The sequence below is a fragment of the Musa acuminata genome, chromosome BXJ3-11, assembly GCF_036884655.1.
Source record: "Musa acuminata AAA Group cultivar baxijiao chromosome BXJ3-11, Cavendish_Baxijiao_AAA, whole genome shotgun sequence".
In the NCBI taxonomy this organism is placed as follows: Eukaryota; Viridiplantae; Streptophyta; class Magnoliopsida; order Zingiberales; family Musaceae; genus Musa; species Musa acuminata.
The window spans coordinates 29,475,234-29,601,311 of record NC_088359.1 but is presented as its reverse complement, the minus strand read 5'-3'; the positions used below and the strand labels follow the sequence as shown (position 1 = coordinate 29,601,311).

Here is a 126,078-nt window from a genome sequence, read left to right as displayed (position 1 = left end):
ATTGGACTGTTACCCGACAAGCAAAGATCCGCTTTCCAAGCGCACCGCCGCCTGATGGCCCATCCCCATATCTCCCACCATCGTTCAGGCAACCCGACCAAGGGGAATGCTACGACCTAATTGGTGGGTCCCAGGAGGGATTATCATTTAAGGTTCTTGTACTTACTAAATTTATATTGAAATTCCTATAATTTTCCAAATACCTATAATTTTAAAAGTAAAATAAATAATTTTATTTGTCCTGATGCCGCCAATTGTATTGATGAAAAACATAACACGTGATATCACGACCATGGAGGAGTAGCTTGGTGAGTGTATCATCAATCATGGAAAAAAGCTAAATGATATTAAACGATCGAAGATCACAACCATGGAGGAGAGGCTGCCATGAAGAGGGGGTGACCCAATGGCCTTGCCACTTGGTTTGCTTGCCTCTTAGCGTAGCGAGAACCATCGTTATCAAGACGCTCAATGTTGTCACCACCTAATTATTGACGTAGTGGCATTTAGAGGCCGATGGTAAGGAATCTTCATAAGGCCGATAGTGAGGAATGCAATGGCTACATGTCTCTCTCTCTCTCTCTCACTCTTCGTGGGAGCCTTGGCCCTTTACATTTCAGTTTGCGTGAGAAACCATCATGCACCAATCGCACGATCACATTTACACAACGCACGTCACATTTCACACCATGATCCTCACCACAACCCATGCCACCACTCACGACACACCAATGTTGCTCGCCATCTACTCCAGGGGATTGGAGATAGAGAGAGAAGTAAAAAAAGGTGAGGGAATGAGATCACAAAAGGAGGATAAAGGAAAGTGAATTAGGTATCATCTCCTCCTTTCTTCAATTTTGATCCTCACCACAACCCATGCCACCACTCACGACACACCAATGTTGCTCGCCATCTACCCCAGGGGATTGGAGATAGAGAGAGAAGCAAAAAAGGGTGAGGGAATGAGATCACAAAAGGAGGATAAAGGAAAGTGAATTAGGTATCATCTCCTCCTTTCTTCAATTTTTTTTTGTAAACTAACTCAAAATTGAATTAGACTTGGGCTCAATCGATTGAACTAGTTTCTCATTGAATTTGTCCAATTTACATGAGAAACATCACGTGTCTCTCGTCGTTATTGCGTTCCTCATTGTCGACCTCTGGGCGATACAATACTAAGTCTCTAAATGATCATGTTTGATTAGCGAATACTCCCAAGAAGAGGGGGAGGCCTAGAGTTGTTGCATTCCTTATCATCAACCTTACGAAGATTTCTTATTATGACGGCTCCGGGCCTTCCCCTCTTCATGGGAGCCTTTATTTTCATTAGCCTTATTTTCATTTTTTTTATGAAGATAATCTGTGACCATCCAACCCCATGTAGCTCATCTTCATGATTGGCCGTACACTCACCAAGCTACTCGTCGTTCTAAACAAAATGAATATTGAAATTATTATTTTCTCATTAATTTGAAGCGTGTAGTATGATGTGTTATATTTTTCATGAATACAACTAATAATATTACAATAAATGAGATTATTTATTTATTTTTAAAATTATAAAAGATCACGATGTAAATTTTTTAATTATAATGACTTAGATGCTAATATGTAATTAGTCCCGAGAATGTTTTCGGGCGGTTGATGTCCCACCAAAACCCTACTTAATTGTAAGATATCGAGTCCGAGGAAGGGGGCGACTCGGAGCAGCGGTGGAGGAGATAAAAGGCCATGCAACAGCGGAGTGTCTCTGCCAGCCGGCGGCCGTCGGGAACGGATGGCTCGGATTTCTCCTACCGCATGGTCGTCGATTCCAGTACGTTTATTTTCCGGGATCTTTCTGCAAGCTAGATCTGATCGGCTGCTGCAGATCTCTTTAATTCGTCGCTTCCGATGGCAGGGTACACCAGGGTCGCTAAAGGCAAATCCAGGCTTGGAGCTCTGCTTGCCGCGCAGGTAACAGAGCTTTCCTTTATTTTATCTGTGTATTTGTTACATACCAAAACCCTTCTCCTTTTGCTTTTCTGAAATCTGGGATCGTATAAAATCAGATCATGTGCCATCAGTGTCAGAGGTTATGCACATTTGCTCTCAGATGCTTGCTGTGCAAAGCTTCTGATTCTGTTGTGTTGTTTGCACATCAGGTGCTTGGTAGAATGTGAGGCAAATTACAAATCTCAATTTCGTTTGTGGACTCTTTGATCAAGACGAGAATGTATCTCTCTATCAATATGACAGAGGTCGAAAACCTACTACAAACTTTTAATTTGTTAGGTGTCACACCATATTTATAGGTTTCACCGTTCTCTTGTTTGTGCTTATGTGTAAGGGTTTATATAGTGTCTATGTTACCAGGAATCAGTATAATGACATGGAAATGTTATTCCAAAAAAATTATACTACCTTGAGATTTTCTTGGTCACCTTACAACCTGTCATTTTTAGCAACATTTGTTCTTTCCATTTTACTTGGTATTCCAGTTTTTAATTTTTTTGGCTATAACATCAACGTTGTTAGACACTTAAGTCGAGTCCACGGGAAACAAGTTATAAAATTGAGATATGTTCTTGTAAGTTGTAATATTTGATTTTCGCTTCATCATATTGTCACGGGCTTAGCTAGAATTGCCTAAGCCGTGATGCACCCTTGTGGCCAAGACGTGAACTTAGCTTGGATTGCCTAAGTCGCGAAGTGTCCTTGCGATATGTGTCCGCAAAAGTCAGCCAAGTTGCAACCTCACTCAGGTCCTTCGAAGAATGTTGATTAGTTCGAAGAACGAGCGACAGACAAGTCTCGAAGTCTCGCGAAAGGGGAAGCTTTACAAGTAATTCAGCAAGCACCTTGCGTGCACAAGAGAAAAGAGGGAGAGGAGGAAAACAAGGACTTTAGAAGGTTGAACGAACAGCTGCAAGTCCACAAACAGCTGCTCACCGGGTGCCGGACGCGACAACAAGTTCCCGTCAAGGTAACGTGCGAACTTGCGAAAGATTGTTCAGCCCGACACTATACCGAAGCCCCATCCCCCATGGTGCCACTCGGGTGGTTCCAGGGTGTTGAGATGGCTGACGTTTCGTGTGTAGTATCGGGTTGTAAAAAACAGCCCGTGGCACGTGAAAACAGAGCTGTTTTGAGCTGTTTTGCTCGGTTCGGTGAGCGATCGCACTATAGCACTGCAACTTGTTCGAACTTACATTTTTACAAGCAAAAGGACATAAAACCAAACCAAAACATGCTGCCATGCAGCTGTACATGTAAACACAAACAACGAACGATTCGTTGAACAAAGTTGTTGCAGGCGCGCGACGACCGTTCGTGACAATATGGTGAAACCTTAGAAGGGGACAAAAGCACAATTCAATAAAATGACCAATCAACTCTACGATATACAAAAACAAAGTAAATCCCTCTGGAGGTTTTTTCGTTTTACATTTGTATCTGCATGGCAATGTCAATTGTGCAATCTAGATAAGGTCATGGCAACAGACATGTTGGAGTCTTAACAAATAAGGATTTCAGTGCACTGTTCCTGTGTGAACTTAAACTGCAATAATTTAGGTTCTCGATATCAGCTAGCATGTTAGGTTTATTGATAAAATCACTTTTTGACTATATTTCTTTTGGCTATGATCTTCCCTTATGTTCAGATAGTTGACCTCAGTTCTATAGCATATTAAAACTTCGTGAAGCATTTTTGACTCTAGATGTCCTATACAATTGGAAGCTGTTTGTAGAAAAGGCCTGTACTATGATGATGCCCACCAATTTTCTGGTGCTTGTGGTTTATTTGAGAGGCTTTCCTGAATTATTCATACTGTTTCGAAATATACAACTTGAGTACATTGGTTGGAAAACCTTTATTTGAACCATTCTTATCAGTATAGGTTTTAATCCTTCTAATCGGAATCTGTTTGCGATGGAAGTGTTGTACCAATATCCTAGAGATTTTGGTTTCAGTTTGCTATGGCTATTCATCTTATTGACAATATAATCTCATGTTCAATTTTCCGGGCATTTGATCTAATGATATAGGGTGTAATCGATGCTTGTTATCTGTTTGTGTTGCATAGCATGTAATGTAATTGTTGCAGTGAGTTGTGATTGTTGCAAGTTGTCTTGTGATATGTATTGTCTAACGGTAAGTAAAAAATTTGACTGTATTTCGGACCTCGGTAGATATTGCACGTACATGTGCATGTATACATATACGTGCATGTATCTACATTCTACATAATATTATATATATCAATTTTGGAAATTTCATCGCTGCAGTCCTCCATTTCTCGTTTCCCAGCAGAGCTCAACCTGTCGACTGTGAGCCAGATCTTGTAGCATCTTTCTCGAAAGACGAGAAGGCCAAGTCTGTTCCACGGCTTCATCGGCTCATGGGGGATTCTTTAGCTCGTGACCAGCTGTATTAACCTGACGACATAAACGGATATGACAGCACAGAGTTAACCATGGGGTATCAAGGAAGAGGAAGCATGTCTCTATAGAAACGGGCCCGGTTTGGGCTCCTCGCGAGCTGAGAGCTGCGTTGGATCACAAGGCCAAGAGCCCAACCAAGAAGCGTACAGCGTCGCTGGCACGAAATATGCCATTAATAGTTCTTTTTCTCTTTGACTTCCAATCGAAGGCTTCGGAGGGGCTTCGGGGAGCTCCAGGGTTGCTTCCTTTCCTTCCCCGATCCGCGTCTCTTCCGGTCAGAGTATAAAGCTGCGGTTTTGAGAGGTATACAGGATCATTCCGCATGATCCCTGCATCTGTTTCGATCGGCATAAATCTCGACTTAGGTTCTGATGCATGATACCGTTTCTCTGCTTTGTTTTGCAACTAAAAATTGGATTTTAATTGGTCTTGTTAAGCGATTTATATCTGCTGCTTCGTATATTAATGGATGATCGACACAATCGTTGCCCGTGGCCTTTCTTTGTGTTGATGATAGTGAATTGGATTGACCTTACTGATACTGTAGGTTCTTTATCTAATTTATGGTATCTGCGTATATCAGGCTAGGGTTTTTTTTCACAGAGGTTCAATTCAAAAAGAGAATTTTTCCCTAAATTGATTTGAATTATTTGTTTCTTTTACCTGCTTTTCTTTGTAATTGTGGAGACTTTTTATGTTGGAGGTTTGTGCCTGAAGCTATTTTGATTGACTTGTTCAGGGAAATGGGCAATCATCATCACCACCACCATCACCATGAAAGTGTTAGTCCATATGATGATCCCTTCTTGGTCTGCTGTTGCTGCCCATGCTTTCTGGTGAACTCCATTTTGAGGGGGTTTGGGAATTGCATCTTCATGGCCTGCTACCCCATCTTCCAATGCCTTGGCTTAGATGTGTACAGTCATCGCCACCACCATCACCACCACAGTCATTTCCATTGATCTACTGGACCAGTTAATATACCCCTCCGTGATTTGATTTGTATGCTTGATATGTTGCATGACTTGGTGTCTAGTGTTAAGCTTCCTGTGTGCTCATTGTTTTGACTGTGAAGCTGGGATTGCATGGGAGATACACATGCTTCAGTATTAATCAAATTGGCATTCTGAGCACTCTGGGTGCACTGTGGACCTTGATGTTTTCTTTTAATTTAAGATTTATTGCATTTTGACAATACCATATATGGGTTGACATGAGCTGCATTTTCTTTCACACTAATTAAAATCATGAATTGCTGGTTATCAGCTCATTGTTGTGGTGAGGTTCCTCTGATTATAAGTAAACAAATATTGGCTTTCATAGGTTGATGTGCTTTTGTAAGTATAGAATGGATAATTTATGAAGCATTTTGTGTTGTTCTGTTTGTTTTAATAATAGGCCAATAGGTCCCGTTTGTCATAGAAATGGTCCTATTTCTTTAAATTTGATGATGGTGCAGAATATTTCTAATGCATGAAATCATGTTTCTGTCATTCCTGCGTTGGTTAAACACTTTAATCTGCAGTACTGATCTTTTCATAACTGTTTATTCTTGTTCTCAATTGAAAAGGAAATTTCAAAGTTTTTTTCAGTATGTTTTATCAATCTGAGCTTTCAGTCTACAATTGTCTTTTATCTATATTTTCCTTTTAAAAAGGCAGTTCTTATTGTTCCTTTACTGTTGAAGTTTGTTCTGTAGGTCATGCAAAGGGTAACATAGATATCTCTCTCTCTCTGCTGTAAAATTTGTCATGTTCCTGAAAAATTTAACTGTTATCAATTAAATTTGTTAAATACATATGCATTACTCCCAGTTTTGAAGTCTATTCTTACTAAAGCAATGTTAACCTGTAGCTTTTTTTTCCTTTTAAGAGCAAAGAGGCATTGTTTCAATTGTTATAACTTTAATTTAGCTTTAACAAACTGGTTGATTTTTTCAAAGATTTCTTTGATGAAGGAGGTTTAATTGAATTCTGTTCTTCTTCTGTAACTTCATATCAGCTTTAACGAACATCTTGTATCAGAGCACCATCCTGTCAATTTTACAAACAAACATTCGGAACTTGTAGGATACGAACGAATCACTCGTGATACTCACATTTTACATGAAAGCAGTATTCTCTCATCTCTAATGATTCTTATGTACAGAAGTAGCAGAAAATCTCTAATGTTTTGGTTGCAAGGAAATCTTCTTAGTTTCTGAAGTGCATCAGCTCCTTAAATCTAACATTCTGTCTGAATACTAAACATTTTCTTAGGTTTGCTATCAAATTTGTTACACTTGTAGTTATCAATGAACCATTTAGTCTTTTGTTCACCTAATCCTTCCGGTTGTTCTTGCACGTGAAAAAGAGATGCTGCACTTTTTTTGTGATTCTCCCGTCAAAACACAGACTGATTGATTAAGAATTCTTCTTTTCAGTAGTCCCCCCTGGGTTTCCGGCCTCCACAACACAAAAGCAACCTTTGTTACCCTTTGAGTGAACCATACAGCCTTTTACCACCAGACTGTGCTCTTTGATCTCAGAGGAATTAGCTTTGCTAGGCAACAAAAGTAGCTTTTCTTCATCCATCAGAATACTTCTAACCAGTAGGCCGACTCAAACAGAGCTCTCTTATGTTATATTATAAACTGCAAGATGTGATTCTCATGATGTACACAGCTAGTCAGCCACTGATACATGTACTATATTATATTATATTATATTGTATTATATTATATTATATTATATTATATTATATATATATATATATATTATATATATATAATCAAACTGCATTTTAACCATTTTTGACTGCAAGGTCTACTTTTCTTGTGAAATTTGTTCCTCTATAATGGCATTCCATCTCATCTGCTCCATTATCTGTCACATGGAAGAGTGTCTCTCTTGAGTGGCAATAACAGTTGTCTGTATCAGAATTTTGTAGTATTTTTCCTACAAGAAAACTTACGGAAATCAGGGGATCATAAGTTCTGAGCATTTCACTGGAGACTTGTATTTGTTGGTAATATCATAGCAGTACCTAAATAGTCTTGAGTTTGGGACACATCTGTGTTTGAAACTTAACAAACATAACTTCAAGTTTGAAGCATTTACCGAAGCTAATTAGATGTTAAGTATCATTTGTTTCTGACATGATAAACATATTAGCAAGCCATAAGAAAATGTTACAAAAAATAAAATGTTAGTATATTTACTTTTTTTTTAAGAAAAAAAAAATCTGTTTCTATAGCAGCATATGACTCACTGTTAACATCTGTATGGATGGGTTGCCTTCCCACTCTCTCTTCTCAGCACTGAAAACTTTGTCCATGTAAACTGTTTGTATGATTAGAACTTCTAATGTCTGATTTAGTATGATTAGAACTTTGTGATGCACTATAAATCAAAGCATTTGATATTGAAGTGCCCTGGAATCTGTTGAGCCAAACCTCCATCTTTGGGAGAAATGATTAGAATGATTCAGTGCTTTTGGTTCCTTCTAATCTAAATATTATTTGCAGTATGCTTCTATTTCTATGTCGACTGAAATCGATGGTTATAAAATAGGTCAGATTTCAAAGTAGTTTTGCAAAATCCTGTTGCTGCCAAGCAATGAGATCTGTCAATGATTTGTCATTGCTCCACTGACAAGGTAAGGTTTATCCTCAACAATCAACACTGTTGAGCTTTGAATTCGTAAGATTATTACTACTGATGGACACATTGTTACCAATTCAGTGACGTCAAATTTTGTGTCAAATCGATTTGACACAAAATTTGGGGATTTATTTTTGTTTAGATAAGAGTAGCTATATCTATGATGGTAATATTGTCATTCTATGTTCAACTACCAAACAAAATCTTATGTGCTGGCATGTTAAACGCGAGGCAAACCACTCATCAAACATCGCGTGCTTGTTGCAACACGATGGCCTCGTCGATGAAGACACTGTGTGTGGGGAGAGCCAATCGGGTGTGTCCAACACATCCAAAGTGGCACGTGTCGCCATGCTAGTGGTGCCTCATACGTGTATCAGCGTCGGATTTTGACCGGTTTATGTACCCCATTTTTTTTCTAGAGATATACAATCTATCTAATTCACCCAAATCATATTGCAGTATCGGTAGATCTGATCTGAAATGAGATTATTGGATTTCGGGTTATCGGACTCGCGAATATTCTAGCGGTTTGGATCCGATCATGAACCGAAACACGAGAATTTGATCGAACCGTTCCAACAAGATTAGTCGCATTTCATCAAACAGGCAACACGAAGAGCTACGAGTTCATAAACCTTCCACCTTTCATCTCACTCAACCCGATACCTGCCTGATCATCGGTGGCAACGATTTCCAATGCCCTCAACATCTCCAATACTAATCCGGGTAAAGAAGGGGTAGAAGATCGAAGGTCGCTAAACATTTCTGTAAACAAACAAAAGATTTAGGCGCACCGCGTGAATCACGCGCGCGAGTCGCTTTCTGCTCCGGCTGGGTGTCTCAGTACCCTCCCCATCCCCTCTCTCTCTCAGTTAATGCATTACGAAGTGGGTCCCACTCCTAAGTTATTTTTGCATAATTGTGGGTAAGCGCTCCTTGCGTCTTCCTAATACTCGTTGAAAGGTCATATACTATCGGCTTCGTGATATCAATTAGCTCGATATAAAAGCCTCGGTCCCCGATTCAGTGCGAGCCGTGTGACCTTTGGAAGCATCGTTCGCAGTTGTCGGGGTGTGGAAAACGTTGCAGGAGCAGCTCACGCACGCATCTGTAGAAGCATAACGCTCGAATACCTAATTATTCGATAGATTATGATCGTGGACATGATAAATTATGCATTGCCCAAATCATGGCCCATTTATTCATGGCGAATTCACCTATGCATCATTGTTCATATTTTCGAATCCTTGACGCGATGCACTTCATTTTATCGTTCTTTCTTTTTGCGTCGGATAATATATTATAGTTGAGAAAATGAGAAATATCAATTAGTACCAGTGAGTGAGAAAATCATCGAAATTAATTTTCCAATATATATATATATATATATATAAGCTCTATCAGTATTAGTAAGTTTAAGTCGGTGTGCTATGGTGGCTGGGGAATAGTGTGTGGGCGAGTCCTTTCAAGATAGAGGTAGCAGCGAAGGCTAACACGTTGCTTCTCCCCTCTTCGCCTGCTCCCTCGAGACTTCTCCAGCTTGCCTAACCCCAATCCCTGACTTCCGAACCCTTATTCCGGCCCGAGGGAGATCCATTCCCAGTGCTCACCTTGTTGCATCCCGTCTCAACCTTCCTTGGATCGCTTTGCTGTCGCGGATTGTGTGGGTTTCACAGAGCTTTTGTGTGGGTTTCACAGAGCTTCTTGGTCTTTTCGTAGTTTTTGAAGCATCAGCTCAGAAGATGATTGTCTTCCCTCGATTTGAATTCCTGCAGTGATCGAGTTTTCGTGCTAACAGATCGAATCTTGATATGTTGGGTTTTCTTAATCGCTAAGTCTTCCCCTTTTTCTATTTAAAGATCTTTGTGAGAAGATTAAGGCTTCTATTCCTCTTCTGGCGATTGCTTTTGGGTTCTTTTCGTGACGATCGGTTAATCGAGTATAAATTAGGTGGTAGGCTGCTTAGATTTGTGAAAGAATGGGGGCGAAGATGCTGTGGATTTCGGTGTGGGTTCTGTTTCTTCTCTGGGGCTCTTGCTGGGGACGGTTCGTGGTTGAGAAGAACAGCTTAAAGGTGACCTCGCCGGACTCGCTGAAAGGCATCTACGAGTGCGCCATCGGAAACTTTGGCGTTCCTCAGTACGGCGGGACGATGGTGGGGATCGTGGCGTACCCCAAGGACAACCAGAAGGCTTGCAAGAGCTTCCGGGATTTCGACATCTCTTATAAGTCCAAACCTGGAGGGTTCCCCACCTTTCTTCTCGTCGACAGAGGAGGTGAGGCTTTGATCTTATGTACACTAAGAAGAAAGTTGTGTTTGATCTGTTACTAAATTGTTTCTTCGCTTATTTTTTGTTGTTCGACTGTTTGAAGTAATGATTGCGGTGTTTTAGCTGGATGGTTATCTTGTGTTGGAGGTTATCTTATCCTTTTCTTCTTGTCCCCATCACTGCTAGTGATTCATTGATGATACCCATCGGTTTCGTTATTAGATCTGCTTGCTTCATGGATGTCAATAACTAATAAATCATGAATTAGTACAATTTAGGGTGTGGTAGTTTACACTTGTCCTACTAGTATATGTCATGCTCATTTCTACAGGCAGCACTATGTGTTCTTTGGACTTGAGTTATACTGCTTGAACGATCTTTGATCTCATGGTCGGTACATGCAGATAATTTTCATTTCTGAGGTTGCAAATGAGTGAAATCTATGCACTGAGATGATTATAATACTTCGTTTAATTAGCTTGAGGGCAGACCAAGGTGCAATACCAACATCACTTTCTTCAGATTACTTGGTGGGTATTGATGCAATGTTACGGTTGCTTCATTGAGACTTGTGTTACAAAAACAACCTCCAATTCTCATCTGGGGGAAGCTTATATACATATGTTCTTGCGGAACCATCACCCTCCAGCCAAAAAACAACTCACCACCACCCAATAAGGGGAACCTATATCTTTACTTATCAATGTGTTTGGTTGTCACTCTGATAGTTATCATTGTGTATAATGGCTAAACTTTCTTTTATTTTTCTAAAGCAAAAATTAAATCAATTTTTGTTCATGATTTCAGAACAGCATATGATATTTGCCAGTTTGATGAATAAGGCCTTCAGTTGATTACACGTGTAGGCCTCAGTATGTTAGAATATTATCGGTTTTGGTTCTTCTACAAGCAATTCTACTTTGTTTTAAGTCTTCAACTGGACAATATTTCTGTTTTTTTTATTGAAATTGTTTACCCTTGATTTGTGGTAAATATATTTACTACCCCATGATTTGGTACATCTTCTGGAAATTTACAATTTATTTATGCTGATATCAATTATTGACGTTTGAAATTTTAGATCTATGACATCATGCCCTGAGCTTACTTATGCTGAATTGCTTTATCATGGTGAGCAGATTGTTACTTTACGGCAAAAGCATGGAATGCACAGAATGCAGGAGCTGCTGCAATCCTTGTTGCTGATAACAAGGTAGAACCTTTAATAACAATGGACACACCTGAAGAAGAGGACACCAAGGCAGATTATCTTCAGGACATCACAATTCCTTCAGCACTTATCAGCAAGAGCTTTGGAGACAGCTTAAAAAAGGCAATTGAGAATGGTGACATGGTTAGTGTCAACTTAGATTGGAGGGAATCTTTGCCCCATCCTGATGACCGTGTGGAATATGAATTTTGGACAAATAGCAATGATGAATGTGGCCCCAAGTGTGACAGCCAAGTACAGTTTGTTAAGAACTTCAAAGGAGCAGCACAGATATTGGAGAAAAAAGGTTATACCCAGTTCACCCCACATTACATAACATGGTATTGCCCTGAAGCCTTTCTTTTGAGCAAGCAGTGCAAATCCCAGTGCATCAACCATGGAAGATACTGTGCACCTGATCCTGAACAGGACTTCAGCAAAGGTTATGATGGGAAAGATGTTGTGATCCAAAACTTGCGTCAAGTCTGCTTGTATCAGGTTGCTAACGAAAGTGGGAAGCCATGGCTGTGGTGGGATTATGTAACTGACTTTGCAATCCGTTGTCCCATGAAGGAAAAGAAGTACACAAAACAATGTGCTGAAGAAGTAATCAGATCACTGGGTAAGCTCACCATATCATTTATTGTTTCTGCCATTTAATGAGACTTATTATCGATCAATTAAACCAGGAAATTATGGTCGATTGGTTTCTTTTAATTATATGTGATATTTTTTTGACAGGCATTGATCTGAAGAAAATTAACAAATGTATGGGAGATCCTGATGCAGATGAAGAGAATCCAGTGCTTAAAGCAGAACAAGATGCACAGGTTAAGACTAGCTTTTATTGTGTCATTACATTATGCATTGCATTTTGACCTTTGTATGCTCGAGATTTTTGTTCTGAATCTGATCTCTATTCTTAGATTGGAAAGGACTCCCGGGGTGATGTTACTATTTTACCAACTCTTGTTATTAATAATAGGCAATATAGAGGTGAGCTTTTTAAGCAATCATGTGGTGCGTCATGTTGTTTCCTGATATCTCATTAAGATTTCTGTCCATACTTTCTTATATTAGGGAAGCTGGACAAAACTGCAGTGCTTAAAGCAATATGCGCTGGGTTTCAAGAAACAACTGAGCCAGCTGTTTGTTTGAGTGAAGGTATTATGTTTTCTTTTCATTTTTTATTTTTTATGCCAATCTACAAGTTTCTGATATTGCCGTTCTGCAAATGGATTTTTGATTTAAGATAAAGTGGTGTATCTTCTTCTTAATCATTTAACTATGTAGACATACAAACAAATGAATGTCTGGAGAACAATGGCGGATGTTGGCAGGATAAGGCTTCTAATATCACTGCATGCAAGGTACTCATTTTGGCACCATGAGATCAATATCCACAGCAAGTAGATGGTTAGTTTCATATTTTGCTTATGATGTTCTGTTACCTTCATTCAGGATACTTTCCGTGGAAGACTATGTGAATGCCCTGTTGTGAAAGGTGTGAAGCTTGTTGGTGATGGATACACTCGTTGTGAAGGTACACTATAACATTTCAGTGCTAGATGTAGTTGCTGTTCTCTATTAAAGTTGATGGATGCTTACCGTACAAAAGAGGTGGTAAAAAATTGATAGGGGCATTACCCATCCGATCCTGGAGCACCAGAGAACTTATTGTTAAAGAGAAACTCTAGATCTGCAAATATGCCTTCATAATTATAAAGTTTCCAGGGTCTTTCTTTTCATAAACGTTTAACAAAATTTCCATTGATCATTATCCAAAGAGACTATGTAGGTTTAATTTTGATAAACAAAATGATCCATTTCTGTTGTATTTCTTGGAAGGCTTGAGCAATGGACCCATGCTGACCTAAGGAAAGGAACACGGGAATTACGGACAATTAGGGGTTATAACAGGTTTACTACTGTCTTACTGAGAAACAAAGGAAGAATATTGCTGTTGTTGATGACTGATAGATATTGCTGTACCTTATCCATCAGCCAAGTACAATTCACTGCATCATGACATCATGGGCAATTGCAGAATATCATCAACTAAAGTTTGGAAGATATATTCTTGAGATGATTCATTTGACTGCTAATCTTCCTAATTAATGATTTTAGTTGTTTGTAAGCTGAGAAAATTCTTTCATAAATTCTTGCTAGTAAGGTTGTTGCTTTTTCCCATTTTTCTATAACTCGTTATTTTAGCAACTAATTAATTTGTTAATCATATTAATTCTGACTAGGAAGGTAATATACATAACTTTACTAGTGTAACTACATGTAGACATAACTTTTCCTACTACAGCTTCAGGATATGGGCGATGTGAAATCAATAACGGAGGGTGTTGGAAGAAAACTCATGAGGGGAAAACATACTCTGCATGTGTGGTAGGTTGACTTGATCAAGTCCATTTTAGTTTGACCTTTAACCAGCATCTGATTAGTAAGATACACAACATGCAGGAGGACGGATGCAAATGCCCGCCTGGCTTTAAGGGTGATGGAATTAACAAGTGTGAAGGTATTTTCTTCATGATCCTCGGTTTTGGTTTCAGATCATTATCAAAGGCAATGCTCATTAATCTGATTATTTGAGCTTAAGGGCTCCACATCATGACTATTTAGCTGCCACTAGTGTAATTCAATCATGTCTGAAATATTGGTCCTTCCTTTTCGACTCATTTATTTATAATTCCTCACCCTTTTCTAATTATATTCTTACAGTGCTATCAGTGGAATCAGTCATATTTGGAGTTATTGTCCTTCTGTTTCATCTCATTTAGACAAAAATGTATTTCCATTGTCTGATATCATTTTTATGGAGCTCAGAAGATGCAACAATGTACTTATTTAGTTATCTGGTCTGTAATGCATTTCTAATTATGTTATGTTTCAGATGTTGATGAATGCAAGGAAAAGACAGCATGTCAGTGTTCTGGCTGCAAATGCAAGAACACTTGGGGTAGTTACGAGTGCAGCTGCAGCGGTGATTTATTATACATGAAGGAACATGACACATGCATAAGTACGTATATCCAATCCACTATCTGTGTTCCAACTATTGTTCATGATAAAAGCTTAATCTTAACAGCAAAAGAAGGATTCTAAATGCAGGATGATGTTAGGGACTAGAAATGCTGATTTCATTTGTCTTTAGCATTCAATCTTTAGCTTTCAGTGTAACAACAGGAGAATTGGAAAGGCACCTGTTATTGGTTACGATGAATCACAATAAAAATGAAGAAATGCATCTGCTACTACAGCCTTTAAAAATTTGCAAGATGGTTTTCTTTCAGAAAGGTGTTTTCTTTCAGAATGTTTAATATTGCATTTCCAAATATCCAGGCAAAAAGGCTTCTACAGAGGTTGGCTGGAGCTTCTTGTGGGTTATCCTCTTTGGCCTAGTCATAGCTGGAATTGGAGGTTATGCTGTATACAAGTACAGAATCCGGGTAATGCTGGTCTCTTGTTAGCTTATCTTCCAAAATATCTTTGTTTTATCGATCATATTTTGACACCACACATTATAGTGATCCAGACATTGTGAAATTGTGAACCCTGCCTCAATCAACCTTTTGTTTTCCCTGTAAATATTAAACCTCCTCTTAATACATAGTCTCACCTCAGCCAACTGGAATCTCTGATGATATCATGATTCATGATGATGCAGCACTCTATTGGTATGCAATCCATAGTATTGATTCAGCATCTTATTATAATTGTATCTTTTTTGCCAGAGTTACATGGACTCGGAGATCCGTGCTATCATGGCCCAGTACATGCCACTTGACAATCAGGAAGGACAGATTCATGTTCATCATGGTGACATCTGAGTTGGTAGCGCTGCATATCTCTTTTTATCTGATCGTTCCTGCCAAATGCGGCGTTATCTTTTTTTGCAAATCTGAATTGCCGCTGCATCCTTTTTGTAAATCTGAAGCTTATTAAGGCGCCATTGGATTTGTAGATGATATAAACAATATGGTTGTATGCTCCAGCTGCTAGTGATGAATAATGTGAATCTCTAGTTAGATTTCTTAGGCTAAACTAGCATCAATCTCAGGAATACTATATTTTGTGACGATAACTAATATGCATGTATGCTACACACCCAAGTGATGAATAATGTTGATCTCTTGTTGGATTATGTAGTCGAAACTAGCCTAAATTTTAGGAAGCATGTATTAGTTGTGTTGATAATCTATGAAATCATGTATGCAAGAGATCAGAGTGATGAATAATGTGAATCCCAGTTTTTTAGAACATGCTAGCATCAATATTGAGAAGTATTAATTGCGTTTTGATGATTTGAATTGTAGAGGTTCTTTTTTAGGCTATAAGTAATTGATGGGTATTGGTCAAATCATCCTATAATCCAATTAAATATTTAGGTATTTGAATCCAGAGTTGGGTCGATTTGGGTGCTCTCGCGTGTGTATCTATCTCAAGTTTGATTAAAGGGTCTTCGGATCCTATTTAAGGGGATTGGATAAACGTGGATCCCAAAAAAAATGCGATATGATATCAGTCATTGGATACCGTATGCAGTACACACGAATAATATACCATCGTTTTGTGAGTGGTACATGTCAATTATACGCTCTACTATTGCTTAATTACTTGGATATTGGAATTGAACAGATTTTTCTATTAGAAGTCATCTTAAACTAACAAAAGGCCTTCAAGACTTGATTTGAAGTGCACGGAACACACCTTGAGGCCAAAGAAAAATCGTATCATTAATAGATACTCTATTTGCTTAATGTAAATAGATGTATTTGACGAATGAACTTTATCAACTCTATCGATTTATTGGTCAAGCTTAAAGTTTTTGGGCCATTGATGTATTTGATGGATGAATTTTATCAATAAATATAATAAAAATATTATATACTTATATAGTATATGGGCATTAATTATATATTACTCATGTAGTTAGTTACCTTTAGTATCTCGATCATTATATATGCGTTCTTATAGTTATGAAAATAAAATATGTAAATTCATTTATCTTGACATCGTTAGTTTTACCAACGAAAACACGAAAATAAAAGGGCAAAAAAATAATTTTAGTGTTTCAGTTGGTGGTGGTGAACGACGATACAGCTAAGAGCCGCGGGTGACTATTGTGGATAAGCAGAGCGACGACAAAAAGTGATGATCGCTCAGCATCTGCATCGACGTTGACGTAATGGCTGAACGACTATTTCGTTGCGTTACATTTATGTTGGTGACGACGCAGATGCAGAGTGACGTTGCTCGACAATTACGTTAATACCAATACAAATATAAAATAGCATTGCTCGGCATCTGCATCGACAGTCCTTTCATCGCTCAATAATTATGTCGGTACCAACGTAATTGTTAAGCAACGTCGCTCTACATTTGCATTAGCATCAACACGATTGTCGAGTAATGAAATGCCTGCTTGAGAATTTTGTCGCCGTTGACATAGTTGTCAAGCAGTGAAAGGACCACTCAACAATTACGTTGGCATCGACGTAAATATATAATGACCCTCACCTCTTGTCGCTGCTCTCCTCATCTGCAACAACCACCCACAACATCAAGTGGCACCATCATCCGTCATCACTAATTAAAACATTAAAATCATCTTTTTATCTTTTATATTCATATTTTTGTTAGTAAAACTAATGATATTATAGTAAATAAACATAGATGTTTCACTTTCATAATCATAAAGATATCAATATAATTTTTTAAAATATAAGAATTGAGATACTAAGATAATTAATCGTAAAAATTAATATGTAATTAGTCGGATATATGTTCTCCGACGTCGGTCGCTGTATGAGGTAACCAAGGTGCTGTCGACGTGGAGTTGAAGCACCCAGGTGGACCTCCTGACCTCCCAAAGTGATACCTCGTTACTGTCAAAGTACACACATGAGAGAAAAGATTAATATCGGATTTTTGGATTTGAAGTCGGGCGTTGGATGGTCTCCAAAAGGTTAGAACAGAGAATATGATCTACATATTTATCATTCATTGACGCTCTCTAATCACTTGTGATTAGAGCAAGCAATTGTCGATGTGGTCAATCTGATGGTCGATTTGGATCAACGATTGATGACGCGACCAATCACAACGATCATCAACGTGTCCGTTCGACCTCAACAATCACCAACGAATGCCGACGCGACCGTTAATGTCAGATCGACGATCACCGACGGTGTAATGACCACTGACACGGTTTGATTTGGATAAGCGGTTATTGACGTGACTGACTGATCCTCATGATCATCAACGTGGCCGATCGTGTGGCCATTATGACTCAACGGACGCCCGGCACAGCTGTTCTGTCAGATCAGCCATATCACCAACATCGACGATCTACCTATCGCCACATCTGCATAACCACTGCTGATGTGGCTCATAAGACACAATGATTGAAGACATGATTACTACTAATACATAAATTATATATTATCTCACCTTAATAATATTTAAATTTTTAATCTTTTTTTCATGAGTTTTATTTTAATTTCTTTTCTCTCCTCCCATTCCCTCCTCTGCTTGCGCCTTTTTCTCTTAGCATATGCCGCTGTGTGCGTCATGCCATGCAACACCCGAACCTATGCATAGAGAAGCAACGTCAGATAGAACAAAGAGACCATCTCAGTAGCCAGCAACATAGGAGTTAAAACATCTACTCCAATGACAATAGCGCCTACTGACAATAATTACTCCAACTTTAGACATACAAGGGAATTTTTATAAGACTAAGATGTATGTATGTTTATTTACTTGTCTGCTTGAAAGGAGAAGAGGGAAACACAAATTGCATTCTTTAAAAGCCACAAATTGGAGACCTTCAGGCACAGCAAATTTTAGAGCCATCATACCATAACCTAACTACTTTACCTGATATCAGAAGAAATTGGTAGATATTTGCCTGGCACATATATGGCGGGAGGAAGGTGGAGTGATGCAAGTAGGAAGGAGCAGTCACTTCCTATCATGGTCACCTTCACCTACCCATCCTGTATGTGATAAGATCTTATATCAAGTCTAGAAAGCAATGGATAAATATTAACTTGTTAAAAAGGATAGAACATCCTAATACAAAATGATTAAATGAGTGGTAGAAATTCCAGAGGCAGGTAGCTAACCTCCATCATCATGGCTGCTAATTTTCTGATCTCTGTTCCACACTTGGGCGAGCCTTGTGACCATCGATTACCATTCTATAAATGTAGAAACCTGCCATTGAACCACTATATACCAACCAAAACAGGATGGTTATTGCCTCAGGTAAGATAATAACCCTGACTTTGTAAGAATGTAAAAAGAAGGTTATCTAACAGCAGTGAGAAATATTTAATGTTCTCAGGAGTGATGACACAGAGAAATTTCTGCAAGTATCAAGAGGGTCGAAGATCAGTCCAGTCAACCATTTCGATATGATCTTGCCTCAAGCAGTATAGCAATAGAAAGCTCTAAAGAAAATGTCTCTCTAGACCAGGAAGGCAACAGGAATTTTTGTACTGGTGTATATTAGACTAAGTTTTGAAAACTCAATATTTAAATTTCATGCAAGTCCACAAATATATATGAAAGTCTCCAAAATCTTTATTCTTATTTATCCTCAGGTCAAGTCTGATGAAATATTCCGAGTAGATTTCACTAGAGGTGCTAGGCCACTATAGTCTATTATATAATTTTTCTACCCTTCAAAATATTTTAATCTCTTCACTCAGGCGAGGCCCGAGCGCCTCGCATAGGCGCTCACTGAAGCACAGCCTAGGCGCTCACCTAAGCCTACGCGTCAGGCGCCTCAGACGAGCGCTCGTTTGAATCCAATGAGTCAAACCAGACTCGAGTCGAACCAGATTTTAGACTCTGGTTTGATTCGATAGTGACTTAGTCGGTTCAATCGAACCAACTAAGTCCAACAGTAAACATCGAAATTCACACCCCCCCCCCCGGTCCCCCGACTTGCTCGGTAAACCCTAGGAAAAGGTCCAATCTTCCTTTTCCGCCGTTGACTAAGCCCTTCGCCGCTGACATAAAGGTTCAAATCTTCCTCCTTCACCACTTTTGTTTGTGCGCAGCTCCCTCTACCGCCTAATCCTTCATGTGTATCTCCCTCCGCCGTCAAGGAATAGGACTATAGCTTTCTCCGTCACTGCTGCTGTCATCTGCAGCTTCCTCCGCCATTGCTGCTGCCATCCGAAGGTTCCTCCATCACCGCTGCCCTCTCTTTTCCCACCTTCCACCATCGTTGACTATTCTTCTCCCCCCGCCTCCCCCTACTACGCACTGTTATAACTACGATTAACAGTGGATTGTTAATCCTTAGAACTGATAATTAAAACTACTGTTATCATATTTTATATTATATATATTTAATATAATTTAAAACTATATTATTTTTTATATTTTAATATTCTAGAATGCCTCACTTCGCTCGAGTAGATGCCTCGAGTGTGTTGGGACCTTGGCACCTAGTACTTTTAAAAACATTGATCAAGAAGACATAGATCATCATGATTCTTAATTTCCCACTGTCTCCATAGTATTTTGGTCCTTGTGATAAACCAACCAGAATTGACATCATCTTTACAGGTTATTCAACTTCCAGGTTAACATTCATTTTCTATAAAATAGCAGGTCTTCAGGAACCTCATTGGAAGTTTTCATTAATACAATATAAATCACTTGATATATAACACCCCATGAACTATCTGGAATTTGAGGAGTATGGCCATATGATACAAGTATCTTGTTTAAAATGACGACGATATGCAGTAAACACAGAAGGTTCTAAAGCATACTAACCTGATAAGGAGCATCAAAAGGTTTGGAAATGATCCCCTCTGCCATCAAAACCAAATGAAAATTTGTACCAATCTCAAAAGAATCTAATAATCTAAATTAACATTGTTAGCTTGTCATTCACTTGTGCATAATTAAAGAGATCAATACCTGAGAACACAACAAGCATTGCCTGAAGAAGATAATAGCAGATATTGCTGCACCAGTGATTGTTATTAGATGTGCTTGCAGAAATGAATACATTATTTGCCATAAGTATAGCTATTAAATTGAAATATCAAGTCAAGAAGTTAATTAGAAACAGATTGCAAAAATATGAGAATCAAGCAAATAAGCAAAGACCAAAATAAGCTTTCAACATAATGGTGACGAGCAACATATTTTCTTTTACATATGCTAACATAAAATCTTATTGGTAATATTACCATGTCTTCATCACATGAAGATGGTGTAGACTGTAGAAAACGTTCCTATAGAGAAAAGAATATGTAACCTCTTTTGGACCAGATATTAATCAAGCCTAGGTAAATGGACAACAATGTTCTGACCAGATGTTAATCCAATGAATCCCAACTAGTATTGGCCAAAGGTACAAATTTTGACTAATTTCAGCCGATGAAGACTAGCCAATTCTCTGTCAATCTAATTGAAATTTTCAATTCATCCAATTCAAACAAATCCCAATACCAAAGTGATCATCTTGATCATGATCCTACTTCCTAAAACTTTTTTTTCTTTTTTACCTTGCTCCTAACCATGCACCTAATTCTAAACTTTCCTGCATCATAATCTTTTCTTTCTTTAACCTTGATTAAAAATCATCATTTATCAAATAATAACTGGAATCATTTAAAGATAAAACCATGACTCGTTAAGTTGATCTAGTCACTCTACCACTGAAGATAGTGTAGGTAAACTCATCTTCAGAAGCCTCATTTTCTTTTGATTAGGGCCATCTAGTTGACCAGGGCCTTCTAGGCATATCAATATAGCCAAAGTTGTCAACCGCTGTTTCTTTAAGTCATTGAAGTTAATATCACAAAATGAGGCATGATTGCTTGTTGGAAGTAAGAAAGGAATCCAAGATGCTGGCGAAACAATGTGGATAGGAATGGAGAAAGAACATAGAATGAATTAATTTTGAATCTCTATTATGATTTCTAGAGCATAATAAAATAAGTGGCTATTTAGAACATCTTTTATCCATATGATATTTACCCATAACAAGGAACACAAGCCTACCTAGTAATATCTCTTAACTATAAGATACTTATCAACCACAAGTAACATTCAGGGTATGTTTCTATGTTATCCTCATTGTCCAATGGTTGCATTTATACAAGTTGTTTTCAAATTTCAGCAGTAAACTACCCAAAAATGACCTACAACAGTGCCACACAAATACAATGGAACACGAAGGACTGAAGGAGTTAAAAATGGAAATAAACATACACAATAAAAGAAGAGAAGAAAGAGTGTCACCATGCATTCAACTGCATCATTGGTCTATAAGGACAAGAGCTATACAAACCTGAAATGCAATTTGGTTGGATCTTTTCAAAATTGTTACCTGAAAACTTGACCAAACAATACAAATCCCCAGCCTGTGGACCATGGACCAGTCAACTCTATGGTATACCATAACTCTATAGTGAATTTATCATATATTCCGATCACTCAAAGTAGATACTGATATTATCCTGTTTGCGTTCAAGCTAAAGAATCTATGGTGGTAGTCCAAATAAAACCGGCAGTAACATAATCACTCAACAAACATTTGTTATGATAAGAAACACTAAGTCAGATTTCTTTGTCAGGAAAAATCATCACTGTTAAGGCTTGAAAGGCATAACACTGATCTCTAGAGATCTTCAAATGAAATTTATGATGGGCATCTTTTAAGCACCAGATTGTAATAACTCTATCATCAGAATGTCAAGGAATCACTAAGAGTCACCACTTCCTTTGCTTATGGGTGGTACAAATTCCAATTAGCTAATCCTACTCTCTTAGCTAAATCCAAAAGAAAAAAGAGTCAAAAAAAACAAAAGAAGCTGAAAACAGCCAATGAAACTTATTGAACCTTGTTTCCAGTTGGCAATACTACAGGAATAACTTCACATGACATTCAGCAATATTATAGCTTGATTCTGAATATGAACAAGGAATGAGACAACACTTGGAAGGAACAGACTGACCAGTTTGCCCAATCAAAAGAAGTGGGGTTGTTTTTCCATTCTTCCATGACCTCATGCTTGATACACTTAGAGCAAAAATTATAGAGCCAAGAACAACACCAAATCGAATCGCAGGAATGCTTCCAGTTAGGATGAAATAGATGAAACCTCCAATGGAAAGAAAGGAACCTGCAACAAATAAGTTAATTTTCTGCTAGTAAGAATGACAATGAAGGAAGTGACATACTATTGGTGACACTAGAATTTATTTTAAAAATACAATACCAGAAAAGAAATCATAAAAGAAACATCCATGAAAATCCAATAGATGAATGAAGGTTATCATGCATACCATATGGAATCCCAAGGTAAAAATCTCTGATAGAGGACATGTTCAACTCATTTGCTGATGCATAGGTCTCGAAAATTTCCCTAACTGAATCAGGAGAATTCGTTGTTGCTGTAGAAAGATACTCTTTTCCTTGTTCTGAGACTTCTTTGGCTATTAAATTCAAGTCATGTTGTGCCTTTTCTGCTTGGATCTTGAGTTTCTCAGATGTATCTGTTAATATCTCCATTGCTTTCTTCGTGTACACCTGGTATGCTTCTTCTGACACAGCTTTGACTTTCATGGCTTCTGTCTTGAAGTGTTCGAGTGCCTCCTGCCATGCTTCATGTGACATTGCAGCTTTTAGTTCAGCATCAGTCATCTCCTTCTGCAGTTCAATATCTGAATGCTTCTATATAAGAATTAAGACAGACATTAATATCTCTCTTTTCCTTAAACAAGAAATCTCAATGACATGCATGCAAAAGTAAACATAATACATATTGGAAATGACATTTTATCTGATGAGATAGCATTCTCCTTTAATGAAATCCTGTCTGAAAAAATAATCTTTCTTTGTTCAACTTGGGGTGGTATTTAGTGTAGAAATCACTGTAACTAATTACATTTCAGATTGAATGTAACGCAGAGGCATTGCAAACATATTCAGCAATATAAACTTGTAACTGTTCATTTTATGGTTTTCTGATCCAACTATTTCACAGGTACATAGACTTTTTAACTCTTTTCCACTCTTGTCTTTCAAGTAAAGTAAAGTGTCTTTGTTCTCATCTAAAATTAGCAAAAGATCAACATCAACACCATGTATTTACATAGAGATCCTGCTGCCTTGAAAGATTCAAGAGAAAACAAGGTTCAATTTTTCCGTGATATTACAAGCTTACACAAAACAACGAAACAATTATTACTCCTAAACATTTAAAACCAAGGAAAAAGTAACAGAAACCAAGAAGGATTTAAGCAGATAAATATCCAACGATGGCATCCCCTAATCGAGAAAAAAGAAATCCAACAAGAACATATGCAACATAAACTAATGAACAGTGGACCCGAAATGGATGCGCTAGAAACAGCGACGGTAGCTTATTTACGGCTCACCGGTTCCTCGCGAGAAGCCACAAATGCAATCTTGGACGTCCGCCGATCCAGGTACTGTAGCCGAGCTCCCAAATCCCTATGCGAGAGCGGAGGATGAGCCGAACCCACAAGGCGGCGTGCGGTGCGTAATGGGATTGTAGAGGAGAAGGAAGATGAGGAAGCTCGGATCCCATTGAGATTAGGATTAGGTTTTCGGAGGGAAACGAAGCCATGGATCGCAGCAGCCATTGCCGACTACGCGAACGAAGAGTGGGGTTCGAAGAGGAGCACCAAAGAAACGAGTCATTTGATCGCTGGGGGGTTTTATGTGGCATTTTATACACGTCAGACTCGCTTAGTGGGATCCGTCGCCCGCGTATCGGTTTCCTACGCTGGGGAACCAGTGGCGGGGCATCGTTAAGTCATCAAATTACATGGAAGGTAATGGAACGAGTAATTGCTGAGTTGCTACCAAAAAGATTCCTCGATTTCAAGCAACGGTGCGTGATTTGACACGTGTGATATCCAGTTGTTTCGAGATGCCCGCGTCACTTACCCCAAGGACCGTTCGTCGGATCCGCCAGGATTCCCGTGGTCTCGCTCCGAGCTACTACGTAGAGGTATGCTGCGAAAAATTGGTCCCACATGAAACTATCCAATGACAAGGCAGGTGGCCAAACTAGCTATGAAGGAGTATAAAAAGTCACTGCCTTAATTTTTGTTGAGGCAACGGTGTATAAGTTGCCACGTGTGTCGTACTTTGATGTGCTGTGTTTGGCGCGTAATTTGCAGAATTAACCCTACGGTTTCACCTGACTCGCTGATTCCCGTGTGGGCCCAGTTAAACAGCTACTTGGTAGCGACGATGGCAAGGGACAAACGACGTGACCAAGGGTGGGCCTCATCTGTCTCGGCCACGACAGGGTTCACGATTGTTAGCGCTTCCTAGCTGTCAACCGGAGGCTGTCACACGTCACATACCTCAGTGGATTTTTATTGAATCTGAATAATCTATTTATAAGAAGTATAAGTAAAATATGACAAATAAACGAAAAAAAAAAGGTCTTAAAAATTTTCGAGATAGTAACATAATTTTCGAAAATTTCCACCTAGCACCCATTATCGCTTTTGTCTATTATCCTTTCTAGACCTATCTGTCCTCGTTTTTCATCGTCGCTATTATAATAGATAGTAGCTCATCATCTCTCAACAGTTAAGTAGAGAGAGATAAAATAAAATATTCATGCAATAAAAATTTTGGCTAATAAATTATCATAAAATGAATTTAACAATAGGGGATTATGTAACTGATATACAACAATCAGCTGTTTTTTCTTTCTTTTTAGCAACAATTAATGAGACAGCAAAATCAAGCAGATCATCAAGACTTTCCTCAAAAATAATATTCTGTATAAATAAATAGCTGCGTAATATCACATTTTATCTCAGGTAATGAACACTTTTCGGATGTGTTTATTCGCCAAAAGAAGTCCATAGCAAACACAGACTAAAGAGTAACTCAATCTTTTGTTTAATGGAACTCATATTATATAGATAGTAACGGTGCTACAAGTCCCAACCCACTGGAACAGTAGCATTGACAGCAGCACAGAGATCAAAGCTACAATAATGCTGAGAGCGCTCCCACACAAATTGATGACACGGTGCAGACAACAGTCCCACCTTATTAGATAGAACTCACTACCTTAAACGCCTTCTTCAGGTTAAATCAGCAGCTCACCTCACCCTGCAAAAGATCAAATAAGAAAGCTTAGTATTGATGCAAACCCACACAGTTTCTTGTAGATGTGCGTGCAAGGTTTAGCCTTCGCTGGGAGAGTACGATTTTGGAGTTTGGTCGAGTCACGCATGATGTGTTATTAGAGTTTATTCCATGCAAGACTTGTCCGAGCTGTCAACTAAGGCAGCTCTCAGTTGTTTTAGGTCTTTGTGTATGATCGGTAATGTTTGGCATGGTGATCAGGCACTTGCCGAGAGCAGTCGGTGGAGGGGCTGATGCGGTAGGGGACATTGATGCCGCACTTGCTCGGGATCCCGGCGATGAGACCGGGCTGAATCCCCGAGACGCCGGCGGCGGATCTCTTGAGGCAGTTGCAGGTGGCCTGGCGGTCCGGTGTGGTCTGGGCGGCGCCGTTGAGTGCCCTCACCCCGCTGCAGCATCCTTCTGTGAGAGGCCCCGTGCCCTGGGCGTAGCCAAGGCAGGGAATGAGGTAGGAGATTATCTGGCCGCAGCCGATCGCGGCTTGCGCCGTGTTCGGCGCGGCGAGGAGAAGGCAGGCGAGCGCCACTGCCAGGAGAGCACTGGAGGAAGCCATGGCTACGTCCCTCTTCTTGTCTCCGTGTGTCTGTAACTCTAGAAAGGTGGTGGAGGGACTGGCTTACCATGGTGGTGCTTTTATAGTGGAGGAAACATGATCAGAAGCAGGTTAGCTGGGAGTTGGGTCCATGAGACATAATGATGGAAACTACATTGATCTTTAGATCTACCTTTGACGTTACATCCTAGACAGGGAAGCCAGTGAAATCAGTGAATGAAGGAACCGTGAATGGTTTGAACAAGTTCATCTCATTCATAGTAATTTGTCCTCAAACAAGTGAGATGACCTCTGAGGAACACAAGAGAGCAATAAATGTGGTGCAGAAGAGGACCAACCTGAGCTGGCTCATGAGACTGGGACTTCGTCTTCAACTCTCTAACAGCAGTGTCGTAGTCTTTGATATAGGGTGTCTTGAAAGCTCTTGGTTCGGTAAGAATGCGTCAGATAAGGATGAAGCCATTGGAAGCAGTAACAAAGACGAGCTTGTGGATTCATGGATTAAATACTTTGATCTACCGCAGTGGGTAGATTTTAATGCGTTGAAAGAGGACCAGTGGACGGAGTTATTATGTCAGGTCCTGAGTCTATACATTTGCTCAGATTCTGCACGGATTTGTCGGTTCTCTATGATCATCTTCTTCATAGAATGGGTAGAATTCACCCTGCACAGGTTAGGAAACAGTCGGTATTTACAAGGGTGAGATTACTTTGGAATTTTACTAGCTGAAGTAGATGAAAAATCCTTTTACACTCAAAAACACTATACGTGTAGCTCTAAATTTGAGTCTAATATATTTGATTTTGTATGATTGAAATATTTGGACATATACTATAATAGTTACTTTTATTTAAGATCATAACATAAATCATGGATGTTGTTAAAAGAATATATTGGATATTTTTCAAATAATTTAATTTGTTTTTTATTCATTGTATCTAATTAAAATTTTAAGATAGGATCGTAATACAAGTTTAAGTCAAGGATTCATTACATGTCAAAATCTAGATCGACTTGTTTCGACACAGAAGGAAAAGAGTTTTGGGAAGAACATGTAGATATGAGAATCAAACTGAATCTAACAGAGCAATGGAATCGAAATATCATTTTAGATTCTTTAAAAGACCAAATAAATAAAAAATAGCTCCAATAAATCTTTTCCAGAATCAAATTAAATTATGATTATACATAATTCTTATATCATAAATTAGAAATAATAAATAAAAAAATTATCAAATCATTGTCTTAATGGATCACTCCATTATAGTCGAGTCGTCATCAATCCACAGATAGAGAGAGTATAAATGAAACTCGTGAATGAGAGGTGGGAGAGGAGAGGATGACGATCAAATAATTTTAGCTTCTAAAATCAATAAATATTTTTTCTATCTCATACTTTTATTTATGATGTAAGAAAGAGTTTAGAATCTCGATCTAATAAACAAAATAGATCAAGAATTATTATAATTATCACCACTATCAAAAAAATTGGACTGAACATAAATAACAAAATTTACATAACAATATTAGTTAATGATTCTTCTGAAATAAACTTCTAAAAAGTCATTTGATGAATCGTATTGAAATATGTATATTGTTAACATATAATAATATTACTTATTATATTGTATGTATTGTATCACTGTGCCATTCAATTCATACTATTCTCTTAACGATAGCTATATAATATAGTGGATATAAAACAATTATGATAAAAATAATTGGTAGACATGATAATAATTAATTTGATCCATGATAAAAAAAAATGCTAATAATCTAAAATCAAATATTTTATAAAAATTAGTAGACACGAGAAAAAAAATTGTGTTTGGCTTATAAACATATATTTTTCGATCATGATATTATTATTTTTTTGAGATTTATAGGTGTATGATTTGACATGCTAACGATCTACATCGACTGTCCCTAAACAATCTCTTCAACTCCTATTAAATCTGTAATTAAATTTTTGTTGTTGTTAATCCATTAATATGTATATTCAAATTTATCATATTTTCAATGAAATTCTAAATATGAGTTTGACAATGTTCACTTATAAGCGCAAGAGTATAAATATTGTTATGTTGATATTATTAATCTACAATAGAGAGGCAATAATCATGATAGTTAGATATTTATATTTATATTCAATATTTTTTTTAAAATATGAATGATGATTTGAGCTAATTAATTTACGGTGATCTATTAAGATCTTTATCAATTAAGTTAACTAGTTCATAGTTTTAGCTAATAAAATCAATGAGGATGAAAGTAAATCATAATATTAACTTATTTTTATATAACCAATAAATAGTTTTAGTTTTTAAAATCAATAAGTACTGCTTTTGATATGAGAAAGAGTTAAAGAATCTCCTCCAAATAAATAAATAGATAAAAAATAGCATAATTATCACCACTTCAAAAGAAAAAAAAAGACTGAGCAAAAATAATAAAATTTACACAATGGTCTTAGTTAATCATTTTTCTCAAATAAACATATAAAAAGTTATTCAATGAATTGTGTTAAAATATGTTTTATTGTATAAATTTTGTAGAATTACCTAAGCGATAAAAATAAGAAAGAGGATGATAATAACATAAGTGATAAAAATAAGCATGATAGATAGACAAAAGAAAGATATGATAGTAGACGAACGAGAAGAGTGACAATATAAGAAAAAATGAGAGAAAAATAAATATAAAAAAAAAGAAGATTAACAGAGGACGAGGGAGATGATGGCGACCAGTGACAAGAGAGAAGAGATTATATAACGAAATGATTTTATCTTTTCATGAAAAAAAAAATCTGATTTAGAATCATAAGTGATCATTCGTCATATCGATTCAGATTTTTGATATATTATATTCAGAACAGAGTACAATATAGAGATATATGACAATGCTGATCGGTAGTGGATCGGATCTTTCGCCTCGAATCCGATTAGGAAAAAGAAGATAGAGAGCACTCAAGTGGAGGAGATAGCGGAAGGGCTCGAAGTTGGATTCCTGAAAGCGGGAGGGAAAAGACAGTTAACGGATCGATCGAAAGAAAACATATTCGTTAGCAAAGAACCAAAAGAAAATTTTTGATTCGACTGTGATCACGACCGTTCGTTTCACCGATTTAATGTAATCTCAACCGTCAGTCTATTGAACACGTCGCCTCTTTTAGGGAAACAGCCGCCGTCACCGCGCATTTAGGCGTCAACGATTTACATACTCGTTTGCCGCTGTCGCCGGTGGTTCTCTCCCTTCGCTTCTCGATCTCCCGTCTGCCGCCCTCGCCGCCTTTCCTCGTCGTTTCGTCGCCGCCGGTTGCCGACATGGGAAAGAGCGTCGGCCGTGGCGGTTCTTACGAGGCTAAACCCAAGGAGAAACCCTCCCCAGTCTCCTCCCACAAAGATGAGGCATGCGTCGACGCCGTCATCCAGAAGCGCACCCCCCTTCCCGAGTCCATCGAAGCCCAGCAGAAGGCGGAGCGCCTCAAACTCGACGGGGAACCCATTAGGTACGTGTTCTTTCCCTTTAGTTTAAGGTTCCTGGTCTTTTCTAAGTCTAAGGCAAACTGGACAATCAACTAGAAGTCTAGAACAGTATTAATTGGTTCAACATTTTTTTCGAGTGAGTTGTTGATGAGATATTCTCTAGGGTTTAAGAGAGTAATCCAGGATTCGAGAAAGTCAAAGGAAAACAATCTAAAAAGCATTTGTGATGTTTTTGCATTTGAGGTCATCAGGTCCACCTCCATAAACTCTACATCCAAAGGAGGAGGGAACATCAGGTCCACCTCCATCAATGGCGTGAAGCTCTACTCCCTCTCGAGCCAGCGCTCCGTGGCCACTTGGCTTCCGCCCAAGAAGCTCAGAGCCCTTCGCAAAGACAAAGGTATCTTCTCTTACATCCTCTCTCTCGTTTTATTATCATGTTCGCCTTCTTCTTGGTAGAAGACTTTCGACCTCGCAGTTAACTATTGAAATTATGTTTGCTGTTGACGTTCTTAAGAGAATTTTTTATCAGAAACACCTCTCTGTTCATCAGCGAAAAAAATTTGACTTGTTCTAAACTAATGGCTCATTGTATTAAGATTTACTATATGATTTAGAAAGAGGAGATCTTGGAACAGAAGGTAATTTGGAACAAAGGTAAAGGAAAACACTTGATGGATTTTTTGTTGAGTTTGAGGTACCCTGCCTTCTGCTATGTGGATGCACTTCTCGATGTTGGTGTCGAGGTACTCCTCGTTGTTGTACAAGGGGAGTTTGGCCTTGGGTTTAGCGTCAGGAACGGCTATGGATGGTTCTCTCTATCATGGTGTCAATTAGTGGTGCCAATAGGATGGATAAGGGATGGTGAGGGAAGCAGAGGGTAGACCGGAGACCAAAGGGACAGAGCCACTAATTTCAGTAGCAATGAAACATATAAATCGTGGTTGATATATGCATTGTGTGAGACTGCTGTTGTTTCCCCTTAAAACAAGGACCAATGTGTTTGAAGGAAGATGGTTAGTGATGGTTTAATTGTATTGATTTGGTGAATTTCAATGGCTTTGATTACATCTGATACAGATTTTCCTTTTATCCCCTGATAAATACACCTTTGTGAAATTTGATATATAGCTAAGAAGAGCATTTGAAATTAATTAAGTTCTCAGAATATCTTTGAGCAATCATTTATCAAATTCTATAAAAATGATACCTACTGTATTCTCTGGATACAATAGATTAATCCAAATTTAGCTGCAAATCCAGGGATAATAGCGAAGATTGCTCTATCGGTCTCTACCATGTTTACTGTCATTGATTAATTGCTACGTCATAGAACAACATGATAATCTCTTCTCTTTTAACACATGACTTTTTGCTCCCTCCTGTACCCACTTTTGAGCTGTATATATAAATTTGTCATTCATGTTACATATGTTCAAACTATATTGACTGCTATCGTGTTTTGGTGTTACCTTTTTCTTGTTTTGCTCCTGAACTTAGTTATTACTTATAACGACACTTATACCCTTTTACTGTCTTGGGATATCAGATAGTAAGGAAAAAGACATTTTCTTTATTGACCAAGTCAAGGTTGGATTTTCAGTTCATTACCTTTCTGTCACATATTATATTGCATTTTATATTTCAACTCAATGCAAATCTTCTTTTCTTTTATTTAACAAATTCCCAGCAACTGCAGAAACATCAAAGACGTTGTTGAACAAATTTGAGATTTATTGTTAAAGATTTGTTCTTTATTCTTATTTTATACAAGTCTCGTTATCCTGTTTTCTATATTTGTCTGACAAATTTTCTGAGCTTATTTGATTAAGATTTTTCATGAATCATCAAACAGATTACATGCAGAGGGTGGACTTAATTCAAGATTTAAGATTTGAGACTGCAACTACCAAGATAAAGGTGACTCCTGATGGTGACTATGTCATTGCATCAGGTATGAATAGCTAAATTAACATGTGTTGATAACTTTTATGTACAAATATATTTTCTATTAGATTTCTGTTTGTTTTGCCTTTGTGTATATGTGTCTATGTGTTTATGCACTGACATATGAATGCATGTGTACATGCCCATGATGGATTGTCTTAACATATTATCTATTTTTGTTCTTGCTCCTCTGCATAATCTGTTTCTGACTATTTAAAACATGTTATGCTAATATTTATGACTTAATATGTGAAATTTTTTATATTGTGATGGAGTATGCATTATATTTGGATTTTGGAATAATAATAAATTTCTAACCGACATAAATCACTTTCTTACTTATGCTTTCTCCAACTTTTAAGCATACAAAACTTGACCTGTAACATTTCATTGTCAAAAATTTTAAGTATGCTACTCATTAGAATAAGTTATTGTCAACTATGTTAGTGAGTTGATTTTAGAAAAAATCTACTTAAAATTTCTTGATCCCAAATGTCTCCATGATTGCTGCTATTCTCTTTGTTTGAATGGCTTGGGCCTTACGCCTAATACCGTTCCTATTTCATACACCTTGGCTGCGTTGTTAATAATAAAATAATAAAAGAAAAATATGTACTATTTTGCCTCTACCATTATTTATGGCCACATCTTTCCCTTTGGTTTTTTGGTCGGTGGCAAATGTTTAGAGATATGAAATGAGTCTCTTGGAGGTATAGCTGCTGAAACTACAATGAAAATTTGCACAGATGACGAAACTGAGATTCAGAAAACTGATTGTACTGGTCGATATGGGTTAGCTTTTCTCTGTTCGAGCCAAGTTGGTACATGGACTGGACAATTTCGTTGCATCCGGTTGAAATTTGATCCAGCATATATAACTGTATCAGGTGGTAGACCTACCACCACACATATTTTGCTTTTTCTTGGTTTGCTTTCTTTCCTTCTTTCTTCCACATGCTCTCTCTCTTAGGCATCTTTCTTATGGTTCTCTCTTTCTCTCGTCTTCCTCCTTGTCGAATCACTGCTGTTGCTTCCTCCTGTCTGCCTCATCGCTGCTACCTTGTTCTGTTTGTTGCATCGCAGCCAACCCCCCTCCCTTCCTTTCTGAATGATTCTCCTCCTTCCCCACCTCTTCTCTTCTAATCTCAAGATGAGTATGGGTATTGTGTACTCTTTCAACTTGGGTTAGTGGCCACCTCCTTGATCCAAACTGATCACCTACACATGGTATGCCCCATTGTACAGGTACTGAACTGGTCCACTCAAAGTACTTGTGTCAGTGTCGAAACTAGTCTTAGAACCATGGATGGAACTTGTGAAGGTGACTTTGAAGTTCATGATTGAGAAATGAAGTCTATTAGAGATGCTTCAGTATTTGAATATGCAGATTTACCTTTCAGTTGATCTGCTATATCCTAGCACAGCATGTTGGTGGCTTCATTTATGCATACTTTATGTTGATTTTTTTATTGCGAGCCATAAGCTTGGATGGGGTTGCATTAGATAACAGACCATTGTATTTTTTTTTCATATCTTAGGGAAAAAAGTTAGTTGGGAGTTGAGACAATATGGATTGTTGTTCTTTAACCTATTCTTGTCAGCTGAATAAGGTATAAAAAATCAAAGAAGAATTGAGTTTGCTTCTTTTACTTGAGTTTTACCTTTTGATTCGAAGTGCTGAGTTGCTAGCATCACTATGACTAATGCCAATTCAACCTGTCTTGTTGTCCATGATCGTTAGGCCCAATCCATGTATGAGCTCATTCTTGTCACATCCTTGACATGATTGTATAATGTCACTTGATTTAAAATATATAAAGGTCTGAAAACACTTGTCTTATTCACTGTTTGGATCTCTATATGCTTATCATATGCAGTAAATTCTGATGTTAGGTATTTATCCTCCTCAAGTTAAAGTGTTTGAGCTGAGAGAATTGTCATTGAAGTTTGAAAGGCACCTTGTTTCAGAAATTATTAATTTTCAGGTATTTTACTAGCTTTACTTCTATGTGTTTTCTGCAACTCGGGTTTTCTAGGATATATAGTTTTACTAATGTAACAGAGAGGTCATATTTTGCATTTGTTTTGGGTTAATCTTCTAAATGTTTACCTTTTTAATTTGGTGATTTGTAAATTGTTTATATTTGATTGCATGGTTAGTTAGCTTCTTTACTAAATTGATCTTGATGTCAGAGCCAAGATACATATCAAACTGGACCAGAAGAAAGCCAATGTACTTTGACTGTGTTAGAATGAATTCCAGACCATTATATTGGATCATATTTGTCATCTTTTTGGGTCTGTTTTGGAGTTTTGGGTTAATTGTTGCTGAATCAGATGTAGGCAGAATAAATTTGTACTCGAGTAGTCAAGTATGTTTCAAGGTTTAAACAATTGAAAATATTTTACTTGTTTTCTCTGTTGTTCCAAGTTCAGGTTGAGTTTGAATAATGTCATGTGAGCAGTCAGTTGATTGATGGCTGTGCCAAATTTCAAAGTCCTGTATAAAAATCTTAAGTTTGGAATTGATTGCAGTAGTTACCAAATACCAAGTAGATAGATTTTTAAGGTCTTAGTTCAGTATGTTGTAAGTTTGGTTTCTCTGACCAAGTGATGCAACTAAGGTTCTAATTTAGTCCATATAGTAGGTAAAGTTAGATTTTATCATAGGCTAAGTCAACAATTTAAATTGTAAGTTTGAAATGAGTAACATCTTTTGTAAAGCTGAAACATACAACAAATGGACTAAAATATTAAGAAAATTGTCAGTTGAGCTCTCCTGTAAAGAAGCTGAGACTAGATATTAGATGATGCTGTAAATTCCATATTGTGTCATGCTCAATTTTCCAGAAAGTGCCATAGGTAAGATTGATCATCAAATGCCTGTTTTATATATATATATATATATATATATATATATATATATATATATATATATATATATATATATATATATATATATATATATATATATTTATAATTTTGTTACCAGCTAGGCTGCTACCAACATGTTACATTTGAACTTTGTTCTTAAGTATAGTTTTTGTTTGGATGGTTCTGTTGTTTGTGGTTCTTCTAATGCTTTGCGTTGTGTCTGTTAGTTGGTTTCATACGATGGATTCAACTACATTGTTGTAGTTCTTATTCTATGCATGCAACAGATTGGTTCCATATGATAAATTTTGTTGTTATCATCTTTATCGTTAAATATTTCTGCATGAACTAATAGGAAATTTTGAACAGGTACTAGCTGATGACTATTCAAAAATTGCATTTCTGTGTGCTGATCGATCCGTGTGTCTACATGCAAAATATGGAAGTCACTACAGCTTAAGGATTCCACGGTTGGTCAACAGACTGATAAAAAATTAATTTTCAAGATATTAAATTCACTTTTTTCTCTTGGCCACAATTTCATTTTCTTTCTGGATGGTAACTATTTTGTACCATGATGTTGCCGGTATATGTTTTTATTATTATTTTATCAAGTATCTTTGCTGCCTTTATGTTTGTCTGCTTATATTGAACAGAAACTTATTCTTCAAAGCTAAATCATGCATAATTGGGACTAATTTGTTTAGTTTGACATGTGATTTGCGTGATTTAACAGCACATCCATGGGCTTAAATGACAAAGGGAACTGTTATTTCCTAAGCTGGCTCAAGAATGAGACAATTTGGGGTTTCTGCTAATCTCAGCCGATTAAAGATGAGATGAACCTGAGCCTTCTACTAAACTCACCATGAACAAAAATATCAATTTTTTCCATTTCAGTCAGTTTTTGGTTGGTTTTCATGGTTCTTTAAGACAAACTTCTATAATAAGTCTGAAGGACAATAGGTTCATAACTAATTCGTCAGATATTGGGAAAATTTATCTCCCTTGTTAAGACTTGTTATGCTGCATTTTTTTTTTTTCTGTTGATAGGTCTCCTAGGTTGTGTGTTGGTCCAATGTTGTTTAGAGGTGCTCGAGCAATTGCCTAGGTGTCAATTAAGATGCTAGGAATCGTAGAGGCCTGTCTAATTAAGATGCTAGGAATCCTAGGTGCCTGTCTTGGTTCTGCATGGCTACAGACTCGATTCCCCCAAATTTGATCCAAAAACTGTTTGGCAGTAGGATCTGATCCAAGTCAATAACTGTTCAAGATCAAGGGCTTGTGCCTTAGGATTTATGGTCAAGGGATTCATCCATCAGTGGCCTCTATCATATTTGCTTGCAGGTAGGTCCCTTCTTTTCTTCCCTCCTCTCTCCCTTCGCTTCCTCTATCCTCTCTCTTCTTTCACCTCTCTCTTTGTGGATGCTCCGTCGCCACTGTCCTCTATTCACACTTCCTCTCTTCCCTTCCTTTCCTTGCATCCAGCATCCCTAGCATCCATGAGAGATGGTTGGGGAGATGGGTTCAAACATGTTGATGTTGTTTTTTGCATGATGACAATTTGACATGGGTGTTGCAGTAAGGTTACTAGCATTGGGAAACAAGGTCATACTTTAGACGACGAGCAAGACTAAAGTGCAAAAGCATCAAGTTCAAGGGTAGTGGACGTAGAAGTGGAGGAAGTTGATTTTGACAAAACAAAAGAATAGATGATGGATATAAAACAAGCGGGAGAGCAGATGAGAACATGTATGATGTTGATGATGTTGTGGATCTTGATGATCATTAGATTTGTTGGATTGGTAGATGTTTGAATTTTTATTTTGATGATTGAGTGTTCTATAGATGGCTACACACGTGATTTGGTGTTTGTAGTCATCTTGCATACGTAATGATATCTCATGTTTGGATTAAAGTTTTAAATTCAATATTTGTCTATATAATATCTCATTTATGATCTGACAAAAAACTTGAGACAACATATTGAGGGTTGCTTTTATATTCCACCTAAAATTGACAAACATGTTAAAACCTAGGAAGGAGAACAAATGAGCATGATAATAATTTTACAAAAATATTCTAAAGTAAACCTCATGAAGCTTATGTTTTGGTGACTTGTTAATTATTCAATATTGGAAGGAGATAAAATCTTTGTGCTTCCTTTGGAAGGAGGCTAAATCACAATCTGTTAATTGGCCTTCCTTGCAGTAATCTGGACGAACTGTAGCTAGCAGCTGCATTTTTATTTAGGTGGTTAGGCTTACTCTCTTGAGCTGGCATTTCCTAGCTCCTGGTGCCTATGGGATTTTGTTCTAGGCCACATTGATAGGTCTTAGAGGACCACCTATGTATCAAAGCTTTACTTTTAGGTGGCTTCTTATTTATTATTATTACTTTGATCAAAGGCTTAAAAAATAAGGTAGCTTGAAGAATTTAGTGGTTTCATTTATATGTTCAAACTATAAATCATTTATGTATATTTTGCTGTTCTGTCATGTGTCTTTTATTAAAGGATCTAGCAATTTATTCTTTAGCTGGAACCTCCCCCTTTTCTCTCCCTCTTTTTTCTGTCAGAAAAAAAATCATTTTATGGTTATTATGAAATTTGCTTCCTGGTTCTATTTACATGAAATATGCTTGCAGCATTGCTCCTTTTGCTTCAAAAATCTTGGCTTATATTTTGAGTATAGCATCATTCTAATTACTGGCTTTACTATTGTTAGGATGGGGAGAGATATTGCTTATGACAGTTGGTCCTGTGACTTGCTATGTGCTGCTTCATCCCCAGATCTTTACAGGATTAATTTGGAGCAGGTTAATTATAAAGTTTTTGTAATGAATTTAAATACTTTACTACTTTATTTCTTTTTAAGCCGTTGGTTTGAGATGTCAAAAAAAATAAATGCATTGAGCTGTGGCAGGGTGACATATATCTGATTTCTGTAATAGTTAAACTAAAATGAAGTATTTTCGTTGATTTCTTCTCTTATTCCTCCATTCCTTTTCCTTTGGTGTCTGAAGAAGAGTGCAAGTTTTTTTTTTTCTTGTTCTGGTGGAACTTTGGTTTGTTGTATGGTAGCCACATCTCATTTGTATGCATAAGTCATTTAGAATTGATTGCTTGACATGGGATTCATGATACTTTGGGACTAGGAAAACCACGTACTTCTAGAGTATATTGGCATGTGCTAGAGATGAGACTACTTTAGCATCTTACTAAATTTATTTTATGTTAGATATGGTAGAGTGGTAACAAAAACTCAAATTGTCAGTGGTTAAGAAATTCACTACAATAACATGCTCTACCCTTTTTTTTTAATATATGATCAGTAAGGTTTCTTGTTCGGTATTCATAGCTATGTATGTGCTGTTCCATGAACAAAACATGTTTTAACATGGAGTATGTGCTCCTTATTTCTTGTTTAGAGGAAAATCAGTTCAAAAACACTGAAGCAGTTAACTGCCTTAGAGCTTTCCCCCCTTTTTTCAACTGAAAGCCTGTTTTGCGTCCGAAGGATAGGGGCTCAGTGTGTTGCTACAGTGAGAGAGTGTAGACTGAACTACAAATCTAGTTTCGGTTTTGGACATGTACCATATTTTGTATTCTGTATTGGCAGTGATACCTTATTGGTTGTACATTTGCTTGGATTGACCAGGAAATTAGGACAAATGACCTCTTCCCAAAAGATGATAAGAAACAAAAACATGGGAAGGGGGACTAACCTTTTCCTTCTCTCCTCTTTTACTATGGCCACCTCAGATTTGATGGGAAAGGCATGTGCAAGAAGTTTCAAGAGAGAAGGGGTCTTTTGCAATGTCTTTCATGATCAAAAGTTACCTCTACTGGTATGCCCAAGGAAACAACAAAGTTAGATTTTTAGTCAGTTGTTAAACTTTCAATTGGGTTTGGCTTTTCCAAGTTTGGGGCATTCGTCATGTGTCCTCATTTAGAGTGGTATGTTGCACTTGATACAGACTATATACCACAAGTTTAGAATTCCCAAATTGAACATCTTCTCCACCTGGTGCAAAAAATCCTTGCTCCCAAATGGTTCTTTTCATATGATAGTGCGTTAATAGGAATCTCCGTTGGCTACTATATAAGCGGTAGTCAATTATTTCTGTTCTTTTCTTCTGTTTGTCCTTTTCTTGATTCACTCTAATGGCTGCACTGATATGGTGTCATTGATGCCAATGGCATATATAGATTTCGCCAAGTTGTTGGAGCACCATGTACTGTGGTGATAATATCCTTATGATCGAAGCATCTTAATGTACAAGAAAGCCTCCTTCAGGCAGTTGAAGAGAAAATATAGTAATGTCATTTCCCAATAACTTGTGGGGTGTTTTGTTAATGGGTTCAATATACACGAGAAATAGAAGGACTATAAATACACAAATGCATGCCTGTCACAAGCTAGCAGGGTCCATGTTGTTCCATGCCCAGGTTCTGTGACAAGTATTGTGGCATGGTATGTATTCATTAGATCAATACTTCAATGATTGTTGTTGCAACAGTCATCCTAACAAGTAACAACATATAGGGTTTGACTACATGGATCCATTACAGCAGGCTCTGTTATCACAGGTAATGAAGTGTCAGCATCTATTGTTTTGTAAGTCTTCACTGGACTTTTTCTTCTCTTCCTAAAATTTCTGTTTCGAATTCAGTTACACATGGACTTAAGATCTTTTTGGGGCATGTTCTGGCGAACTTTTTGGAATCCTGCTCATCTTATCCTTATTGAAGATACATCTAATTTAGACTGGATTTTATCTTTCTTTGAAACATCAATCATCCATCTCATTGTCCTTAAACCTTCTGCACCAACTTCTAATTTTTAATTTCTTAACTTTGATTATCAAATTGGTACTTGTTAAGTCATCATATATATATTTTCCTTTTAGTTGAGTAATATGGGAATGTGCAACATTTGTGGACGCAATTCACATGACTGTACTATTTTATTCTGTGAACAATGTACTGTTTCATTTGTTCATTTTGGGTATATATTTTTTTGTACTATTTGCTAGAACTTTTAGTTGCTGGAATGCTGCTCGGTGTTAGCCTGCACTAACCAGGCTTGAACTTCATATGGGTGATTTGTTGTATATTTTCCTCCAAATAACTTCTGCTTGTAATAACCATGATTTCTCTGCATGCTGAGCCTTGTTCCCATTTTGATGTCTTGCTTTCCACTAAGTTGTGATACATGCAAAGAGGGATGCCAGCCCATAATTATTGGCATGTGATAGAACAGGCGCCATACTTATATGTGAATGATGGTGATCCTAGAAAATGGATAATATACAGATTTTACTGATCCTCTATTGTTTAAAAGATTCTAATCTGCTTTTCTAATTGGCAGGGACGTTTTTTGTTATCACTCAACAGTCAATCACCAGCTATAAATGTTGTTTCTCGAAGGTGGTTCAGTGTGCTATTTGTTTCTAGCTTCTACTTTAAGTTTAGTTGTATATATACACAATTATTGTCCATAATCTAATATATTTTTTTGGTAAATTAGCACTGTTCATGGGCTTGTTGCTTGTGGTGGTGAGGATGGTGCTGTAGAGTGCTTTGACTTGAGGAAGAAATCGTCTGTTGGTAGAATTAATGCTGTTGCACCTATTGGTGATTTTGGTCATGTAGGCATCTGTAACCAGTCATTTCTCTAATAATGCAATGCTAGTGTCCGTCTTCTTTGTTTTTTGATATATTTGCTTCTTTTCTGCTGCAAATTTCAGGAAGTTACCGCTTTGCAATTTGATCGTGCTCAGGGTTACCTAATGGCTGTTGGCAACAGCGCAGGAAAGGTATTCATATATTGTGTAAATGGAATTATAAATCCTTTTCTATGTTTCACAGATTCGAGTAATTTCTTCTAAAAGTTTGGTCATTGTAATCATCCCTCTGCAATAGTAAGGTCATGTTATTTTTCATGATTTATCCTGAATAATGCTTGTTTCCTTTCTATTCCATGTTGAAAATGCAGGTATCAATTTATGACCTGCGTATGTCTGATCCAGTACGAGTCAAGGATCACATGTGAGTACTTTTATGAATTATTCAACTTTGTGGTGGATGTTAAAATGAAGTTAGAAAGCAAAATGCATATTTATGTTAGTGGCATAAATGCACCTTTGGTGTATGGAGAACTTTCAATGCATGCACACAAACATAGGCACACACTTGTGTCAATATAACACACACACACACACAAGTATTATATGCATGTGTGATGCATCGACATCAAATGTGCATGAATATGTGAATACATATTATCCTTATATTATCCTCATATATTGACATGTGTATGTATGTAAATACACATAGATATGTTTGTGCACACACCAAGACAAAGACACACATATACTGTCAGGAGTCTTTGTGTACTGGGCCATCTTTGTACCAAAAGAAATATTCACATGCAGACATGGAGATAGAGAGGAAGTGAATTTTTTGGGACACCAAAATATATCTTCTAATTAAGTGTAAGTTATGACTTTGCTACTGAAGTACCAAATATGGTTTTTAGCATCACTCTATACACTAAAACTGCGATTGATGTTCCACATCCTGATTCACAGTTTCTCTCTTCATGTTTTGTATATTACGTGGTTTGTGGAAATTGGAAAGTTCCATAGAGATAACCAACTGAGCACGAACAAAGTCCATGCAAGATACTTCTACTGAAGCACTTAACAGTGACATATCAACCAATGCGGAGTTTTCCAGTTACCTTCATTGATTTTGGTCTAATTTAATAGATAACTATCAACTTGTAAGGCTTAGTAAGTGATTGAATGCACTGGTTAAAATATTTAATTAACTTAACACACATCTCATGAGCCAAGCTAAATGGTGCATGTACTTGAACTTGCGTCCTTATCAGCAGGTATAGTGTCTAGATTGTAGATCTGACTGCAGAATTTTTTAGACTATCTGGCAACTGTCTATGAATGGGGTATTACCCAAAATGCTGAGATCTGCCTCAAAAAGATATCTGAAAGCTGAGATAGAATCACCTAAGTTTAATGCCTCAAGATTTACGAAATATTTTATACATGTTTAAGTATGCATATATGCACAGCTAGATATATGACCATTTTAAGCTATCAAGCTTGAGCCAGCTGTAGGTTAGCTAAGCTCGGTTTACTTTTGGTTGGTTTAACTGTCAAGTTTTGCAAGTTGAATTTTGATCTCATGCTAGTTTATGGGCCCTATAATTTCATAGATGTATATATATCTTGATCTTCCATTTATATTATGCATGGGTAAGTCAGTGTGCATATGAACTGTACATGCTTGATTGTGTATATTACAGTTTATGCCACTTGCAGTTTGTTGTGGCTGATGATCTTTTGATCACTTCATAGGTATGGTAGTCCGATATTAAATATCAAGTGGCACCAGACTCTCAATTCAGCTGAACCAAAAATAATTTCTACAGATAGTCATATTGTTAGAGTATGGGATCCCAACACGGTGAGCACTTTTGTTTTTCAGTGCATTATCTTATTGTTGGAATTTCGTATGTCACGTCTGACTTGCATATTTAATTATTTGTTTGCATATGTTTTATATAGCTTATGAGCTCAGTCAATTATGGACATCTACCTTTTAGTATGTTGTATACTCTGTTACCTTTGTTAAGTGATTGGTGGCTTTGTGTATCATGACCTCTGAAAGACTTGAAACAAGCTCAGGTTTTTGAAGCAAGTTATTGGTATTGTTTGAAAGTATAATGCATCTTCTCTTTTTATGCATCTTATAATAAACCTTGGAATCTATAGTAGCAGTTGCTATTTGAACACTTGCAGATATTCGTAGTTAGTTCCAACTTTCAGTATTTTCTCAAATTGTTTGATTTCTAATTAACTATTAAATTAAATTGTCATTGAAATCTAATGGTCTTGAGTCTTGACTTAGTTGAGGGAAATTTGTGGTTATCTTTGGAATTACCATGTTTTGTATTTAATGTTGATCTATTGATGATGAATAAGATGGATATATGATTTTAAATATGATATGTAATCTCATTTATAGTAACCATTTATATTAAACACATAATAGTTAATGAAGCTGAATTGATGATTTACTGGATCTCTCTTTACAAGTTTTTGTTTTCTTTCTATATTTGTGAAGCATCATATTATAGGTGACTTCTTTCTCATTGATCTTATGTTAAACTGCACAAAGAATGTTGAAGATCCGACATACATATATTGTATACATATATAATCATATTCATGTATGTGCACATATTATATATATATATATATATATATATATATATATATATATATATATATATATTGTGTGTGTGTGTAGAGAGAGATTTTTAACATTAATAATCTTAAGGTTGTGTGTGGTTCTGGGTTAAGGGGGTTCATGCAGGTCGTTATTGGCTTAACCCATTAAATGATATGGAGTCAAGAAGTGTTAAATAAAAGTGGTCAAGGACTTCATAATCCATCAAACTGGTGGGTTAAGATAGCCATCTTTCATTTTTCTTTGCTAATTCATTTAACTCACCAAGCTAGGTTAGTAAACAAAAAAAGTATTGAGTTGGTTACCCAGGTTAGATTAAATTAACCTTGTTCTTTTAACTTCAAATTAATTATAGCCTAATTGAGGTTTCACTTGATAAAATATGATAAAGACTTGAAATGAATAGTCATTTGCAATGGAAGCTTATAGTCATAGATCTCGTGTTATATGTCACTAGACATCTGAAGAATAAAATTACCTTGCCAGGAGTACTTACCAAAATATGTTACTAGCTCTTTTTTTTTCCCAAAGAATTACTCAATATTAAGAACTGATGGTGCATAGATGCAGCAATTGTTGAAGAATTTATCTCAATCTTGATAACTAATATAGGATTATAGTGGATGTTGCCATGTTTCAATTTATGAAATTTGCAAAATACGCCCAAATTTTGAATGAGAAATACAGTAGAATGGTCCTGCATCAAGTTCTCGATGTAAAACCAAAATACGTATGAATGAATTATTTTTGTATTAAGTGTTTTCATGCAATTATCATATTTTAGATCTATGCTTCATCTGCTCATCACTCTGTCATGTTGATGATCTAAAAAAAAGTGTAATTATATTGCTTTGAAGCCTGCATAAAAGTTGAATATTATGCTGCAAATGATTATTCTTAGTATCACTGTTTTGGTTATTCTCCCAGTGCTATCATATGTAACTCGTTAAAATTACTGTTATACAAGGTGTCCGTGGTTTACACAATTTTAAGATTGGCACATGCATGTGTTCCTCCTTTGAGGTTTTACTTGAGGTAGCTTTGACTTTTATGAAATATGATCACTCACAAGAAGCTGCATTATTGCATGGCTGGCTTCTTATCAACTTGGTTTTCATATTTTTGCCAAGCTCATCATCCTTTGGTCACACACAGGCTTTAATTATACTGTAGAAAACAGACTGCAGCTGACTTTTTTTTGGATAATACAGATATGATGAACAAACATGTTCCCTGCCAATCCTAATTTCTAACACTACTCTTCCAAAATTTACTAACAAACTCTGACATGCTTGGCTTAACCAATTCATTAACAGGGTGAGAATATGACCAGCATAGAACCGAACTCTGGTGCTATCAATGATATATGTGTTTTCAATGAGAGTGGCTTGATGTTACTGGCTTTAGACAGCAGCCAGATACCAGCCTACTTCGTACCTGCTCTTGGCCCTGCCCCGAAGTGGTGCTCGTACCTAGAAAACCTGACGGTGTTGTAGCTTTACCTATTGCAGCTTCTTTTCTAAAGTTTCAAATTCTTTTGGCACCTTTATGTGCTGAAGCTCATTGTCATTTCTACTCTCTTATAGGAAGAAATGGAGGAAGGGTCACAAATGACCATTTATGATGATTTCAAATTTTTAACTAAAGAAGAGGTTGAACGTCTGAAACTTACTAATTTGATTGGCACCAATCTCTTGAGGGCCTACATGCATGGTTTCTTTATTGATTATCGGCTATATAAGAAGGTAATGATGCTTCTGACGTTTTCTTTTAAAAGAAAAGAATTGAAAAAAATCTGTCAAATTCTTGGACCGTTTCTTTGAGAAAAATCTTATAAAATTAGTAGCCACTAATTTCATTCCTGCTGATGCCTTCTTTTCACTGTAATTTTGATCATGCAGGCAAAGGCTTTGGTGGATCCTTTTGCATATGATGAATACAGAGAGAAACAGAAGAAAGAGAAGATGGAGGCTAAACAAGCCTCACGTATTACGGTACTTTCTCTTCTTTGGTTTGCTTTTCTGCTGTTAAATGTGCACTTAGTGAAAGATTCCTGTTCTGTTTTGCAGATACAGAAAAGGCTGCCTAAAGTAAATAGGCTCCTTGCAGCTCGCTTGCATATTGCAGAAGAAAGTGAAATGGAGAATATGGATGACACAGTTGGAAAAAAGAAATCAAAGAAAAACAGAAGATTAACTAGTGATATCCTTAGAGATACACGTTTTGCAGCAATGTTTGAGAATAAGGTATATGCAGAATATGTTATGACAAACACCATAAGCATTTCTTTTCCTAGAAGATCTAGAACACAATTTGCATCTAATACATTCATCTAATAGTGATGGATATTCAAAGATTTATATATATCCTTAGCAGAAACATAGTAGTCCATAATGTTTCTTAAGCATCTAAACTAAGAAATAGTTTAATGAGTGGAACCAAACTGTTAGTCTTCTGACTACCAATTGGCTCACACAATCTGAGTATCTTTTCTACCTCATAAATTATTTATTAAGTTCACTGGATTTGCTTCTTAATTGAGTTGAAGTGGTTGTTAATTGTTAGGTTCATGTGTTGATCTTTGTTTCTACCACCTACTAGTATTTTGTCATTGAATCAAATTCTTAGCCTGTTCCACTTATATTCAATCATGGCTTATCATACCTCCTGATTAAGAGTTCGTTCTTGTATGAAATAATAAGAGGATGGCACAGTGACCTGAAAGTTCATATTCAACTTCATTATCTTCCTCTAAAAGAAGAATGAAGTTGCAAAAGTTATGTTTACTGCAATGTAACTGATATCCTGAACATGGAAAAGGTTAATTTTAACATCTCTATAAATAAATGAACCAACATGTATGAATAATGATCTGTTTAATTTTCTACAGAAAGTGTCATTAATATATTTTGCTGTTAGCTTTCTTGGACTTCTTTCCAAGATTCCAAAAGTACTGATTTGTCATAGCAGTATTGAAGTATCTATCAAATGCTTGATGCAACCAAAACATTCAGCTCCTAGAAGATTTTTTATCATTGGTTATGTTTCTGTGCTCATATGGTTTCCAGTTTCCAGTATACTGAATGCGCAAAAAATAAGTTTCTTTAGCTTTCTAAAAATGGTTCTTTTTAGTTTAGCTACCCATTTTTTATGCTTGTTCTTTGCATGTCTTGTAGTAGTGTCTTCTAAATTTTGTATGATTGGGCTGTACTTTCAGGACTTTGAAGTGGATGAACTGTCACAAGAGTTCCTTTCCCTTCATCCCCAATCTTCTAAGAAGCATCCCTCCCTGATCGAGGAACATTTTGAGCCTGTAAAGGAGGATTGGGAAGAGCAGGGGACCAGTGATTCTAATGCTTCAATAGCTTCGCAGGAATCAGAAGATGAGCTTGACACGGATGAGAATACAGTTAAGAAGTCGAAGCGCATGAGGTGAACTCCTGGGATTCTTTATGATTATAATGTTGTTTTACTTATATTGACATAATGGTATGATGAATTGGGTACTTCAATGTGCACCATTCTTTGACAGTTTTATGGCACAATTGAATATTTAAACCACGTGGGAACTGTTAGTGTTAGTTTCATCCCTGAAACTATGCCATATGCTTTTCTCACAATTCACAAACAAATCAAGAACATGATTGAACTGCACTTATGTTTCATTAATAAGGAAGATGGGTCAGGTATCATACTTAAGCATTATTAAATTTGTTATTTGGTTTTTTGGCTATTACATCTATTTAGGTGATCAGCGTTTGAGTCACTGAAACATTTTCTTTTCTTGCAATAATGTTTTCCAAAGCCTGCATCGGTGGAGTCTTGTTCACGGAGCTATTCTATGTTTTTATATGAAGTAATCAGGCTGCACATATTGAATTAATGGATAACTTAACTATGTTCTCCTTTTTTTCCTTCTACCCACCTAAGCTATTTCATGCAATTCCTTTTTTCTTTAAACAGAGAGAGAATTCTTACTGTATCCCTGTAGAAAATTTAGTTTCTATTTTTCATGAGGCAGTCACTAAAATTTAACAGGAAAATTTTTTTTAAAGCATCTAAAGTGATCTGTTCTTTCTGATGATAGGGCCATTGTATAATACTGTTCTCTTTCTGAGGTCAATGTAGGATGGTTCAAATCAGTGATAATTAACATAGTACTGGTTGGACATTATCTGCATATGGATGCTTGCACTTAAGGTGCTCTGTGCTTCCCATGTGCCTTTGCACTCCTAACATTTGTGCTCCCATTAGCCCACTGGTACAGTATGATATGCATGAGTGTTTTAGCTTTTCACAGGTGTTTCTAGTTGAGTCAGTTTTTGGCCGGGGCCAGGTTAGAGTCTGATCACTTGCTGGTAGAGATTATAGGGAACCTAAATTGCAATAAGAGAATTTTCTTTTGTATTGTCTATGAAACTACATTAAGTTATACTTTTAAATGTCTAACCTTGTGAAAAGATTTTTGACATTTTATCTACATAAAATTCCAACACTATTTCCTGCTGAGATGGCACTTTAGAGGTCCACAGAGACAATATTTTGCACAAAATACGGAAGATACCAAAGATGTTTTATCTATATCCTAACGTAATGATTTCTTTTAGGTTATATGAGGTGAAGGACGAACGCCATGCCGAAGCATTTTTAAGGAGTGTCTCTCTGGCCAAGGAGGATGCCCTTCCTCTTGGAGAGAGGGTTGCTGCTCTTGAGAAACAACAATCAGTTGGTACTCTGAATGATGTGAAATTTGGACCTGGTGGCTCACGGCAAATCTCTTTTACCTCCAAAAGCTCAAAGAGACAGAAAGTTGAGCAGCCTGAAGAGGGAAAAAGAAGGGGAATCCAGTCCCTAGGATTAAAGCGAAGTAAATCAGAATTTTATGCTATGGGAAAGCAAGGTGGTAGAGGGCGACGTGGTCACGGCAGGGGCCGTGGAAGGGGGAGGAGATAAAGTTGGTCAATTCAACTGCCATCCGACTAGCTGGACGGTTGAGGCATCCGGGTGGCTTTCCACAGGTTACTGATGCCCTCCTCACCAGCAATATGCACATGATTTACTGCTTGAATCAGGTGGTACTATATATACATATATGGAGAACGAAATTGGTCAAATACGTAGAGCACCTTTTGATCTGCTCTGGCATACATGAATTGTGAAATGCAGAAGAATTGGCATACGATGTTCAGAGTAGACTGTTGTTCTTGGTGTTTCTCTTGACTGAAGGGTTCCAAGACTGCGATCAATTTTGTAGATCAAGCGAGTCTTTATCGATCAGTAGTATTTCTGCTTTGTCAGCTATGAACCAGAGCGTCCACAAGGCTTTTTTGTTTAATAGTTTATCAAATTATATTGGTTTCATGGCTCATCTCGGTAATCTTTTTAAGATAGCATCTTGGTTGAACTATTAGAAAATATGTGAATGAGTACGATATGTTAAAAATCAGTAACATTTCACTGATGCCAAAAGTAAGCATCGGGGTTTGGTTAAACTCTTTGTTAATGTTTTGCTGAGCAGGATTCTTCTGTTGTCTCATTTTCTTGCCCAAACCTATGTTTTTCTAAGGCGCAGACCAAATACTTAGAGGATGGTTGATGCTTGTTTTTGTCGATCTGACATGGCAGCCGAATGATGGCTCCAACATCTTTTATTCAACCATCTGTTGATTTCTTTTTATTTTTGGCTGCTGTTGTTGTGGTCTGTACTTTGGATGAAAAAGCAAAATGAAGAAAGATTGTACTTTGCAAATGATTTTGCTGGGTTTAAAGACTGAAGCTAGAAAATTTTACAAGCTCTGATATATTATGGAATATAGTTACAGGATGGTCATGTAAGGAAAAAGCAGGTGAATGGTATGTGTTTTATAGTTTGTCTGCGTTAGTTGTGATTAATGTTGGATTTTATCATTGAATCTTGATGTATAACAGTTGCTTGGGTAAGTAAAGAATGGAATCTTCACCTTTCTAAATCAATGGAAAAGCTTAATGGCTTTTCCATTGATTTAGAAAATTAATGGCTCAATTATTCAACTATAATATTTTAAAAATAACATAAGTTTATTAAAAAAAATACAATAACTGATATAGAAGTCATTTTATTTGGTAGTTTGTGTTTCTAAACAAATATGGATAATGTTTTGTTTTCCTATGTTGGTTATTAGATTTTGAATCAATTTGACTCATTTATCATGTTTTTAAATAGATTCATAATATCTTAATGATAGTATTGATGAGGGTAATAATGACAATAAGACTCATGTCAGTTGTCCCTGATGACGCCTCGCGTCTCGGTTGACCTAACAGCACCTGGTCAAACAGACCGGAACGTCGGTCGAGACATATTAACATCCTGCTTAGGCTCGATCCTTTACGCCATGCCAACATCGCTGTCAGACGTTGTCGGGAGTACGATCCTACTCGCTGCAAGTGGGCACATCAGGCAATGACAACATTCACTATAAAAACCCCTGTGCGTCCAGGCGAGGGGGAGTACTATCCACTGACTTGACCGTCGGAGGGGTCGGGTCGAGCCCCTCAACCCGACCTGTGTGCAGGTGCGAAGACGGAGCGCCTCCCACCGTGTGTCCAAGCGAGGAGTCCCTCCCCGGTGAAAATAGCGGCTGCCCCATCACGATCAAACTACCGCAGTCGGCTACCTCAACAGTCTCAAGGGTCGTCCTAGGAAGATCCTCAATCATTCGGACCCGAACCCAACCGCGTCGGCCATGAGGCCACGACTTAAAATTATTGACTCCAACAAGTATAAAAAATAATATAAGACTATTAAAAAATAACATTCATGATATATTTATTTGTTGTTTTATTTTGCATGGTACAACAAGCTTCAATTGTGGTCAGCGTGCCTCTAAATGACATGCATGTTAATAAGTAGATAGGTATCTCGTTTCAATGAAAAAACCAAGTGGAGGAGTTTGGTATCCTGTTTTAATTCTTTTCATCGAACATTCCACCTGATTCAGATTTCGTGACACATGCCATTTGGAATTCGGAATGGCGTGGAAATGGTGAAGACTATGCAGGTGTGAACGTTGACCACCGGCACTATTCGGGTGTGTTTTTGTTTCGTTTCATTTATAGCGGGTCGCGGAGGTCTCCACATCTTCGCATTTGTTGACGTGGCGAGGATTTCGAAGTCCGGATTCAAAGTCTATTAGATTACCGGCCAACTCAACTGTTGACTTCATTGGTAGTCGGTCGTCACGGTGACTTTGGTGAAGAAGTTGACTTACAAATCACAATTAAATTATGGTTTTTTTTCTCCTCTTTTTGACGAACCTAATTCGTTTTGAATTTTATGGTTAATTTTGCTCGAAATAAGCTCTGATATAATCAATCGATAGAGAAATAAAATAAATAAATATATAACCCTTTTTAATTGACGATTCATTTCTTTTTGATCTCACGGATTTCGCCTCCCAGTTTCTCGTCCCAAGTCAAAGCTTCGTAGTCGCCTTAAGACGTGTTCGACACGCTTTTTGAAGCGTACGCCTCAAGTAGCCGATAGAGCAGATGGTATTGAAAGACTCCGATGATCCGGTCTCACACCTCTTCTGCTTCCTTTTCCGAGCGTGGAAAACTTCTCGATGCATACATTTCAACGCATGACGTGCTCGTCGACCTCCACGCCATTATAAACTCCTCTGTCTTTGCTTCTGTTCCCATAACTAAATCTTGGCACGCATTGTTCCCCTTGTCTCCTCCTCTCTCGCCTCGGAATCCTCAAGCAAATAACTCATCTCATCAATGGCGGCCTCATTCCAAATCCGCTCGCACTTCCTTCTTCTCCTCCTCCTCCTCTTCGTCTTCATCGTCATGCCACAGCTGTCCTCTTGCAGGCCCATAAAAGCCGTGGATCCAAGTAACGACGGTCGAGTACTCGTTCCGTCGCCGGAGTCTCACCCCGGCAGTGCTCCTTGCTCCAACTCGAGAAAGGAGCAGCTCGCGGAGAAGTACAAGCCGCTTCTACTCAATCTCCTCCCCAGGGGGCCTTCGCCGCCCTCGGGACCGAGCCCAGGAATCAACAGCAACAACAAGAACTAGCGGGTGATAGAGTTGATGGAGGATAATTATTTTCTCCTTTTTAGGAAATTTTGAAGCTATATACATATATATATATAATTAGATTAGCATCATACTATACTTTTTTTCATTTGATTTGTTGTTGTAGCAGATTGATACTATTCGATCAATATGTAAACTTTTCGTAGGATAATATCAAATGCTTTCTTTCTTTTTCTTCTATGTTAATTCAGCTGTGGTATTTTTCTTTGGAACAATCAGAGACGACACCGTGCACGCCTTCACGGGAAAGGCGATCGATTTGGTCAAACTTTGACTCTTTGACTTCTCCAAGCGCCGGCTTTTCCGATCACGCTCGTGAACCATCCGTCCCTCTTTTCTTATTGATCTCAACCGTCCGTCTATTAAATATCGAGAGATAGATTTGACCTAGTCAGATGGGCGATTGTGATTGGATGAGAAAGCGAAAGACTTCAACCATTATATGCCACGTTGGGTCACTTATTTGGTGAACAAAGGCGATCTTCTCATGTCGGGACTTGGCGGTGTGTGTGTGTGTGTACACATGAATTGCATGGAGTGATATGATTAGATCAGGATTTGCGGGACTGAGACTTCCACGTGAAGTATACATACAATGGATGGATGCCGGAAGGTGTGAAGGACATTTAGGTTCTTTGCATGTGATTCTAATGCTATATTTATTTAAAATTATTTTTAATAAAATAATTATTGCCTAATCTCTAACACATCCCAACAAAACTCTTCCTCTATTTTAATTAAAAAAAGAATGTATGAGTTTCTAGAGTGAAGTTTTATTAATAATAAATATATCAAATGAAGTTTCGAATGATTGATTTTTTTTTATTTTGAAACTATAAATCAATTTAATTCTATCTCCATTTTTCATAAAACAACAAATGGACAGTTTCGAGTGATGAGGTTATCGTATACACTTGCACAAAGAAATCGTTCGGTCATTCGTAAATGAGTATAATTCGACGCTGTATTGCATATTATAAGGAATTGTGTGAGAGTAACACAGTAAACCAGAGAGATTGAGAACTTGGTAAATCTTTAGTAACCTTGGAAAACTTTATTCTTAGATTTTGCATTACAAACACTCGAATAAACTCAAAACACAGATGACGACGAGGTGAAGAATTCACAGCGGCAGATCGATGACCTCTTCGCATCGAACACCAGTCTCGAAGCTACCCGTTACATGAATACACGAAAATTCGATGAGAATGTTCTTTCTGAAGCCTGTTTTATCTTCTTCCCCTCGCATGACCTTGCTGTTGATGCTTCCTACCATCACATCGAGACGAGGACGACGACGGAGGCCGACGAGAGCCATCAGACGGCATCTGGAAGCCGATATGCTCGACGGCGCCCACCGTCTTGAACAAGCGCTTCTTGAGCTGGTCGACCAGATTCCGATGAAGCAGCTGACTCCGCATATCCACCATCGAGAGGTTCCTACTCAACCGGCGGTTCTCTGCCGGCCTCTCGACCCCTTTAGTTCTACTTCTAGATTTCCTTGAGGGCTCCGGTGACGATACGTTGCACTTCTTCTCCATCTGGTTAGCTAAGGAGGTGTCTTCTCTGTGTCTTTCATCTGCGCAGAACTTGGTGGCGTTGTGGCTGCTTTCGCTATGGTGGGAGCTCATCTCGCTTTCTTGCTCGTTACCTGAGGTGTAATTCAGGGCAGAATACTTGCCTGAGTGAGTGGAGCTCATGTCATCGTCATCAGAAAACAGGCCACCTGCATCAATGATGATTCAACACAGGAATGACCACAAAACACCTCATCCATTTTGCAAGTGATAGCATCGAATATGTGCTGGCTGTGTTGCAGGATGCGCACCTCGAAGCCATCCTTCCTGATGAGGATGCTGCTGCAGACCCAACACACCCATATACTGCCCTGCTCCGAAGGCAGAGCCCGGGGAGGAAGCAGGGGAGGAAAGATTGTAGAATGGGTGATTGCACCCGTCTTCGGCATCATCCGCGTAGTTGTAGACATGATGGAGATCACTGTGTCCACCTCTTGCCTTCCAATCCGGCACCAAAACTGCGATCTCCTGAGCTATCATCCCTGCAATCTCCGACGGCTCTCGATCCGTTATCTCAAGCTCCTTCACCATCTCATTTGCCACGTCCATGGGAGTGTCACTCACCACGTCGAACGGGAAGTATATGTTCCTCACTTGCCCTAGCCAGAATGATCACAGACATATCAAGTTAATTTAGTGTTCTGCTCCTGATATGATTTCTGTCACAGCTGAGCTCTGTACCTTCTCTGTCAGCAATCTGAACTTTAAGGAAGATGGTATCGCCCTCCGGATTCATCTTCCCCGTGATAGTCATGTCAGTTCTCCTCGCGGTGCAGGTAACGTCGCCGGCCTCGAGCAAGTGCAGGTGATCATGGCCTCGTGATCTCATGTCCTTAACTACATGGACAGGAATGTTCTTCAAGGGCAACATTGGGACATGATGATCATCTAACGCGAGAAAGGGATCGAGAAGGAGCTCCTTGGCCGATGATCTCTTCGCGACGTTTTCGAGGCATCTTCCGATGAATCGCTTGGCCTCGGGATCTTTGATGCGGTGGAATGCGTCCGGCAGCTTTCCCTGGACGAACAAGCATTCCCGCAGCTCAAGGTTTCAGTGCCGGAATTGAATGGAGAAATCGAAGGTCATGAGATTAGACACCCTGCAGTTTCTTACCGAAGTGACTTTCTTGTAGATTTGAGCTGGATTGAAGCATTCGCTGTAGGGGTACTCAGAAGTGAGCATCTCGAGCACACACATGCCGAACGAGTATATATCCACCAGCTCGTTGTACTCCTCTTCGTAAAGTTCCGGTGCCATGAACTCCGGCGTGCCTACAGCAAAACAATGACAGTGTAGAGTGTTAGGAAGCACAATGCCTCGTAGAAGCAACCATTAAGAGGCTGCTTACCATCATCTTTCTGCACACATTACAGCTGAGAGGAAGGATCAAGACTTACCAATGACACTGTGTGCAGACTGTGAACCCTTGAGAACAGCTGCCAGGCCGAGGTCGCCGATCTTGACCTCCCCAAGATGGCCGTTGACAAAGATGTTGTCGCACTTGATGTCCCTGTGTATCACCGGAGGGTCGTGGCCGTGCAAGTAGACGAGGCCTTTCAGGATCTGTCGAGCCCAGCTTTTGATGGCTCTGATATCAACTCGTGGATATTTCTTCCGGTACCTGAATTCCATCTCCATGGATCAGTAGCAGAACAACTAGTCGCTCGTACGAAGAACAACACTGTGACTTAAGCTTTCAGAGAACAAACTTGTACGGTGTGTGACATCAAGATTGGGTAATCGAACATACTCTCGGAGGGTACCAGAGCTGAACATCTCGGTGATGAAGTTGAATGTCCTGTTCTCGACGTCGATCCATGAGGTATGGAATCGGATAAGGGATTCATGGTGGAGGGAGCTGAGGAGGTGCACCTCTGAGTACATCCGCTGCAGCACATCGGGCGATTGCAGCACGTTGCAGATCTTTGCCTGGTTCCATGCAACCTCGGTGCCATTTAGCTCATCAAACGCCTTGTATCTGAAGAATCCCTTTGTTAAGGAACTCATGTCACAAAATCTGAGACATACACTTTCAAATCCATGTTCGATGACATTTTCAATTGTTTTAAATTAAGAATAGTTATTAAATAGCATGATCGATGACAACTTATTTGTGGAGGATACACTGTTTTGGTGGCTCCTTTGCCAAGCACTTCATCAAACTGTCATTGCATGTGAAAGAGAAAGAGTGAGAATTCTGCATTATTAACAGCATAAACTGGAACAGAATAATGCTCTGCAGCAAGTGAGCTTATCATTCACTACACAGAGAGAGAGAGAGAGAGAGAGAGAGAGAGAGATGTGCATAACAATCACCATTTTCTTATCTATATGTGAAACATGTGTTGATGAAGATGGAGAAATATGATCTATGCTTGTCATTTTTAGTTCATTGACTAAATTGTCTTCTCCTGTGAATGCTAGAACTCATCTGAAACCACTAAACTTTTTCTTCTTAGAAGCTAAAAAGTCAAAAAAAAATTCATACTTTCAGAATATCATATACCATATCTGACTTCCTCCAAACATGAGGTCAAGAAATAGCGGGCTATGTTTGGAGGAAGCCATTAATTCTATGAAGCAATTGATTTAGACCACAAGTAAAGAAAAAGTATGACCGATAACCTACCCAATCCAATCCCATAAATTATGTTAGATACACACAATTTCTCACTGACAGGACACATCACATCCATATCATTCACCTCATCATCACAGGATGGGTGACAAACAATGGTGGTGGGTCTTATACAAAGGGCTGAGATCATGGTCACCGATTCAAAGTGCTCATCAACACCACAAGGGTGCAGGTCACTCTCCACATAGCAACATGGGGCAGGCTTCTATTGCCAAAAATATTCCTTCTTTTTGGTAAAGGCATCTCTGTAGTCTTTCAATGTGTTCTTATCCTCATGAGGAATCTCCATTGCAGACAACAGAAACAAAGAATTTTAGCTGCAATTATTGATAGTCAGAATCCATCCCTCTATTATTGAAGCAGACCAAATCTAAATATTTCTGAATTGTATAGCATATATTTAATCTCCACCTGTTATGACACTGCTGATCTTTTACCCTTAGATCTTAGTTCATGCAGTTGGTATGGAAATATCAAGATGCATCAGTTTCATTAATAAGTTATAGCATGGCTTAGTGCCACAGATGGGATGACATAAGAAACGTAAAGTATTGGGATCAGAGACCGTGAATGATTAAACTAGAGAGGCGATCGTGAGGGTTGGTGTGATCTAATTGTTATTTCTTATCTTTACCAGGAGCTTGCCATGGATCTTCAAATAGATTTGTGCATCAACTTGATCAGATGGAGGAGAAACATCAAGAGATGATCCTTCCAAAGACCACACAAGGCAAACAAGCGGTATTCTTGCCATCAAAGAATCGCTAAGCTACTCACTGAAAGAGAGCCTAAACCAGTCAAGAAGCATGCAGAGAACCCAGTTAGTAAGCATGATGGCACACAGTTGTTGCAGCAGCCGTCTCAGAACAGGAGGAAAGAAGTAGAGATCAATTAATTTTCTTGTTTGAAAGCATAAACAAAGGATGGATGGATTGATGGGTGATCGGCAGAGAGCTTACACGTCCATACCGACAGGTGGGATCGATCTCCACGTAACCATTGCCCACGGTGAGAGCCCTCTCGGCGCTGCGCTCCCGGTGGCGTGTCTCATACATGCCGACGCCGGCCCTGCAGAAACCGATCGCCTCGCACCTCAAACACCAGGAGAAGAGGGGAAACAGAGCTCCCCGGAGGGGCGGCGTCGAAAGGAGCTCCCGTTACACCCGTGGCCTCCCTCGGTGGTTGTCATAGGAGAAAACGCGGAATAGGAGCCACGGGAGACCATGGTAGTCCACCCGGAGCATAATATTGCAGGCCGTGTCGACGACTGCGACACGCAAGGGGCGGAAGCAACTCACAATCATTGACGTTAACCCCTCGCGAGGAGAACAAGGTCGAGTAGGAGACTCGGACGGAGGGATGGATGAGTCGTGGAGAATTTTCCAGCGGGGTGTTGTGCTTGTGGTGGCTGCATGTGGTTGTGTTGGTGGCGACACTTTCTGCCCCGTCACGTATCCGCAGCACCAAATACTCTCGCGGTTTGACAACCATGAGAGAGAGACTCGGTGCGAAGGAGGAGGAAGCAACAGAGGGCACGAAGAGTATAAGCGTGTGGAAATAGAACGGGAGAGGAGAGGTTGCTGTGGGCAAGCATCGAGTAGGAGGAGGAGGGAGGCGTAGCGCAGCAACGTGGCCTCGGGGGCAGGACGGAGCAAGACGGCATTTACGGCTGGGGCCCACGACCTTGTTTGTCGCCGCTGTCGGGTGGTGACCGAATGGGTCAAAATCCATACGTATATGACGGCGTCGGAAGGACAAGTGTTAGGTTCGTGGCTCTTCTTTATTTTGGTCCAATTAATGGGTTTTATTCCCCCTTCAGTCTACCCGCTCTCATACCTGCTTTCGATTGAAGAGGATGACGAACCCATGTGGCGTCCACCAATCCAACGGCGAGTACGTCTTAATGCTGGCGAATTTTGAATGGGTTGCCACCAAGAAAGACTAGTGTTAAGGATACATTAATGTGGAAAAGGATAAGTTATAAGTTCCTCATAGCCACATTAAACTTCAAACTTAATGACTGTTGGATAACAACAATGCTTTGCAAAGTTAGTTTAATCCACGTAGAAAAACTCTGCTCTTAATTCCTCGAGTTTAAAGGTTGTCGTGGAAGCAACAAAAGCCATGTATGGCTATCGCAGTCAAAAGCGTATCTTAGCTTTTGCCGATTTGGTGTAGCGTCAAATTGGCTCGTGGCGAGCTTAGAAGTGGATCCCACACGCAGAGTTGGTGGGTACCAAGAGTTTGGGATCAGTATGACTGCACGCTCTCACGGCCACTGTAGGCGGATAGTGATGGGACGAACTCCGCCCGGTGGGGAAGACATTTGGCCCGCCGTCCTTGCACGGTGTGGTGGTGCTTAAGCTGTCACGCTCCATGTACACCGGTCGGCAGCGGCCGCGGGGTACAGGGTCGCTCGCTGCCCTTCGGCTTCGCCATGGGCCATCGATAGGTTTAGTCTCGTGAATTATCTACATTAGGATACAGTTAATAATGAATGATATGGGAAAGTAAACAAGGATCGAGTCAGGATGCCTCCCGGTCAACGAGGATGCACAGTCATCACACAAAGTCGTCGTTCATGCGTGACGATTTGAATGACTCATCAAAAAACTTTACTATTCATTCACTAGTTTGGTCCAAATCAGAACTGAATTAGAATCTGATTTCATTGATTAATCTGCCCTTTTGAACCAATTAAAATTTAAAAAAAATCTAAATTTAAAAAAATTTAATTTTAAAAAAATCTAAATTTTAAAACAATTTAATTTAAAAAAATCTAAATTTAAAAAAAATTAATTTTTTTTAAAAAAAATTAATTTAAAAAATCTAAATTTTAAAAAATTTTCAATGATTTATGCTAAACACTTTTTTTTTACTCAAATCACTCCCAAATTCAATTAAAGATTCTTAGGTATCAAATGAGGAAAACAAAGATTTGCTATACATAAAAACGGTAACAAATAGGGTATTAATCATATTCATCATAGTCAAACTTTAATATTAATAGTCAAAATTTTTACCAGATAAGTCAACTAATATTTTCATTTAATTCAATATCATTCTGATGACCTTTCGATCCTCCAAATTCTACATATAGACCCAAAAAAAAAATTCTTCTAGTATCCTCATGAGATTTTTTTTCTTAATATCTTCTACAACAGTTGAGTTGATGTCAACTTACTCAGGATATCATATTTCAACCAATCATTAGATAAGATTTGACTATGAGCTCTCTTTTTCTTTAAGACTTGTTTGTATTGTCTGAAATGTGATCAAATATATTAGAATACTCATTCTTTTCAAGACTTTTACAAATAGTTTTAGAGTGTTATTAGAATGTCAGACACTTGCATTCACAAGTCTCCATAAGCATGCTATAAATGCCTTCATGTCAACCCTCCTGATATTATAATGTCAGCTACTGTTCTTCTGTACCTTAGAATGAGGTAGGATAGTGTTTAAAGAATCAAACTTGTATTAAAATGTAATACAATAACATATATGCTAGTTTGATATCACTTGTGGGTTAGGCTTTATGAGCCTCCACAAAAGTACTCATAGTGATGATGATGATATAGATGTTAGTGGGATGAAGGCTTAAGTAAAGTCAAATAAAAGAGAGAATATTCATGTTTCTAAGACCTTTTTAATGAAAAGCCAACATACCTTTTGATCATCATAGAACTGTTATCTAACATATTAAATATAGAGTTTTAGTTGACTTATCGGATTGGTTAATACATTAGCATATAAATGATACATATGAACATCATGTATGTCATATAATATAATATATATATATATATATATATTTTTTTTTTAAATGAAAAATATATTAAACATAGGAAGGTATGACTTTAGTACTAAACTATTTGTTATAGTGGGTTAATAGAGATGTTCCATTAATAAGCAATTAGTAGATATAAAGTGGAAGAAACACATGGCATAAAGTCAACACAAAAACTAGGGTGTAATATTGTAATTATTTGAGAGACTATTTATAATTATAAAAAGAGGATATTTCCAATACAATCTCATTTATTAAATAATTAATATGGAATATTATAAGGAATATACTGATTTGGCTAACAAATATTAATCACTGAATGTGAATGGTAATTATGTTTGAAAATTAGGGTTGCAATGTAAACCATCATATTCCAAGAACATAAAATACTCATGAATGAACCAAATGGAAAGGCAAAAAAAATAAAATAAAAATAAAAATAAGCTCAAAGAGATACAATGATAGAGTGCAAAGAGGAGAAGAATTGGAGATAGGAAGCAGTCTATGAGTTGAAATGGCTGTCCAAGAGGAGAAGAAGAAGAATTGAGAGATGCATTTGTCATTTTCAACACTTTAATAAATGACTAATTGGAAGAGTAATTTAAAAAAATAAAAAAATAACATTAAAATTAATAATTTTGATTTTAATTCAGAACTAATGATTCTTAAATCGAAAAAAAACTTTCGATTCCTAAACTAATTTAAACATCGAAAGAATCTTATTATTATTTTAGTATCATTAGCCTAAATCTCCTTATCCTAATACTAATTGTATAGACAATCAAAACTAATGTTAATAAATAATAATTTATATTTCTTGTGTAGATTAATATAGGATTATTATTAACCCGAATCGAGAATAATATGAGAATAAAACAGAGATTTTAGGTAGATTTGGTGCCATCCTAAACTCCACTATCAATCCCGGGTCATGACATAAGTAGAATATTTACTTGTTATAAATTCTTGTGATAACTAACTATTCAAATATTGACATTATCATATTATACATTTAGTGTATTACATTATTTATGAGCTACTTTTATTAATTAGTGATATCGAAGTACAACACTTGATGTCGTAGCAAGAGATTTAATTAGCCACTCCTTCCATTAATTTTATTCACTCACAAATCTTGTTCTATCTCACTCAATTTTAAAAAAATATATATTAAAAGATTAACTATGTATCCGAATTGATATTAGAAACTGATTTAAATTGCACATCTTTTTACTCAAATCACTCCCGAATATGATTAAAGAGTCTCTAAAAATTGATCATTTGTCATCCATAAAAATGGTAACAAATAGGGTATTAATCGAATTCATCATTACCAAACTTTAAATTATAATTTAAGACCTTAATATTAATAGTAAAAACTTTTATCAGATAAGCCAACTAATTAGAGTTGTTAAGCATGGAGTAGATTTCCTATAATCTTGCAGATAAGAGAGACATCCTGCATGACCTTTCAATCCTCCAAATTCTATAGATAGACCCAATAAAATTTTTCGTCTCTTATCCTCATGAGATTTTTTTAAGTAACTTTTACAACAGTTGATGTCAACTTACTCAGCATATCATATTTCAACCAATCATTAGATAATATTTGACTATGAACTCTCTTTTTCTATGACTTGCTTGTGTTGTCAGAAACAAGATCAAATATATTAGAATACTCCAAAACATTCTTTTCAAGGTTTTACTAATAATTAGAATCTATGCAGTATTGTATCGTACCGGTGTTTCGAAGTTGATTCCGTAAGGTACGATACTGTGTACCAAGCGATACGTCAAGACATACCAAGCGGTACACCTAATTTAGGTGTAAAACCCTCCAAAAATATCTGAAAAAAGAAGTTAAGATAGGATTTTTAAGTTAGAAATAAATATAGTAATAGCATAAGTTTAGTAAAATTAATGTAAATTAGGTAAGAATAGTATCACATATCTTTGGACTTTGAAGAATATCTTATGTAAGTATTTCAGTCCATTACGAATTGTCCTCATGTAAACATATCTCTTGATTAGAAAGTTTTTTCTTTTAATCTTCTCAAATTAGTCTTGATTCAATTCAAAATTCATTGTTTTGTAAAGTTTAGGAGAGTATAAATATGAGAAAAAAAAAAGTTTGAGATAGTTTATGAAGGGGTTTAAATACTATGAAAAAGGATTCCAAACGGTCAATTACTGTAATGTTGTAGCACGTTCCATCCGGTAGCGGACGGTCCACGTACCAATATACCATCGGACCGATATGTATCGCCCATAACTATAGCACAAGTCCCCGTATGCATGTTATAAAATGCTACTTCATGTCAACCCTCCTGATATTATATTGTCCATATGCATACATGCATTTCAAGAGGAATATTCCTTATCTTAGAATCTAGCTATTGTTCTTCTGTATCTTAGAAATGGGGTAGGATAGTGTTTAAAGAATCAAATTTGTATTGAAATGCAATACAATAACATATATGCTAGTCTGATATCACTTGTGGGTTAGGCTTTATGACCTTTCATAAAAGTGCTCATTGTGATGATAGAGATGTTAGTGGGATGAAGGCTTTAGTAACGTCAAATAAAAGACAGAATATTCATGTTGCTAAGACCTTTCTAATGAAAAGCCAACATACTTTTTGATCATCATAGGCCTGTTATCTAACATATTAAACATAACATTGTAGTTGAGATATCGGATTGGTTAATACATTAGCACATAAATGATAGGTCTAGTTCGAATTGACATATGAACATCATGTATGTCATTATATATATATATATATATATATATATATATATATATATATATATATATATATATATATATATATATATTAAATTAAAAAAATATATTAAACATTAATGGGTATGTATATTATATATATATATGACTTTAATACTAAATTATTTATTATAATGGGTAAATATCATGAGCTTAAAAAGCTTATTAAGATCATTAGTCAAAATACTTATCCTAAGGTTGATAATGATATACTAATCATATCTTTATAAATTAATATTAGTTTTTGTCCACTTTCGATGTGATACTAATTGGAGTTTTATCATTTTCCTCACTCAAGAGATTGACATTCTCGTCAAATCTCAATATAACTCAAATCGAATCTTAACATGATGCATGTGTGACATAACTTAGTGATGACTCAACGCTATGATGAGTCATCTAACTCCATTGAGTAGATTTTTCGAGTCCTATTACCATGTTCAAATATTAGATTGACTCATATACCAAATATCATAACTCAAGCTTAATGGGTTAAATGATCTGTCAATTTTATTTGGCCCAAACCCATGGCATAAAGTCAACACAAAAATTAGGATATAATATTATAATTATTCGAGAGACTATTTATAATTCTAAAAAGGGGATGTTTTCAATACAATCTCATTTATTAAATAATTAGTATGAAATGTTATAAAGAATATACCGGTTTGGCTAACAAATATTAATCACTGAATGGTAATTATGTTTGAAAATTAGGACGTAAATCATCATATTCCAAGAACATAAAATACTCATGAATGAACCAAATAAAATAGGATACAATGATAGAGTGCAAAGAGGAGAAAGAAGAATTAGGATATGGAAGCAGTCTATGAAGTTGAAATGGCTGTCCAAGAGGAGAAGAAGAAGAAAGAAGAATTGGATCCAATGATGGGAAGAATTGAGAGACGCATTGATACTCGTCCATTCAAGAACACAAATCTGACAATGGGTCCCATTGATTTCCAAAGAGACAGTGAAGTGCCAAATAATATACTTGTTATAAATATGAGGCCACAACAAATACATTTGCCCACATCCCACAAGTACAACACCCTATTCCCCACAAAAGTACACATATATGCTTCACTCTGTCTTGTCCACCATGCATCTCAAGCCTTGCCATCCCTCCACAAGGCAAATAATCCATGTAACATCACGCATAACCAATCCAATCTTAAATATATACCTATATTTTCCAAGAGAGGCATGAGCGGGTGCTACGCAAGCAACCTCAGCTTTGGCATAAAGCCTCTCCCTCCTTGATGAGTAGGGTTGATGAGGTTAACTAGAATTGGCCTCCCTCGAAGGTTTGGCCAAACTGCCACCCGGCCGGCGCGACGTCGTTACTGATGACGGTCCGGCCGTCGCTGGTGGTGACCTGGAAAGAGAGAGACTGGCCATTGAGGTACGCGTTGCTCTGCCAGTTCTGCCCCCAGTTCCGCGACATCGTCTGCCATCCCGTGCTTGAGCCCTTGATGGCCACCGCATGCACGTCGCCGGCGCCCCCCACGTTGGTGATCAGCACCAGGTTGAAGTAGGAGTGGCCGTTGATGGTGAACCTGATCCCGCCCTTCTTCACGCACGGCACCCTGCACCCCACACACGATGAGCGATCGATCCATCGAGTAGCGCGCAGTTCGTTTGCATGTTGCAGCTAGCCGAGCTCACCTTCTGAAGGCCACCGGCACGATCCCGGCACGGTACTGAGCGATCTGAAGGAAGGCCGGCTCGGCCATGTCGAAGTGCTGGAGAGGGAGGTTGCACCATCCGCCGTTGTCGTTGGGGAGCGCGTTGTTGGGCGGGCAGAAGTTGGTGGCGGTGACGACGATCGACCCCGAGAGGCACCACTGCGGGTCGTCGTCGCACCTCAGCTCGTAGCAGGCCCCGCAGCTGGCCCCGTCGCCGAACAGCGCCGTGCTGAGGGCGGCGGTGTTGGTGCCGTACCCCTGGCTGTAGAGGTCGCCGTATCCACACGCCCCTCCTGCAATTCACATCCGTCATCAGCTATATCCGCACCTCCTGCAATTCACATGCGAACAAGGACTCACCCATGGTGCCGGAGGCATCCCCGCCGCCGTAGAAGGTGGCATGCGCGTTCTGCCAGCCGGAGTCCCCGGAAGTGCCAGCGACGAGAAGGCCGATGGAAGAGAAGAGGAAGAAGAGGGAGAAGCCAGGGAATGCCATTGGGGAAGAAAAGAGGAATCGCAGTTAGTTCCTTGATGAGATGGAATTGGAAGCCCAGCCGTGTGGCGGCCAGATTTATAGGAGGAAGGGAGGGGAGGTGACGGACGAGGCCGTTGCTACGTCCATGCAAGCCCCGCAGTAAATGTACAAGTGAGGCGCACATGCAGGTGCTGCGGTGAGGAACAGCAACGGCTGATGCCTGTCCCCCCACACTGCCCCTTTACACCGACACCAACACACGCTGTGTCATGTTCCTCCTCTGCCCCCATATCGACAACAAACCCATTCATGTCCATGTCAAGTAGTAATAATAATAATAATAATAATTATTATTATTATTATTATTATTATTATTAAATTGAATATATCTAATTTACTGGTGCCTTTTGCCCCCTCGAACGAGAGAAGCAAATCACCAGCGACAGCAACGACAAGTTCCCATGCACCGATGGAATGACACAAGTGAGGGTGAGAATTGGCTTCTGTCGTGAGGTAGTTGACACTCCCAATCTCGTTTAATGCACATTGCTGGCTTGAAGTGTTTGATGGATTTGACCGGTTGAACTTGGAAAGAGAAGGAATGCTGCTCTGTTCTTGGCGATAGAACGAGGCATAAGGCTGGCTTTGTTGGGAAAACACGTATATTTATGGGTGTTTGGTTGCATCCTAACTAATTTAAGTTTTTTTTTAATTATAGTATCATCCGATATATAATATTATAAAACTAAAAATTACTTAAATTATAAAACTATCGTCGATCATTTGTGTGGAGTCTAAAAGACGTGACTTGGTCTTGGACCGAAATAAACACATGACTTAAAAGTAAAAAATAGATACTATAAATATTTCTTGATTCAGTCTCTCCGATGTTTAACTTAATCGATACTCAAAGTAAATAAGGTATTTTGTTCTTTAAGTAGAATTTCTAAATGATGCATTGATTTTAGTATTTACTTATCTATGTGTTAAATCTTCGATGCTCCATGATGAATGGATAATTTTACCTCTATCGAAGATCAAAACACAAGTTGGATTCTGTCACAAATTTCTCTTATAAATTTCAATCAAAATGACTTTAAAAATTAGTCAAATCATCAAATAGTGGATGCTTCAAAACAATGTGATCCACTTGCAAATTAGAGCCGAACTTTTGGTCCAATGCATGAAATCTTTAGTTTTTCCATCCATATAATTATGATGTAAAATGTCTCGTATTAGATGATCATCGTATATGTAGCGTCCACAACTTGGATACTGCGATTGGGTAGCTAAACATTAGACATGCATGTCCACTTCTAATAGGAATGCATCACCACCTCTACAATTAATTATAAGATAAAAGTACTTGTGAATTTATTGTTTTCGAAATCCCAAATCTATCTCAAATTTTGATTCATACAAAAGTCAAACGATAAAAATATGATTTATGTGACATCCTAATTAGTCTCAAATCGGAAATGGGCTAAGGCTAAGTTTGACTTATAAAGGTTTGATGAGTTTACTACATTAACTCCGACTTCAGTATTTTGATTAGTGGTTTGGACGAACGGAGTTATTGGTCAGTTAGCTCATCAAATTCGGATCGTGACAGTTTTAACCTCTCAACTCTTAATAAGTGGATCTGATACGTCGCAAATACATTACGTGTCACTCCAAATTGATCATTATTTTTCAAATATTACTCGAACATATCTAAAAAGAAAATTAAGATAACAATTAAACATCCGACGTGAATTATAATAAAAAAATCAATCATCATTTCTCTTTAGTGTTAGAATTTGAATTCATGCTAAGTCTATCGGGTGCCAATAATCTAATTTTTATGTAGGTATGTCAATTAGAACATGAGTTGATAGTTGGTGGTGTTGTGATCCTTTCTAAAGCATGACCCACCATGTGAGGATCACATGGCATTCCGGGCATTACGGCAAATCCCATGACAGAGAGTGAGGTCTATATGCTATCTTCCTTTGGAGCCATTCCAATTCCCAACCACGTTAAATGATGGAGCTTTGTCTTTGTTATTAGATACGACATTGACCGACGACTACGATGTTGGAAGATGCTATGTCTCGATCCTCTCAACTAGAATATAACAAGTCTTCGAATGATGGAACATATTTTTATTGTGTTATTATTGTACATATTTTTATTCTCTGCTTTGATCTTCTCATCCTAATTTCATAGTAATTGTTCGTGTCGAAATAACATTTCTTTTGAAAAAATTTAAACATTTCAAATATCGATATGGAGGTAGAAATTTGTGGATCGATTTTTTTTTTATCAGTATCTTATTTTTCTACGCATCCATTTCTAATCCACGATAAATATTAGTTAGAATTCATTAAAAAGTAAAAAAAAATTAATGTTTCACCCAAGAACCCATTCTTTAATCAAAATCAATTCTTATTTCGTCTGAAATTAGAAGTTATTGACGAATTGATAATTCTGATTCAAATTGAATAATTCAATATATTCTATATTAATTGGAGTACATTTGTGTTTTTCTTCATGAATATGATATTTTCTGAGCATTTTTTTATTTTTTTTTAATCCCATTTTTTCTTCAACTTGAGCAAACTATGATGATTTATCCTAATTTTCATGAATTTAATAGGATAAATCATCATGAATTTATTCATATTGTTTTATGAATAAGAACCATGGAAAAACATTAAAATTAATAGGATCCCTGTCAAAATCAATCTTCCTCATCCTAACTTTTAATTAGGATCCTCCAATTAAAGTTCATGATCCAAACTCTCTAACTAATGCGATGGACTAACCCCATCCCCATATTAATATTAAAAAAAACATCTTAAGTTAATTTCTCATCATATATAATGTTTAAATTGTTTAATTATATTTCAAAATTCGGGTTTGCTTAAATACATTACGAATTACAACAATTATTGTAGCATTTAAATCTCTGAATCTCTCTCTTCTTTCTATCTTCCTCTCATTAATAGAGAGAACAAAAGGTGGAACAATCCATGTTGCATGCAAATCCAATCCCTATTTGTCATGAATACTTAGCAAGCAATGTCGAAATCTACCACCAAACAAATCCATGGATGTTGGATCAACTCGATGCTAAGATTTCGCAATCAGTAGCTACACAAACACCCATGTGAGTGGTGGGGTTTTTGCATGTTGATAGGCTTGGAAGCATTGCTCCATGACTGTTTCTTGTGATGTGACATGACAACATCACTCCATGGCCTTGTCCTACCACTCGGATCGAAGTCCTCAAAGGGTGGTGGGTGCTACTATACTGTTTCTTCCATTTCCGTCCCTGCCTCCTTGCTCATGTGCTCGCCATGAGGAGTGAAAAGGACCTTGTTTTCATGGTGGGAACCTTATCTCATGAGGCACTCTCAGATCTAGTTGAGGAAGAAAAGGGAAGCTCGAGATCACGTCCACAACTGTGATGCTTAGTTTCTCGTCCATTTATGAGATAGTAGATGCACGATCGATCGATCGATTATATATTGATGGTATTTGATATCGAGTCCATCAAAACTATAGTACATTTACAAATGACTATATATGAATTTTTTTCGTTCATTAAGAGGTGTTTGACTGTCGATATTGATTAATAGAAAAGATATTATTAAAAAATAAATCATGATAAAATTATCATAATTCTCTTAATTTTTTGATGCTATGTTATCATGATTCTAAATTATAAAAATTATAATAATATATTATTATGATTCTATCAATAATGAAGATTATGATCTTAACGTAATATCTTATATTAGGAAATAACTTAATAAATATTTTATATTTATTATTAATTTAAAAAATTATGAATTATCATATTTTTGTAATTTTTCTTTATGTATATAAATTTATACTCATTATCAATAAAAACTCAACTAGTTATTATTTCTCATGATATCAAAGCCATAATTGCTTCAAAAAAAAAAATTCTTTAATTCTCTCTTTGTTATTGTTGCATTATGCCTCATCCTTCATCGCGGTTAAAGGTAGCATTACTCTTTGCTATTATTGCTTTGTATCTGATCTTTTATCGTGATTGAAATTAACATTACAACTTCCGTTGAATTTTATTAAACTTTATGCTCTAGCAAGCCTCTTTTTCTTGTAAGCTACCTCAGGTTTTTTTCTTTTGTATTTTTCGATATAATTGATAATGCTTCTTCAATTAGTCACTCATCTTATATCATCCCCAACTTTTTTATTCTTTAAAATATTTTTATCTCTATTATCATTATAGTCTAAGCTCCTCTCGAATTCACATCAACAAACTATAACTCTCAGTATATTCTATTTTATTCTCCTTTAATCGATCATGATTTTATAAATTACGTAGATGATATCATTGCTTATCCTCCATAAATAATAAAAATTAATAATTTTAATTATCTTTTACTATTATCGACTCTCTCTCTCTCTCTCCTCAAATCTTCTTACAATTCTTTCTTTCTACGTTAGCGTCATTAGGAGTTCGGTTGCCTTAAAAAACTTGATGCCTAAGTACATTGGGTGGGATTGGTTTGCCTCCGCTTCATGCTCAGGCATGGACGAGTCCTTTCCAACGTCCTGCCATACAATGCGATCGACTTTAGAGATAACAAGAGGCATGACACTTGTGTATACCTTTGTGTATCAAAGTTCATGCCAATGCTTTCTCGTGCGTGTCATGTGTTTATCCTCCAACAATAATTGTTATCGATCTGTTATACTTTCATTGAAATAATTCTTTGATTCCATTTGTTCATTATGTACGTAGATTTGAGGCACTCTTATAAGTAATTACAGATTATCCTCTTAGTTAACTACGATTAGTATTCTGATTTTTATACTTTAAAAAATAGTTTTAGGATCTCTACATTTATAAAAATAAAATATTTAATCCTAATTCTTCTCACGTTATTAATTTTATCGATAAAAAAATAATATGTATTGTCGTATGCAAAAAAGACACAATGAACAAGATAAAAAATAATTTTATTATCTTTTAAAGTATTAATTTCATATAAACTTTTTGCTCTAGTGTCGATGCTTTAATACAAAGTGCTTTCCTCTCCTTTGGTTCCCTCTCCTCTGGTTGCATTGCGGACGGTAGACCAATGGTAGCATCGATAGTGCATAAGGCCAATGGTATTTCATAGGAGATTCAGGCACCACCTCTGACCGTGATCGATTTTCTCCTCCCCTCCTCTTTCCAACTTGCTCACTCATCATCCCTCTGTTGATCCTGCTCGCTTGTCGGAGACGATCGCTCGTTGCACCCACTCAAAGCCCACGATCCACCACACGTACCTCGGGAGACCATGGAACGAGTACTTGAGGACGATGTTACAACTTGGTAGAGATTGTGAGGTCAAAGGGTTGGTTGCCATGGATCGGTGACTTCGTGTCTCAGACGTTGTTCTATAGAGAGTTCGAAAGCTTTGGACCTGGAGCTAATGTGATCAAAGTAGAAGATAATAGATGTTGTGCATATCATAGTGTATTAGAATAATATTCCTAGATTTTATTATGCATATCATAATGTATTAGAATAGAGGACAACAGATGTTGTTTTATAGATCAAAGGGTATCCATTGATCTCTGTATAAAGTTCTCCACGAAGTAGGCTCCTAAATGCTTCGTTGGGAGTTGGCTGCTCCATGGCACTCATGCGATCGCATTAACTTCAGGACCAGGACTTCTGAACTCTTCATAGAACAATGTCTGCGGCACGAAGTCACCAATCTATGGCAACTAGCCCTCCGGCCTCATGATCTCCGCCAAGTTCCAATCGATAAACATCATCCTTGAGTACTCTTTACATGGCCTCTCGAGATATGTGCAGTGGATCGTAGGCTTCGAGTGGGTGCGGCGAATGAGCAAGATCAACTTAGGGGTGGTAGGTGAGTCAGTTGGAAAGAGAAGGAGAGGAGAAAATTAGTCACAGTCAGAGACGACACCGAGATCTCCTCTAGAACGCCATTGACCTCGTGCGCCATCGATGCCATCAGTAGTATGTCGTCCACAATGTAGTTGGAGGGGAGGGAATCGGAGGTGAGAAAAACAGTTTCTCTTAAGACCTTTATGCGATGTGAGAAGTATATATAAAATTAATAATTTAAAAATAATAAAATTATTTTTTTTTTATTTTTTTCATTAATATTTATTTTTTTATCGATGAAATTAATGACATGAGGAGAATTGGAGCTAAATATTTCACTTTCGTAAATGTAAAGATCCCAATAATATTATTTAAAATATAAGGATCAAGAAACTAATCATAAGTGTAATATAAAATTACCCATTGAATTTGCTTCTAAAAATTGAGTGCCTAAATCTCATAGAAAATATGAAGCACTTGCAACTGATTTCATGTTGTAACGGTGAAATAACACCAACAATTTCATTGCATGCGAGTCGTGTAATAAAGGCATTGCTTTTTCTTCTTTAAAGATCAAAAGATGATTCTATATTCTAATGTTTTGTTCAGACCACGAACTATTATTATGCACTCTTATCAAACCTTTTGACGTCGTTGCTTTCGTTCCATCCTAGATGGAGGTACGTTATCTAATCTTTTTCCAAAATAGAACTGACATTAGTATCACAGGAAGATGAGTCCGGAGGGCCATACCATCTTCCTCATAGTTCAGATTGCTGACAGAGAAGGTACAGAGCTCAACTCTGACCGAAATCATATAAAGAGCAGAACACTAAATTAACTTGATAAGTCTGTGATCGTTCTGGCTAGGACAAGTGAGGAGCATATACGTTCCGTTCGACGTGGTGAGTGACACTCCCATGGACGCGGCAAATGAGATGGTGAAGGAGCTTGAGATCATGGATCGAGAGCCATCGGAGTTTGCAGGGATGATAGCTCAGGAGATCGCAGTTTCGGTGCCGGATTGGAAGGCAAGAGGTGGACACAGTGATCTCCATCATGTCTACAACTATGCGGATGATGCCGGAGACGGGTGCAATCACCCATTCTATAATCTTTCCTCCCCTGCTTCCTCCCCGTGCTCTGCCTTCGGAGTAGGGCAGTATGTGGGTGTGTTGGGTCTGCAGCAGCATTCTCACCAGGAAGGATGGCTTCGACGTGCGCATCCTGTAACACAGCCAGTACATAATTGATGCTATCACTTGCAAAATGGTTGAGGTGTTTTGTGGTCATTCCTGTGTTGAATCATCATTGATGCAGGTGGCCTGTTTTCTGATGACGATGACATGAGCTCCACTCACTCAGGCAAGTATTCTGCTCTGACTTACACCTCAGGTAACGAGCAAGAAAGCGAGATGAGTTGCCACCACAGCGAAAGCAGCCACAACGCCACTAAGTTCTGCGCAGATGGAAGACACAGAGAAGACACCTCCTTAGCAAACTAGTTGGAGAAGAAGTGCAACGTATCGTCACCGGAGCCCTCAAGGAAATCTAGAAGCAGAACTAAAGGGGTCGACAGGCCGGCAGAGAACCGCCGGTTGACTAGGAACCTCTCGTTGGTGGATATGCGGAGTCAGCTGCTTCATCGGAATCTGGTTGACCAGCTCAAGAAGCGCTTGTTCAAGACGGTGGGTGCCGTCGAGCATATCGGTTTCCAGATGCCGTCTGATGGCTCTCGTCGGCCTCCGTCGTCGTCCTCGTCTCGAGGTGATGGTAGGAAGCATCAACAGCAAGGTCATGCGAGGGGAAGAAGATAAAACAGGCTTCAAAGGAACATTCTCATCGAATTTTCTTGTATCTATGTAACGGGTAATGATACGACACATTTTGGCACTATCCAGGCGGCCGCAAACAAAGGACCTTCGGATTGACACAGAGCGACCACACGACCTCCGCATTGTTCGGGGTTGTACAGGTCGACACAGGACACCCCGGAGCCATTCTGCAAAACTCGGGATGACGCCGACCCAAGCGACGCCGAACACCCCAGAGCTGTCTTGCAAAACTTGGGATGGTGTCGCACAAGGCTGACCTGAGTAATGCTAGACACCCCAGAGTTGTTCCGCAAAACTCAAGATGATACCGCATGACATCGACTTGAGCAACATCGCATGGTGCCAACCTAAGCGATACCGCACGGCCCCGACCCGTATGGGTCGGTCAGTGCTCATATGTAGGGTACAAGCCATCCTCCTTGTCAACAGTCATTAAAGGACCGCGTACAACTAATCGTCCTGTCGTAAGTATAAAAGCCAACCCTCTCACCAAGGACTTCTAACACCAAACTCTCTCTTATTCTATCCCACTCTAACTTAAGCTTTGGAAGGGTCGAATCGAAAAATTTCTCTTCCGATCTCGATCTTAGTGCAGGAGCTCAATGACGAAGTAGCAGGCGATGAGGCCCATAGCTCAACCCGACCCGATACCCATATCTTCCACCTGAGCTTCTGCGTTAGCAACCTTGTGCATCCGGAATTGGATCGAACCGTGCTGACATCTCGATCACAGCGTAAATGTTCACCAACAAGTAACTTCAAGACTGATGTTCGATGCGAAGTGTCATCGATCTGCCGCTGTGAATTCTTCGTCTCGTCATCTGTGTTTGAGTTTATTCGAGTGTTTGTATCGCAAAATCTAAGAATAAAGTTTTCCAAGGTTAGTAAAGATTTACCAAGTTCTCAATCTCTCTGGTTTACTGTGTAACTCAGAAATGCTGTTACTCTGACACAATTCCTTATAATAAGCATTATAGCGTCGAATTATACTCATTTACGAATGACCGAACGATTTCTTTATGCAATTGTATACGATAACCTCATCACATGAACTGTTCATTTGTTGTTTTATGAAAATGGAGATAGAATTAAATTGATTTATAGTTTCAAAATAAAAATTCTACCTTGGAAAGACTAAATTGTATAACTTAGCATTTTTTTATTTTATCTTTCTCTAATTATTTTCAAAATTTTCTTAAATTAATAAAAAACGTATATAATTTTTTCGAAAAATATGATACCTATTGATTTAGTTATGATATACTTGTAAAAATCAAATATTCGAAAATATATTTATTATTATAAAACCTCACTCTAGAAACTCATACATTCTATTTTTTAAAAATTAAAATAGAGGAAGAGTTCTGTTGGGATGTGTTAGAGATTAGGAAATAATTATATTATTAAAAATAATTTTAAATAAATATAGCATTAGAATCACATGCAAAGAACCTAAATGTCCTTCACACCTTCCGGCATCCATTCATTGTATGTATACTTCACGTGGAAGTCTCAGTCCACGCAAATCCTGATCTAATCATATCACTCCATGCAATTCATGTGTGCACACACACACATACACACACACACCGCCAAGTCCCGACACGAGAAGCTCGCCTTTGTACACCAAATAAGTGACCCAACGTGGCATATAATTGTTGAAGTCTTTCGCTTTCTCATCCAATCACAATCGCCCATCTGACTAAGTCAAATCTATCTCTTGATATTTAATAGACGGACGGTTGAGATCAATAAGAAAAGAGGGACGGATGGTTCACGAGCGTGTTCGGAAAAGCCGGCGCTTGGAGAAGTCAAAGAGTCAAAGTTTGACCAAATCGATCGCCTTTCCCGTGAAGGCGTGCACAGTGTCGTCTCTGATTGTTCCAAAGAAAAATACCACAGCTGAATTAACATAGAAGAAAAAGAAAGAAAGCATTTGATATTATCCTACGAAAAGTTTACATATTGATCGAATAGTATCAATCTGCTACAACAACAAATCAAATGAAAAAAAGTATAGTATGATGCTAATCTAATTATATATATATATGTATATAGCTTCAAAATTTCCTAAAAAGGAGAAAATAATTATCCTCCATCAACTCTATCACCCGCTAGTTCTTGTGGTTGCTGTTGATTCCTGGGCTCGGTCCCGAGGGCGTCGAAGGCCCCCTGGGGAGGAGGTTGAGCAGAAGCGGCTTGTACTTCTCCGCGAGTTGCTCCTTTCTCGAGTTGGAGCAAGGAGCACGGCCGGGGTGAGACTCCGGCGACGGAACGAGTACTCGACCGTCGTTACTTGGATCCACGGCTTTTATGGGCCTGCAAGAGGACAGCTGTGGCGTGACGATGAAGACGAAGAGGAGGAGGAGGAGGAGAAGGAAGTGCGAGCGGATTTGGAATGAGGCCGCCATTGATGAGATGAGTTATTTGCTTGAGGATTCCGAGGCGGGAGAGGAGGAGAAAAGGGGAACGATGCGTGCCAAGATTTAGTTATGGGAAGAGAAGCAAAGTGAGAGGAGTTATAATGGCGTGGAGGTCGACGAGCACGTCATGCGTTGAAATATATGCATCGAGAAGTTTTCCACGCTCGGAAAAAGGAAGCAGAAGAAGTGTGAGAGCGGATCATTGGAGACTTTCAATACCATCTGCTCTATTGGCTACTTGACGCGTAGGCTTCAAAAGGCGTGTCGGACACAACTTAAGCGGCTGCGAAGCTTTGACTTGAGATGGGAAACTAGGAAGCGAAATCCGTCATAAAAGTAATACCTAATTTGGTGGGGTGATCTCTCATCTTGTGAGCCGCGTTTGGTTGGCTCGGTGCTTTAATTGCTCCACCTTCCCTGCCAGAAAGGCAAAAGAACAGTGTTGGCATTGCGCTGAATTGGATTGCTTTGTCCAGAAGTTGAATCCCAGGGAGGCCAGCTGGTCTACCGCTGATACCAAGAGGTCGTCGGTTCGGTTTGACTCCTGCGCTCAAGGTCTTCCCTCAATCCGAGCCACTCATCGGGTCGATGCGTCGATCTTAAAGGCCCACATCGAGGTCACATTCTGAATTCTAAGAACAAGTCAGCTTTCTTTTTATATACAAAAATAAATGGATGATTTCAAAAAGAAAAAGAAAAAACTCTATCTTTTCTTCTAATGAGTTCTTTGTGCCTCAATGGTATATATCGGATCTCCTTGTGACAAGCTTTAGGAAAACTCTGCAAAGAAATCATCTCGTCATTTGTGACGAGCTCTCCTCCTTTGCTTTTGAGAAATGATACTCCCACGTTTCGATATTTATGTTTATTTTTCCGGCAAACACATAAATTGTTTAATGATATTTGAAGATTACTGACCCAAATGTAGTATTTCTCTTGTGTTGCTATTCTAATGTAAACATGCCATTCCTCACAGTTCTTCATCGTGCATAGAACAACAAGAATGCATCCATTGTCAGAGTTAATCCACAATTTGCAGTTGTGCTTCTTTCTGCAGATATAATCTCTGTACGTGAACACTAACAATTATCAATATATTTTTTTCTGATGTCATTCAGAATATTTTCATTCGATTTGCAAAGAGAAATAAATTCATCTTTTATTCTCTTTCTATTTTTCATAAGATCACTGTTAGCAGAAAGGAAGATGAGAATGGATCAATAATATCGATCGTATCGTACGTAAGAAATCCGATAATTTATGATAAATGATTAAGAGAGTTCCTCTTATCCAGATTTCGTCAACAAATCTTCTTCTCTCCGGTGGCGGGAGGAGCCATAAGAGTCCTCCATAATGGGGATATAAACAGGAATAACCTTTGTATAGGAACAAATACTAGAAGACCAAAATACGCAGCGGAATAAAATGGAAACACAATCAAACAGAACACCAAGATATACGTGGAAAACCCCTTCAATGTGAAGGGTAAAAACCACGGGGCAAACTAGAGATAATCCACTATGAGAATAATGAATATACAAATCTCAATCTCTTGCCCAAAACCCAAGCAACAACCACAAGAGAATAACTGGGATACAAGGATCACGTTACTGCCCACAATATCTAAAACCTCCCAAGTAATCACAGCAAGAGCCTACTGTAGATTTGATCTAACCTGAGATGAGAACACTGCTAGATGATTGTGAACAGTCTCTCTGCGTTGTCCTTGTCTTCTTCCCTTTCTTTCTCTTCCTCTTCTGCCTTGTTCTCCTTCTTCTCTTTGGAATCTCGTCGCTACAAAGATCTGCCTCGTTGCTGCCTTTTTATAGCTTTTGTCTGCCTCTAAAACGCAGCCACCACACCCCCCTAATCTTAATTAGGGTTAGGTTAAGAGGGGGTGTGAGCTGTGGGCTGATAAAGCCCACATGGGCTGAATATGGGCCATCAGCCCAACAACCTCCTCCTTCAGCCCATAAGGGAGGCTGTCCCATGACTCCTCAATGTGAAGCCATACCGACCAACTGTCGGCATATCTCCTGTCTTTCTTTTGTTAAGGTCTTCGTCAACATGTCTGCTCCGTTGTCATCTGTATGAATTTTCTGAAGCTGCAACTGCTTCTCTTCAAATACATTTCGAATCCAGTGGTATCTGACATCTATATGCTTTGACTTGGAATGAAACATTGGGTTCTTACACAAATGGATAGCACTCTGGCTGTCACAATGCATCACATAATTTTCCTGTTTCAGCCCCAATTCTTGTAAGAATTCTTTCATCCATAACATTTCTTTGCATACCTCTGTAGCAGCAATATATTCTGCTTCTGTGGTGGAGAGAGCAATACACCTTTGTAACCTGGATTGCCATGACACAGCTCCCCCTGCAAAAGTAAGTACATAACCTGAAGTAGACTTCCTCGTATCTATATCTCTTGCCATATCTGCATCTGTGTAACCTGTTAACGCAGGTGGTCCACCTCCAAAGCTTAAACAAACCTTAGAGCTCCCTCTGAGATATCTAAAAATCCACTTCACTGCTGCCCAGTGCTCTTTGCCTGGATTTGCAAGAAATCTGCTAGTAACACCCACTGCATATGCGATGTCCGGCCTCGTACATACCATTGCATACATTAAACTTCCAACTGCTGAAGCATAAGGAACCTTTTGCATTTTCTCCTTCTCCTCATCACTTGACGAACTCTGTTCTGAGCACAACTTGAAGTGACCTGCAAGAGGAGAACCAACTGGCTTAGCATTGCTCATACTAAATCTTTCCAATACCTTCTCGATGTATTTCTCCTGTGACAACCAAATCTTCTTGTTTTTCCTGTCACGAGAAATCTGCATGCCTAGTATTTGCTTTGCTGGCCCCATGTCCTTCATTGCAAAAGACTCACTCAGTTCCTTCTTCAACCTGTCAATTTTAGACATATCTTTTCCAAGAATAAGTATGTCATCAACATAAAGTAAGAGAATAATAAAATTCTCACCAAACCATTTGATGTACACACAATGATCTGAAGCCGTTCTTTTGTATCCATTTTCTGTTATAAATGAATCAAACTTTCTGTACCACTGTCTTGGAGCTTGCTTTAGCCCATACAAGCTCTTCTTCAACTTGCAGACAAAATTATCTTTACCTTTGACTTTGAAGCCTTCTGGTTGCTCCATATAAATTTCCTCCTCCAAATCACCATGAAGGAAAGCTGTCTTCACATCTAACTGCTCAACCTCCAAGTCCTGGCTAGCAGCAATACCAAGAGCAACACGAATAGAAGACATTTTAACAACAGGAGAAAATATCTCTTCAAAGTCAATACCTTTCTTTTGACCAAAGCCTTTCACAACCAATCTAGCTTTGTACTTTGGTTGAGAACAATATTCTTGAGTCTTCAACCTAAAAACCCACTTGTTCTTCAAGGCCTTCATTCCATTTGGTAGCAGCACCAAATCATAAGTGTGGTTCTTCTGAAGAGCATCCATCTCTTCCTACATAGCAACTAACCACTTCTCTTTCTGCTCACTCTCAACTGCTTCCTGGTAACTCTCTGGTTCACCTGCATCAGTAAGCATCACATACTCATCTGTAGAGTATCTTCTGGAAGGTTGACGTTGTCTAGAAGATCTTCTCAATTGAGGTTCTGCGGGAACTTGCTCTCCTACTTCTTCTTGCTCAACATGTCCTGCAGGTAAATCAATATCAGGCTCTACACTATTTTCCTGCACATCTCCCCCATCACCCTGATATACTGGAGGAATAACTGGGTCACAATCTGCTAATCCTTCTACAGAAGTCTTGGCTGGTGCCTTCTTCTTCAAATCCTCAAAGGTTTGATCCTCAAAGGTTTGATACTCAAAGAAGACCACATCTCTACTCCTGAACACCTTCTGCTTTTCTGGATCCCAAAGCATGTAACCAAACTGATCATGTGAGTAACCAAGAAAAATACATTCTTTAGACTTACCATCTAGCTTGGACCTCTCATTATCTGGAACATGTGCAAATGCACGACAACCAAACACTCTCAAATGCCTGTAGGAAACATCTTTCCCTGACCATACATGCTCTGCAACATCACCATCTAGGGCTGTACATGGTGATAAGTTGATCACATCAACTGCAGTCCTCAAAGCCTCATCCCAAAACCTTTTGGGTAGCTTGGCCTGTGAAAGCATACATATGATCTTTTCCATGATGGTGCGGTTCATCCTCTCTGCAATTGCATTATGCTGAGGTGTACCAGGAACTGTCATCTCATGTTGGATCTCATGCGACCTGCAATAGTCATTAAACAATCCCATATACTCACCACCATTATCTGATCTTATGCATTTCAATTTCCTTTCTGTCTCCCTTTCAACCCTAGCATGAAACTCTTTGAAGACATTAATAACCTGATCTTTGGTTTTCAAAGCATAAGCCCAAACTTTCCTGGAAAAATCATCTATAAAAGTGACAAAATAAAGTGCACCACTTATACCAAGAACATCAACAGATCCACCAGGAGTTTTTGTCCTCAAAGGACCACATACATCTGTATAAACACGGTCTAAGGCATGCATTTTTCTAGACAAAGCAGCACTAGCAAATGAAACTCTATGTTGTTTACCAGCCAAACAATCAATACAAGGGTTCAGATGTATACCTTTGAGATCTGGTAATACCTCTCTCTTGGAAAGAGCTTGCAGCCCCTTCTCGCTCATGTGTCCCAATCGCCTATGCCATAACTCTATACTGAAGTCTTTCTCTGTAGCATTTAACTGCTCACCATAAGCTTTAGCCTGCAACCTGTACAAAGTATGACATTTCTTTCCATTAACTATAACAAGAGAACCCTTACTGAGCTTCCATTGCCCTCTGTGAAATCTGCTTTCATACTCTTCATCATCTAGTCTTCCAACTGAAATTAAATTTAGCCTCAAGTCAACCATATGTCTCACATCCTTAAGTACCAACTTACAGCCAAGGTTGGTCTTTAAATGGATATCACCCATGCCAATGATGTCTGCTGTGCCATAGTTGCCCATCTTGACAACACCAAAGTTTCCAGACCTGTATGTAGCAAAAAACTCCCTCCGTGGTGTAGCATGATAAGAAGCACCTGTGTCAATCACCCACTCAAGATCCTGACACACACAAGAAAAAATATCATCAGAAGGAGACAAAATCAAATAATCACCACCCTGCACTATAGCTGTAGTATTATCCTTTGACTCTGTAGACTCCACTTCTTTTCCCTTTTTCTTGTTCTTCTTAGGTTGCTTACATTGGTTCTTGTAATGTCCTTTCTCACCACAGTTATAGCAAACAATATCTTTTCTTGATCTTGACTTGCTCCTACCCATACGTGAACTGCTTCTAGACTTTGACCTTCCTCTGTTCTCTGAGATAAGTGCCTGTGAATCATTCTGAGATGTTGCCGAACTCTTTCTTCTCAACTCCTCATTCAACAAACTGCTTGTTACTTGACTCATAGTGACAATACCATCTGGCGCAGAATTACTAAGGGAAACCACCAGTGTCTCCCAACTTTCTGGTAATGAACTGAGAAGTAACAATGCCTGCAACTCATCATCAAGAGACATTCTCATAGAGGATAACTGGTTAGTAATACTCTGCATTTCATTCAAATGCTCAGCAATAGAAGCACCCTCTCTATATTTTAGGTTCACAAGTTTTCTGATCAAAAAAGCTTTGTTGCCAGCTGTTTTTCTTTCATAGAGACTTTCCAATTTTTTCCAAAGAGAATATGCAGAAATTTCAGTAGAAACATGGTGAAATACACTATCATCAAGCCACTGTCTAATAAATCCAATTGTTTTTCGATCTAACCTCTTCCACTCATCATCTATCATAGTTGTAGGTTTTGCACTATCCCCTTGCAAAGGTCCATACAAATCTTTGCAATACAAGAGATCTTCCATTCTTGGTTTCCATATCATCCAATTATTTCCATTCAAACTAATCATGCGAGAAATATTACTGGCCTCCATGTTCAAATACAAAAATTAAATCACCAAAACCCCGCTCTGATACCAGTTGATGGGGATATAAACAGGAATAACCTTTGTATAGGAACAAATACTAGAAGACCAAAATACGCAGCGGAATAAAATGGAAACACAATCAAACAGAACACCAAGATATACGTGGAAAACCCCTTCAATGTGAAGGGTAAAAACCACGGGGCAAACTAGAGATAATCCACTATGAGAATAATGAATATACAAATCTCAATCTCTTGCCCAAAACCCAAGCAACAACCACAAGAGAATAACTGGGATACAAGGATCACGTTACTGCCCACAATATCTAAAACCTCCCAAGTAATCACAGCAAGAGCCTACTGTAGATTTGATCTAACCTGAGATGAGAACACTGCTAGATGATTGTGAACAGTCTCTCTGCGTTGTCCTTGTCTTCTTCCCTTTCTTTCTCTTCCTCTTCTGCCTTGTTCTCCTTCTTCTCTTTGGAATCTCGTCGCTACAAAGATCTGCCTCGTTGCTGCCTTTTTATAGCTTTTGTCTGCCTCTAAAACGCAGCCACCACACCCCCTAATCTTAATTAGGGTTAGGTTAAGAGGGGGTGTGAGCTGTGGGCTGATAAAGCCCACATGGGCTGAATATGGGCCATCAGCCCAACACTCCACAGGTACCTCCCGCTGGCCATATCGAGGCAAGACCAGAACACGGTGCCCAGAGCTGATCCGACCTGATTCCAACCGGAAGAACACCGTCAGCAACAGTAATTGATCACTGCCTTGAGAAAGTGGCACAAAGGAATGAAGAAGAGATTCGTTACCTTGGTGGAGAAGGGAAGCTGTGGTTTTGGAGACTCTTCTTCCTGCTGCTCTTCATTGAGCTCTGGCTCGGCCCTAAGGTTTCTCAACACAAAGAAACCAGCCAAGGTAGCTGACAGAAAGATCAACACCACTCTCAGAGGACACATCTCTTTCTCTCTCTCTCTCACTCTCTTCTTTCTTCAGAGATCTCTTCACTGAGATGGAAAAGGAAAAGAAGATGGATTAATGAGGAGACGATGGGATGTGTGGTCCACAGCACGCGCTATCTTCACCAAACTGGGGTCCACTGTACTATGGAAGAGTGGGTGAGTTGGCAGTATTACGGCCTCCAGAAAAAATTTGTGAGATCTCTCTCTCTCTCTCTCTCTCTCTCTCTCTCTCTCTCTATATATATATATATATATATATATATAGAGAGAGAGAGAGAGAGAGAGAGAGAAATTTTTATTGTTATCATGAATTTCTAAAGGAGAGATTTATATTAAAGTTTCAGCTAACAAAAATTAATTATGATAGCAAATGCAAAGGTTTTCAGTTTTGGATATATATACAGATGTAAATATGCTACACTTACATAAATACAAACAATATTGACTTTGGAAGAATATATACTATGCACGTTGACTTCCATCGTGAGTCAACAAAATTTCTCTACCAAAACAATAATTTTGCATTTATATGTAGCAAAAATATTTATCAATAATAATATCATAAAATTTTTGTAGAATTGTACAAAATTAGCGTGATTTATATGCACAGTTAAATCCCCCATTGAATCATGCATGTTTCATATCCAAAGAAATAATAGCATGGAATATGAATTGCCTTGTTCTTTCTACATAACAGCTTGAACAACAGAAATATTAACATCACTTCTTGTTTTGGCTAAGTAAAATACAAAGAAATTGAAGAGAAGATACTGGCATAACAGATAATAGATATCTCCATAGAATAGACAACAACCAACATGGTTCATGATTCATCAAGCAATGAGCTACAGCATATAAAGACTGCCTGTGAATGCTACCAACACATCATCATCCAGTGTCAGTTAATAGGAGTTAATGCAATACATCATTTCTTATATTATATGAACTAATATTCTGCCACCAAAACAGTGCTGATGAGTTCCACTTTGCTGGTCTTGCATGCATGGATGGCAGTACAAACATCTGTGTTCTCCAGGAATTTTTCACCATTGACCAGGATCAGAGGGCCATACTGGAGGACCAGCTTCTTGCACTGATCAGAGAGGAAAAAAATAAAAAGATGCACACAGAAGCAGCAACCAATGACTAGAAAAAACCACATTTAAGTGCTACATCAAGATGATCTGGTGAAGAAACATGAGAGACACATGCTATTCTACCTAATATTTCAAGAGAATGTACATGCTGGTTTATACTACAGGTACATTGATCTACCTCTCTTGCAAATATTAGTGCTTCAGAGCTTACCTCTTTGACATAATTCTCCACCTCATTGCATTCCTTAAGAAGCATCTTAATTACCTCAAACTGTCAATTTCATGAAGTATAAAGAGTGGGTCAGCATTTGGAGACAACAGAAAGCAACTTGTTAATTGGTTAGTCAAGCATAGCACAGAACTGAACCTGCCAATAGTATCGGCCTAAAGCAAGCAAAAAATGAAAAAGAAAATCTAGCCATAGTCTAGATGCTTATTAGTCTAGATAAGATTGTGCCATCGTATGTGAGGGCTTTGGTGAAAACATGTAAAAAATTGAAATGACAAAGAACTCATCAGTACCAGCAGGTTGCATAAATTTGAACAAAGAAAATTGTTATCAGGGCAGAATGATGCATTTTTGCATCCTTATTAAATAGATTCAGTTATCCATTAAAAGATAAATGACAAATCCATGACCAAGTCCTTTTGATAAGGTGACACAATATTGGTTTTTGAAGGAAGATTATGCATTTATTAATGGAAAATCCTTCTGGAGTAGATGCTAGCAAAATGCCCTAAAAAATGACTATTTAACAACAAAAGCTCCTATTCTAATATTACAGACACAGGATAGCTTGAAATGAAGAAACAAATGAAGTTGGAATAAAATTGGTACAGAGAAACAACAGTTACCTGAGTGTCAGGATCTTTGAGTTTGATAAATACTTTAGCAACAACATCATGACAAAGGGAGCAGGAATCATCACTTGTTCGCAGATTAATAGAATCCATCTCCTCACAAAGATCAAATTTTTTGCAGAACTCTTCTGGGTGTATCTTAGAGATCTCGGCAAAGAAAAGAGATGCATAGAAGTCCACTAACAGAATGCACTGCCACAAAATTTGTATGAGGATTAGATGAAAGCTCAAACGGAATCAACTGTCAGGATCATATATGCATCGAAAACTCTAACTGCTCATTGAAAGGCTTACAAGCAAATTATTTCTACTCGTGACATAAAGGATTACCTGCTCCTCGAAAGGCTTCATCTCAGAACATGCTTGATGAAGGGTTTCAAGTAACTCAGTTTGAGTCTTGTTTTCACCAATATATTGTGTAGCCTGTGCAGTAAAGTTCTCACATAATGTGCACAATTGATCATTTCCTTTGACTGCCTTTGATATTTTACTTCGGCTTTGAGGTGTTCCAGTGCCAATTTCTGTTGTTGGAACCATCAAGATAATTGTTACATATGATTCCGTTTTAAAGATATAATCCATATAACTTCTATACAAGTCATAAGCTTATAGAAGTAGGTAGCTACCAGAATGCAGAAGTATGCTGAGGTTTATAATCAAACAGTTCAACAAGGTTCCTGAATACAAGAATTTATTCCTAATTTTATTCAGTAAAAGCTGTACATAACATGTGATAAAATAATTGTACACCAAAACCTTAGGTGGTATAAACTATAAAATTCAATGTATATAAGCATCCAGAGACTACAAGAAAGACAATGGTACCTCACTCAGGCTATAATTCTGTCTGGGAAGAACTTTATGCATGATCACTTAGGCTGCATAGTGAACCTATTAATCTGTCATTTATAACCACCTGTCTGCTTAAGTGCAATTCTAATATGTGCTATGCGATCAAATATTCACTGTTAAGACAACTTCACTAGAAAAGTTAGAACGAGTGATGACAACAAATTAAGAACACTTCTATATTATTTGCACGGAAGCTGTAGTTTGCAGTATTGGCCAGTTCCAAAATGATATGCCTGATCCATATTGGTAACATCCAATACAAATCTGATTTTAACCAACTTCACAGCCTTATAGTCAGAAATTGAATGCCATAAGGTAGAATTGATCAAATTCAACCTGATTTGGACGATTTGGCCAATTCTAGTCAGTTGAAACCCTTCAAGGAAGAATAAGAGAAAATCAGGTGGAAGTAGAGGATGAGAAGAAGAGGCAAGCCTAGACAGAAGAAATATGAAAACGATGCTAATGATTGTAACAGTAAAACAGAAGAGATGATACTAGCATTTTATTTGTTATTTGTTTTCACCATTGAAGTTGTCGTTTGCAAGTATTGTTGCACTAATTTTTTCATCAATTGCCCACTGCCAGTAAAAAGTAGAGGAAAATAAAATCAAGAGTGAAAAGGGGAACACAAGAGTAATGTTAAGGAAATATATAGTTACCATATTTAAAATGGAAAACAGTATGGAACTAATTAATAACCTAAAATTCTATGGGCATACTCTCTGCAAAAGTTGTTCATTATGTCTTTGTATTACCTAAAACATCAATTGCAAAAAATGCTTGTTGAATGAAGATGCCATGGATAGTTGATTGAGTAAAAATATTAGGTCACAATTCTTGTAAAAATCAATACGACACACTGTCAAAAAAATTGTTTTGTTTGAACTTTGAAGACAACAATAAATTCAGAACTGAGGCAATAAGGTTTCTTAATTACAATGCTTCAGGACAAGTTAGCATATGTTCTCTGGTTAAGGCAATTTAACAAGCCGTATTAAAAGATTCTGCCGAGAAAATCCACCACTTTCCACAAGTATCAGGAGTGGCATGACTTGATGACTATTATTAATTTTACATTAAGCATATGCAACAATTATGCTAATTCATTGACTTCATTGACAAAATTAATAACATGTTAAAAGAAAATAAACATAAGTTGTTCACATGGAGCAACAATTATCAAGAGCAGAAATAAAAAGAAAAAAAGAAGGCAAACGTTAACTAAAAGCAAAGGAATGTATGTACATGACATACCCATAATATCAAAGTTCACTGAGCTTCTAGCATCAGTACTTGCCCAGGTAATAATAAGCATAAGAAGGAAGAACCCCTCTCTCAAAGCCATCGGCCCTGTCAATTTCAAATGATTTAATTACAGATCAGGACAAAGGCAACCATCATAACAGGATATTTTTTCCATAGAAAAATGTACCCGATACATTAACTTCATAATAAGCCAAATCACACAAATGTCATCCAATTAATTAATTAAAAATAGAGAACAAATTTAGTACTAGAAAAGAAAAGCAAGTGAGCCTTACTGCCACAGCAATTTTGGTCCTTTAGACCATGAATGACCAAAGTTCAGGTCATAAACACAACAACTTGGCCTACAGGGGTAGGTTGTGAAAATAGTCATCCTAGACTTTGCATTAGCAGGAATCTTGTGCATTGAGCTGCCCCCTCTTCTCATCATTTGTGTTCTACAAAAAATTTGTACAACACTTGTGCTATATAGAACCCCCTAGCAATATTTAGAGTCATCTTTGACCCAAAAAGTGGTATCTAATTACAAAATGAAACTACCATTTGTTCTCATCTCATGTTCTAACATGATACATGAGCTTAACCAAGTGGCTATTTGACTATATTTCTTGTGTTGACTAACAGAAAATACTTTCAATCTTGATTGGTCAAAATCCCCAACAAGAAGATAGTTTCCCTCCTTGCTAGCCCTCATATATCTCTCCATCCTAACAAATACATGCTTGTCTCTTCTTAATTCCTCTTTATACCTCTACATAGTTTCCCTCCTTGCTAGCCCTAATATATCTCTTCATCCTAACAAATGCATGCTTGCCTCTTCCTAATTCCTCTTTATACCTCTACCCCTCACTAATGGTGGTGACTATGAAAAAGGAAAATAAAGATAGTAAGTTAAGAAAGTTAAGAGGTATTATTCCAGTCATGAAAGCACAAGTACTATGAGTATGATGGAATAAGATGTCAAAATGTTCATTAGCCAACCAAGAGAGGCATGGAAGTGTAAGGCTTTACAGTGGCCTGGGCAGTACAAAGACAAAAATGATGGTGTTGCAGCTTAAACAACAAGTACTAGCACATGCTTGTGTAATTAGTCATTAATTTTGAGGTGAAGAGCTCCTCTTAACATCATGAAAAAGTGTCTCTGATTGAAACTACATTTTGAGAAAGAATTGAATGAGCTAGTTAGTTACTACCAAGGAAAGGTAAAGTAAATGAGAAAAGGAAGCCACATATAATGGATTTAATTAATTGATGAGAAATAAGTTGCATAAAGAAATTTCTGCAAATTCTTGCCACATAAACCCAACTATGGAACTTGATCCACCTTGGCTCAGCTTAAGATACTGCATGCACAAGATCCACACTCATTTAATATGATATATTTCAAACAGACTAATGATTAGCATTGCTAGATGCCTTTGTTGAATAAACAATCTTAAGGTTTGAATAAAAATAAGATAGAAAAAGCTTAGAGAAGGCATATAAATACTAACAAGCAGAAATTTTTTTGGGAAATTAAGCAGAAACCTTACCAAGAAACATTTAATTTCCTGTAGACTGGTGACAATACAAGGAAAGATGCAACATCTTGAAGTACTTCTATAACTCCTAGGCTCTTAGCCTTGTTCCAATTAGCAAGAAATCCCTTCCTTTAATTTATGACAGCGTAGCATAAAATATATGTAGGAAATGAATCGGAAACTACCTTAAAGCTGGAAGAAGTGATAGTTCAGTCACATGCCACAACTCATCTCCTTACTTTATCTAGATCCAAAAGTCAACTAAATCTGGGATCTCCACGCATATTTGCTAGTTTAGTTTTTCTTTCCCTTTAATCTTCTAATCTATTATTCTGAACTTCAACTAGCTTCCAGTTCTTAGTTATTCAGGTCTCCAAATATCTGCCACCAACGGATAGATGCAACAAGGTGCCATCCTATGCTGTATGGTTTTACCACATAATCTCCATTTCCCTAAGGCTACTAGACAACACAAAACTAATCGACTTTTTCCAGTGATGAAAAGGAGAAAACTTGGAACGATTGGATCAAAATTAGTCATTTCAATTGAAATGCACTTAGAATTCGATTACAGCGACGAAAGCATCACTAAACCCCAAAACAACCAACCGAAAGCAAAGATCCGCGTAACACAACTTCATATACCATAATTCAAGCGCAGCACCTAGTGATGCCCTTGGTTTTATGTAGGCGCCCATATCAAAGGGAACCGGAAGCAAGATCTCGAACTGAATCGAGCGACTTACTTTCTTTTTTGTTTTCGCAAATTACTCAACAAGACCGAATTTTTATCTGGCATCTAAAGAAATGATGGTACAAGTTCGATCGATTTCTTATTCGACAAGAAGAAAAAAAAAAGAGTTGATCTCCCTCCGTGGAACATCAAAGAGAAGGAAACAGATCGGGGAAATACCAGTTGAAAGAACAAGCTTCTTCAAGGGGATTACAATCTCGGCGCTCCACCGACCAATTCTTGCTTCTCCGGGTCGGGTTCTTGATAAGGACTGGGTGGGAGGAGATCCAAGGACGAGGGGGACCCAGCGAATGAATGCGAGAAATGCGACAAACAGAAATCGAAGCTGTGTTTGGTTGGGCGGCGAGCGGCCGAGAGCTACTTGCCACTGTCGGTGATCCAACGTGAATACAAGTATTCCAACCACGGGGGTGCGATTCCCGTGTTCGGGACAAGGCACCAAGCAGGGAACGGCGGCCCGCTTGAATGCCCTGATGTCTTGAACCCCCGCAGAATTCTGTCATCCACTCGGCCTGTGCCACGACAGCCACTATGCAGGGGACCGCGGGAATCGACCAATAAGAAGCGTTCCCAAAATCTGTTCGGTGCCTCCGTCTCCTCAGTCGGGTGAATCCATCCACGGTGGTGGTGTATAGATACAACGTTTGAGGAACGAAACTTATCTAATATTTTTTTAATGTAATAATCTATTTATTAAAATTTAAGAGTTTAAAAAAATCATCTAATATATAAGAAATATTAATTATAAATATAAGAATTCTTACATTTATTGGAAGGTCTTATATTTGAATCATACATTCACCGTGGGTCCCATGGTGGTCCCATTGGGGATTAATTAAGTAATTTATTAATAGTAGTATATCCGGTAAAAGATCTAATGCAAATTCCAAACTGATCCGCGTAAGACAACTCCATTAACCCAACATATAATGTCCAAAGTGCTATTCATGCATATAAGCACTTGCATGCAATGCAATATTACTATGTCTAATTATTATTACTATGTGTTAGTATCGGTCATAGTCGTAAGATTGTTTCCAAGTCAATAACATGGTGACAGCTTCATGATTGCAGCGGTCATTGGACGGTTGGATGTTCTTCTCAAGCGAGACCTGTTTGGACCGCAATTCCAGGTTGGTCCTCTGGTGGGGCCAATTTGGTAACTCCCGTAGGCACGTTGACTTTGACTTTCCCTCTGTCTGAAAGCAGAACCCTTTGCAGTTTGACCGTCAGGTGGCAGACTACGATCTTTCGTTCATCTTTATTTTGTTCTGCTCTTCGACCGTCTGCGACAGGAAGATCGTCTTGCTTTTTTGGCTCCTTGCACAAGATATATCTGCTTCATTCCTCTTTGCATGAGCTAAATAGCTGAATTCTTTACTTCTCTTCGATCGACTCCCATTCCAAAGGTAAATCATAAACTTGGTGATATGAAATAGATGAAGCTTGTTATTCTGGATGCTCTGATCCGAAATTTATGACCAAAAAATCTTGCAGTAGTAATAGTTTTCATTCTTATTCTATCAGAACTGGAGTTGCAAGAACTCTGTTGAACCTCGAAAAGATTGATTGTGGATTCCTCCGTGCAAAGATAAGTCTCACCCCAGCGAGACGAGATTGTGCAAGAACTGGTTTTGTTTAGATTTCTTTGTGTAGGTTACCGAGAGGAGGATGGTTTCCTGTAGTACCAGTGATGGTGAACAAGAATCCAACTCGGATCCAAATGCTCCTGAGCTCAGGGACTACCGTATCCAAATCCCATCGCTTCAGGAAACACTGCTGGAGCCAAGAAGCGGTAGGAGCAGGCTCTTGGATTGGTTGAAGAAGCTTAATTTCTCTTCCCCGCTCAGAATTCTCCGTCGAACTCTGAACCAAAGAGAGGAGATCTCGCTTTCCGTCCCTTCTCCCGTCGGCATCCAACGGCGCTTCCATGTTCAGTTCTTCGGGAGAATCAACTGGTCTTCTTTCTTCGGCACCTTCAGAGCTTGGCTGAAAAATCCCATGAACATTGCCCTTCTCATCTGGCTAATCTGCGTTGCAGTCTCCGCCACCATGCTGGGCCTCCTCCTCCTCGGATTGCTGAACAACGCATTCCCCACAAAATCCTCGAGAAACCACTGGATCGAGATCAACAACCAGGTCCTCAATGCGCTCTTTACGCTCATGAGCATCTACCAGCACCCCAGGCTCTTTCACCACCTCGTCATGCTATGCCGGTGGAACTCAGAGGACATCGTCGAGCTCAGAAAGATATACTGCAAGAACGGAGCCTATCGACCTCACGAGTGGGCTCACATGATGGTCGCCCTGCTCCTCCTTCACATCACTTGCTTTGCGCAGTACACCTTGTGTGGTCTCTACTGGGGCTACGCCAGGAAGAACCGACCGGAGTTCCTCGAGGACTTCTTCTTCGCCTTGGGGCTTGCAGCGCCGGTCTTGGCTGCTCTGTACACACTGTATAGTCCTCTTGGAAGGGAATATAGCTCCAATTCGGATGAAGAATCACAATCTCAGATACCCAAAGCTTGCGATGAGCAACGCAGGAAGCACGGCCCGAGAGCTGCAGCGAGCAAACCCGAGTGGGCTGGAGGACTTCTCGACGTCAGGGACGACATTACCGTCTGTTACCTCTCCTTCTTCTGCACCTGCTGCGTCTTCGGTTGGAACATGGAGAGACTCGGGTTCGGTAACATGTACGTCCACATCTTCACCTTCCTCCTGCTCTGCGTCGCGCCGTTCTGGATCTTCAACATCTCGGCTCTCAACATCCACAACTACGTCATCGGAGATGTCATCGGGATCGCCGGAGTAGTCCTGTGCGCGTTCGGGCTGCTGTACGGGGGGTTTTGGAGGATCCAAATGCGGAAAAGATTCAAACTCCCCGGCGACACATGCTGTTTGGGCTCGGCGTCGCTTACGGACTACGGCAAGTGGTTGTTCTGCTGGGCGTGTTCTCTGGCACAGGAGGTGCGCACCGGGAACCTCTACGATGTGGAAGATGACAGCCTCTCGAGGAGGGTAATGCAAAGTGGGGATGGAGAGGGGGAGAGTGCTGTGGATCCTCGACCCTGTCAAGATGATTCCGGAACAGCAATGACCACATCTGAGACGCAGCATAGGGAAGGGGAAAATGATGGCGCAGCTGCAGAAGATGCCGCATTGGTTCTCAGTGATGTGATGAATCCACCAATTCCACCATTGATACAGTTAAGAGAGGTGGTCTGCGACGATGACTCTATTCATCCACCACCTTCGACTTGAACTGTGCAACTTGAGATTTTTCTTGTTTTATTAGAATTTGGCAGCATCACATCGATCATAAAGCTGTGTAATGTGTTGTGGGACGTCTGCGATCAGCTATGTGTGCCGGTGGAAGATTAATCTTTCATGAATCTCTTAAGAGATCATTGAAGAGGTTGAAGAAAGCGAGATATCCTTGTCAGGTTTCATTTAGAAAGTCATGGTTCCTGCGAAGAAATGAGAGGCTAGCCAATACAAGATATTATTCTGGGTAAATTTCCGGAAAAAATAATTATTTTTTATTTTTTTTTCTTCAAGAAATGTCTTAATTTTCAGAATTATCTAATAATAATTTTTTTTTTACCTAATACCTCCAAACTACCTATCTTCTTTCATTAGTTACAATATTTTTATATACACATTAAAATATTTTTAGAAATACTCTAATATTTTTATATTATTTAAAATATCATAAACATAATATGTTTATAAAATTTATATAAAAGCAATATATTTTTTATATTACTAAAAATGCTATAACACAAATGTAAAAATACTATAATCGGATCGATTCACCTTATAGACTAATTCATAATAAATAGAGAGAAAAAAAGAAAAAAAATGAATGGGTGTCAAGTCAAAAATATTTCATGTATTATGAAAAAAAAGACAAAGGGTATTTTTAAAAAAAATCTAAAAATGGAGGATTTTTTTAAGAATCAGCCCTCTTTGGATGACTGAAAAATAAATAAATAAAATAAAAAAGCTTCAAAGTCAATAACTTGACCATCATAAGGCACAGCAACACCAACTCACACTCCCTGATTCAACGGTCGTGCACCAACATGCACGGCCGAAGAAATAAGCTTGTAGTAAGTAATACGATAAGGTCAGCGTTGACAGGTTTGCCTCGGTCAAGTAAACCAAAGGATTAATGCACCGGCATCAACGCTCTCCCACTGCAGTCCACGCTGCTACTCCTTCTTGCCGACCCTCTCTGACTCTTTCCCTCCCATCCTCTTCGTTTACTCTCTCTCTCTCGCTCCCTCTCTCGATCTATCTATCTATATATAAGAGGTGAGCAGCAGTTATTTGCTTCTCCAAGAGCTGCTTGTTTCGTGTCCCAGCCGAGCAAGGGAGAGAGTGAGATTAGAGCTTGGGAACGCTGAATCTTCTCCTCCATAAAACAAGAAGGTAGCAGGCAGCAGCCTTTATCTCTGTTGTCTTATTTCTCTCCCTTCCATCTTGAGTAGATGACAAATTCATCATCTTTAATGTTATTCAAGCATATCCATTCTTACTCATATTTTCCTCTCAAGTGTTTATACTCTTATTGTCATAAGTGATATCGAGTTATGCAAAATGATGATCGGCTTTGAACTTAAAGAAGTTCCTTTTCTTTTTTTTGTTGGGTAAATTATATTAGAGATCTGTACGCAGTTCATTTATTAGCTTTTGAGGTGTTTATATATCTTGATTCCTTTGACACACAGATAATAGCTTATTACTCTGCAAAGCTTGAGGAATGGAATCGAATGGAAGCCGTCAGAGTACAGAGGACACCGAAGCAGCAATCGAGAAGAGTGAAAGAAGTATGACAACGAAGCTCTCCTGCTGCATCCGAAAAAAGGAAGAACAATTCTTCGATCGGACACGACATGTGAGAAGGTTCCTAGATTTCTTGAAGGCTCAACCGTCCAAAGATTGGTTCCTCAGATTCGGCTCTGTCGGCAGATCATCTCCTTTCACCTTCGTGAAGAGAATCGGAAGCCAAAGAGGCGGCTCTTCGCCACCGGACTGTGCTCCTGTTCATGGCTGCCGACCTCTTCGCGTGCCATTTGTAAGAAGGATCAACTGGGAAGGCCTGATCATGTACTGCAAGAACTGGGTAAAACACCCCATGAACATGGCTCTGCTGGTCTGGCTCTTCTTCGTCGCCGTAGGCCTCTTCGTCCTCTTCCTCTTCATGACCGGACTCCTGGACCACACCATACCCAAGAGTTCGCAGAGGAAGCGATGGACTGAGATCACCAACCAGATCGTGAACGCGCTCTTCACCATCATGTGCATCTACCAACACCCCAAGCTGTTCCACCACTTGGTGCTCCTATGTAGGTGGACATCGACCGACGTCGCCGAGCTGCGGAAGGTGTACTCCAAGAACGGAGCCCCGCGGCCCAACGAGTGGGCTCACATGATGCTCGTGGTGCTCCTCCTCCACACCACCTGCTTCTCTCAGTATGGTTTGTGCGGACTCTACTGGGGTTACTCGAGCGACAGTCGACCGACATGGCCGCAGATCCTCTTCATCGTCCTTGGAATCGCAGCGCCAGTTGCCGCCGGCATCTACGTCGTTTACGGTCCCTTGGGAAAGAAGCAGGAGTCCGAAACCGACGTAGAATCGCGTCAAATGGCCGTGGCTGCTGCACCGGACACCGATCTGCTGAAGACATGCAACAAAAGGGTGGTGATCACGAAGCCCGAATGGGTCGGCGGACTCTTCGACTGCTGGGACGACCTCACGGTGGCCTCTCTCTCAGTCTTCTGCACGTTGTGCGTGTTTGGGTGGAACATGGAGAGGCTCGGATTCGGCAACATGTACGTGCACATCGTCACGTTCCTGCTCCTCTGCGTTGCGCCTCTACTGGTGTTCAGCGTGACGGCGATCAACATCGACGACGATATTGCCAGATACATGACGGGGATCACCGGCATCCTGCTCTGCTTCTGCGGACTGCTTTATGGAGGCTTTTGGCGGATTCAGATGAGGAAAAGATTCAAGCTTCCGGCGAATCCTTTCTGCTGTGGCTATCCGGCCATGACGGACTTCATGCAGTGGCTGTTTTGCTGGTCGTGCTCGTTGGCGCAGGAGGTGCGCACCGGGAACTTGTACGACATCGAGGAGGACAGCTTCCATCAGAAAGGAGGAGAAGACGAGAGCTCAAAGGTGCACCCTCTGCCGCGAGAAGGTGGAATGGGGCCATTAATGGAATCCAGCTCTTTGGCACACAGCCACTCCAACCCACACACAGGCAAATCAAACAGTAAACCTCATTCTAATGGAACAGCAACGAATTGTGTCAGAATCAACATAGATGAGGCAGCATGTGGAGGTGAGAAAGACGATTCCATGACACCACCACTTCAGCCACTGGTTCAGCTAAGAACACCGTAAGGCAAGAAGAAGATCATGAATGGCCATGGTCATGCTCTGTTCCTCTTCAGGTTTCTCATAGGGATTCCAAGTCTGTAGAATTCATTCATTGCACTACTGATGTAGAGAAAACTATTATTAGGAAACCATAAGGTGATTTCTACATGCATTAGAAACGTTGTGAATATGTTATCGGATGCTTACCTCAGAAATGTTATATTAGTCCATTCATTTTGTTATTGTTAAAATATGAGGAAGAAATACTTCAAGTTTTCCTTTCCTTTTATTCTGATATCACATTGTTAGAATATAAGATTTGCATATATTATATGATTTATTATGATTTCTTTTTTAACTGAGGGATCATTAATCTAAAAAACTCAAAGCTATTGTTGGACGAGATGGAATATTTAGGAACCAAAATTCATTTTCACCTTGAATTTATTATCTTTATCCAAATCTTTTATAAGCATTTTTCTTCCGGTCATCAAATGCCACCATTGCAAGCCATCGGTCAATCACCTACTCATGCATTAGGGGTTCTTTAGTAAAAAGGTATTTTTAACATTTCAGTGGACGATGATGCTGTTGAGAGTTCATGGGCGACTATTGTGGATGAGAAGAGTGACGACGAGAGGTGACTATGTTGATGCTGATACAATTATCGAGCATCTCTTATCTCTCACCGTCACTCTTTTTAAGTCACCTATGGCTTCCAACGACAACGTTAAAAATAATTTTTTATCGATTGTTTTCGTATTTTTGTCGATAAAACTAACGACGTGAAGATAAATGAAATAAGATGTTTTACTTTTATAAAAATAGAGATTTAAATATAATTTTTTAAGTTCATAAATCAAAATACTCTAACTATAGTGGGGAATACTATAGTGGAGAATTTGTAATTAGCCCGATTAACAGTATATGAAGAAAAAACTATTTTAATAAAGTAAAAAATATTTTGATATTCAATAATTTATTATCTTCATAAGAATATCATTTGCAACTTGAAACCTTAAACTAATTACGATAAATAAAAAAAATAAAATATATTTGTTTGGTATCAACATTTTGATTGATGTATTTTTCCTGAATAATTGATATTTATTCAACTTGTGTTTCTTTTGGAAAAAAATATATTTCAATTAACTTGATTATAGGCGGATCAGTCTATTGAATCCGAATAATAATTTGACGATAGATGTTATGAGCGTCAATAAAGTAAAAAATTAAAATACTCAATGGAACATATTACGAAGATATAAGATAATGTAATATATTTGAGTAAATGGTGAAGTCCTAAAAATTACTCCAGATTTTATAGATTTCATTTTAGCAACATACTTACACATAAGATTAATCACATCAAATATTTAAGTTAGGAATTGATTTTCTTTCCTTACTTGTTATTATAATTTAAGGAAATCTTAATCTACTTCCTTGTTTGTTGATATGAATTAAGGAAATAACTAGTAAGTATTCCAAATATGATGATATCATATTTGTTAGTATATTAAATGAAAATAATTTATATTAAATAAATACGGAAATTAAAATTTATTTCCCTTAATAGAGGCTCACCTCCTCCTATATTTAAAGGGAGGGATTTCTCTCTTTCGTTCCTCACCTAGTCGAGCCTGGCAGCGGGAGGAACGAGGAGTTACACCCTGTTAACAAGAGAACGAGGAGTTACACCCTGTTGACAAGAGGTAGGTTTCCCTGCCTTTCTTAAATTTTAAAGTTTTAGTTTTATTTTATTATTCTTTGAATGTTGAAAGCTTGTACTTTGAAAAAATGTTTATCAATTCTTTAAATGTTAATTTTTTTATTATTAACATTAAAGTAATCACTTGTATAATGTTGACCCATGATTAAGTTTTTATTATAGATTTAAAGATGTTAAAAATTTATATGTTTTATCTGATATTTCCTGATATTACTGTTTATCTTTAATCTTATCTGGATTAAAATATTATTAGATTAAAATATATTATCTAAAATCTTTTGTGATATTCATTAATTTGAAATTTAAAATATGCTATTCTGAATGATTTAGAATTTGACTAGAATATGTTGAAATTTTATATGTATTGAAAGCATGATTTTTATGTGAATTTAGAAGGTTATTTCATTATATTAAAGTTTATGTCTTTTAATGTATTATGATTTCCATTTAAATTAGAATGTTATTTCCTTGTTTTAAAGCTTATCTCCTTGTCTATCATTCAATGTGTTATTATGTTTTTTGTTTATATTGCTAATGAATATATGTTGCGGTATAAAATTATATATTATTTGGATTGAAATTGCTCACAGGCCAGGCCCAACCCATAGGTCAGGCCACAGCCTATTGGCTAGGCCTAATCAGTAGACCAGGCCCAGCCCGTAGGCCAGGCCCAACCCACGGATCAGGCCTTGGCCCGTAGGCTAACCCAGCCTAACCATCATGGGCGGTCACATGCGATGCACATGACCAGTCCATGGGCCAAGGCTGGGCCAGCTTTGTGTGATGCATGCCCAGTCATATATAATGCAAATGACTAGTAGATGAGCTGGCTTAATCTAGCTCAATATTATTGTTGGATTTGAGCCCAAGTATTGATTGAACTAAACTAGGCTTGATTAGTCTAAATCAATTCAGGGTGATTCCAAATTGATTTACTTATTCAAGTTAGTTTAACCTAAATTGAACATAATCTAATCCAAATTATACTAGTCTAGGGTGGTTCCAGACCAGTTAAATAAGGATTAGAGATCGGTTCAGTTAGGTCCTAGTAAATTGAGTTCAATTGGATCAATTGAACTAGAGTTCAAGTCAATTGAGGGCTAATTTGTATTATTTGGTATTGATGATATTTGAAAGAAATGTTTAAATGTGTTATTTCATCCCTATATGGACATGACTAGTGTGAGATTATGTTATTTCCCTGCCAAGGGCAGGTAGGGCGATTCCCTTCGGGGATTAGCTGGCCGTCAGACGTGGCGGCTGGACGGTTCCTCCATCCGCTATTGGGAGGAACGTGTCCCCACTTTGGCGGGTGTGGGACACCACTTCATCCGCTGTTGGGAGTATGATATGAGTTTGCCTCCATCCGCTGTTGGGAGAACACAAACTCATCCCGTAAGATAAAGCCTCTCCATTCGCTGTTGGGAGAGTGCTCCTTCGGGTACTTGATATATGCCAATAGGATGATTGATTGAATTTTGATCATGTATTCATCTTGATTTGACTTTTGGGGTTCCTACTCAGCGTTGCTGAATTTTCTTTGTTTTTTATTTTCAGAGCAGCCTCCCTCTAGTACTAAATCGGATTCCAGTGGAGAGCGGACCTTCCTCTACCGCTAGGTAGAGCCACTTGGATGACTCTTGAAGTTAACATCACTATGTTTACTTTTCTATTTGTAATTTGATGAATAAATGAATTGTAATAAATGATTATAGACGATGAATAAAGTGATGTTTATCTATTTGGCTTGTGTGGAAAGATATATATATATATATATAAAATTCAGGATGTGACGTAAGACGAAAGTATAAAAACAGTAACAATCTTCTACTTCTGATTCTGTTTACTGCTGTTTTGGCATTGAACTTTATTTCTCCATATCTGCCATTCTAACTAAACATGCCAGAAACAACATACAGTAATCATATGATAGGAACTTAAGCTTGCAACACCAAGTTATGATTCTAGAGGAGGGTCTTAATGTAGCAATAGCATCACAAGCACAAATGAAGTCAGAGAGCCATGCAACGAGAAAAAGGGGGCGATTCGTTCATACCCGTCCTTGACCACCCAACAATTTGATTGGTGAATACTAACTGGAGACCACAAAAACATGATGTGGGGCCCTTCACCTTCGGTCGGGTAAGCAAGGCGGGTAGCAGTGGAAACGGTGAGGCCAGACTTGGCCTCCAGTCAAACCCACGAAGTTTGACCAGTCAACGGTCAAAATTCCCACCCCCTGCCCTCTTCTTCTCAGAAGAAGCCTCCGCATTCGCGTGCTATGGTGCTCGAGCCTTCTCCCTGTCTCCTATTCTTCTTAATCATCACACTCACCAATGATCAACCGATCCCAATCTCTTAGACCAGCAACGAGACACGAACAACCTCTCCTCGATCTGCCGTCCGATTCCTCCTCCCTTCCTCTTTCCTCGTGCATGGCGTCCTCCGCCGCGAGCTCCTGGCACGCCGACGCGTTCGCCTTCTCGACCGGTTCCTTCACTGAGCTGCTCTCCGGAGCCGCGGCCGACGCCCGAGAGTTCTCGGACGGTGTCGCGGGTGATGGAACTGACCTTCCCGAGTTCAAGTTCATCGCTCCGCCGTCACTGCCCATCTCTCCTTCCTCCTCCTACTTTGCCATTCCGGCGGGGTTCAGCCCAGCTGCGCTCCTCGACTCGCCCGTTCTCCTCTCTTCTGGTGTAAGTGCATGGAGTCAGCTGTGAATCTGCTATACAACATGAGAAAAGCAGCATTTGTCTTCTCTGTTTCTGTGATTTAGTATATTCTAGTGCGATTCTATGCATATGTTACTCACTTGTGATTGCCATCCAAATCATGATAAGCTTATATGAAGCATCCCCTTGGACAGATGTTTCGATCTCCTCAAGCTTTCGGTTATCAGCAAGGCATCAGGGATGGAGACGAGTGCTTGGGTGAATTCTCTTTCCAAAATGGAACCAAGCAAGCATCTTGTTTTCACCCTTCTTCCGCCTCAATTCCATCGGTACCAATTGCTCCTTCCTGCTCTTCTTCCTTTCCTACAGGTTGCAGTTCAGAAGACCTTCGTGTCTTGATGCCATTTCTTCCCGATGACGAATCCTTTAATGTGGTCATACAGGACGAACACCAACCATCATGGATGCACCAACAACATTACAGCACCACCACTCCCACTACGAAATCTGAATCCACAGCCCCCAGAGATAGCAACAGCCGCCACCCATCTGGTTCAGCTCACCATGCTCAAGCTGTTCAGACTCTGCAGAGGAGGTCAGATGACGGATACAACTGGAGGAAGTACGGGCAAAAGCAAGTGAAAGGAAGCGAGAACCCGCGCAGCTACTACAAGTGCACGTACCCGAGTTGCCCCACGAAGAAGAAGATCGAGAGATCTTTAGATGGACAGATTACCGAAATCGTATACAAAGGCACGCACAACCATCCCAAGCCTCAGTCCACCACGAGGAACTTAGCTTGCGCGAAAGCAACTCGATCTTTGATGTTGGAGTCGGTTGCCACACCTGACAATTCCTCCGTCTCCTTCGGCGATGATGATCTCGATTTGGGGTCTCAGGTGAGCAAGTCAGGAGTCGATGAATTCGAGGAGGAGGAACCTGATGCTAAGCGATGGTAAGATGTTATCGGAGTTGGTCGAAGAACAAGCGATTGGCTGCCATAGTTGAGGGATGAGATGGACTCATGTCTGCCGTCCATGTTTTTGCAGGAAGGGGAAGCAAGAAGGAGAAGGTGCTGGTAGCAGGACGGTGAGGGAGCCCAGGGTGGTGGTTCAGACCACGAGTGACATTGACATCCTCGACGATGGATATCGCTGGAGGAAGTACGGGCAGAAGGTGGTGAAGGGGAATCCCAATCCAAGGCGAGCAAATTGCTTCTGCAAATGCATCGATGACCTGAAGAGTATGCATATATCTCATGTCACCTGTTGTCATCGTCGAACTGCAGGAGCTACTACAAGTGCACCACCGTGGGTTGCTCGGTGAGGAAGCATGTGGAGAGGGCTTGTCATGATCTCAGGGCGGTGATCACCACGTACGAGGGCAAGCACAACCATGATGTCCCCGCGGCCCGTGGAAGTGGTGGACAAGGCAGCAGTAGCTTCGCCATGGCGATAAGACCGACGGCGACGACGAGCGGCCATCAGAATCAGATGCTCATCACCAACTCCATCTTCAGCGGCAAATCCGATGGGTCGGCAAACCCGTCTCCTTTCAATCCACAGAACCCAAGAAACTATGAGTTCAGCTCTGGATATGATAGTTCAATAAGCACTTCTTACACGGATCCCCAGCAGCGGGGGCAGATACAGAGCGTGTTCTGCAAAGCAGCCGTAAAGGGAGAAGGAGATGAGATATTTGTCTAGTCTCTGCTGTTCTGAAACTGTTTGTCAAGTAAGCACGGCAAAATAGCTATTGTAGTTGTATAGTGTTGCAGGGGTTAATCATATTATACAGTAGATTAGTTTGTTTCATTCCTTCGTTTGAGGTCGGGCCATAGCAAGCTAACTACATATTACCCACATATTATACATAGCAAGCTAACTACATATTATACAGTCGGTTAGTTTCTTTTAATATTTCGATCTTTATACTTTAAAAATTATATTAATATTTTTATAATTATAAAAATAAAATATTTAAGTCCATTTATTATAACATCATAGATTTTATCAACGAAAACAAAGAAAAAAAAATAATTTTAAAATTTCAATTGATGATGATACTACTTGGGACCGCGGATGACTATTGTAGATGAGAAGAATAGAAACGATAGGTGAGGATCGCTCGACAACTATGTCGACGTCGATGCAGAACGACGAAAAGATCGCTTGACAACTACCACGATGTCGATGCAAATGAAGAGCAACAAAAGGATTGCTTGACAACTATGTCGACGAAAATGCAGAACGATCCTTTCTTTGCTCTACATCTACGTCAACATCGACCCTCGTTGATGCTATTCTCATCCACAACAATCACTTGTGGCCATCCAAAGATGTCATCATCCTCCACCATCGACACCATCCGCACCACTAACTAAAATATTAAAATTATTTTTTTACCTTTTATTTTCGTGATTCCATTGATAAAACTAACGACATAAGAGTAAATAGACTTAGATGTTTCACTTTCGTAATTATAAAGATGTCATTATAATTTTTTAAAATATATGAATCGGAATACTAATGATAGCTAACCGTAAAGAATGATTTGTAATTAACCCACCATAGCACAATGACAATTTTGTATAAGCCAAGCGGATTCCTCCTAACTTCTAGAAATAAGTCAATATAATTAAGTCCATGACAGGTAACATTGGGACAACAATGCGATTTCTATGAGTATACATAAAACTTTGATTTCAAGGACCAAAAAAAAAATATTCTTGCTGGTTTTTGCTATTGCAAATTATTTGCCATACATTCTCTTACCCATTTGACCATAAATTCTTATCTGCCTGCCCTCATGCTATAAACATAAATGTAAATATGGAAGGCATTTTGTTTCATTTATGCAGGGAAATCCGACTTACCTCTGATATGTATCTTCCAACAACCATTTAGTGCCACGAAACAACTGGTACTATTGTGCTCTGCAAAAGAATAATGCAAGTGGATAAACTACTTGCTAGTACAATAATCACTACACTGTCCTTAGAATCTATTCTATAAGATCAAAGATGTTGGAAAAGCAACAATCTAAAAACATAAAGGTTTAACATTTGTTATCATCAGCAAGATTTCCACCCCTCCAGGATGGTGTTGCATTTCAACAACATTATGCCATTAGATAGGCCTTCACATGTTAGCTCTTACCGATGTGTCATAGAGAAGGGCTAATCTCCAAATGTCTATGCTGATACTAGACTTAGACTGGAAATCATGTGATGCAATCAGAAGCTAAAAAAAAGAATAATTTTGAACCAGGTCTGAAGGTGTATTCATGGTGTAGCTACCTGTTCTTTGGATTAATAGCTCTTCCATGCTCTGCAGGATAATTTATTGTTCTTGCAACTGCATATTTGGAAGAATGACAGTTTTTGTGTCAGTAGTTCATCTTCAGAAATGAATTATCATCTAGAACCTAACCTTGAGTCTTTGCCAATCTTCTTCCTTGTGCTCTTATGCTGTATCTCGTATCTGTTTACTGTACTAAGTCATGTCTAAGATCATCCAATATCTTGCCTACTGAAAAACAACAGCTGCAGTACAAGTGTAGAACTGTGAGGGCAGTATATTCCATCACCAACATCGGCATCCAGTTAAATCAATGGCCATCAACATTCTTTTGTCGTTCCTATCTCCATATCAGACAATAGTATCTTCCATGGTCCACCTTTGGTTTGTAACCTGGAAAGAGAATATATAAGCAACGTAAAACCATGGAAGAGAGTGAGTGGGGTGGTGGTTGTACCTCCAAATCCCAGCAACTGCTCGCAGACTCATGAAAAAAACCAAACCAGCCCATACTCCAGCAAGTCCAAATACAGGAGCAGCTATTAGTAGGAACAGTGATGAGATTACCCCCACGAGTATCTGTGGTGTATACATTATAGGTATTATCATATTAGGGAAAGCCAAACTCGTGTTCAATGAGAAACAGAACAGACCATAGAATATGCAGCATACGAAAAGTCGGAGACACCATAATAGAGGCCATCGATTACAAAAGCAAGCGCATTGATCGGTTGAGAAACGGTGACAAACTGCAAATTTCAAACAGTTAGTACAGAGGACAAGTACAGTGTCTTGAACTCAATGGGTACGGAAAAGAAAATTCTTGCCAGAATGCCAGATTGAGCAATTTGGAGAACAGCAAAATCAGTGGTGAATAAAGTTGAGAAAGGCTCAAATCCAAAGAACAACAACACACCCAATGCAATTCCAGTTGCTGCTCCAATCTGGCAAAAGATTTAACAGACAGTGAAAAGATCATAGGCAAGTCAAAAGAAGCATAAAAGACCCTAAGAAATTCATTTTAGTTTCCCAAAGCTACCTTTAAACATAGTAATCACGTGTCTATACAAAAATGTGACGAGCGCAAAGCATGAAACCAACCTGTATAACCCTGTATATTACAAGACGGGCTTGTACATAGTTCTTCCGAGTATATTCACTTGCAAGTAAAGCCTGTAAAAAGGTTTTGCACAATTAGTTAAACTGTAGAGGCCAAGAAATAATGTTTAAAATTCGTGATATGATTTAAATTATGTTTAACAGTGAACAGACTGATTATATTATCCAACCTGACCAGCAAGTGCCAAGGCATCATTGAGCAAAGAGACCGCCAACCAAACTTGTAAGCATATCTGGTGACCTGCCATGGCAACTGGGCCTTCCCGTGCTGCCATGGAAGTTGATATTGTCATTGTAATGAGCACAGCTATAGTTCTACCAACCAAGAGGCCAACTGCACAATAAGTCAAGAACAACATTATTTGCATATTTTTCATCTATAAGCAATTGAAATTGTAAATTAATGCAGATGCAGATTATATGTATATGATATGATTCATAGGACCTAAACCATAGTTGCCATCTCCAGACTGAACCAGCTGTTTGGACCTACAAAACTTTGAACCAGGCACTCGTCAAGTCCAATTTTTCTAAAGATCAAACATGGAATTAAAAAAAAAAGAAAAAACAGATGACCCAACCGGTTCTTCATGAACTATATTGATCCAGTGAATTCTATCAAAACCAGATCGGGTAGATCTTGTCCAATTTCTGGTCTATTGCCTACATTATCCCCATATGATGCTTCACTCCCAATGCCCCTCCTTAGGCATGTGCTGACAAGGAAGAAGAGAAGAAAAATGACTGCAAAGAATAGGAAAGGAGAAAAGAAAGCAGGAGGAAGACAAGGAATGCTGGAACAGATAGAAAGAGGAAATGGAAGATAACTGCTGAAGTGTGAAGGAATGAAGGGACAGAAAGGAAGAGAAGAATAATGAAGCCATGACCAATGGCTTGAGTTTTTGAGTCAGATGATGCCTATTGTGTTTATGAATTCTATGCAAGCAGGCTCTGAAAGGTCTCATTCTCTCACCTAACAAGGTTCTCATCTACGAATTGTGCAAAATTTCTCAAATCCATAATTTCTGTCAAACAAACAAGCCTTAGAAAAGTCCATCTTAGATGGTCATATTTTCTGTAGATTTATAAGCATCAAGATGACCTACCAGATTTTAGATATAGATTCATTCCTTCCCCGTTAATATTTGGAGACAGTATTATTTTCTCATTCAGCTTCCAGAGGAGGATACCAGCAATCATATACCTAAAAGTGAGTCGAGTTGTAACATTAGACTTGAATTAAGGCAGGAAAAGAAACAGAAGGTCCAACTAAGTAAACAACATTGCTTTTACAACAATCACATGGTTGCAAGGACATACTCAGAAATTACGGTAGATATTGCAGCACCGCCTACACCTAGACCAAATAGAAATATTAAAATAGGATCCAATATCGCGTTTAGTAAGCTTCCAGCACCTGAAATGGAGGAGAGTTAAATTTTGCTTGATCATAAAATTTAGCATTTTTTTTATCAACATGAAATGGAAACAGTGACCATTTTAGAGAATATCAAATGCGATGCATGACAATGGAAGCAAAAATTGGTAGTTACTACTAAGTTTTCTGTTATATTACTTGAGGACAAAAATTTAGATAGCTTATGATTCATTCCATGTTGTTTCACAATGCAACAATATTCCTTGAGGACTAGTTTTGTGCCAGTATATGTGAAACTAACCTTTCTGAAAAGCAACAACCTTGTAAACAGAGCACAGAATTTTATTCAAATGAAGTAGTTTCTTAAGCAAACACTATGATAGCTGAAACAGGTCTCTTTTCTTAAGCTTCCAGGCACCTGCTACTGGTGTCCTGATGTGTAAAGAATTCTTCTGATAATGGACATTGAAATGCATACTTAGTTTAATAAGACCACTTCATGAAATTGATCAATTCACAGAAAGCCTTTTGTTGGATCTGCTAGCAGATTGAATTGAAGATTTTAGGATTCTTCCAAACTTCTTCAAAATACAGATAGTTGCAGAGAAAATGGATTTATTGAACATTTACGACGTATATTGACAGAAAATCATGTCCAACAACTATTAGAAAGATATAAGCATCATGTTCAAGGAACTAGCATATGCTCAACACCTCAATTCACTCTACTATGTCCTTGAGAGATGGAGGTGTGGCGTCATGGTGGTGGTGCAAATAGTAGTGAAGACAGTGTCAACAATGATAGGCACAACCTAACAAAATAAGCTTCAGAGATTTTGAAAAGCTATTTTTGTAGTTTTCCAAAGTCTATACAGAATTTAATATTACAAAGAGAAGTTTTACATTCATCGTTAGTAAGCATAACTCTTGCAGACTGCAATTATCTACTTTCTTGAAAAATTTTCTACAGAAAAACACACATCTTAAGTGAGAGCCTGACAGAGACAATATGTGTAAATATATAATATCATATATGTATTATAATGAAGAATCTAGCCACTCAGATCCCAAGTGTATTGTGGTATTAATTGATAATTTTAGTTGTATCACTCCCAAGGGATAATGAAGGTTAGAGGTTATAAGATACATGCACTGCTTAGATCATGTTGATATTATTTACTAACTCTAAATAGTGACTAGGATGTGAAAATTAATCAGTGCAAGTCAATTTTGTTTTGTCAATAGACAAACAGAAACAATGGATGTTAACCATCATCCAATCACTTAATCCGTGATGCTATAACGAATCCTTGGGATCAACATACGGAAATTTCTAACAACTAGCATCAAAATACCAAATACATGATTTATCTTTTTTCCTTTTATGATACTAATATATTTATAGAGGTATGGTGTTACAAGAGGTAGAGGGAAATCTAAGAATATTTTTTTAAAATAATAAATAGAGAACTGACTGCTCTTAGTTTCATTAGTGGCATTGCCCAAAATAAAGATTCATTATTGAGAAAAGATCCATATATAAAATCACAAGTCGTTGGGTCACTATGGCTGATTGTTTTCTTGTTGTAACAAAAGTAATCAGCAGATAGAAATTGGAGGATGAACATTAAAGGATTATTAGGATCTTTCAACAGACCCACAAATAATCCAGATGAAAGAATAACGAATAATGGAGGAAAACTGATCAACTTGAAAAATATTATCTGTGGTTCCCCACCAGTTACAGACAGAATATGACTGTCAATTGTTTCAATCAGACTGTGTTAGGTTATTCAGCTAAGCTTTCTTGATAAAAAGAATATAAGCTTGTGACAAGCAGATTCCTAATACCAAACAAACACATACGAATGTAGCATTGTTTGCTTTTTGCAATTCAAGATGAGTTTTCAGGCACTTACTAGGACCTAATCAGTTGGATAAGAACACCAACCACAATTAGCATTAAACATTATGTCCAAAATTTGGAAAACATTTGTAATGTTTGAGGCATTTTTTCACGGCTTTGATGCATCAAACTTGATTATATTTTATTTTTCTTCAATTAAAAGTGCAAGGCTCATATAAAAGAAAACATTTTCTCTAGAAAATAATTAAAGGAAGTCAAAAAAAAAATCAAGGGAGTATACTAAGGAGATATAGAAATACCATATAAAATTCCTGAACTTCATAATAACTAGGATTACAACTTGCCAAAAGTCTGCAATGGAAAAGATACAATCAAATACTTACCAATAGCATATAGCGGTGTCTTTGTATCCATAAAGCCACGAAATGTGCCTTGTGCAGCAAGTGCTAGTACAATTGCTGGAGCACCATATGCACGTAGAGTAAGAAATTGCTCAGCTGGTAAGCGCATAGGTGAATCCTGTATTGATCATAAAGATGGGCATTACTTTCTGCAATAGCCTACCAGAAAGCATTCAACTATTACATACATTGCAGCACAGAACAACAAGTACATAAAATCATAATTGTCAACATAATTAGCTTTTTATAACTGTTTAGGATTTGGCTTCAAATTTTCGACAATCTCCGAAGGCTAGAAATTTGGTAATAGGCAATATTTCAAAATTCTCTTATGAACCTAAAATCTTATGCTGGAGCAAGCAAGCCTAAAATTGGCACACTTGGAAGAGATTTTACGGTCTAAAAATCACTGTCAAATTGCATCAACAGATTAGTTTATGTTGTATGGTCTGGCAAAAGCCTAGTTATCAAATATCGGCATTTAATTTATATTGCAACAGAAGACTGGACAATGAACATAAGCTTTGTTTCACTTAGTATGCATGATCCATCTTGACCATAGCTACGCATTAGTTGAAAACATGACCAAAGGTTTCAATTCAGTTCATGCATGAGATAGTTGAATTCAACTATGTGATGAATATCATGTCTATTGAAACTTATGATGAATGATAGCATGATTTGACATACAACAGATATACCCATGAAATCCATTAGCAGTCCCAAGCCAAAGATCAAAGCCATTGATTCCGCAATCCCAACTACAGCAGCAAAAGCCAGAGATGTTGATACTGCTGGAAGAAACTTCCTGCTTTCTCCATCAGCATAATTGATCGGCTCTTGTTGCAAATATCTTCCAGTGGGAACTTTGCCCCCTGTAAATAAACTTTACCTAAGCTTGAAATCAACATGCTGATTAACTGAAAGAACAGAATTCCTACCTGCTTCAATCGCATGATCATTGCTCTCAGGACTACACTCTAGTGCCTGTTGTTCAGCAACAAAGGATGTAGTCACATTGAGCAAAGGAACATTGAACAGCTTCGAAACCAGATTGAATATTGAGACCGAGACACCAACTGCTGCTAGCTCAACAGAACCTGTTAAGGTTTCATACAATATCACATGGCCGGAGGAGGAAACACAAGGCGCAGCGAACATGTAAATTTGCAACACCACATCGAAGTTCCCCTAAAGATCGTATTGGTAGTACTTCTTACATAAACCAAAGAGCTAATAAGTCAACAGCATCAAAGTTCCTAGCTTTCTAACAGAGAATCAAACGATGAACTCTTTTTAACATTCCCAAAACATAAAAAACATAGAAGGTAAGTTATCCAGTACCCAAGTGTCCCACGAAGGCGGTGTCCACAATCGAAGCGAGGGGGTCCGCAGCAAGGGCCAAGACAGCCGGCAGGGCAATGCTCAGTATCTCTAAGCTGATCTCATCGCCTCTGGGGAACAAATCAAAAATTTCTCAGCTACACGAATGACGCTATCGATTCGATACGTTCTACTAATCCAAGAAAGCAGAACTCACGACACGACGAACCAAGAAACAAAGAGGAAACCCACGAATCGAAGCGTTCGCAAGGCGTTCCACAAACTCGGGTACCTAATTCGATTGAGGAGGCCCGAGGCCCGGGTGAGTAGGGACCGGTCGGTGTCGGAGGGCTGGGGCTTGGCTTGCCTCCGGGATACCCGCCGCTGTTGGGATTTTGGGCGGGTTGGGGAACGGGGGAGTAGAGGCCGAAGCCTCTTCGACGGAGGCCGAGGGAACGAGGGAGCCGGCGAGAGGATTCGGATCGGCGGGTGGAAGGAGGCGATCGCCATGGCTGCGGGAGAACGGGAATCGAGCTAGCGTTGTCTCCGTTAGTGTGGCTTGGCGCAACGGATTCGCGGCCACACTCGATACCAGTCAAGAGGGAAAAAAAGGGAAATATATCTAATACAATTTTTATGGAAGAAAGAGAAGTAAAACGATAATATTTATGTTTATTGTGGCCCATAGAATTCGTATCCTCCATTTGTACTGCACGGCCGCTACGGTTCGCCTATCTCGGTAGGGCCACCGTGGGCCCTTGAAGTTCTAAGAGTACCCGCCAATGGTATGAGTCTTCTTTCTGTTATATGACTCGGCCGAGACATTGAGCCCAACATTTGTACATGCAAGATAGGGGAAGCGGACATTAGGATGCTGACATGCACACGTCTGGTACAAAGTGTAGTACGCTAAGATGTCCAAAGTGATACGACAATGTCTTTGTAGACACAAAGACTTTACAAGATAAATACAATATGGAATTCTGGTGGCATATAAAATTTGCGAAATTTATATCCGGTTATTTTAAACAAAGTGAAACGAACTAATGTACAGGTTTCCAAGAATCGGGCAATGAAGTGTCGATATCAAATAGACAATTCACATGGGGATGAAAAAGTATGGTTCCTCTCGCTTACCTACCGCAGCTTCCATTTTGGTATAACAATTCATGATAATATAACATAAATCACCCGAATGTTTAAATGATTCTTGCGTGCACAACTGTCATCAATAAATTATTGACAAAGCTTAAGACATACCTACCTGTTAATGATTTAGAGCCGAAAACCTTTTTTTTTCATTTTTAGTTTGAATACTGAAAAATGACTCCGTACAATTGCAAATCTGAACCTGGAATGGTCAATGAAGTTCTAAATAACAGAGAACGTTAGTTCAGATACAACAATGCTATCAAGTATGCTAACAACTATATATATATATATATAAATATAATTAAATGCACAAGTAATAATAAAAGACATGACAACCATGAAAAAACGCTAAAACTCACCTCTTGTAGGTACATCGGATGCTCTTAATAGAACTTTTTTCTAGCATAGATGCAAGTCAAGCAAGCTGGACCTAAAATAATGCTAAGTTCACGACACTTGAGACAATAATACCAGCAGTCTGTCTATTACTTTCCAGTTCACTACATTTCCAGCTGATTGTGTGCCACTCAAAAAGGATTGAGTCAGGGTTCTCTAACCAAATCTAAACCATAATTCAGGAACATGTACAATAAAAAAAATATGGTCTTCTGTTTCCTCTCACCTCAGACATGAGCCCAAATATGTATTAAAACATATCATAGATAGCATGATTTATCACACATAAATAATAGATTCAGAATGCTAAATGTAAATAAATGCACAACGATCTGCATTCAGAACCATGTACATGATCCCCTAGTGGTTGCATGTCATTTTAAACTTAATATCAAGGAAGACTGGGGTCAGAAAATGCTATTATTATCAAGGCTCAGAAGACATTTTATACTAAATATCATAGAGAGGCCCAAGAAGCCGATAGCAAACTAGAGTACAACAGTGCTGACTAGAAGATGGAAAGTTCCCTTCACACCAAGAGCTACTGCTACATATTCTGACATGGTAACTACAAACAATGCAATTTTCTGTGTTAAAGTTTGTTTATGAAGCTACAGACTTATGGCTGGTAATGAGATTGTCAAGAAATGGAAGGGAAAAAGGATTAAAGGAACTACCAACAAGGTTACGAATGCAAAACGAAGACAATTTCAAAACGTGCCATCTGATGCAAGAAACAAAATCTAAAAATTGCCAGATGAGGAAGGTTTGAAACCCAAGTGTTGTGTGCTGATCTGAAATCCTCGAGTGATCAAAATCTGTGACCTATATTTCATATGCAAATGAGCTTGGGTCACATTGCTGCCATGCTGATGTGAGCCCATTCATCAACACAGAAATGTATCAGTACATCATCATAAGAGACATAAACAGAATGTAGCATTTTAATGAAGCAGCAGCACTCACCTGTAATTTTCAAATCTAGCAGCAGTTTGGAGATTAGTTCCACATGCCTCTATAAAAAGATTAACACAGTACAAATAAACTTTAGGATCAACAATTTTAAAGCCCATCCAATTCTTGAAATGAAGTTCCCTATTAAGAGGATTAGAATGACCTACCTTATGCTTCATTTTCGAGTACAACTTAGGTGACAATAACTACAAATAACTCTAAAATGACATTCTCAACACACAAGCCTTCAGTATGGTTGTGATCGATGACCACCATAATGATGCCTATCTGGTCCCGATGCCCCACCATAGTGATAATTATCTCTTCGTCGCTCTCCACCACCATAGCCCCCTCTTCCACCACTGCTTGCATAAAAGTAGAAAAAAAGAAAAGACACACTTAGAGCTACATATATGTCAGGCATTTAGAGGAAAAGATATTACATGTAAAAATTTATGAAGAAACCTAACAATATACATTTAGAAAGACTTTGCAATACAATAGCTGCAGGCAAGGTAAAAAATATGCAGAAAACATAATACCATAAAGCATGAATGTAAATTAAGGTGGGGTTATGGACATACAAGTATTCAACTCAGATTATTTCAAAACAAATATAACTTTGTGATTGCTGAAATAAGGTGGTATCAAGGACATACTTAGTAAAATAAACAAAACTTTGTGATGGCTGAAAAATCTCTTATATATTTAGCAGCTTCTCATACAATATACAAAACGTACATCTGATCTAGCATGTAAAAAATATTTTACAACAAAAACACTTAAAATTTTAGCAAATAAATAGAAATACTACTTGAGCGTTTCGCTTAACCCTTTTTTTTTTTTTTGCATAATTGTCTTCATGTGACTATGTCAAATTATATACTTTAAAGGGTATAATATAACTTAAAAGACATTATGTAAATTATATTAAGCAATTGAATGTATATGTATATAGTTACGATTTTTTCTTACTTAACATTATCACATATATATATATATATATTAGAAATTCTAAATTATAACTTAAAAACTATAACTTGCACTTTCAAATTGAACTTGTATATTCTATATGACACAACAACAAGAAGCCATAATTACATCAAATAGTAAATAGTTTAATACATAAGTTAATTTCAATTCATAATTATAATTTGATGTAGATTAAATGTGTATATGCTTGATTTAAACTTACATGTTACATATTACACAAAAAATAAACTCAATCATAAACACTTTCTACTTTTCTTTTTTGCTTTTCATAGGAATTCAAATTATTTTTTGGTCCATCCAGTTGATATGGCCAATACCGAGTCTTTGCAACTGGTTAATGCAAATACTATTCCGAATTTTAACAATGCGAATACTGGACAAGAGTTGATATTAGCAAGCATCATTTACAAAATACAAACAGTGGTTTTTGGCATAAAAACCCCACAATTTATGATACATAAACACCCAAACACAAACTGCTGGAACACCAGTTTCATTCCTTAATTTTATATTTTGTAATTTTTACATTGGTGAGAGCCTGGTTTAACTCAGGATAACCTTGGTGCCTTGGAATCCCCAACACCTTTGACAACATTGCTCCATAGCAGCACATTAGTCTTTGCTAGCACTACAAGGTTTCTTCACAATCTACGGGTATCTGCTTCCTAACACAACAATCTGCTATCACATTAAAAAAATCTCAATATGAAAATAAGACCTTTGACACTTTCACATGAAGATGAAAATCCAATATGGCTATCCACTAGATCTGCCTGAGACCAAGAACAATTTCAGGCACTCATGTTAAACATAGTATTTACATGATCAAAACAAGGGCTAAATGTAATATTTACATGACCAAAACAAGGGCCATTGAAATATATAGACATGGTCACTAAATTAAACTGCTGAGATATAGCAGATATGACAGAAGAGTCAAACATAAAGAAAAACAAACAAGAGGACACATTGAGTAAATAAGACGAAAATACAAAGGCAATATAACAAACATGAAAGGATTTCTAGCAATTTTAAGTCAAAGAAATATGATACCCACGACCAAATGCAGGTGGAGGTTTAAGTGCAGTCTTCTCTGCCATTGCAACATTGATCTTGTATCCCCTCATGTCGTACTCTAAAACAAAAGTTTGACATAAATGTATACTTGAAATTCAAGGGGACGCACAAACAAGATAATTAGAACACCACAGAACTTACTGTTGTAGAAGCCCCCGGCAGAATGTGCAGCAGCAGGGTCTTCATATGACAGTACAGCATCCCCTTTATTGTTCCCATATTCATCAGTGTATATCTTGATATTCCACGGCCATTGGTCCTTGTAACCACGTTTTTGTTTGATTCTGCCAACCTAAAAAATATAATAATATTACACGTGCGTACACGCAAGATATATATATATATATATATATATATATATATATATATATATGGAGAGAGAGAGAGAGAGAGATAGTGAGTTGCACTCAGTTTTAATACTGCACTATTGTGTTTCCCATCCCAACATCTACAAGCATCATAATGATAATATGTTCCACACCAAATATCTCAAAATCCAAATAAATTTATCTCAAAGTGTAAATATGTGATTTGTCAAACTTTCAGGTACTTGACATGTGAGTTTTTGATAAATAGATAAAGATAATGCAGTCTCTGCAATAAACTAAAAGCATTCTGAAGATTCCATGGGATTAAAACCCAACAAAAAACAAGGGCAATACCACAATAAAGAGAGTAATGCATATATGAAGGTTATTCTACATTTTGTTTTAAGAAAATTGCAAATTGAAGTGGTGGTGATAAGGGAGCGAAGCATGAATATACCTTTCAAAGCAAAGCAAATTCTGAGTGTCACAGACAGCATTACAAATTTAAACATATAAATGCATGAAAAAAAGCAGACTACAAGCAAAGGCTTGTCAAATTCCTAGTTACTTAACCTCAAGGTGAATGACACAATTGAAACATAGAGCACCAAGAACACAAATTTTCTTGTGATTTAAGATAAATTAATGACAATCTTTCAACAATCAGAATACAGAATTCAGAATTTTTCCTTCCTGTAAATGACTAAGTCACCAAGCCACTTCTTTACAGGGAGGAAAAAGATCACAACCACGAAACAGAACAATGTCATTCAAGCATTTGACATATCATAATCATATTGCATTCTAAAGGACCAACAGAATTTAATTTGTAAGATACTATAAAATTTAACATTCTAACTCATGTTTGCTTACACAAGAAGAAAAAGGCTTACAATAAATAACCTATATTCAAGAATTGACAACTAGCAGGCAGGCTGGAACAAACATGCTTACTAATGACAGATTTACAGTGAGGATATAACCATCATATAAGATTATTTACTGACAGTGAGAAACGGAGCAATATTATGCTCATTGTAAAGCAGTAGTAAAAGTGTTAACTTTCTTGAACAAAATGCAGCACTAAAAAATAAAATAGGATCCAAACGTTTTCAAACATGACATGCTCCAAAATGCTAAACAAGACCATATAAATATACAATCTACAATTTCATCAAGAATAGTGCAAACTAAGAACCCAAATCTGCAAACACCAATGAAATATAACATATTAATCAAATCCATGCTACTGGGGGGAGAATTGCAATAACACATTCAAGAATAATCTATGATTTCATCCTTCATATTTTAGTAGCTTCTGCAGAAAAAAAAATGCATTGATCAATGCAAAATGACAATTAACAAGACTTTTCAGAAAAAGCCATAAGTGAACCCATTTTAACCCCATGATGGGTTTAGTAGTTATACCTCTTGATCCGAGCAAGAAATAATGCCATATTTAGTGGTAGAAGCCAATTCCTACATACATCTAATCCATATTAGTATTAACCAATATCAATTTAATTTGAACCAATTTCTCAAACTCATAACAAAAAATCAACACGATTCGTCAGAATCAACCGAACTCTAAAGTTGGCCAAACTTCACCAATTATAACCAAATTGACAGTTTTAGAAGAAGAAGAAGAAGACAGAATGAGAAGCAGGACAATGAGAAGTAAAGATGGGAAGGCAAAAAGAGGGGTAAAAAGGCATTCAAATATGACAATCAAACAGAATATGAGATAATATTATTATTACATTTGCTTGTTGCAACTATCATATTTGTTATTTTTCATTATTGTTGTAGAGTTTATTATCCACCACCATGTACGACCGAGAAAATATAGGAAAAGAAAACAAATGAATGAAATATGTCCCTTAAGAAAAAGTAGTGTTATCACTAAGCGCTCACCTAGGCACCCAGGCAACGCGAGCTAAGGCTCGAGCACCACTGTTACATCCTATGTGAGCAATTTCACTCAATCATCGCCTAGGCATGCGCAGAGGCCCAAGCCACAATGAACGATAGAGTGTGACGGTGTCAACAAGCAATTGATGATTGGCAAGGTAGTCGACCACCAACACAATGGTGTCTCCCCTCTCGCGAATGATAACACAACCCTCCCTCTCTCTTAGCTCTTCTAGATCCTCCCATCAATTGCTCTCTCTCTCCTCACCCGAAGGCACATCCCCTCCATCTGATCACTTTCTCTCTCCCTCTTCTCGATGATGAGTAGCCCCCCATTCCTCCGTCTTCCCTATGACGATAGTGCAACCCCTCAGCCCCTTTGCTTTCTAGATTGTTTCTTTATGACGACGTAGAGCACCTAGCGCCTCATATATTTTAGAACATTGATGCCTTTAAGTGCCTAGCACCTTTGACAACACTAGGAAAAAGAATCCTTTCACAAAGAAAGAGATATCAAGGAATTCAAAATCAATCTAAATTCTAGTAAGTGCCATCTTCAAGAAACTTCTTATATTGGTCTTTGCGTTACCCACACTTAACCAGCATGAGTTAGAGAATAATTGGAGTTACAATAGGGTCAATCACTATCTATAAAATTGCAAGCAGATAAGTTTTTGTTCTTTTATAAAACATATACATAATAGTTATTTACTACAGTAATAAATTTTTTTTTACGAAATATGTTTTTATATTGATAAGCATAGAATAGGTATTCTTTTAATGAATTATTCATCATTTTTTTTCCATTTTTCAATTTTATATTTCAATTTCATAAGTTTCTTTTGCAATGTTAGATAACCTCAAAAATATAAAGGTATAAGAAACTTTCAATATATTTTTTATGTACTTAAATTTTATTGTATACTTCACTGACAGTATGCTATTTTACATTTAGTATTTTTCTAGTTTAAATATGTTTTTACCAAGCGATCCTGCTATCCGATTAAACTGATCCAGCCAACCTAACTGTAGCATTCATAACTGATCCTAGGCCTGACACTGTTCTTATGAATTATGATAATGGACCAAGATATATGCGAACATTATGGAAACAAGCATAAGCCCATATTACAATAGATGAGCTTGTAAAAGGCAATGGTACTTAAATCATTCAATTTAACAAAACAGATGTAGTTCATGGCTGTTTGGCCTTTAGAATTAAATCAGCATTGGTATAAACTTTATCTTTCAATCCTCCATTGTAAAAAGTCAAGTAGGAAAATGAGTTTGTATGAAATGTAATTTTAACTTTCTAGTCATTTTGGCAAGTTTACTATCTTTCTCTTTGCCTATTCTCACATGCATACCAAATTACTATGCTGTTTATGTATTTCAGTTTGATATGAAATAAAGATTCTCATCGTGATTGACAATAGCGATCTTCCCAACAAGAGAGACATTAAAAAGAGTGCAACTACCAGCATATGGCATGATGAAGCATCACACTAAGACCCAGGGTCACATAAATATGAAGGATATTATGGAACCATAATAAAAACAATTGATTGATTCTTGGCCTTGAGTTCTCAGAAAATTGAAAAGCACCTTTTTAAGATAATTTTGCTGACAATCATACTAATTCAACAAGTTCTAGGATGAACGCTTAAAGTTCTCAATGATCATAACATTAGTTCTATGCATAAAGTAGAATGCTACAAAACGATGCATCTTCCAATTCAGCTAGATAGGATGTTGTTTAAGACTTAATAAGAAGATCGGATATTTTCAAAAAGAAAAAAAATCAAATATTACCACATATAGTTTTTCTATTGCCAAAACACATCATGCATGTAATTAATCACCAAATATCATCTATACTTCAACCAGATGACAATGCTTCATCGATCCTATTTGTCTATAACCATGACAAACACCATGTCAAAGAAAAGGCACTGTTCTTTTTTCTGTTCTCTTTTTCACCCATCCATGATGAATATATAATCCTAAAAAGTTTACTACTACAAGTGCAACAATATTTTATTCCCAAAGGAAGCAACATTCTCCTCTTACATGCTACAATTAATTACTCTGAAGAGAAGAAAGAGATGGATACCTGTCCAATCCCTCCAAAAAGGTCATGCAGATCTTCAGTCGTCACATCAGGAGGCAAGTTTGAGATGTAAATCCTCGTGTTATCACAGGATTCTCCACAATTCTCATCACACTGTTTAACTGCAACAGGAGGAGCACCAAAGGCACCACCACTATGGCGAGGTGGAACACCAATGTCGTGGACAGGGTTCGTGCGGTCACCATATCCACCACCATATCCAGACGGTGGAGCACTATAGCCAGATGGTGGACCACTGCGAGCCACATGACCTTCACTGCCATATGTATTTGGAGGGGGAGCACCATATGAAGGAGGGTAAGAATTGGGATCACCATAGGTACTAGGACGTGGAATAGAATCAACACCATAAGCATCATTTGAACCATAGGTCCCTGGAGCAGGAGGATAATTTCCAATAGGACCACCATATGCAGATGGAGGCGTTGGAGAAACTTGACCATAACCACCATCCTCTCTTTCGTGATTATTGATATTGTAAGATCCACCTCTTCCCCCATAACCACTACTCCTTCCACCAAGATTCCCACCATATCCGGCTCGGTTGCCACCATATCCCCCTCCACCGATATTATAACCACCACGACCACCATTATAATCACCACCACCTCTGTTATTGTCACTGGAGTCTCCCCCACCACCAGCAGCACCACCAGGGCATGGAGCACCACACTTGTTACACTCGGTTCTTCTTGCAAAGTTCAGGTTTCCACAACTGCACCAATAACACTACTTGATTGCCCGGAAAGAATATAGACAGACTATAATCATAATCCAGGTGGAAGAGTAAAACCCTGGAGGGGTAATAAGAGGACCTGGGGTTGGGGCATCGCCAATCCCCCTCCCGTCCAAAACCGCCGCCGCGGCCACCACCTCGGCGCCCTCCGCCACCTCCACGGTTACCACGATCGCCACCTTGGTGCCCACCATCCCCGTACCCACCGCCGCCACCTACAAGAAACGACAGGTTAAAGCCTAAACCTAGAGCAAGGAGACGAAAAATCAACGACAACTTCGAAGGGACAAAAAGAGGAAGAATCGGAAACCTCGATTCCCGGGGTTTCCACAGTAGCCGCCGCGGCCTCGGCCATATCCGCCGCCGCGGGGAGGCGGCGCGCGATCGTCGGGTCCGCCGTAGCCGTAGGAACCTGACATTAATCAGGGCTTTTGTTTCCGCTGCTCAGAGAAAAAAAAAGAAGGGAAAGATAGACTGCGAGAGAAATCGAGGGCGCGGAGACGATAATTAGGGCATGCAAGTGTCCGGGCATCTGAGTTAGAAAATGGCTTAAATAGCCCGACAAAGAATACTTTTTTTCCTGTCGTTGATTAACGCCCCCTTGAATCACAACAATTTACAATATAGATATTTGAAAATTTGTTCTTGTTATAGATCTAGTAAAACTAAGAAGGAAGGGTTAGGTTAATTTTAACGCATGTGATTTCCGTCGTATAAACCTTAAGTTGTATGCTAACTCATAATAAAGGGTTAAGGTCAATTTTAGCTCATGTAGTTTTGGCTATAAATCTCTTAAGTCCTTATAGTCTACTCGTGTCTAAAATAATCCCTATATTTTTAAAAACATAATATATAAGCTCCTCTAGTCAAGTTTGAGTTAATAGACGTTAGAGTCAGCTTACGTGGTATGTTGTCTCGTAATAAATCATTAATATAATGATATATATAATTTAAGTTTTAAAAAATAATAATAAATAGTTTTAAAAACGTAGATCGGCTACCTAATCAATTTTTTTTAAAACGAGCATTTTCACGATCTGGCGAGTGGCGCACTAGCCTTGCCTCGACATCTGTCATATAGGAAAGAGCCTCTTAGCACCTGCAACGATCGAGAAGGCCACGATCCGATCCCTCGGACCCAAAGAGGAGACCACTAGCCGCATTGCGTGCTTTAGCATCCGGAGCTTCTCCCCTATCATGCCTTGGCTCACATCTAGCACAGTCACCAAATCAATCGAGGCGCGAAGAGGGGCGAAGAATCCTATCGATGGTGCTTTCAACTTGAGAGCCACCACATAGCTTCAGTAACTCCACTCTTTCGAGAACAGGGCTGCTTATGACATCACTGTCACAAGGATGCCACCAGCCTTGAACTTCAGTGTCGGCCGACGAAGGACTCCTCCGTAAATGCAACTAGCAAATCAAGCGCGAGAGGCCATAAGGAGCCCATGGAACTTATCCTCTCGTTTCACGTTCTCTATCTCCTCATTATCATCATCGTAAGCTTTCTCATCCTTATTCTTGTTGGTTGCTTCTCATATAGGACTGAACCACATGCCCCCTCCCTGGTTGGACTTCGACACAAACAACAATGGCATGTCATTATCATAGACCTTAGCAGCAACAACAACAACGGTGGCTGCAGCTACTCTGTTCTCCCCTAGCTATCATTCCCCACCTTTGTTGATGTTTCAGTTGTCGCCATTAGTAGTCCTCTTATTCAAGTTCTGGTTCTTCGTCTCTCCTACCGTCCCTTGCTTGACGGTGAGTGCATTGTCTTCTCGACAGCAAAACATAGAAAGAAAGGGTGCGTGGTACTAAGAGGTGGAGTAGATGGGCAAGCGAGGGTAGCATGGCTCTTGACGTTGGCGATAATACAGAAAAAGTGGAAGTCATAGGAGCACTCCACCATAAAGATTGGCGTCTCCTAGCTCGCCTTCACAGGGTTGATTAGGCAGCTGATCTACGTTTTCAAATCAATATATTATCATTTTTTTAACTTAAATTACATGTGTCATTATATTAATGATTTATTTTGAGTCAACATGCCACGTATCATGTAAGCAGACTCTAATATCTATTAACTCAGATTTGGCGGGAGAGGTTTATATGTTATATTTTTAAAAATGTATGGGTTATTCTAAATACGAGTAAATTATAAGAGTTTAAAAAGTTTATGACCAATATTATAGGGTTACAATAGACCTTAACCCAAGAAAAAATTAGAGAAAATTTGGCACAGTAATATACTACTAACGCATCTCAATACTATTATTATTATTCCACTGGTGGTCAAAAATTCTAATGTCATTTTGACAGTGTCCAGATTATATATGTAATGATATACTATTAGTATTTTTAGGGATGGATAATAAATTTGTGCTTCATTGTCTTTGATATGGATCATGAATGGTGAATCTGGATAAGAGACTTTATTTTCATGTTTTGGTTAAATATATCTGACCTCATAAATTATACATCAAAATCTAGCTAGGCTTTCTTATGTAAGACAAATACAAGAGAGTGCTACTATGAGGTAAACCTCCTGATATTACAAATTTATACCAACGGAGCAACTGAATACTCTCCATCGGATAGTAACAATATTTTTATCCTAAGAAAAATTCTTTGATTATTTTATCATTTATGTCTATGTTACTCTACCAAAAGTTCAAATAGTATATTAATTTTTTAAAAGATATCTATATATTGTATGTTGGTGTATTACAATAGATTAGAGTGAAAGCTTTAGAGAATTTAACGATTCAAAGCTGTTGAAGATATTACTTTTTTTTATTTTATATCAACAATATAGGTTTGTTAGTCTAGTAATATCTTTATAGAAACACATCAATTGTGTATAAGATAGTTTCACAATTATGTCGATCCAAAGTTTGAATGAAAAATACAATCAAATGTGATATCTTATTACTATGTATTTTAATCGACTTGACTATTTATAGTTCTTAATATTGATCAAAGTTAAAATTTATATGTAGTCGATCTTAAATAGTTGAAACTTATATCAATTTATTGTTGTTGTGTAATGTGTAGTTTGACTGTTATCTTTTTTTTTTTCTTTTGATAGTATAAGGTTTTCTTGATAATGCAACATAATATTTATTGATGTGTGTATTTCAATTTTGCATGGCTCATTTTTATTTATAATGAATATAAAATAAAAAATTAAAACATATATAATATTTTCCAAACAAGCTAAAGAGAATTTTTTTAATTTTTAAAATTTTTAAGTAACATTTGAATATAATCGATATCGGCAAGATCATGCTCGATAACAAAATTGATCATATTATGTAAATAAATAATTATAAAAAAAACTAAAATCATCATAGTGAAAGCTGATTTTGCAAAACATATGACAAGATAGCTAAGATTTCTAAAACCTCTTCAATATGTTGCCATCTTCTAATAAAACAAGCCAAAGTACTTTCTATAAATATAAAAAAAAAAAAAGATATTTGTAAAATCCACATCATCCAATGGACTTGATTTTCCACTCTCTAAGTACATAAATCTCAGATAGGTAGAAGACAAATTAATTTCAAGATCCCCTATGCAATTCCTATTTCAAGAAATATTAAGATTACATAAACATCTTATGATTGTTAGAAATCACAATGAGATGATAAGGTTGAATAAGAAGTAGATCAGCCTCAACTAATTATATTTTACCTCTTCATATTTCAATCAAAAACTTTCAAATCCAAGTGGGTGACTTGCTCAAGATGCTCTTGAGAAATCAATAATTTCAAATTTTGCATTTTAATTATCTCATCGATCATCTATGAATTCTTCCTTATGCTTGAATATAAACCTAAAGGAGCTAGTTTAAACATATATTTATATTTGTACTATCTAATTGAACATACTAGTAGGACCAAGAAAAAAATTAGAAAAAAATTCAGTTTGTTATTGGTGGTATTATATATTATAACCTATATGTAATACATCTCAATACTATTATTTACTGATACCTAATCCTTAATGTATGATATGTATTTTGATACTATTCTGATTATGAAATGGCATGCTATTAGTAGTTTTAAGGAATAATATCTTCTTTTGAGATAAATGTGTGATACATTGGATGAAACTTATTAGTTCATTTGTGTTTGATATAGACTATGGAGAGTAAATGTGGATAAGAGACTTTGTTTCTAAGTTTTCATTAAATATTTCTTAAATCATAAATTATATATCCACATCTACTCATTGGAAAATAAATACACTCTAGTAAGACAAATTCAAACACTATGAAATCAACCTCATGATATTATAAAATTTATATTGACAGAAATATAATATATTGCTTTATTTGCCTTCCATATACTTCATGGAAAGTAAATCTAAAAAATATGTCTTTCTTTGTAAATTAAGATTTCATGAATCATATCTTACAGATATGTTCAATAAATATTTGCTGATTTCTATTGCATAATACTAAGCCCAACACTTGTGTAAAGCAAATCTCACAAGATCATGATAATTCTATTTAAGAGTCTTTTGTCTGAAATAATCATTCCTGGTGGAAGACTTTAAGAATTTGTAGGTTAGTGCTTTCTGCAATATATATATATATATATATATATATATACTTACTAAACTTGTAATATAGACTCTCTTTTCATCATATTCATTAGGAAATGGCTTCCAAACTCTCTGTCGTCACCGTTGGCTTCCTTGTTCTCTGTCTTGTCATGTTTGCGACGTCCATTGGTATATATCACTATCATCTTCAATCTAAATTTATTTTGTGCCACATTATTGTTTAACTGATGATGATTCTCTAGCTTCTTATTGCTATATGAATTTTGTGTTTAGTTGCAGAGAATTCGGTGAAAGAGTCATCAACAAGATGTGTAGATATTGGGACTCCATGCTCTAGAGATGGTGAATGTTATGAGCCATGCACACAAAGAGGTCTTGGTTATAACTGGATTTGTCGCTCTGGTGGATGCTGCTGTAGTGCAATATAACTTCTAGTGCCTTATTAGCACTAAATAATAATGTCGGGGGAAGTGTCATAGATATGTCATCACTTTGTTTCCTTTGGCTTGCTAAACTAATAAAAAATTAAGCCTTGAATAAAGTTATTTTTTTTATGTTTTTTCTTAACATGTTCATTTGTTCATAGGAATGGGTTATTCCCTAACTATTTAAATATAGCCTTCTATTTATAAGAATTTTTAAAGGAAATAACTAAGAAGATTTGAACACCATTATCATTGAAAACCAAACCCTATCTCAAATGATGTTGTGACTAATATAATTGTTTTCTAAATTAAAAAATATTTATTCAGAACCTTGATCATATATAATCCTAGATAAATCGAGATGTGGAAACCACCAAAAGTAAAATACTTAATGATAAAATAAATATGTATATAACATAAGGAGTTTCACAAATTCAAGTGTTATAATCAACTATGAAAACTAGTGAATAAACCCATTAATAATAATTGGAGTGTATCACCACAATGCATGAAACTATTTGTAATTCAAATCTTTGCCAATCTATCAAGTCTAATTGAGTTGTAACTGAATTAACTTTGACAGAGGCTCCTCATCAATCATTCTTTTGGGCTATTGATCAATCTCTCGAATGGTGGTGTACCAACCATCTATCAACTCGATTGAATCTTTTAGCTCCTCGATTGACTCCCATATATTGATCGATTATTTAGCTTGATGTTTGATTTTTTAAGAAGGTTTTCGATGCCTCATGATAAAGTATCTCATGTTTGATGCCAAGCACAAAAAGAAAAATGAATTCAAATTATCAACTACATTAGCGGTCATCGGAAAGTTATGCATAAGAAGCAAGCATTTATAATAAATGAATTCAAATTACAAACATGATATAAGAACAATGAATCTATTCGAAATCTATATATTATTTTTATCCTTTTTTTTTATTATTTCATCATTTGGCTTTATGTTACTCTCTTAAAATTTCAAATAGTATATTATTTTTATAAAAGATATCTATATATAGTATGTTGGTGTATGACAATAGACTAGAGTGAAAGCTTTAGAGAATTTAATGTTACATCGAGTAAAAAAATTCTTATCATATATGAAAGCTATTTTTTTATTTTATTTCAATTATGTACTTCTATTGGTTTATTCATGTATTTTAAGTAAAGATGAGAAACACATTAATTGTGTATAAGATAGTTTCACTATTATTTAACACTGTCAATATCATGCTCAAGTTCAGATGAAAAACGTAGAGGACTATGTTAAATCATTGATAACCAATATAAAACTATATAAGATTTTATGAATATGAATCTTAACTGATTTAACTTTTTATAGATCTTAATATTGATAAAAGATCTATATAATCGATCTTAAATAGTTAGAATTTATCATTTTATTGTTTGTTGTTGGTGTATACTTTTACTATTACATCTTTTCTTCTTTTGATAGTGTAAGGTTTTATTAATAATGCCGCATAAACTATTTAAATTTTGCTTGGCTCATTTTTGTTTATAATGAATAATTAAAATAAAAGCTTCAAAAACATACAATATCTTCCAAACAATTTAGAGAATATTTTTTAAACCTTTTAAGTAATATTTGAACATAATCAGTATCCCCAAAATCATGTTCAGCAATGTAAACAATCATATTACATAAACATATAATCATAAAAAAAAATCATCATAGTGAAAATTGAGTTTGTAAAAGCATATGATAGAATAGCTATGATTTCCATAACCACTTCAACGAGTGGCTATCTTTTAACATAGAAGACAAATCAATTTCAAGATCGCCTATACAATTTCTATTTCAAAAAAATATTAAGATTACATAAACAACTTATGATTGCACCATGAGAAGATACGACTGAATAAGAAATAGGTCAACCTCACCTAATTGCATATCATCGTTAGATTTTGTGGCCCTTTATAATTGGATAAGGTATATAATATAACTAATTGGATTCTATTGAAATATTTTAGCCAATAGAATAGAAGTAAACTTAAAGTACGATTCGCTATGAGATAACATTGATGGGAGAAAATCTCCTAATATCTTATCGTAGACCCTCTGCTCTCACCTATAAATAGACAGGGTCTCTAGGGACTGAGGGCATGCACAATGCACGTCTCGCACGTCTCACAGCGAACATAGTCGAGAGATTATAGTTTTCCCCTTAACTCTCTCCCTAAACCATCAATCTAGGTAGGATCTAGTTCCTCTTAGTAGATTGACAGCAATCTTGGATTAAAGATGGTGTCTTGTAGATCAAACAGAGATATCTGAACATATGACATCAAAAAGTATGTATCTTTAAATTAAATCTAAGTGATCTAAGTATTTGATTTGACATAAAAATTATTTTCATATTTAATATAGCATATTACAAATTTTTATGCTTACAACCTCTTCATGTTTCAATCAAAAACTTTAATATCCAAGTGGGTGACTTGCTCAAGATGCGATCGAGAAATCAATAATTTCAAACTTTGCATTTTAGTTATAACATTGATATCTATGAATTCTTCTTTATGCTTGAATATAAACCCAAAGGAGCTAGTTTAAATATATATTTATATTTGTACCATCTAATTTAATATAGATTATCAAAAAACTTATTTTTTTTCTTCAAAAACTAGTAGGGCCAAGAAATAAATTAGAAAAAAAATTCAGTTTGTTATTGGAGGTATGATATATTATAACATATATGTAATACATCTCAAAACTATTATTCTACTGAAACCTACTTCTTAATGTATGATATTTATTTTGGCACTATTCTGATTCAGTATGTAATGACATGTTATTAGTATTTTTATGAACAACATCAACTTCAGTTGAGATAAATGTATAATCCATTTGATGAAACTTATTAGTACATTTGTGTTTGATATAGATTATGGAGAGTGAATGTGGATAAAAGACTTTGTTTCCAAGTTTTGGTTAAATATTTCTCAAATCATAAATTATATATCCATCTCTATTCATTGGAAAATAGTTACACCGTGGTAAGACAAATTCAAAAACTATGAAATAAATCTCTTTGACAAGTTTGATGTTTGATGCAAACCACCACTAGGGCTTCAAACATCAACTACACTAGTGGTCATCGATCCAATGTGCAGGCATTGGAGAGTCATGCATAAGAAGCAAGCATTTATAGTAAATGAATTCAAATTACAAAAATAACATAAGAACAATGAATCTACTTGAATTCTATATATTATTTTTATCTAAGGAAAATTCTTTGATTATTTCATCATTTGCCTTTACATTACTCTCTTAAAAATTCAAATAGTATATTATTTTTATTAAAGATATCTGGAGTAAGATGGTATATGACAATAGACGAGAGTGAAAGCTTTAGATAATTAATATTATATCGAGTAAAAAATTCTTTTCATAGATGAAAGTAGTTAAAGATGTTATTTTTTTATTTTATTTCAACAATGTAGTTCTATTGATCTATTTTTGTCTTTCCACTAAGGGTAGGAAACACATCAATTGTGTATGAGATATTTTCACTATTATTTAACATCGTAAATGTCGATTCGAAGTTCGAATTAAAAACGTAAAGGGTTGTCTGTGTTAAGTCATTGGCAATCAATGTAAAACTATGTTAGATCTCACGAATATAGACCTTAACTGATTTAGCTTTTTATATATCTTAATATTGATAAAAAGATCTATATAATCGACCTTAAATAGTTAGAATTTATCATTTTATTATTGTTGTTATCGTATAGTTTTACTAATAACATCTTTTCTTTTGATAGTGTAAGGTTTTATTGATAGTGCAACATAATATCTATTGATGTGTGTATTTTAATTTTGATTGGCTCAATTTTATTTTTAATAAATAATTAAA

General features: G+C 37.7%; 12 protein-coding genes and 1 long non-coding RNA gene across 27 annotated transcripts; 6 read left to right on the top strand and 7 right to left on the bottom strand.

Annotated features, from left to right (window-relative positions):
• Positions 1-4,596: 4,596 nt before the first annotated feature.
• LOC135653167 (uncharacterized) lies at positions 4,597-5,620 on the top strand. Its single transcript, XR_010502351.1, has 2 exons — positions 4,597-4,728; positions 5,165-5,620. It is a non-coding gene; the product is annotated as an uncharacterized LOC135653167 (long non-coding RNA).
• A 3,886-nt stretch (positions 5,621-9,506) lies between these two features.
• LOC135653165 (vacuolar-sorting receptor 1-like) lies at positions 9,507-15,705 on the top strand. The gene is made up of 12 exons (XM_065174775.1): positions 9,507-10,345; positions 11,479-12,171; positions 12,291-12,379; positions 12,476-12,545; positions 12,630-12,713; positions 12,843-12,919; positions 13,011-13,092; positions 13,864-13,946; positions 14,022-14,079; positions 14,455-14,583; positions 14,904-15,010; positions 15,296-15,705. Exons 1-12 carry the CDS (start codon positions 10,048-10,050, stop codon positions 15,389-15,391), a joined length of 1,866 nt encoding a protein of 621 aa, XP_065030847.1. The 5' UTR covers positions 9,507-10,047; the 3' UTR covers positions 15,392-15,705.
• A 2,299-nt stretch (positions 15,706-18,004) lies between these two features.
• Positions 18,005-24,279, bottom strand: LOC135653166 (protein FATTY ACID EXPORT 3, chloroplastic-like). Of its 3 annotated transcripts, XR_010502350.1 has the most exons (8): positions 23,982-24,278; positions 22,887-23,274; positions 22,556-22,723; positions 20,508-20,554; positions 20,361-20,398; positions 18,692-18,796; positions 18,444-18,562; positions 18,005-18,154 (listed from the first exon to the last, which is right to left on the bottom strand). XR_010502350.1 is itself a non-coding variant. In XM_065174777.1 (7 exons), the coding sequence occupies exons 1-6, from the start codon at positions 24,207-24,209 to the stop codon at positions 18,709-18,711; spliced, it is 954 nt and encodes a 317-aa protein (XP_065030849.1). In that variant the 5' UTR covers positions 24,210-24,279; the 3' UTR covers positions 18,214-18,562; positions 18,692-18,708. The 3 variants fall into 3 exon arrangements, 2 of the variants coding, with proteins under 2 accessions (XP_065030849.1, XP_065030848.1); XM_065174777.1 differs by lacking the exon at positions 18,005-18,154 and having other exon boundaries at positions 18,214-18,562; positions 22,887-23,271; positions 23,982-24,279; XM_065174776.1 differs by lacking the exon at positions 18,005-18,154 and having other exon boundaries at positions 18,214-18,562.
• Positions 24,280-25,468: 1,189 nt separating this feature from the next.
• LOC135652134 (non-specific lipid-transfer protein-like) lies at positions 25,469-26,358 on the bottom strand. The gene is made up of 2 exons (XM_065172869.1): positions 25,953-26,358; positions 25,469-25,707 (listed from the first exon to the last, which is right to left on the bottom strand). The coding sequence occupies exons 1-2, from the start codon at positions 26,294-26,296 to the stop codon at positions 25,698-25,700; spliced, it is 354 nt and encodes a 117-aa protein (XP_065028941.1). The 5' UTR covers positions 26,297-26,358; the 3' UTR covers positions 25,469-25,697.
• Positions 26,359-29,476: 3,118 nt separating this feature from the next.
• Positions 29,477-48,373, top strand: LOC135653381 (uncharacterized). Its single transcript, XM_065175306.1, has 17 exons — positions 29,477-29,805; positions 30,034-30,182; positions 31,638-31,736; positions 33,623-33,714; positions 34,973-35,073; positions 37,330-37,420; positions 39,976-40,034; positions 40,135-40,255; positions 40,355-40,423; positions 40,603-40,655; positions 41,987-42,095; positions 44,198-44,368; positions 44,468-44,626; positions 44,783-44,875; positions 44,951-45,127; positions 46,099-46,313; positions 47,489-48,373. Exons 1-17 carry the CDS (start codon positions 29,621-29,623, stop codon positions 47,832-47,834), a joined length of 2,289 nt encoding a protein of 762 aa, XP_065031378.1. The 5' UTR covers positions 29,477-29,620; the 3' UTR covers positions 47,835-48,373.
• A 3,624-nt stretch (positions 48,374-51,997) lies between these two features.
• Positions 51,998-56,793, bottom strand: LOC103971895 (probable serine/threonine-protein kinase WNK5). Its single transcript, XM_009386046.3, has 8 exons — positions 56,139-56,793; positions 54,666-54,703; positions 54,292-54,519; positions 53,939-54,162; positions 53,655-53,812; positions 53,222-53,558; positions 52,792-53,139; positions 51,998-52,689 (listed from the first exon to the last, which is right to left on the bottom strand). Exons 1-8 carry the CDS (start codon positions 56,232-56,234, stop codon positions 52,193-52,195), a joined length of 1,926 nt encoding a protein of 641 aa, XP_009384321.2. The 5' UTR covers positions 56,235-56,793; the 3' UTR covers positions 51,998-52,192.
• Positions 56,794-62,736: 5,943 nt separating this feature from the next.
• On the bottom strand, positions 62,737-63,996 carry LOC135652606 (expansin-A8-like). The gene is made up of 3 exons (XM_065173659.1): positions 63,806-63,996; positions 63,426-63,738; positions 62,737-63,346 (listed from the first exon to the last, which is right to left on the bottom strand). Exons 1-3 carry the CDS (start codon positions 63,939-63,941, stop codon positions 63,043-63,045), a joined length of 753 nt encoding a protein of 250 aa, XP_065029731.1. The 5' UTR covers positions 63,942-63,996; the 3' UTR covers positions 62,737-63,042.
• A 17,788-nt stretch (positions 63,997-81,784) lies between these two features.
• Positions 81,785-87,697, bottom strand: LOC135653313 (uncharacterized). Of its 4 annotated transcripts, none has more exons than XM_065175162.1 (6): positions 87,526-87,697; positions 85,081-85,176; positions 83,302-83,498; positions 82,966-83,163; positions 82,322-82,381; positions 81,785-82,106 (listed from the first exon to the last, which is right to left on the bottom strand). In XM_065175162.1, exons 2-6 carry the CDS (start codon positions 85,169-85,171, stop codon positions 81,960-81,962), a joined length of 693 nt encoding a protein of 230 aa, XP_065031234.1. In that variant the 5' UTR covers positions 85,172-85,176; positions 87,526-87,697; the 3' UTR covers positions 81,785-81,959. The 4 variants fall into 4 exon arrangements, with proteins under 4 accessions (XP_065031234.1, XP_065031235.1, XP_065031232.1 ...); XM_065175163.1 differs by having other exon boundaries at positions 83,302-83,492; positions 87,526-87,687; XM_065175160.1 differs by lacking the exon at positions 87,526-87,697 and adding an exon at positions 86,625-86,649.
• Positions 87,698-88,654: 957 nt separating this feature from the next.
• On the top strand, positions 88,655-90,921 carry LOC135652517 (uncharacterized). The gene is made up of 2 exons (XM_065173494.1): positions 88,655-88,775; positions 88,894-90,921. The coding sequence occupies exon 2, from the start codon at positions 89,038-89,040 to the stop codon at positions 90,625-90,627; it is 1,590 nt and encodes a 529-aa protein (XP_065029566.1). The 5' UTR covers positions 88,655-88,775; positions 88,894-89,037; the 3' UTR covers positions 90,628-90,921.
• Positions 90,922-91,719: 798 nt separating this feature from the next.
• On the top strand, positions 91,720-94,046 carry LOC135652530 (uncharacterized). Its single transcript, XM_065173522.1, has 2 exons — positions 91,720-91,800; positions 92,100-94,046. The coding sequence occupies exon 2, from the start codon at positions 92,132-92,134 to the stop codon at positions 93,779-93,781; it is 1,650 nt and encodes a 549-aa protein (XP_065029594.1). The 5' UTR covers positions 91,720-91,800; positions 92,100-92,131; the 3' UTR covers positions 93,782-94,046.
• A 3,679-nt stretch (positions 94,047-97,725) lies between these two features.
• Positions 97,726-99,972, top strand: LOC103971892 (probable WRKY transcription factor 26). 2 transcript variants are annotated; one of them, XM_009386042.3, is made up of 5 exons: positions 97,728-98,182; positions 98,353-98,487; positions 98,602-99,113; positions 99,208-99,360; positions 99,447-99,972. In XM_009386042.3, exons 1-5 carry the CDS (start codon positions 97,823-97,825, stop codon positions 99,862-99,864), a joined length of 1,578 nt encoding a protein of 525 aa, XP_009384317.2. In that variant the 5' UTR covers positions 97,728-97,822; the 3' UTR covers positions 99,865-99,972. The 2 variants fall into 2 exon arrangements, with proteins under 2 accessions (XP_065031435.1, XP_009384317.2); XM_065175363.1 differs by having other exon boundaries at positions 97,726-98,182; positions 98,353-99,113.
• An 801-nt stretch (positions 99,973-100,773) lies between these two features.
• LOC135584322 (protein DETOXIFICATION 44, chloroplastic-like) lies at positions 100,774-110,075 on the bottom strand. 3 transcript variants are annotated; one of them, XM_065175361.1, is made up of 16 exons: positions 110,060-110,075; positions 107,838-108,345; positions 107,567-107,676; positions 107,164-107,322; positions 106,913-107,097; positions 106,205-106,340; positions 103,897-103,993; positions 103,683-103,780; positions 102,747-102,910; positions 102,559-102,630; positions 102,285-102,401; positions 102,111-102,206; positions 101,915-102,036; positions 101,590-101,850; positions 101,457-101,514; positions 100,774-101,093 (listed from the first exon to the last, which is right to left on the bottom strand). In XM_065175361.1, the coding sequence occupies exons 2-14, from the start codon at positions 108,053-108,055 to the stop codon at positions 101,778-101,780; spliced, it is 1,647 nt and encodes a 548-aa protein (XP_065031433.1). In that variant the 5' UTR covers positions 108,056-108,345; positions 110,060-110,075; the 3' UTR covers positions 100,774-101,093; positions 101,457-101,514; positions 101,590-101,777. The 3 variants fall into 3 exon arrangements, with proteins under 3 accessions (XP_065031433.1, XP_065031432.1, XP_065031431.1); XM_065175360.1 differs by lacking the exon at positions 110,060-110,075 and adding an exon at positions 108,810-108,898; XM_065175359.1 differs by lacking the exon at positions 110,060-110,075 and having other exon boundaries at positions 107,838-108,803.
• LOC135653411 (transcription initiation factor TFIID subunit 15b-like) lies at positions 109,501-117,739 on the bottom strand. Of its 7 annotated transcripts, none has more exons than XR_010502408.1 (8): positions 117,514-117,739; positions 117,283-117,418; positions 116,450-117,182; positions 113,854-113,904; positions 112,259-112,409; positions 112,094-112,175; positions 110,215-110,409; positions 109,501-110,108 (listed from the first exon to the last, which is right to left on the bottom strand). XR_010502408.1 is itself a non-coding variant. In XM_065175364.1 (8 exons), exons 1-7 carry the CDS (start codon positions 117,620-117,622, stop codon positions 110,240-110,242), a joined length of 1,428 nt encoding a protein of 475 aa, XP_065031436.1. In that variant the 5' UTR covers positions 117,623-117,739; the 3' UTR covers positions 109,501-110,108; positions 110,215-110,239. The 7 variants fall into 7 exon arrangements, 5 of the variants coding, with proteins under 5 accessions (XP_065031436.1, XP_065031437.1, XP_065031438.1 ...); XM_065175364.1 differs by having other exon boundaries at positions 112,098-112,175; XR_010502409.1 differs by lacking the exon at positions 113,854-113,904 and having other exon boundaries at positions 117,514-117,737.
• Between the last annotated feature and the right edge of the window lie 8,339 nt (positions 117,740-126,078).

Coding starts and splice junctions, on each gene's coding strand:
- LOC135653165 (XM_065174775.1), top strand. CDS start 10,048: ATGGGGGCGAAGATGCTGTGGATTTCGGTGTGGGTTCTGTTTCTTCTC. Junction 12,920..13,010: donor CTAATATCACTGCATGCAAG/GTACTCATTTTG, acceptor ACCTTCATTCAG/GATACTTTCCGTGGAAGACT. Junction 15,011..15,295: donor TATACAAGTACAGAATCCGG/GTAATGCTGGTC, acceptor CTTTTTTGCCAG/AGTTACATGGACTCGGAGAT.
- LOC135653166 (XM_065174776.1), bottom strand. CDS start 24,209: ATGGCTGCTGCGATCCATGGCTTCGTTTCCCTCCGAAAACCTAATCCT. Junction 22,724..22,886: donor TTACCTTGGGATTCCATATG/GTATGCATGATA, acceptor TATTTGTTGCAG/GTTCCTTTCTTTCCATTGGA. Junction 18,797..20,360: donor CTTTTGATGCTCCTTATCAG/GTTAGTATGCTT, acceptor GTTGGTATATAG/TGGTTCAATGGCAGGTTTCT.
- LOC135652134 (XM_065172869.1), bottom strand. CDS start 26,296: ATGGCTTCCTCCAGTGCTCTCCTGGCAGTGGCGCTCGCCTGCCTTCTC.
- LOC135653381 (XM_065175306.1), top strand. CDS start 29,621: ATGGGAAAGAGCGTCGGCCGTGGCGGTTCTTACGAGGCTAAACCCAAG. Junction 35,074..37,329: donor TACAGCTTAAGGATTCCACG/GTTGGTCAACAG, acceptor TACTATTGTTAG/GATGGGGAGAGATATTGCTT. Junction 44,876..44,950: donor AACAAGCCTCACGTATTACG/GTACTTTCTCTT, acceptor TCTGTTTTGCAG/ATACAGAAAAGGCTGCCTAA.
- LOC103971895 (XM_009386046.3), bottom strand. CDS start 56,234: ATGTATGAGACACGCCACCGGGAGCGCAGCGCCGAGAGGGCTCTCACC. Junction 54,163..54,291: donor AGCTCTGGTACCCTCCGAGA/GTATGTTCGATT, acceptor GATGGAATTCAG/GTACCGGAAGAAATATCCAC. Junction 53,559..53,654: donor TCTACAAGAAAGTCACTTCG/GTAAGAAACTGC, acceptor TTGTTCGTCCAG/GGAAAGCTGCCGGACGCATT.
- LOC135652606 (XM_065173659.1), bottom strand. CDS start 63,941: ATGGCATTCCCTGGCTTCTCCCTCTTCTTCCTCTTCTCTTCCATCGGC. Junction 63,739..63,805: donor GGATGCCTCCGGCACCATGG/GTGAGTCCTTGT, acceptor TGTGAATTGCAG/GAGGGGCGTGTGGATACGGC. Junction 63,347..63,425: donor GTGCCGGTGGCCTTCAGAAG/GTGAGCTCGGCT, acceptor TGTGGGGTGCAG/GGTGCCGTGCGTGAAGAAGG.
- LOC135653313 (XM_065175160.1), bottom strand. Junction 83,164..83,301: donor TGAAGCCTTTCGAGGAGCAG/GTAATCCTTTAT, acceptor ATTTTGTGGCAG/TGCATTCTGTTAGTGGACTT. Junction 82,382..82,965: donor TCAAAGATCCTGACACTCAG/GTAACTGTTGTT, acceptor TGAAATTGACAG/TTTGAGGTAATTAAGATGCT.
- LOC135652517 (XM_065173494.1), top strand. CDS start 89,038: ATGGTTTCCTGTAGTACCAGTGATGGTGAACAAGAATCCAACTCGGAT.
- LOC135652530 (XM_065173522.1), top strand. CDS start 92,132: ATGGAATCGAATGGAAGCCGTCAGAGTACAGAGGACACCGAAGCAGCA.
- LOC103971892 (XM_065175363.1), top strand. CDS start 97,823: ATGATCAACCGATCCCAATCTCTTAGACCAGCAACGAGACACGAACAA. Junction 98,183..98,352: donor CCGTTCTCCTCTCTTCTGGT/GTAAGTGCATGG, acceptor CCCCTTGGACAG/ATGTTTCGATCTCCTCAAGC. Junction 99,114..99,207: donor GAACCTGATGCTAAGCGATG/GTAAGATGTTAT, acceptor ATGTTTTTGCAG/GAAGGGGAAGCAAGAAGGAG.
- LOC135584322 (XM_065175361.1), bottom strand. CDS start 108,055: ATGGCGATCGCCTCCTTCCACCCGCCGATCCGAATCCTCTCGCCGGCT. Junction 107,323..107,566: donor CGCCTTCGTGGGACACTTGG/GTACTGGATAAC, acceptor AAACCTTAACAG/GTTCTGTTGAGCTAGCAGCA. Junction 102,037..102,110: donor CGTATGCTGCATATTCTATG/GTCTGTTCTGTT, acceptor TATACACCACAG/ATACTCGTGGGGGTAATCTC.
- LOC135653411 (XM_065175364.1), bottom strand. CDS start 117,622: ATGTCAGGTTCCTACGGCTACGGCGGACCCGACGATCGCGCGCCGCCT. Junction 117,419..117,513: donor TGGAAACCCCGGGAATCGAG/GTTTCCGATTCT, acceptor CGTTTCTTGTAG/GTGGCGGCGGTGGGTACGGG. Junction 112,410..113,853: donor TTTCTTGCTCGGATCAAGAG/GTATAACTACTA, acceptor TATATTTTTTAG/GTTGGCAGAATCAAACAAAA.